At 39.4% G+C, this 143,624-nt stretch overlaps 4 protein-coding genes across 25 annotated transcripts in view; 3 read left to right on the top strand and 1 right to left on the bottom strand.

Annotated features, from left to right (window-relative positions):
* Positions 1-879: 879 nt before the first annotated feature.
* Positions 880-59,994, top strand: CCDC60 (coiled-coil domain containing 60). 3 transcript variants are annotated; one of them, XM_072024289.1, is made up of 14 exons: positions 880-1,623; positions 20,747-20,830; positions 22,257-22,348; positions 38,984-39,157; positions 45,103-45,225; positions 46,187-46,291; positions 47,929-48,019; positions 49,885-50,110; positions 53,763-53,853; positions 54,788-54,910; positions 56,028-56,159; positions 58,071-58,260; positions 58,848-58,892; positions 59,699-59,994. In XM_072024289.1, exons 1-14 carry the CDS (start codon positions 1,216-1,218, stop codon positions 59,795-59,797), a joined length of 1,983 nt encoding a protein of 660 aa, XP_071880390.1. In that variant the 5' UTR covers positions 880-1,215; the 3' UTR covers positions 59,798-59,994. The 3 variants fall into 3 exon arrangements, with proteins under 3 accessions (XP_071880390.1, XP_005026697.5, XP_071880391.1); XM_072024290.1 differs by lacking the exon at positions 880-1,623 and adding an exon at positions 20,328-20,375; XM_005026640.6 differs by lacking the exon at positions 58,848-58,892 and having other exon boundaries at positions 884-1,623.
* A 2,698-nt stretch (positions 59,995-62,692) lies between these two features.
* TMEM233 (transmembrane protein 233) lies at positions 62,693-87,930 on the top strand. 2 transcript variants are annotated; one of them, XM_072024305.1, is made up of 10 exons: positions 62,693-64,479; positions 66,573-66,704; positions 67,053-67,143; positions 68,646-68,748; positions 70,899-71,116; positions 71,246-71,354; positions 71,662-71,839; positions 72,069-72,238; positions 80,039-80,173; positions 86,062-87,930. In XM_072024305.1, exons 6-10 carry the CDS (start codon positions 71,259-71,261, stop codon positions 86,071-86,073), a joined length of 591 nt encoding a protein of 196 aa, XP_071880406.1. In that variant the 5' UTR covers positions 62,693-64,479; positions 66,573-66,704; positions 67,053-67,143; positions 68,646-68,748; positions 70,899-71,116; positions 71,246-71,258; the 3' UTR covers positions 86,074-87,930. The 2 variants fall into 2 exon arrangements, with proteins under 2 accessions (XP_071880406.1, XP_027325720.2); XM_027469919.3 differs by lacking the exons at positions 62,693-64,479; positions 66,573-66,704; positions 67,053-67,143; ... (2 more) ...; positions 71,246-71,354; positions 71,662-71,839 and adding an exon at positions 84,891-84,961 and having other exon boundaries at positions 71,941-72,238.
* Positions 87,931-94,474: 6,544 nt separating this feature from the next.
* Positions 94,475-103,500, top strand: PRKAB1 (protein kinase AMP-activated non-catalytic subunit beta 1). Of its 3 annotated transcripts, none has more exons than XM_072024304.1 (9): positions 94,475-94,493; positions 95,152-95,204; positions 96,028-96,202; positions 97,050-97,216; positions 98,647-98,740; positions 99,723-99,837; positions 101,099-101,232; positions 101,715-101,783; positions 101,866-103,500. In XM_072024304.1, the coding sequence occupies exons 3-9, from the start codon at positions 96,038-96,040 to the stop codon at positions 101,941-101,943; spliced, it is 822 nt and encodes a 273-aa protein (XP_071880405.1). In that variant the 5' UTR covers positions 94,475-94,493; positions 95,152-95,204; positions 96,028-96,037; the 3' UTR covers positions 101,944-103,500. The 3 variants fall into 3 exon arrangements, with proteins under 3 accessions (XP_071880405.1, XP_027325719.1, XP_027325718.1); XM_027469918.3 differs by lacking the exon at positions 94,475-94,493 and adding an exon at positions 94,650-94,903 and having other exon boundaries at positions 95,113-95,204; XM_027469917.3 differs by lacking the exon at positions 94,475-94,493 and adding an exon at positions 94,651-94,903.
* Positions 103,501-106,328: 2,828 nt separating this feature from the next.
* Positions 106,329-143,624, bottom strand: part of CIT (citron rho-interacting serine/threonine kinase) — a 122,277-nt gene continuing 84,981 nt past the window's right edge. For 5 of the 17 annotated variants that reach the window (XM_072024277.1, XM_072024276.1, XM_072024275.1 and 2 more), the window contains 29 exons: positions 142,599-142,715; positions 142,053-142,162; positions 138,955-139,129; positions 137,381-137,578; positions 135,155-135,208; positions 127,120-127,317; positions 126,453-126,646; positions 125,842-125,977; positions 124,523-124,627; positions 123,028-123,168; positions 122,739-122,846; positions 121,884-122,046; positions 121,476-121,640; positions 120,248-120,385; positions 119,794-119,974; positions 119,495-119,586; positions 119,112-119,216; positions 118,078-118,247; positions 117,024-117,116; positions 116,694-116,829; positions 115,144-115,283; positions 114,190-114,282; positions 111,781-111,889; positions 111,528-111,656; positions 110,733-110,813; positions 110,036-110,114; positions 109,732-109,911; positions 108,826-109,159; positions 106,329-108,327 (listed from right to left, as the gene is read on the bottom strand). In XM_072024277.1, coding sequence (XP_071880378.1) covers positions 108,304-108,327; positions 108,826-109,159; positions 109,732-109,911; positions 110,036-110,114; positions 110,733-110,813; positions 111,528-111,656; positions 111,781-111,889; positions 114,190-114,282; positions 115,144-115,283; positions 116,694-116,829; positions 117,024-117,116; positions 118,078-118,247; positions 119,112-119,216; positions 119,495-119,586; positions 119,794-119,974; positions 120,248-120,385; positions 121,476-121,640; positions 121,884-122,046; positions 122,739-122,846; positions 123,028-123,168; positions 124,523-124,627; positions 125,842-125,977; positions 126,453-126,646; positions 127,120-127,317; positions 135,155-135,208; positions 137,381-137,578; positions 138,955-139,129; positions 142,053-142,162; positions 142,599-142,715 — 3,948 coding nt within the window. In that variant the 3' untranslated portion in view covers positions 106,329-108,303. The remainder of the gene's footprint in view (positions 108,328-108,825; positions 109,160-109,731; positions 109,912-110,035; positions 110,115-110,732; positions 110,814-111,527; positions 111,657-111,780; positions 111,890-114,189; positions 114,283-115,143; positions 115,284-116,693; positions 116,830-117,023; positions 117,117-118,077; positions 118,248-119,111; positions 119,217-119,494; positions 119,587-119,793; positions 119,975-120,247; positions 120,386-121,475; positions 121,641-121,883; positions 122,047-122,738; positions 122,847-123,027; positions 123,169-124,522; positions 124,628-125,841; positions 125,978-126,452; positions 126,647-127,119; positions 127,318-135,154; positions 135,209-137,380; positions 137,579-138,954; positions 139,130-142,052; positions 142,163-142,598; positions 142,716-143,624) is intronic. The other 12 variants (XM_072024278.1, XM_072024272.1, XM_027469909.3 and 9 more) reach the window with 10 other exon arrangements.

Raw genomic sequence — 143,624 nt, forward strand, 5'->3', positions numbered from 1 at the left:
TGACGAGCGTAACCTCCTCCTCTGCAGCAGCAACAGAGAAGAAGATAGGGCTGTAATTGGTAAAAGCTGTTAAATTGCCACCAAAAATTGTAAGTTGGACAGAGAAATGACATGGAAGGAAAAGAGGAATAAATGCATACCTGTCTGTCCCCAAATGCCTCGTGGAATGGGAGCTGGCAATGAACAGGGTGGGAGAGAAATGTGCCCGAGAGCCAGGCAAAGGCTGCACCCAGCACCTGCTGTGGAAATGCCTTCATGTGCTGACCCCCAAACCACAAATTTTCAAGGTTTTGAGGCTATTTTGTTGTTGTTGTTGTTTTAATAAAAAACAAGCATGCACTGGGCAGCAGCACAAAGTGGGGCACACATTAGGCACAACCCCAAAGCACAACAGCACTGCAGCCTGCAAGAGCAATCAAGCATCTTTTTTTTCAGATGCAGGAGCATCGTTGTGTTGGTGCAGAAGCACGTTCTTAGGCATTAATGCTGCTTCCAAACCCCACTTCCATAGTTGTCAGAACCTTGCTGTGGTATTTCTCACAGCTGTGGCAGCTACCAGGCATGGGGGTGTTTCTTCTCAGCTGCAAACAGCCACGATCGTGCTGCGGCCAAGGAGAAACTCCTTGGTGCAAAGCCTGTTCCTCAGCCATGCAACGGCTTCGCTGCATGGCCCCTCGTGCACGGTCCCGTGCAACGTTTGCTGCTCGGGCGCGTGCACGGCGGGAGTGGGGGGGCGCTGTGCGCGCGGCGTTTCCCGGGTGACGGCGGGCGCGCGGCTCCTCGCGGCAGCGACGCCGCCTTAGGGTTGCCTCAGGGGGTGGCGGGCCTGAGGGGGGGTCCGGCCCTCAGGCGGCTCCCCCACAGGGGTTAGGGGTGAGGGGCTCGCTGTGTGTGGGGCTGTGGGCAGGGGGAGGCTGAAAACGGTGGAAAATAAAGTTTCCGTGAGGTGGAGCTCTTCAGAGGGGTGCGCCAGGTGCTCCCCAGGAGGCAGGTTGGGTTTTGGGGTCCCCTGAGGGTCAGGGTTTGTTCCGCAGGGTGAGGGGGAGTGAGGGGTAAAGGGGTGTTAGTCGATGGCTGCTGCGGGGTTACACCTCAGGAGGATAAGCAGAAAGCTTGCTTGGAGGTTTGGGCAGCAGGTGTTTGTTTTCATGACTGGAAAAGTGGAATTATCGATAGCATAGGGAGTTAAAACACAGCGATCCCCCTTCAGGAGCAATGCCAGCACCAGCTGCACCTCAGAGCAGCAAAGTTGAGGCACCTGTGGCCACCAGCACAGCTAAAAGTGGCAGGCCCAAGGCACCTTTGTTGCCAGACTCTGCTAAAACCGGTGGGGTTAAGGTGCTGGCAGCCACTAGGGTGTTGAACCCTCAGGATTTTGTGCGCGTTCAGGCTTTGCCTGGCATTGCTCAGAAGGAAGGGAAGGTCTTGGCCAGAAGCAGGACGATTTACAGAAGCAGTGAGCCTTCAAGAAAACAAGTGTTCTGGGAAAACTACCACAGGAGGCAAAAGCAATTCACGCAGGGACACTTCACCCCCATGGGGAAGCCATACCGGGAGCTTGGTGAGATTCTATACACAGACCCAAAGAAACTCACCCTCTACTCCTTGGGACAGCTCGTGCAGGTAGGCACAACTTTCCTGTTTGTGTTTAAAATAAAAAATCAAGGAGGCTTTTCTCCTAAGTGCTTTGCATACCCCTACTTCCTGGGAGAAGAATGACTATTTCTGTTTAATGAAGTGTTTGAAATATTCTATGCCTTTCTGTCAGTAATTGTAATCTGCTTTTATATTTGATGGAAGTAGGGTCTTTGTAGGTAAAGTGTAACCTCTTTGACACGTGTATTATGATTTTGGGAACTGATTTTTGTAATTTTTCTAAAGTTCTTCATGAGAGCAATTAAAATGGAGCAAAGATGATAGCAGATTAATGAATGAAAAGGAAAGTGTAGGATAACGAGCATACTTAAAGGAGAATATTCGGGGCAAGGTACGAGATCCATCTTGAGATGTCCTTGAAGGAGAGGAATCATGCTGAGGGCATGAGGATAACAGGGGGTAAGGCAGGGATGAGAAATGGTGGTGGTTAAGGGGAGGGCACAAAGCTCAAAGTTGAGCATAAGAAGGGTATGAAGAGTAATGTGTTTGTGAGACAATTCGTGTAGGTACGGATGGCTTTGGTGGTGGTGGATTAATTATTTTCTTTTTTATTTTGTGTCCATATTTCAGTTTCTGGAAGGTCTAACAGGATTAGCTTGGAGTGCCTGTGTTTGTGAACATTGTTATTTTCTCCTGGTCTCCATGGTGCTACATACCTGTGAACTCCCTGGGTCTTTTTCTATCTCAAGTTGCTTTTAAATGCAGCTGGAATTGTTAAACCCCAAGGACAAGGACCAAGCTGCTGATCCTTGAGATGGGACTGGAGCATTATGCCATTTTCTTTCCATTCTGCCATTGCTTCATGCAAGGACATCTGGAGCAACCTGAGTTTTCTGTGCTCCTTTGGGTAGAGAGCAGTTTTCCTTGTGGTCTCTGTGCACAGAGAGGAGTAACTCCTGGCTCTGCAGCCCACAATCTGCACATTCGGTCCCTGCGACTTTGAGCCTGTGCCTTCTAATGGGGTGCCCAAGGGATACTCTCTGGCAGCTGCTACAGAAGCAGTATGGTTGTTATTTAGGGTAGGCAGGAACAGGAGAGAAGATGCTGTTGTGTTGTGTGCGTAAAGGCTCCCAAAGGGAGTTGAGGTGTACCCAAAGGCTTCTGTGGGGAGCACTTTTTGATGGGAGAAAGTAGCGCCGTACATGTATTTTAGGGTCATAATTAGGGTTAGGCTTAGTGTCCCAGTTACGCCACTAGATGTGTAGTTGTGTGGTTTGTGCTTTAGATGCATGAAGCTGAAGCTGTTGGGGGATATAATTGCACATCCTTCCTTTTTGTGGAGAGCATGTCTAAAAGCACTAGATAGCCTGATATTTCAAGACTAACTATTTTATTTTCCCCTAAAGGGAATTGGTTACTGTGTCAGAAAATCTAAACGCTTTCTTGGTACTGAATCTGACCAGTTTTTGGCTTCCCTCCATCAGGACAGACTGAGGAAAGCCCTGAATTTCATGCTGTTCATACACCAAGTCTCACTACTGAAGCTACTCTGCAGATACCTATTTAAGTGTGTTTTTTCAAAGATACTAAAACAAACAAACAACGTATTCCTACTGCCTATTTGAAAAATACTTCATATATAGCAAAAACACAGGTTATGGGTTTTTTACCCCCATTGCCACCCACCCCAGCAGTCTCTGTACTATTCAGAACACCTTGAGAAGATTGTAGGTCTACTGGATGTGTCTAATTACAGGTGTCTGAGAGCATAATATTCCTAGTGTTAAGAAACATGCTCTCCTTAATTATTGCATTTGTACTCATCTCTGCTTTCTGAGTTAATGTTTTCCTCAGCAAGAACTACAGCTGATGATTTGCAGTGGTGAATAAATTTTTTTCGTAAACTGCAAGATGATGATAAAAGGCCTGTGGGTTCAATGGGACTTGGGTGTGCTAATATCTGCCAGCAGATTACACTTTGTAAGCTGGTATTATCAAAAATAAGATCTTAAGAGCTAAAAATATTTGCGTAATAAGTGTGCTGGGGTAGTTACACAAAATGATGTGGACGTTGGATATGTAGTAATTGCATGTTTAAAATCCTTTCTATGCATATACGTGATGACAACAAACGTGTTTAGAAAAGCGATATGTTCATTGATGCTTTTTGTGTCTGTATTAAGTAAATTTGACAGCTGAAGCCTGGTATTTGAAAGTTCTGTTGCATTGGAAAATCTGCTGTCCTGTGGTCACACAGGGAGTACAGCATCTGTTTTACAATACAAGTACTAAGTAAAGCTGGGTCCGCGCAGTGAAAGAATTTCTTTCCCGTGCAGCCTGATGGAACAAAGTAACCCCCTTCCAAACTTCTAGTGGTACCACAAAGGGAGGGGGGAAGCTCAGCAAGTGGAGAAGTATCCTGAGAAGTTGAAAGGGTCATGCATTTTAACCAGAGCAGCTACACCAAGCAGCTTCCCGACAGTTTTTAAGTTCTTGCCTATCAAAATTCCCTGGCCTGGGAGGGAGTGGCTGCCTGGTTCTGCGTTGTCAGTAGGTGTCCGTGCCCACATAGCGTGATGGAACCCTTCAAGCTTCCCTTACAAATAATTGCAAGTTAGTTTTGTCTGAGATGTTTTTTCCCCCCATTCTCAAAGGCCGGGCATGCATTGCAGACAGCGCTGACTCGTTAACAGTCAAAGAGTGTAGCTTTCCAGACAGTATTTTTGATTTTTTTTTTGTAAGTGTTCAGAGCAACGTGTTAAAGGTCTTTTTTTCTTATTCTTTAATGTAACAATGCATGGTGATGTTAGTCATCTTTTATCATGTTTATATAGCTTCTTTCCCTTAATTGCTATGACAAATTAATTTGTAAAACCTCTGTGGTGACTTGTTGACTTTTTACGTGGGAGAAAGTTGGCTTTCCTGACCAAGCCCTAAAAACAATCCAAGTCCACAAAATCTTCAGTGTTATTAGTGTCAAAGCCTGCTCTGTACTTGTCATAAAAATCTATACTGTAATTGTGTGCTTTAGGTAAATAGATCACCAGATAAGACTGACAACAGCATCAGCAATGAAAGGTTTTAAGCTGGAAACTGGAGAAGAAAATGGAGCAATTTCTTTCAAGAGAGAAATTACACTGATGTTATTTGTTACTGCTCCAGTTAAAGATCTGTCAGTTTCCAATCTAATACCTCACTTCCCAGAAGACTGAAAAAAAGTATTGCAAGGCAGAATTTAGAATGCAGGGAACCTTTTTTGCTGCCAGCCATGTGAAGGTCAGTCATAATTCCTTATCGCTCTGGGAAGAGCAGGAAAACATTAGTGGTGGTTGTCTTACCAGTATCCCCAGAATAGGGAAGCTGGTCTGGCCAGATCACACGGATTCAGTGGCATTCCTAATGCTTTCTGAATTGGGTAACCAATCTGTGGTCATTTGATGAACCCAGGTCTCACGTATGCAGCTAAGAAATGCTGTGCTTTAGTCTTTTTTTATTAAAAACAAATGAAATTAAATAAAAAGAGAAAACTTATTTATGATTTAGATTAGGTTTAGAAGAAACTTAAGAAATATCTTGGAACTTCTTATTCAGACAGTGTGAAATTTCAACAAAATCATAGAAGTGATTTATCTTAGCTAATTGCATATAGAAAACAGTGAATCTGGTACTACAGTGAAGAATTATCTGATCCTGAGCTCTTGCTTGTTCTCACAGGACTCCTTGTTTTATCTCTTAGAGTGTGAAACACAAAAATGGTGATACAAGTGAGACTGGAGATCAGGGCAATATGTTTCCAAAACTGATGTTTTTTTAATTTGGCTTTACTTTATGACATGAATATTAGATGTTAGGTGGTACTCCTGACCTGAGCAGAACTACCGGAGAATGCTGTGTGCGATAGAAATAAAAGCTTTATGATTGCTGAATGAGTTTGACATATCTCTGGAATAGCAGCTAACCTGCGTGGTCCACACAATTTCTGTGCTATTAAATGCAAAACAGTCTAATCAGTTTCAAAAGTTCAATTTCTATTCCTAAAGGCTGCTTCCATAATGAATTAGGGGAAGCATAGCAAATGTAATAATGCATTGTTATTAAGGTTTTAGTAAACTTGCCAAATGCCAGGCTGCTGGTACAGTCATGGTGCATTACACTTGTGTGATTACATTTCAGTTGTCATTTTAGCAAATTGCATTGCTCACCTAGCTTTGGGAATCGATCTGCAATACCGTGCCTGGGGCAGGAGAGAAGTGCGTTTGAAAGGTGATGTTTCCCTGCAAATATTCAAAACATGAAGTTTTTTAGTGGGTTTAATGTCTGTTTCTCCTAAATAGTGCATACAAATACTCTGTAAGTTACAGAATGAAAGGAATAGACTCTTCATCCCATTTGAAGAATCTTGTGCTCCCCACAAGTGTGGCCAATTAAGTGTCCTTTGCTATCTGGAAGCACTTGGTCAAATGGTTATTTTGGGGTGAGAATGGGGAAAAAGATGTTTCATAAAACACTTTGAGATTTAACTGGAAGTGCTATGTAAGAAATAAATGGTTGTCACTGTTTGTGGGTGCAATTTATTCTGTTTAGAACTTTGCGGTGGACACTAAGGTTAACACTGCTTGTAATTCATGGATGAGTTTTTGGTTTATGTTCCTCTGTATTGCTCTGAGAGCACAAAGGGGTGTTAATGCTGATCTTACTGGGCAGTGGAGGATTTCCCTAATGCCATGTTCAGTGGAGCTATGTCAGAAATGCATACGGGGAAAGTAAGAAAACATTTTAGATGGGAAAAGCTGCGCTCTTTTTTGTATGTGGCATTTTTTATGAACCTCTCTGTGCATGTGATCACTAGTAGGAAGTAGTTATTTAATTAGGGGAGGGGGAGCATGAACAATGTGGAAATTTTTATAGCCACATTAAAAAAAAAAAAGAAATAAGAACTATGTGTAGGACTAAGTTTGTAGATAGGTTGGGTTGTGCTTTTTTGTAGGAAGGACGTGTATATAGAGATCAGTTGCACATCCTAAATGATGCCAAAAACATTTTGCAGAATGTAGGGGCCATGTCAGCAGGCTGTGGCTAGCCATGGCTGGCAGAGCAATACTACCTGAGTGTTTAGGATAGAGTCATGAAGAATAATGTATCCAGTAGAAAAAGGGAAGGCAAGCTCAGATGGGCAGACAACAATTTAAACAAGTTTAGCCAGGACAGCATGCTAATTCCCCCCAGATTCTGCATGGAAGAAGAGCAGAGGAGAAAGTATCCTTCTCATAACAGAGAGAAACAACTTTGGGGTAAGTTGATGAGAATGTGGAAGTGTTGAAGCGAGTTCTGAAATTGGAGTTTCTCCTGCAGGCAAAGCAAATGAAGGTGGTCAGTAGTGAGGGGGAAATTATAGGATTTAAAGCTTGAATTTTACTTACGAAGGACAACCTTTTGTGTACAAAATCAGATCGATGGTATTTTGCTTTCCTTGACACTGTAGAATGATGTCTTAAATTACAAGCAGTAGAAAGCAACCCTGTGTGTGGCTAGAGTCACTTCTCATTATTCATGTGATGTCCGTGGGAAGTGTTAAATGCACAGAAGCAATGGGGGGAGGATGGTAAGCAGGGGGAGGACATAATGGAATGTCACTACACTCCTTGTAGTATAATGTGGCCTTTCCATTAAATTAACGTTATGCCATTTGCACAAAAGGAGAGCAAAGATGGAGAGTGTTTTTAGGGGACAATAGCGAAGTTAATTGGGTAGCTATATAACTGTCACACTTTACATAAGAGCTCAAAAGCAGGATACAGGGAAAAGAGGTAGGAGCTGTAATGTTATTGTGGATTCTTTTGGTTGGAAAAAAGAGTTACGTTGTGTGGAAACTGGGCATTGACTTTGTTTGGGGTACTGTTTTGGAACACTGTTTTTTGTCCTCTCCAATGTATTAAGACCAGTTTTGACATAATTCCTCAATGACTTACAGCTAAAAGGTTTTCATGGCCTCTGTGCTAATCTGAGCATTATGAAAGAAGGATTCTGAAGTCCCTGTTAGTGTACAGTCCTCAGATATTCCATCTCTCTACCTATCTCTGTGGGTTAATCATGGAGTAAGGCACAGTTCCTCAGGTGAAACACTGCCAGACCATGGTCTGACTTCATTCACACCCACACAATTTCATTTATGGGTCAAAAGGTGCTTCATGAAGCAGTTGTGATGTTAATTTTAATCGCTCATTTGTACACTGCATCCATTACTAATTTTAACTTTAAGGATAATTTTTACCTTTTAACTCATAAAAGACAAATTCTCGCTATGTTGCATTGGGCTCCAGGTAACAGTCTACATCTCTGCACTAAAGAGACTGCAAAACTGGTGTGTGTTTGTTTTTGTTTGTTTGTTTGTTTTTGGTAATGTTTTCTGTGCTGCAATTAAAGGTAGGTTACAGTAAATTACAGAGCCCACTGAAGTCTCTGGCCCTTTCTCATCCCAATGAGTGCGCTTTGCTGTGTCTTTGGCCTTGAGCTAATGCCTGTGGAGCTTCTGGGGGGATGAAATTGTGTGGTTCTTCACTTGTTAGAGCAGTCCTTGCACTGCAATCCTTCATCCTTAATGTATTTACTTCAGTGCTGACCTTTATGCTGCTTTACCTTGTTGATGCTTTATGTGTTGGGCTCAAATATTTAAGCATTCAAGAAACTGAAAGCCTTTGTCATATAACAGAAGCACATTTATTTTTTCTTTTACCACCATCAGCAGGTGATAGGTTAACTACAGGTATACCACACGCTGCTTCAATTTTTTTTGGTTAGGTTCCCCTGAAATGTTAGAAATGAATTCTTGGGGTCAGTATCTGCTAAACTGACAACAGATCAAAGCTGTGAGACAAATTGCTCATCACAGTTCAGGGAGCTGAATCCTCCATGCAGACAGCTGTGTCGTCGCTGGAGGGTTCTCAGGCACTTCACCCGCGAGCTCTGCCCTGAGAAATGCTGCCGTCGTTCATTGGCAAAGCTCGGAGGTGGATTTCTGTAAAATAAACTGACTTTAAGCTCCTATCCGAGGCACTGCTGTGTTCTTGAAATTGTTTGGGTGTGCTTCTTGTCACCCTATATAGAGCTTGTGTCACTATGCAACAGCCTGCACTGCAAACAATGATGCTAATCCATGAAAAATGAGAAATTACACCCTGGCTGTATCCTAATGATCCATTTCCAGATTCGTCAGAACAAAGCTTTTTTTTTTCTTTTCCTCCTGGCTTTTTTCTAAAGGCTTGGAAGTACTGAATTCATTCAACTTTGCTGTCTGACATTCAGAAATCACCCTTGCTTGACAGTAAGTTTAGTTCATCTTTTAGTGAATGCAGATTCTAAAAAAAAAAATAATTAGAAAAAAAAATTGTTTTCTAAATAGGCACCTTGCCATTTCATTTAGCTCATCAGAAGCATTTGAATCTTTCTGTTTTAAACAAGTTGCTTCTGGTAAAATACTGTCTGTAACTTTTTCTCCTTTTGAGTATTTCATTTCTAGCTGTTCTCATCAAATACTGTTAGCTTGTATCACTTACATGAGGTGTCTGAGGTCTGAATTGATGCGTGGCAGTAATTGGGAAGTCAGTATGAGTTGGCTACGTAAGATACGGGCTCTAGAGCAAGGCTTTCCATCACCTATTGGCTGTACTGGCAAATTGTATGAATGGAAGTCTTTGTCCTGTCTTGCTCTGAGGTCAACTAGAAGACACTATTGCTTGAAAACAGTGATTTAATGGCAGAATGACATACAGCCCTAAAACTAATGGAATACAAAATAGGAAATCAAAACAAAGACAGTGCTTAAGGAGAATGGGCCACAGATGCAATGCAGTCTGTGTGTGCAGCTGGCATGGCTATCACAAAATGTTTCTGAAAATAGCTGTCCTCTGGAAAGTCAAGTTTTTGTGGCTTAGCTGTGGCTTACTCCCTTATTTGTGTCAAATGTTAGCAATTTGGGAGTTCCTAAATATTAATCCATTTTTTTTTTCTTTTAAGTCACAGATAAAATAGTATAGGGCTTATTAGCAGATAATGTAGTCAAATCTATGAAAGAATGCTAGTTAGCTTCATATGATGAGCCAGCCAACACCAGATATAAGTGAGGTGTGCATGCTTGCTAGTGTTTTAGTATGAGTTACTAAAAATCCCTTTTTTGTTCAGTATGTTATGCCTAAAACCCATGCAGAGCTGTTTGCTAGGACCTTAATGTAGCTATCAAGGGCACTTAGGGCTTTGTCTTAGAGCTAAAGGGTACTCTGATCTTGCAAAAAACATAGCTAATAATTCTTTTCTTGATGTGGTCCATGTTTGTGACGGACAAAGTTGGTGCCAGCTGGACTGTGGGTACCCTTCATGTTGCTGTCACGGTATGGACTGTATTTATCCCTGTCAAAATGTAAATTTAGTCAGGAACTTTATTCCAGCAGAGTTTGACCCTTTAAAAAACATAGACTTGAGTGAAATTACCAATGGTTCAGAAGTTGCTTATCTTTTTACTTGTAACATTTGTTTTCAGTTTAGGTGGGTAGAATGTCCGTGTATATCGTAACCAGCGAATACTCTTTGAATGTTCCTTCTGAAAGTTGAAAACACTAGAAAAATGTGAAGAAATATGTCAGCATTTTTAAATCCATATTTGTTTTAAGGAAGTAACAAGAGTGGCTGCTTGGAAAAGTAGACTAGAACTGTCAGTCCCATATTGTGATGTGTATGTGGTGAAAAGATGACTTTTTTAGGGCTGGCAGATGCGCTCTGTTCATTTTACAGGTCATTAAATTTCTCATTATACCAACTCAATCATCTGAGTTTTTTAAAGTATGATTTGGAATATCCAAAAGATTAGACAGTGTGCAAAATAAATACAGAAGTTTTTTCAAATTGTTTTGTCTTTCAAAATTAAAATGATAGATAAACTCCATAATGATCATACTATATTATTCTCATTGTCTGCCTACCCCATATGGAAGGTCATATCCTGAAATTAGGTATAGCACCGCATGCAGAGTAACACCAACCAACATTGTATTTGTCAGTCAGTTTAGAGATTCTGATTAACGTGTCTGAATTCTTAGAGGAGAGAATTTCTAATAGGAATTTGTGCATTAGAATATTATCTTTCCAGGCATAGCTAGCAATCTGCATCCCTTTTAATAATACTATAAAGTGCTGCGATGGCAGAAGAGAATTATTGTTGCTAAACTTCTCTACCCTTTGTAGGGTTTTATATTTCCTAGTCAGTGAGTCTTCTCTGTCTGGGGGGGCAGAGAGAAGAATCCCCCCAACCTTCCTTCTCCCTGAACTGGATATAATGTGTTTTCTTCTTTTTTCCCCAAAAAAGCTCAAGATTAGACACCAATGACCACTTTTCCCCAAAGTTGTTAGTTGTGATATCAAAATAAATGTTTGACTGCAGAGTTTAAAGTTTTGTAGATGCTATTTGTGAATAATGAGTGGCATAGAGCTCTGGAAGCTAAAGACACTTTATGCAACAGACATGTTTTTCCATGTCATTGCTGTTCCAAGCTCCCACTGGTCCTGCCTGTCCTCCTTTAAGAATTTTCTGCAAATCACCTTGGTCTTACATGCAGGGCATGAGCCATGTTGGCATCAGGCTGCCCAGAGATTACACCTTACTCCCCTCTGAGGATTTGAAGTCATCATTCACATTAGAAAGCTTTCAGACTTTATCTACATGGGAGCTGCTCAAAAGAGGAATCAACTCAGGTGGCATGACAGTGTGCTAAGTTGGAAGTCCAGGAACCCCCCTGTGGCTGCTGCAGGAGGCTGGTGTGTCCCAAACAGCTGCCCTGTTTGCCCCATATGCACTGATCCTAGATGATTCTCTTACCTCTCCTGAGTGTACCTCTGTAGTAGTGCAATTAGTATTGGAAAATTTAAATAACGTAGAGAATGTATACTATTTTTTAAATATACGTGTGTATATATACCTCCAGATTGGGCCATACCAGAAATAAGTGCTAGGTGGACACACAGCTGGCTTCCATAATCAGGAGCCTAGCAGCTAGTAATTTAACTCAAAGTACAAGAAAGGGCTTGGAAAAATTTCCTCCTTAAAATTTTTACTCATTTACAGGAACTGAATTCTAATAAACCTTATGAACGTAAGCTATCAGGTTTTCCTAAGACATCAGTAAGATCAGCCACATAAAACTGATAATTCTGAACTCTGCATGAGGCAAAGCTGGGCTTGCTTATGCATCCCCAATTCCTTCTACAGGCCAGCTTCAGGATAATTAGTTGCTCATTCTCTCAATAGTTTTTGTGTCCTCATACCTACTACAAAAAAAAACCTTCTTTCTTAAGATCAAGGAAGTTCTAATATCCTAGCTTGTTTGAAACAACGTGCTTGAGAAAACACAGCCAACTCTTTCCTTCTTTCCTTCTGACGTACTAGGCCAGCTGTTGTTTGAGCAAATTGTGCTATAAAGTTTGTCATATTGTACTATAATGTGTTTTCTTCTGTTGTTGGAGTTTGAAATGAATGTAGATATTATGAAAAATGCTCAATTAAGTCTGTACAGAATGAGATTTGCTATTTATTGACAAAACCAGTAGGAGTGTTGCATGTTTGTTCCCACTGTTTCTCAGATAATGTATTTCAGGAGGAATAGATGCAGTAATGGTACTGCTTTTGGCCCCAAATCTTTGTTCTCTAAATGGGCTACAGCAACTTGAAAGACTCTGAAGTGAGTTTCTTTTACCTCAGGCTGTATAACGTATCTCAGTGTATGTCTGTAAGACATTGTCACTTGAATTTTTTCCATGGTAGGTCTGACAATGATATAGGAAGTAGCTCGTTGTGCTGAAGATTTTTCTGGGCCAGTGATGGTTCTTTTCGTAGAAGTCAGGTCTGTTTCACTGAAAAAGCAAATCAACTGTTTTTGTATGTCTGCCTTGAATCAGACCTATTCAAAAACATGACATATATTGCCACGGGGGAAAAGTGCTGTAATATTGAATTAAGAATTATTCCGAAATTCTTGCTAACACGACTGTGGCCTTTGAGAAGAAAAGGCCCAAATCTTCATGCACTTTATTTGCTGGATTGTTCCTTCATCACTGCCCTGCCTCTTCTGTCCAGTGTGTAAGGATTACACATTAAATTGGCATTGGCAAAGTGGAATGACGAATTACCCCCTGAGTGAAGGACTTACTCTGTATATGGTTTTAAGGTATAAGCTGGGCAGGAGGGGAAGAAGTAATCAGTTACTGCTAGGGAAATGCTACAGCTCAAAAGGACAGCTCGCTATTTAAAAAGAGGTGAGGTATCTCCATCATCCAAAGCTGCCTTTACTTTTTTGTTTGTTTGTAGAGCCTCTGTTTTTATTCATTCTAACTGCACTTCTGGGAAACATTCTTTTAAGCCTTTCAGTCAGCACAGGGCAGCACGAAGATTGTTGCACATTGCTTTACTTTGTCTCAGTCTCTAGAGCCAGTTTAGCATTTTGCAGTCTTTTGCCCTTGCCAGTTAAAGTAACTCCTGACTAGAAGGCTTGGGGGGTGTGGGGGGAAGGTCATATCAAAATACAGTTTCTTTTACTCTGTAAACTTATGGAGTAACTACACTGTCCTGCTCACATACGAATGCCAAGACTTTTAAAGGAACTGCTTGAAACCGAAGATCTTAAGGTCCATGAGGAGTGGTGGAGGGCACAGAGAAAAGGGAAGAGAGTGAGGTGCTAACAGTACACCTGGTATTCACTTTAATTTGATGTTCAGCATCCACATGATCAACAGTTGTGGCATATTAAATTAAAACCTGGCTGAGAAAAAAGGAGATATTCAGAAATCTGCCTCCTTTAGTTTTCTTCAGTGATAGTCAGATGTGCTGAAAGATTGAGTCAGACTGTGGAATTAGACTTCTAGCTCAAGTCAAGAGGTGAGCTTTCGAGCTTCAGAGACCTGCTTTCAATTCCATGCCCTTTGTGTGTGTATTCTGTGTGACCAGGGACAAGTCACTTACCTGGTTGTACCTTCATCCTTCATATATACAGACTGACATATATACTGACCAGCATATTGCGACCATTAATATTTTAGGCAGTAAATTGCTGAAGTAATGGGGACCCTGCAGGTACTACAGGTAAACAGGTTCTGGAGTCTTCACTGCTCTTGGATGCCAGAGTAGCCCTTGTGGTCCCTCCATCTCTGCCTTGCTTGCAGATAGTCCATTGTGCTGAAAGCCAGCTGTGTTTGGCTACACCTCTGTGACCTCCAGGTGTGACTGTTGCTACTCGTCTGTTGAACGAAGCCAAAGGAGATGTAGGATCTTGATCTGTTTATTAATACAAGAATAAGCGCTATGCCTTAAACTGCAACAGCAAATAATTCCTACATTGCTGTTTGGTAGATAAAAAGAAAGTGTGGGAGAAACTGCAGAAGTTCAGAGAGAAACAGGTGGTGCTTTTTGTTTTGCTAATCCTGAAGTGGTGACTGGACAGTTTGAAATTCAAGTAACGTGTTAACAGTCTTCACAGCTGAGAACAGTGTGTGTTGGCCAGGATCAATTATTAACTTTTGTATGCACTGCTTATTTATTGAACCAATATCCTTAACTCTTTTTCTTTCTTCCTGTAAGAGAAAAGTTCATTGGTCTTAACATGACCGAGCTTTGTAGTAACTTTCAGTTTTTGTTTTGTCCTCTACCAGGTGGCAGTCATCATGCTTTCTATTCTGTGGCTCTTATTGATTTGGTCAAAAGTAATTAAAGAGATAATTTGTTCTCAATTACATTTCCCTGAATTTCCTGGGGCTGGTAACTCTGCTTTCCAGCTGTGTGTTCCCCCAACTCATTCTCAAATTAACTTTGTTTTCACTATGAAATAAAACAGAATGGCATGTTCTTTATTTTGTTTGTTGCTTTTGGATTGAATAGTGACTCTGTGCTGTAGAAGATATCGATCTGTTAATTTTATTATGTACTCCTGCCTTGGTTCATGAACTTTCATGTTTTTAGCATAGCATTCCAATAAGAAATCATGTGTTAGACTAGCAGAACTAAGAAGCTAATTTTTTTAGAGATGTTAATAAGGGTTTCTGTTTTTTGAGTGTCCTTTGTTACTAAGTGGATCTCTTCAGCACTTCTGTAAGTTATTTTAAACTACTAAATGCAAGAAGGAAATGAGCATTATTGTGGTACATGAGGGTTTTATTTTCTCAGTTAAATACTGTTTACATTAATTTCTAATACAACAGACTTTCTGGCAATCCAAAAGCTTTTTAGGATTTTTGGTTTTCTGTAAGCAGATCTGGGGACAACGTTTGTAATTCTAACTTGAGTAGAAGTAAATATCTAGAAAACAGTAGCGAAGGCTAACTATTATTTTGATTAACAGTATGCCACCAAAAATGTAAATAAAAGGCTTTGGGAGAGCTGCATAAACCTAAATTATTGACATGTTGCCCAGAGACCAGGTAAATGGCAGAAATATGAGACATAAAGAGAGATGTTGTATAGGAGCAGTTTGCTTTTATGTTTACTTGTAAGGACACAATTCAAAACCTTTAGATCATGGAGTTTTCAGATCATCCTATAATGAAATGGTTTTACATAGACTGTAAAGATGGCAGGTCAAATAATGTAGTTGCCTAAGGGGCTAAAAGCAACTGGGGGGTAAATACAATGGCAACAATGGCATTACAGTCGAGATTAATTTGATCCAATTATTTTACTTAATTTATCCCTTATCAGAATTAAGTAAATATTCTTTGGAGAAAATAAAATGAAAAGAGGATTTCCCAGAGAAACTCCCTGAGGATAAGCTGAGGCAAAGTGATGGAATAAACAATACTAAACTATAAGGCAGGGGGTTAGAACTAGGTGGACCTTAGGGGTCCTTTTCAACCCAAAAGATCCTGTGGTTCTGTTTTGGTATGAAAGCAATGGTCTTTCTGTAGTATGCTTTCCACCGCTATAATACCTGAATACTTCATAAAAGTTAATGAATAAGAAATGTTGTTTTCCCTATTTTTGGATATGGGGAACAGAGGCCTAGTGAGCTGAGGTGCTTGTACCAAAATTCATTTTAAAAAATAAAAATAAAAACACATGGGGACATAGGGGAGGGAAAAGCTCTTAGTGGCTGATGGAAAGTGTTAAATGTTTTATTTAGGATGTCAGAAGAAGTTTCTGATAGAGATGAAACTGAGCCTACTTATTCTAAATTTCATTCTTACACCTTTACTGGTAAACAACCTTTCTCTCGCTTATCAGGAAAAAGGAAGGAGGCAGCTGAAATGTCTTTATTGACAGTTCGTTGGAGCATAGAAGGAGAGTGGACGGGACTGGAGCTCCCTCCCTCCCTCATTAATACTATGGTGAAACAGAGGGATGAGTACCCCCCTCCTTCGATAGTGGGATCACTTCTGATCAGAGACCAAGGAACGGAAGCTGCTGCAATAGCACTTAACAAGTGCTCCCCTTGGCACCAGAGATTCTCAGCTGCAAAGTGCCTTGAATTATTGATATGGTACAGCACAACCTTAACAAATCAGGTGTCTTGTGTTTGAGGCTGAGATATATTTGCATCTGCGGATTTAGTTGTGGCATAGCTTAAGCTGGAGCACTAAAATAACATTACTCCTAGAGCAGTCTTAATTTTCTGCAGAATATTCTTACTGAAGTCCTTTGCCTAGGAGTCTCTTGTGTTTAATTTAAAATTCTCTTTTGGCCCTGATGTCTGTTCCATGTTCCCGTATTCTAGTGAAAGGGCAAAAAGGGTCAGTATTGAGCAGCAGCAGAAGCAGAAAAAAGATGCGTACCCTGAGTACTTGGCTAGAATGCGTGCTTTAAAAATCAACATTTAGAATGCTACCTGCAGAACAGCAGTAATCATCTCTGTATGGAGTGCTTCACGAGAGCTTTCTAAATGTTTTTGTAAAATTAAAAATACATTTCACCAGGTTGGGCTTGCATCTGGATGACTAAATGGGTGGCTTGTGATGAAGCTGTGCTGATTTATTTTCATCAAAACACAGTCACCTTTTGCAAATGTAATCATAATGCTCCTATTCAAGCGATATTAGAAAGAAGAGCACAATAGGTGTGTCAATCTATTTTTTCACAATAGCATACCAACCAAATGGGTTGACCAGAGTGGAAAAAAGCTTCATGAATTGCCAAGGGAAGAAGTTCCTTCACCAGCCTAAGTAAAATAAATAAGTACAAACTGAAAGCAAGCTTGGTGTACCTCAGCTCTCCCATCTGTAGATGACATGCAGATCAACAACTCATTTTTCCACAACAGGATTTGGAAAACAAAATTGGAAGTTTTCAGAATTTACAGAATGACATCTGCAAAGATAAGTGTATGAAATGGAAAGTGTGTTTATTAAAAGGAAGGAAATGTCAGCTGAAGAAATTCTATTCTGCAGAATTTAAAATAGAAAGTGGAAGTGTCTGGGAATTGTTAGGATGAAATCTAGTGTCTGGAGGTGGTGGCTTGTGATTGAAACAAGTTATTGAAAAGAACTTATTCATCCAAAAATACTTGGAACTTTCAATCTTCTTCCTGAAGCTGAAGAGGACGTGCAAAGAGCAGCCTAAGCCAATAAGGAGGAATGCCAGACCTTTGTGTGTGCCACATGCGATAGCTCTGGAAGGGGCCGCCTCCAGGTCCGCAGGAGCAGTTTATAGGGAACCAGATGGCATCGAGCTCCACCTGCTGCACTATCTCTGTAGTTCATTTTACTGAGAGCTGCTGGGTGTGATCTCAAGAAAAAGGACCTCAAACATTTTCAGGGGAACTTTTGGATTAATTTCCTCAAGTGATCTCACTTAGGACCACATTTCCTATATTACTGTATGATCTTTTTTGTATCTGTTTAAATTGCTGTTCTTTCTTACATATGGAGCTGTATCTTATTCTGTTACTTCACTATAAAGAAAGCAGGAAATGATCACTGAAACAAACCTTTGATAGCTTAAAAGCAAATTAGATGAACTAGGATAACAGTCTCCTTAAGTTGGAAACACTATAAAAAAAAAAAAAGGGAGGAGCAGAGGGGGACCTCCAAGCCTGTTCACTATTTCTGCACTAAGATTGTTCAAGTTGTCATGATAACATATTGTTGAGCCTAACAAATTAGACTTGGCAGCATTATCTCAGTCTTTTATATCTGCACTACAAATTATGAAGATGGAATTCTCCTGTTCTATCATTATGTACTGTTACTGCTTTAAGCTCAGGTTGCACCTTTTCAGTACACATCGTAATGAAAGATATCGTTGTAGGAAAGGAAGCTATTTCCTTCTGTTTTCTGTGATAAGGCTGATTGAATCACATTATCAGTACCTGGGTGGAAGGGTAGCATATGTGATACCTCCCTCCCCTTCCTTCCTGTCAAACTGTGCAAAGGTTAGGTAGGTTTACAGCTCTTTTCTCTTGCCTTTCCTCATGAACTGGCAGAGTTGCCTGACCAGAGGTGGGATGCAGGATAACATTGCATCCTGTAAAATGTTGATCACAAATTTATTTTTTCCCATCGTGTCCAGGAATCTCTGAAAGTTCTCTTTGAAAGAAACTTTTCTCTCAGTGCTCTACAGCATTGCACATTTGCAAAGAATGTGCCTAAATGGATTCTGAGCTAATACTGGTGGTCAATGTACCTCTAAAGCATTGAAGTCTTTGGAGTAGTGAGTTATTCTGAGAGATTTTTTAAATGGATTTTAATCACGTCATTCAAGGTATTGCCAGCTGTAAAAACAATGGTAGCTGGCCATGGCCAACATATTGCTGCTTCTGCTGGGAGAAAAAAAATAGTGTCAGGAACAAATCAGACCAGAAATTTGGCTGTTTCTGAAGCCTAAGATGCTTCTGCTCCAAGTCCAAATCAGGTTTCTAATAGCTTTCTCTTTACAGATTAAATGTTTGCAATTATAAAACAAAACAGTAACAAGAAAAACCACCAGCAGCATTAGTCTGCATGCTATTCCTGTGGCAAAGAAGATGAGAACTCACATGAGCTTACAATTTTGGGTTTTGTTTCTTATTATACTATGGGATGATGCTCAGATAAGGTTGGTGGTTAGCATTGTAGATTGCAAGTACAGAGGAGAAAGCCAGATGAAAGTAGTTCAACCTTCGTTCTCCTTCTCTGCTACTGTGTCAAAAGACTGAGAATTTCTTGGAGCTATTTTTTCCATTGTAATCTCAAAATGATGTGTGCCCTAATGTAAATTAAATGATGTTCAAAATATTAAAACATTGGATGGGGGGAGGAGGATGAAAGCCTTTCACATTTTGAAATGAAATTGCTTCTAGGTCAGGTTCAGGTCAAATTGCTTGTAGGTCAGGTGAAGGCTTTTTTCACCTAGGAAGTCATTTACCCATCCATCTGGCACCTTTCTACTGTGAAGAGTACTCTAAAGTTTAGAAGGGTGGATTAGAGAAAAATAATAGTTACGTCATTTATTAACATTAACATTTATTATGTTTCAGATATTGTTTGCATTAATATACATACAGTTATGAATATAGTTTATGCTGAAAATAAAAAATCAAACCCACAAATACTGGGTTTTGTTTGGCAACAAATTTCTGAAATCCAGTCAACTCTTGAAAGTCTGTTTTCACAAATAAAGACATGGGCCTATTCAGAAAAAATATATTGATTATGGCATATAATCATAAATAGTTGCACTGAGTTTTAGGGAAAATAAAATTTAAGACTCTCTTCACTGACTGTATACTTACCTCCAGTAATTTCCTCTGATGGGGTGAAATACGGGTGCCTGCTCAGGCTGTAAAATGATTCCTTTCTCATTCAGTGTGTGAATGACCTTTTTTCACACACGGAGGCAGCTCTTGGATGTATCAGGGTCCCTCTAAGATTTGTACTCCCAAGCCCTGTCAATTTGCCATCTGTCCCTGCTCCTGCTGACCAATCTTGTTCAAGTGCTCCCCAATTGCATGAAATAGCAGAGCCTTTGGACACTTGTCTTTGACATTTTATTAGTTTATCTTTACATGCTGCAGAAAATCTTATTTCTATTCCAGCTACTTTGCTTTTAGTACCATTGCTGCTTAATTTTTTTTTCCAGTCTTTTGTTTATGGGCTGCCTCAGTGATTACATTAGAATGCTGGTGTTAGCAGTTTTCTGGGGGATGAAGAATACTGCTCTGTACACCTTCAACCTTTGTTCTGCTGAAATGTTACATTGGAACATAGATTTGGAAAGCAGTTTGTGCCTTCCCAAGTCAAGATTCTAAGCAAAGTGCTGTGCTCTTAGGGATTTTTAAAACACTTAAGTATTTCCAGGCTTTGTACTGTTGTGCAAAAGCTATATAGTGTAGCAAGTATTTCATCCACAGCTCTGAATTTGCTGTGCAGAGACTTTCAGACTTTGTTGTACATCAGCTCTGCCCAAGCTATATGGCTGTGGCTTTCTAGGGCCTCCAGCTTTGCTTTGCTTGGAATCAATAAATGAGCTCTTTGATCTGAAACTACTCCAGGAAGGAATTACTATTTTCATATCCTTTTAGCCTGAGCACCATACACTGCTGAGTGATCTAAAATCTTTTATTAATCTACCTGCATATATGCCTATGTATATTAATATTAATAGGAGGGAATCTGTCTTCCTTCCACTTGAATAACCTACTGGTTGAAGGAAAACTAAAAATGGGCTTGTGTTTGACTTCAGGGCTTTTCATGAGTCTGTGCCATCCTTGGGGGTGAAAGCACAGACCCAAGAATAGTGATCTAGCATGGTATCTATCTTCAGGGAAGAACAATTACTGGTAAGTAATTTCCTATTCCTGTTTTGGAAATTGGATTTTCTTTTTATGTTAGACGCAGTAGATAAATCTTCCATAAGAAAAGTGTTTTTTTTTTTTTTTTTAAAAACATTCAAGCACAGTAATTTAGAAAGTGTGTATGCACTTTGCGCGGTAGGTTTTCCATAGGTGCTTCACATGAGAATCTCTCTGTGTGCCAAATTTACTCAGTGACATTTTAAGTGTTTCTACATAAGACTAGCCATTACTTTTGTTTTAGTTTGCCTCCCTGTAGGACAACTAATTTACACCGCTTAATTTTGAAAATGGTGACTAGCTACTGTATGGCTAATGAGCACTTCAAATATGGTTACATGTTTTTGTTAATATTTTAGGAACCAGCAAAAAAAGATGTGCAGGAAAGACCACACAAAGAAGTAGCTAAGGTTCCTACTAATGAGTACTCTTTCAATCCGAAGGTAAGACTACATAGTTTAATTACTGTTGAAGCTTTGATTCAGGGTCGAGTTAAAGAAGCCAACAGACAGACATCATATTTAAAATATATACATAAGTGTTTACTGTGTTCAAGGCTTAAAGCCTTACTGTACAAAAGGAACCAGCCTTTTTGCTGGCTGATGAACATATCATAGGTTTTATCTAGTAAAATGATCGCTAATGAGTGAGATAAGTTTATAGTGTAATTTGGTAAAAAATACTATTCAGAAAATTCAGTTTAGTGTTGCTAGTTATTCCATTCATCAACTCTGGAAGGCCAGCCTTCAAACTATACAACAGTTTAGCACAGAAATGACTAACTTATTCAGAATGACTGTTTAAGCATTTTGTTTTTTGAAGGATGTAGGTAAGTATTGCACATCCTTACATCTCAAAAACCTGTAGGTGAAAGGGGTGTTGGTCATCTTTATTTCCTTTACTGGGAATTTATTTTTATGGGCACCCTAGGACAACTTACAAGATGCACAAAACTGCCCAAAGGAATAACTTAGGCGGCCCCTCAGGTTGTGCACACCAATATTACTCTTCCCAGTATATGGCAATTCAGCCATGCACTCCTTGCACATTGAATGCTGCCTCAGCTGCATATTTTATTAGCTTAACTAACACATGCAAAAGCACTGTATGCGCACAGCATGTGATCATCATTCTATAAAACTGATGCAGCTGTTCTCTGGAAGCCCCAAGGATACTTCTAAGCCATGGCTAGTTCAACAACAAATGTAAACTTTTATCTCATAGATGTTCAGAAGAAAACATGTTGCATGCATTTGAACAATGTACTAAGTTGATGATTTTAATTCCCTTGTGTGAAATTGCTGACCTTGTGTATATACTCCTTTTAAAAATAAATAAATAAGAAACCATTATGTTCTATGCTCCAAAAGCAGCCACATCTGTGGAACTTTTCATATTGCTTTCATCTTTTTGCTTTGTTTGTGTGTGTTTGTTTAAAAATGCCTATCTCCTGTTTTGAGTCTGAAAATCTTCTTGGACTGGAACTTCTAAAGTATTTCTCTCTCATGTATACTTCTTGTAGTTTGCATAAGCAGTCACAGCAGTCATTCCCTTAGTCTAGGCAATTGAACAGTCTCTTCTTGTCTGATAGTTTAATGAGTCTCACAGGTCCTTAACTGCTTGTAAGGCTTCTGTTAAATCCAAAGTCAGCCAATGAGTTAAAAGCTGTTGAAATGCACATGTCTACAGAGACGTATCATATAAGGTTTTTTACATGCTTATGAAGAGTCCTAATGCTGTCCCAGATATTTTTTGACCATCTCAGACAATGTTTAGTGATTAAAGCTGAACTCTGAGACTGCACATATCTTATCTCTGCTGAGCTCTTATTAATACCCTAATGCTAATTATCAACTTTATCACTTTCAGTCTGACCCACCAGAATCAGTGAAGAGACTCACCTCATTTAGAGAAACAGGAAAGGAGCTGAAGACTCTTAATAAAGCTTTAGCTCAGTCAAGGTAAGGGAATCCAGAGCACACAGAAATGGACCAGTCAAGACTAAAAGAATTGTTGGTTCTGCAGTGGCAGCAGTTGGATTAGAGGCAAAATAATCAACTGTACTAACAGCTTAGGGAAAGATGGCTCCTAATTTTCTCTCTATGGGCTGTTGTGTATACTCAAAATTTTGACTCTGGTGCATGAAGAATGATTGATAGCTCTGTTGATAATTCTACGTTGTTTAAGTGTTCATTATAAAGGTGTTTGCTATTTCTTTGCAGTTTTTTTGCATAAAACAGTATTGTGCCAAGATCTGGTAATCAAAGTAGTCAGAAATGAGCAAAGGTGTCCACTATGATGGAAAATATAGTGGCAGATATTCTCACTACAAACAGAAATACATGCAGAGACTCATTCGGAATATTCCAACCTGACTCTCAGGAAGATGCTGACTTGGTAGGAACAAACTCTTGTGCTCCTTAGTTGATGGGAATGGGGATGTTTGATTCAGACATAAATCTGGGATCCTATGTAGTCTTCAGCCAACTGCTTGGACAACAACCATTATTTGATTTAGGGGGTTGACCATAAAGATTAGTTGGGCGTGCTTGCTTTTCCTAGAATGTATCTTCTATTACCACTGTCAGAGATGCAGTAAGCTGTCTCTGCAGGGCGTTTCTTATAGTCCTATTAAAAAAACAAAACAAAACAATGAAGCCTATTGGGCATAGGCTTTAGCAAAGAGTGGTTTCCAGTTTAGGTACTCATACTTTTAAATGCACTTATGCTGTGTTGACACCTGTGTCACTACAGCTGCTCCTTAAGTTGATGAGACCGAGCCTTCAATATGCTGTTCTGTTTCAATCATACATTTTGATTGCACTCCAAACTTGCCTACAGAAACCATTCACTGTATTTGCTAAGTATTAGCTTAAGTAATTGCTAAACCATTTAAGTCTTGCAGTAGGTGACTCTGGAGTTTTCTACATTTTCCTGGAACCTTGTAGCTTTCTTGATGTGAGTATTAATCTAAGAAACAAGAATCATTTGCAACTGAAACAGCAAGCAGTAGTACAAAAAGGTGATTTACATCTGGCAAGGTTTAGTTACAGCCTGCTGCAAATAAAACTGACAAATTACTGCTGCCAGCCCCAGCAGGGTACACCTTACATGAGTGTTTACCACATTTGTAGACTTTGAGCCTTTGAAGAACATTCACTAGATAAAAATAGTTGAATCAAAGCAAGCAGCAACGAGACAGACATTTATATGGAAACTTAATTTAATTGGTTAAAATCCAAGGAAGTCTGCTAGTCAAGAGAACACGTGATATTGTATCTTCATAATATGTTAAAGATTGTTTGAGATTGTAATGGTACAGAAACCAAGGAAGTTAGAGAAAAGTAGCTTCTTGACATGTGCGACTCCAGAGGAATCACAACTTTACTTTTCACAATGTAGTGTTTATACCATGTAAACATTTTGAAATATTTATACTACAAACATTTTTACTAAGCTGTATACTAGTTACTCATAATGTTAAATTTCACATTCTTCCCTTTTATTCTTATTTTAATCCAGTTATTTTTCATTTATTTTGTTATTTTGTGAATTTTCACTTTATAAATTTGACTGAAAGGTGATCAACCATAAACAAAATAATAAATGTTGCATACTTCAAATGTTGAATGAGCCATTTTAGTAAAGGCTGGCTTGGTTTTGCTGTAAATGCAGTGTTAATTATGTTTGTCTGCCTTCATTGCAGAAGGCATATTAGTGTCATTGTCTCTTTGAAGTCAAGTTAAAGTTCTTTTGACGAAAAGCTGTCAGAGGTCAGTTTCTTCTTGATTTGTGATTTGCAGGTGCATGCAGCTTGCTTTAGGATGTTTTACATCCTTTAATTTTGAATGAGTAGGATAAAAAAAAATACTTAAAACGTTTTGTAGGATGAAGTTTACCATCACCCGTGATATGAAAAGGCTTGATTTTTAAGTTTGATGCAACTGATTTGCCAGGCATTTGGATGAAGCTAACTGAACCATTCTTCTCATTATAATTTATAGTTCAAAGGAATTGAGTGTCATTTTGCTAGTAGGTTAACCTGAGGGGGCCTTGGTTTGTTACTTGCTGGAAAACATTTTGAAATGTCAGTAGGAGCTACGTAGTATTTTTGCATACCTTGACCAACGTAGAGATGTTTAGGATCAACTGAGCTTTTCCACCTTGTTGAAATTCTCTGCAATTAAATAGACCGAGTGAGCTTCTAATTATATAATTATAGAGATTTTATACCTACAACTTCTTCAGCATATGAGAGTGAGTAATGGACAATACAGGGCTGTTTTTGCAGAACCTGGTGTTTTGAGCTCTTGATGAGGAGTACTGAATCTGAAGGATTCAGTGGCAAGAAAAACCATGCTTTTCCAAGGTGGCTTTGCTGTGCGCTAAAGCAGCTCCATGTAGGACAAGTGGTACAAACTGCAGCTGGACGTGATTAGTTCATACCAGAAGGAGATAAGTAGATGGCCTCTCCACACTTCCTGCACCTTCTGCTCCCTGTTTCTGAGCATTATAGCATTGTGCTGAGTGCTTTATAGGGAGGTCAGAAATTGGGAGTGGGGGTATCAAGATGGTGATCCTAACTCCTGCTGAGCAGTGCTCTGTGTACCTTTGTACAAATCATTTGACCTCACTGCACCTCTGTCAAGTAAATTGGAATCGGAAACAGTGCAATGTATCTGAACTAAACTTACTGCATAAATATATAGCTTTTAATTTGGCATGGATGGCAGAGTGTGAATGAAAATTGCTTTTTTTTTTTTTAACATATAGGGTTTTTTTCTTTAACCATTTGTATTTACATTCTTTTAGTCTTATTACCATTATCTTACGCTTTCAGGGATGTTAGCTTGAAAACTTGTATGATGCCTAGCACTCAGGGCATGCAAGCATTGTCTTAAGTCCACAGCTCTGATGGGTATCAGGTAGATGATGATTACTCTGATAGGAAATAGGAAAAAATCAAATTGCGGAGGTAAGATTATCACTGGAACAATTGTGACTGGAACTCAGGTGTCTCAGGTAAGTAAATACTTGAGTTGTTCTAGATTTCAGTGATGTCTCTTTCTCTGATTCTTTTTCAAAATTGGGCCGCTAAATCAGAAGCTCCAGGGAAAGACTTTAAGAGATCCAGTCCATCACTCTGGGTGAGTGCAGTTGTTTCCTATAATAGATGAAGTGATTTGTGTAGCCTACTTTTAACTCAAGACACATGCTTCACATAATCATAAATGCAGATTCACCTTCAGCTGGATGTTTAATGGTAATGTAATCTGCAAAATTATGTTAAATGCAGACTTTTAATGATGTGAATAGATTTGATCCTAATGTATTTTGATGTTATGTTTTCCAAGTGATTTAAAAAAAAAAAAAAAAAAAAATACAGCTAAAAGGACAGAGAAGTTCTTATTCCTTTATGGACACTATCAGCAGAATTGTCTGTTAAGTCCTGATCAGTTGTACCTGTACCACACCCACAGAGGACAGGAATGTTGGGCAACTTCCTAAACATCTAATTTGGCCCACAGAATGTTTTTTTTTTTTTTACTGCTGATGCAGAAAATAGACAGACCCCAACTCTATTTTAATATCCCAAGCAGAATTTGGTGTGCTGACAAGTAAGAAAATCTATACCTGTTAAAGCATCTCCAACTCCTCCGTGTTTTTCTAGTTCCATAAACTTAGTTTTCAGTTGTATGCAATACTTGCTTCATGTAATTTCAAATGCCTGAGTGGGATCTATTCCTGTCCACTGATTTTCCATCACCATTGAAATGTAGGTGGAACACAAAGCAAAAGAAGACTTAATCTTGTGTTACTGCACAAGTAAATTTATATTTACTTTTTACATTGACAGCACAGTGTGGTGCCTTCACACTGATGGCTAGCAAAGTTCCACTATACTTCTCTCTCAATCTTCTTCCTCAAAGGAAGAGGGGGAGAAAATAAAATGAAAAGAGCTTGAGGGTTGAGATAAGGACAGGGAGATCACTCACCATTTACCATTACAGACTGAACACAGGGAGATTAATGTAACTTACTGCCTATCACTAACAGACTAGAGCAGTGAGAAACTAAAAGCAAACCAAAAACATCCTCCCATCCACGCTATTCTACCTCCTTTCCCCATGTGGTGCAGGGGAACAGGGAATGGGGATTACAGCCAGTTCATAACACTTCATCTGCTGCTCCTTCACAGTCATTCTCTGCCCCTGCTCCAACGTGGGGTCCCTCCCAGGGATGCCATCCTTCCCCAACTGGTCCTATGTAGGTTTCCCACAGGCAGCAGCTCTTCAAGAACTGCTCCCGTATGGGTCTGTGCAATTGGGCTGATCCTTCAGAAGCAGACTGCTCCAGCATGGGACCCCCACAGGCTGCAGCTCCCCTGAGACCTCCTGCTCCTGCGTGGCCTCTTCTCCACAGGCAGTAGCTCTGGCCCGGGGCTTGCTCGGGCGGGGATTCTCCATGGACTGCAGCCTCCTCCAGGCCACATCCACCTGCTCCGCCGGGGGCTCCTCCACAGGCTGCAGCGTGGAGATCTGCTCCATGTGGGACTCATGGGCTGCAGGGGGACAGCCTGCTCCACCAGGAGCCTCTCCATGGGCTACAGAGGAACTTCTGCTCCCCTTCTGCACTACCCTTGGTGTCTGTAGGGTTGTTTCTCTCTATATTTTCTTACTCCTTTCTACCTTAGTGCTGTTGCACAGCAGTTTTTTTTTTTTCTCTTCGTTTTCCTTTCTTAAATCTGCTCTCACAGAGGCACAGAAGCATTGCTCTATTGCTCCACTCTGGCCATTAGCAGATCCCTTTTGGAACTGGCTGGGACTGGCTCTTATCTAATGTGGGGCAGCTCCTGGGCTCTTCTCACAGAGGTTGCCCCTCAGTCCCCCTGCTACCAAACCTTGCCATGTAAACCCAATCCACACAGTAAATGATAAATTTACACATTTGGGTTTTGGTTATTCTGTTTTTTGAATATCAGCAATTTAGCTTGTTCAGTGCCTAATCAGAGGTTCTTAGCAAGCTCATGAGAAATGTGTTTGCATACTGTTGTGCAGGCAATGGTCACTTGTTTCTTGAGAGCATTTGTTGTCTGAATACATGTTCAAATGAAGTTTGCCTGTCATTTTGTGTAATACCACACGTTCTTTACATTGTAATCCTGGTGGTGATCCTGCAGCACACCTAATAAAGTTTATTCTATTTACTGTGGAAATTAAGTCACAATTCCTATATGCCTTATATAATTTAAGAAGTGAAGTATGATGTGAACTACAATGGCCATGGAGAAGTTTGCATGAGAAAAAATAGGGGAACTGATTTTTGAGATGTAGACTTGCATCTTCTAGTGCTTTCTAAAATATGCAGTAGCCAAATGACGTGATATGCAGAAATATATCCAACATACCTTATATCTGGAAATCAAGAGTAAGCGATAACGTTTTTCTATATTATTCTGTTGTATAAGCCTGGATATTCCTCGACTGTCGCTGTATGACCTTTTAACAATGAAAATGTGCTAGCCATTCACCTTGAGTGTTTGTACAATGCTGCTTTAACTAAATCTGCATGTAGGATAGAAAGAACTGTAAGAATAGCAAGGAGATGAAACCAGCAGCCTTTTTAACCAAATATTGAGATACAGAGTTTCAGGAAAAGATAATTTCAAGTGAGAATTACTGTACTGATGGTTTGGACCACAGAGCATGTCAGCACTACTTCTTAGTAACAAATTCAGACTACAGAAAAGGAGCTATTTTCTGGGGGGGAAGCAGAGTGGAAAATGCACAAAAGAAGAAAACTGGAGTGTAAATCATTAGGACAGCAACTTTTTATTTCAATGAAAGCAGTCAGGCTAGCGGAGCAGAATGCTAATACATACTACAGGGAGTCAGTGAATACAAATGACCTTTGTGGATTTTTTTTGCTGCCTTTCCTTATGATTGAAAAGGAACAGCGAGCAGTTGTCTTAATTGGATGTTAATTGATACATATTCATGGAAAGTAATGTCTGTGATCTTGCAGCTTGTTTGTATTAACAAGTATAATGGAACAAACTGAGGAAGTTTTTAAGAATAATGATCAGAGTGACATAGCATAGTAGTATGAATTTTAAAATTATCTCAAAAATGTTTGAAGTTGTTACCAGAACAGACTTAAATGCATTCATAACGCTTTAATATTCCACTTTAAACATTAAAAAACATGAAGTGCAGATAAACCATATAATTATGAACTCCTACCTCTTCTTAGTAATATTCTCTTTAAGTATAAGATGATCTTCATGATGATATACAAGAGGGTGATGGCAACGCAGAGGTTGTTCAGGCTGTCATCTTTCATAAATATCAGTCTATTCTAAGCAGAAAGTCTTACCAGTGCCTTCCGGCTAATGAGGTGTACCAAATCACTTTAGGGAGGTATCAGAGTGCTGGCAGGTTACCATTTTAACTAAACTACAAGCTAAAATATAGGAAGGAATTGCATGTCTTTTTGTAGCATAAAAAGATCTCTTTGGGAAATCTGTAGATAATGGTAATTCTTCTTCGGGGATCAATGTGCCGTAGTTCCAGTGGAGGTTGCACATGTAGACACAAAGAAGTCCTGAGTTACTTGGCTCAGCATTTCTCATTGTCTGATTCAGTGGGTGGTGTACAGTATGGCAGAAAAGATGACACCTTTATCTGTGACACTAGGCCAGGCTGCCCATGAACACCTCCAGGAAAGGGGCATCTGCAGCTTCTCTGGGCAACCTGTTGAGCACCTCACTGCCCTCAGTAAAGAATTTCCTCCTAATCTATGATCTAAATCTGATATCTTTTAGTTTAAAACTGTTCCGCTTGTCTTATCACTATCTGCCTGTGTAAAAAGTCACTCTCCATCTTTTTTATAAGCCCCCTTTAAGTACTGGGAGCCTTCTCTTCTCCAGACTGAACATCCAGCTCTCTCTCATTGGAGAGGTGTTTTAGCCCTGTGGTCATCTTTGTAGTCCTCCTCTTGACCTGCTCTATAAGGTCCACATCCTTCTTGTGCTGGGGGCCCCAGCCCTGGACACAGCACTCCAGGTGGGGCCTTGAGAGGACAGAGCAGTGGGGGGCAATCCCCTCCCATGACCTGCTGCCCACTCCTCTGTTGATGCAGCCCAGGACGCAGTTGTTCTGAGCTGCCAGCACATTCTGGCTCATGTTGAGCTTTTTGTCTCCCAGAACCCTCAAGTCCTTTTCAGCAGGGCTGCTCTCTGTGAGTTCTTCTCCCAGTCTGTACTCGTGTCTGGGATTACCCCAACCCAGGTGCAGCACCTTGCATTTGGACTTGCTGACCCTCATTAGGTTCTCATGGGCCCACTTCTCCAGCCTGTCCAGGTCCCTTCGGATGGCTTCCCTTCCTTCTGGTGTATTTACTGCACCGCTCAGCTTGGTGTCATCTGCACATTTGCTGAGGGTGCACTCAGTTGCAGTCTGTCACTGATAAGAAGTTGAAATATCTTTAGCTTTGCTCTAACGATTATATTTTCATTTCTACAAGAGGAAATATTCTATTGCTATTTTTTTACTAAGACAAGAAAAACTGAAGTACAGCCACTTTGAAATGACATTCAGCTTTGAAGGAGATACTTTTTTTTTTTTATTGCTTTGTTGCAATCACATCTGTAAATGTGATCCAGAAATAATGTTAAGTAATCCACAGCTGCATGAGGATTATATGAGAACCAAGAAAGTAGAGGTCTTTGTAACTAATCATAAATTGTAGCAAGATGTAGGAACACTTACACAGCAAAAAAGATTACCAAAGCATTGGAGGCTTGTGGTCGTTAATACAAAATAAAAGCAGGTAGCCATAAATCACTTCTGTGAGCTAACTCAGCCAGAAAGACCATGCAAGTGTGCTGGAAATACTCATTATTAAACATCACCACAAAAAATAGAGCTTAAAAATAAATATATTGCTTAAAATTAGACTAGTTGAAAATATTGTCTTTATGTAAAAAAGAGGCACAAAACGTGAGAGCAACTGGAAACAAAACCAAACAGAATGTGTTACAAAGGAAACATCTCAATTCCATTAAGGAGACAAATGTTTTCTTGTTTTTCTTGTTTCTGCCTCAGTTAAGTCCTTCTAATAAATGGATTGCCAGGCAAAATTGGTAATGATTTTCACTGACCCCCAAAAGAGATAGAAATACAGATTTTTTTTTTTGATGCCTAGAAAGGTGAAAAGAGGGATAATGTTTTTGAAAGTCTCTCTTCACCTAAGCTCTACAAATGGGGCAGGCTGCCATACTGCTGTCCTTGTGTTCCTCTTCCCTGCACGAACTGATTAATACATCCCAGTTCCGCTCTGTGGCAAGGCTGAGGATATGCACTGAGGTGCACAGTGATGGAGTAGCCTGTTAGAAGGTCATTGTACTGGTGGATTTGCACAGTTTAAATACCTGACTGTAGGCATGGGGCTGAATTTGTTTCATCTAGAATGAGACATTTACCTGAGCTTTCTGAATTAGAAGCCCAGTCCCCCTAGACTACTTTTGCCATTGGATAGAAATAGATGTATTGAAAGATGATTCTGATCCTATGTTAACTTAAAGTCTGCCTTCAACTTGGGAGGAGTATATGCATTGTAGAGGAAATTAAATGAGTTTAGACTAAATAGTTACTTCTCATGAAACAGAGCTACATCTTGAAAAGCAGACATATTTTTTAGATTTAGTCTAACATAATCTAACAAACTACATGGGAAAGGAAGCAGAGGTGATGCGACTGCTTTGCCAGGGCACTCTCACTCACTTTTGGCAAGAAAAATAGGAGATGAGAAATTGTGTTTACTTCGTTAAGTGTGTCTATTTTCTTTAAATTGAAGCACTTCTATTATCACAAATTGCAGGTGTTTTCTATGGCTTCCAGCTATACCAGTAAGATAGCTTGTGGTTATGATACGTAGTATCAGGAAAAAAAAGAAAAAAGAAGAAGAAAATGGACCTTATCTCTGTCAATGTAAAATTACAAGAACTGCTCACGTGGTGACTTATCTAAGCATAGGTGCCCATGTAAAAATGACACATTGTGGTCATCCTTAGTCAGTGATGCCTAGGAATTGACAGCTTTGAGCTACAAGCCCAAAGGGAAGGAGTTCATGCCATTTTGTGAGCCACTCAAGCCTTTATTTGCAAAATGGATGTGCCCAGCTTCTGTAGATGTACTGCATTTCCTATAGTTTGAAGAAAATTGGCTCCCCTGCCTCTGTTCCAGTAGTGTTAGTTAAATAAAACTAAATGTCAAACTGTTGGCAATTTTGCAGTATTCCAGTGGCTGATTTTTATGTTTTAAATTAGAAACTGCATGTTTCTTTAAAATGGTTCAAGTTTCCTGAAGGCAGATCTCTAAAAGTCAGTCTGCTGAAAGCTCAGGCTCTACTAATGCATTCTTTATGCCCGCAACAGCAATTAGACTGACATACCCCAAGAGCTGTTTCGGCTACTTCTCTTCCTGCTAGTGGCTTTGTAACTAGCTGTCTTTGAAGGATACTTTTTAATACAAAGCCACTTGAGTTTTGTGATTGAAAAGGTAGCTACTATGGGAAGACTTTAAAAGGCAAGAAATGAGTTGGGTTTGGAATTTTGGTTATGAATCTTGACTGTCCTTACCTGTGGATCTATACCAACCCTGTTTTAATATATACAGGCAAAGAAAACTTCAGTGGAGATTCTGATATATTGGCATTCATTAATGTGCATGGTTTACTAAATGATTCAGTGGAGCGTGTGAGAGTGGAGAGGAGACCGTAGTTACAAACCAAAAAAGTCAGGCAGAACTAACTGAGAAGGTGCAATGTCTATCTGCCAATATTAGTTTCCAGTGTACTTAATACTTCCTAATGTCGGTTGCTTGGAAACCAGTGTTGTGTGCCCTTTTGCTGCTTGGCAGAAATCACTCTAATTGGCATGTTTCTAGCACTGTCACTGCTGGCAGTCTGCAGCATTTTTTTTTTTTCCAGAAGCAAAAATTTTCTTTACATGAGTGATGGCTCACATTAATTAGACAGCAGTCATGGCCAAAGACATCCATTTAAGTGTATGGGTGTATGAATCATCATCTCTATCATCAATCACTGGAAAGACTGCTATTCCCATCAACATTTCTGTCTTTCCAGGCTGTTCATTTGAGTCTCAATCTCCTTTCTTCTCGTGCAAAAGTATGTTTATTATTTGAAAATGTGTAAGTGGAAATAGTTCATTGCGTATTAGATTTTACTACCGAAACATGACAGTCTAATTCTTTGTATTGTGACAAAAAATGACACATTGTGACTGAATGTTTGAACAAAGCTACCACTTAAAATGGGTTTTCCACTACTTAGTAGTAAATGTCATTGTTCTGTGAATACCTTTGTGCGGTAAGGTAAAATGCTAGATTGTGAGGAGTAGATTCTACTTTCGTGTGAATATCCTGAACCAACCGTATTTCTAAGGGGGTCAGGACCTCATTGGAGTTCCACTTACGAAATGTGTTTTTATGGGAAACATGAACTTAAAGTTGTTTTTGTACTTTCTTACAGGGAAAAAAAAAGGTAAGCCTAAAAATCTTCAGATGACTTTTTTTTTCCTTTCTTTCTGAAGTCTAAGTAATCATTTCCCCAAAGCTTTGGGAGAAGAATTTGAAGCAAAGCCTCAAAATTGACAAATTTTTCTTCCCTTCATCAGTACAAAACTGTCTTATCTGTGCTGCTCTGTAATTACTTCCCCCCCTGACCTTAGTTTATGTACTTCTCCAGAGAAACCAGGAGCTGGAAACCTAAATGTATCTGCATCCTGCATGCAACTTTTCCATCACCAAAATCAGCAAGAATAGAATTTACAGCACAGTGCAACTGGAGAAGGACCTGTATATACTTCCAGAAGTAGTAGTTGCATGTTCTTGCGTTCTGGGGCTTCTTAAAAGTGAAATTGCTACCCTTCATTCTTTCTAGGTTCAGAACACGTTTACACGTAAAAATAAGATCTTTTGTATATTACTTTGTACCTCCAGGTAGCCAAACATTTGTGTTCTTCCACATTAGAGAACCTCTCCTCACTTCACGAGGGAAGCAGCATTTTCATTTTTTTAATGTCTTTGTAGTTAATTAAAAACCACTCTAAATTATCTTTAAATGTATGATAATATATTAATATATTCACCTGGTCACATCTTTTATAATAGTGTTACGTTGTTTTCACTAGAAGGTCTTTATTTCTTCTTGCAGTCTGTGAACATACCACAAATTTATTCATGTTTTATTTTGTTTCATGACTGCATAGTCAGATTTTCATTTGAAAATATGCATCATCACTTTTATGCAGAGCCTGTTTTTTTTTTTGTGTGTGTGTGTTTTTTTAAACAAATATGTTTGAGTAGAGAGTATTGTACTCATCTTCAGGAGAATAAAACAGAAATCTACATCTGAAATAATCTGGGTATTCCAGATTGTATCCATACCTTGAACTGTCCAAGACAGATGTTGATATGGTACCACTTTAGTTCCTTGCCGGAATGGTTAATGGTTCAGTATGGTAAATGATAACGGATGTCTGAGTATCTACATTTAATAGATCTTAATGTAATTATAATCTGTTGTTTTTTTTTTTTTTACTGAATTTAAGAAGATAAGATGTATTAATATTTACCTATTAGTTTCTTACTGTGTGTTTACTCAGCCATTAAATAGGGTAGTAAGCATTGTGTTCCTGTTTCTCTGTTGCCTTATATATATTGTTGCAACTCTGTAATTTGGCTATAAACACTACCAAACCAGAATTCTTAATTTACATTAGTACCTATATATTAATTGTGAATACTTGCAAGTGTTTTCTGCCCATGTGCTGAGACTTCAGGACGTGACCTAAACGCCATGTAGACAGAGCTCAAGAGCAGGCTCACCGCTTGTGGCTTTTGGTAATTTAAGAAGGGAGGTCATACAAGCACTTTTTAATAACTCTCCAAGTATACCTTAAGTGAAGAGTGCACTAATTCTCATTTTCAATGAGATTGTCTTACTTTGAGATCCCAAATGTGTAAAGCACTCTTAATAAATAACTTAGGGACATACAGGCGTAGATACATATGCATTACCATACTGAACATATGGGCACTAAAGAATTGAGTGGAATAGTCAGCAGCTCCAGTATGTACTGAGAATGGAACAGGTTCTCCACTGGTGTGAATTTGTATCAGTGTTGACAGTTTACAACAAATGTGGAGTTTACTCTCTTGTTGTTCTGTGTGCTTTGTAAATGAGAACAGTACTGTGTCATAAGGATTTTCTTTTATCTCTGCACTTCCTGCTGTTTTACAGATACTATTTAAGCTTTACAGCACCTTGTCAGACAGTTAGAGGACATATTAGAACTGCTTCAGCTATTAGGATGCAGCAACCGCTCAAATGAAGACTGATGTGTTATTGCACATACACACCACATAGTATTTTCAGGAACTGGAATGATTAAAACAAAAAAGTGTCCTATTCCAACTGAAACAGCTGTCAGGACAGTAACATTTAATCAGCTGAAACCTGATGAGAATGCAGGCGTTAACACTTGAGCACCTGCAGAGATAGCTATGGGATTCTTAATGACTTCAAGTAATCAGAACTTCCATCTTGTTTTAAGTTCAAAAAGACAGACTGTCCACTACCACAGTGCTGCCTAGGCTCAGGCCTAGATTTTAAGTTTAATACACATGAAGTGTTTAATACACATGAACTGCTCTCACCACTTCCTTCTGTGGATATTTCTTTGAATTCTTCAGGATCTAGCCGCTCATCAGCCTCATTTGAGGGTTTTGATAGGATCATAGCTTTTGATGGCATGGCTGCAGAGAATTCAAATTTTCATTAAGAAGACTTGTGCTGTTTTTTAATTCATTGGTTTAGTCTGTAACATTCAGAATGCTGCATACAATTTAGCTGTCTTTACTGTAGTTTCCAAGTTACTGCTTCCTGTGCTTTTTTGTATAGATATGGGTTGTCTTACTTCTTCTGCTATAGAAATTATTCACTCAGCATGCTTTTAAGTGACAGTGTGCATAAAATTGCACTTGGTTTTCACTTGAGAAGCCTTAGCTCTTAGTGAATTTGTCACAACTGCTACAAGTTTGGCAGTTCCCAGCTGCCACTCACCTTGCAACACCCTCAGCAGAATCTGGTCTTGTGCCCAAGGAGAGAAGCTTTTACTGGGTTTGTAGGGAGTTGTTGCAGTTGCAAATTGAAATGCTTTTATGAAATGAAAGGAAATGGCATTTAGAAAGCATGTGCTTTCAGTGGCTTTTAGAGTAATGCCATATTGGTTTTATTTATATTTGCAATTGGCTATAAGCCTCTGGAAGAGGCTAAATGCCTACTGTACAGTGTCTGGAGCAGGAGATGTTCTGTCATTAGTTTTATTGATATGAAGGCTGTAACCATTCAGATAAGAAAATTATATAATCTGTTTTATGAAACAGAGACTAACAATTTCCACGATCAGAGAAATGATGCATATGTAGTAATTGTATGATAGATAAATAGTTATTTTCCTTAAAGCTCACAACTCAATTTTTATTTACCATGATTATAATGTGAGGCCTTAGAGAGAGGAAGAATCAAGCAGGTATATAGAGACTGCTATTTCTTTGCACCTCGGGGAATGGGATAGGGGAAGACTAGCAGGAAGAATTAATGAGACTCAGGTGTCCCCAGTAACACCACCTGCTGCACTGAATACAGCTGCTTAACAGCTGAGCAGCCTCATGGTAATGCAACCTTCTGCCCTTCTTTCTAGCAGGTCTGTTCAGGCTGGGGTTACACCAGCTTATCTGAGTGAGAGCTTGGCATCACGTGTTCAGGAGTATATGTCATTCATTTAGTAAATCACCTCCCACAGAACTTGTTTATATGCAAGATAAATATGCAGTGGTTGTTAACGGTAAATCTTGATTTTCTGGAACAAAGAGATCCTTAGTGTGATTCCTTTGAATTTAGTGAAGATGAGCAGTGCACTTATAAAATATATTTAAACAATGTAAAAAACCTGGAAAATATCTAGCTTGTCTTTACCCTAATGGCAAGGTTTCTGGTATTATTATTATAGCTTCTTAATGTTAGTCTAGCACCTAAATTATGATTAAGATAAATATGTGATATCCTTTTGTTTTTGTGAGTCATTTCTTGCTCAAAGAAAGGTACCAAGAATCACATATCAGCAGTAGAAGTTCAACTCCCCGATACTTTAATGGCTTTGTACTACAATTAGCTGATCACCTTTATTCCCTAAAGAGTAAATTGAAGAATAACTTAATAAGTACGTAATCGTACCAAACTTGTAACAACTTTTCTTTCTGTGTAGTACACTACTGGGCCATTCCTTTGTGCATGTCATTGATGGTTAAATGTAGTAACTTCCTGTTGAAAAAATGAAGTATTTGATGGTACATTATCACTGCTCAGGAAACTCCTTTAATTTTCATACTGACAAAGATATTAACTTAAAAAATAAAACGTCCTTTTATCTGAAAAAGTTGAAAATCTGTGTTGTGACTACAGTTGACTGATACTCAGTTACTTTAATAAATGGATGCCAAATTTTATCTTGATTGTATTTTAATGAATGATTCTCACCTACTTGTCAAATAGACAACACAGATAAATTTATGAAGTTATTGTACAAACAGGGTATCCTGATGCCAGAATTAAAAATGCAGAAATATATGATGTCCTGTTTCAGCAATACACTATAAATCTTCAGTGCAGAAAAGTACACTTGCCACCTCTATATTTTAAGCTTGGGTTTATTTTACTGTTTTCCTAAAAAGAGTCCATGAACCTTCAGAGTAATTCACGAATATGCCAGAAATAATCCTATGGAGTTATGAGAGGGCTTTATTTAGAGACTGGAGCTAATTTTGTGATACCTGAGACTTCAAGGAAGTCACAGACTCAATGTTCATTCACAAGCATGTGTAACTTTTCTTGTTCCTATTGGTATATGAGAGCAATCATTGATTTTGGCATACATATATTGAAGTCTTCTATATTAGATAAGCATTAAAAAATTGTAATGAATGCACTTTGCCACTTAGACATCTTTCTCCAGTAGTACTGGTTATGGCTGTTAATGTAAAAAGAAACAAACAAATCCTTTCTAATTTATATATTTTTGATTCATCAAATAACTTTATTGTTCCCTATTTGTGGTATTATAATGCACAGGTACAGCAGTGGTTTTGATTTAAAGGGGGAATACTTATAGTAATTACTGTGTGCAATAATGTAGAACAAGCACTATGGAGGGAAAAAAATATTTTAACATATAAGTATCTTGATGGCTGGGAGAAAAGAGAGAGCTCGAGAACTACTGGAAAAGATCAGAAAGCAGGAGTTTGCAGTTACTAAACGTTTTCTAGTATTCTGAGAGGTGTCTGTTATACAAAATACTAGGTTCTTATGGAAGAAAAAAGACAATCCAGTCTGACAAAGCTCTGAAGTCCTCATGTTTTTCTAAAGCATGCAGTATTTCTTGTCAGGGACATTTATTGTCTCATTTTATTTTATTTTTTAGCATAGAAATATCTGGCAGATGGGTTGCCATCTTTCTGCAAATGAAAGGTGTTCAGACTTGCATTTGTGATTGCTGGACTTAAAGTTTACAAAACCCAGTCCCAAAACCATTAAATTGTGCAAGTGGTTTTTCATCAAGAGAAGCAAGGAGGGAGTAAATGGTTTCACTTGAGAATTAGTTAATTTGGTGCCTGAAATGTGTACCCTATATGATCTTCAGGTGCTTTAATGCATCTCTGGTAATAAAAGGAGGGGTAGGGGCGTATTACTTCTAAGTAAAAAAACCAAGACCCAGCTTTCAAGACTAGATTGTTTTTGAAAGAATCAATACTAGCTGATGACACTTAATTCCAAAGTCAGCAATGCCTTAATTTAAAGGGCCCCATCCTATGCTTGAATAGCATGCTCTTGTCTTAGATCATCTGCTCCATTCTAGGTAACGTGTTAATAAGTGGTGGTGTGCCATACACCTTTTCCTCCCCAGCTCACCTTTTCTTTTTTTGTCTGTGTTATCATCCTCCAGGGAGTGCATTATGGTTTCTTCATTTCCTTCTCTCACAGTAATACCCGTCCTGTCTTCGGCTCGCTCACTGCCTTCTCTGGCAGCTTCCCTTTGACTAACAATTCAGCCTTCTGACAGCAAGTGGAATTTAACAGCTAACAGGTAGCTTCAGGGTACTGCCTGTCAGCTGCTGACAACTGAATTAAGACAGTGAGGGGCCCACTGGTCAATTGGCTGCTGTAAATTAGAATGAGTTGGGTAGTTTTTAAATCAAGTAGTGGACACAGTGGTGTCCTGAGTTCAGTAGTTAACCTCCAACATTGAATAGTTAACCTGTGCTGAAAGAGGTAACGGAAAGATCTCCCAGTTCACATTAGGGAATTGTTGTCCTCTCTCATACTGCAGAAATAAATACTGATGTTGAATATAGAAAAATGTGAAATCTGTTAAAAGTGCAGTTGGTGGGTTGCATAGAAATTAATTTTCTAATATGTCTTTAGTACGCTGGCCAAATTACGATGATTTTTGGCAGGCATCATGTCAGCGCTGTGAAGCAAGGTGGAGCATATTTCCATATACTTCACCAAGAATCACTGGAGAGGAAGAACACACTGAACAAACAGGCTCAGGGCACAAGATGGGAAACTGATTTCCAGCCACCCACACATTTCTCGGATCCAGAGGAGTCAGAGGAAGAAACAAGCACGTAAGTCAACTCAGAGGGCTTTTGGTCGTCCAAGGTCAGTGACTTTAAAAAGTAACAATCTCTGGTTTCTGTCATTACTTGGTATTGAGCCAGATTACTACTTATGTGAACTAAAAGAAAAAATGCTTAAAAATCTGTGTGAATACATCTAAACTTAACAAGCATGGAACAAAAATGTTTGAGGCACTGTTAAAAAGGGGTAAGTTTAGAAGGTGGAAAGTCTTTTGAACTAGGGAAAGGTTTCATAGCCAACTTAGAACTGATTCTCTGAGGAGAAGAGAAGGTCTGGTGAGAATTTGGCATGCTTTTGTCCCCAAAATAGGACCACAGAACTAAGAATAATAAAGAATTGCATGCAGAATAAGTGGCTTGGCTTGCAGAATGTGTTTCTTGGCTAGTTCAGACCTATTACCACCTTCCTCTGGTATTCTCTCCATTAGATAGGTTTCAATCTTTTGCCTCAGTCTGATCTCTTCAGTGCACCTCTAATGCTTGTTATGTTGTTCTACTTGTCTTCCATCTCTCAATCCTCACTAGGTGGTGAGATAATTAAATACTTGCTCAGCAGGACAGAATGGTTATTCTAGAGGTTACAGACCTTTGGGAGCATTATTGCATCAAAAGCTCATTCATGTCTAACAGTTTTCCATGGCTGGCTCTATGTTCCCAGTGCTTCCAACTTCAATTTTATCTGAAGATAAAAAGACTAATGAGAGGCAGAGGCTAATCTGATGATCAAAATGGATTTGGAGTTTGTTCTGAAAATCAATACGGCATTGTAATGCCAGTATGCCTGACTTCTATAAAAGATTTCCCAGGAAGTCACAGCACAATGTTGCCATTATGAGTTAGGACTGTAGTTAACTATGCTTTCCACAACAGTTTGCTGTGGCTTTTGTCCAAGCTAGGTACTGGGTTCCTATCATTCACCTTTCTTTCATGAGCTGACTCTCAACTTGGAGAATTCAGTCTCCAGAATCATCCAAGATGCAGTCAGACCCCAGTCACAAAGTGAGTTGACAATTTATAACCGTTATTAAAAAACAAGATTTTTTTTCCCGTTAGTTTGAAACCCAGTCCAAATAACCAACCAAACACACAAAAAAACACAGATAAGTAGCATAGATAGACTGAGAGTTTTCAAGCAGAAAAGTATTATATTTACTAGAGTCACGTTTAATACACAGTGTTCTAAATGGTCACTAGCTGAATAGCTAGAAAAGATGAGAAAATAATAGGATGTTACTGAAAAATAAATGGTGTTACAGAAGGAGAAAAGGTATAGGGTATAAAGGTCAAAGTATTTTGGAAGTTTTGCCTCTGTCTGCATAAAACTTTCTTCTTACCTTAACCAAGTCACCTACGACCATGTTTTTAAATGGCTCTGTGAAGCACTGTGATCCCAGGATAATAAAGGCCACATAAACATTTTAGGTAAACAGGACTACTTAATAAAAATAAATTCTTGAATACATAACCTCCCAGAAAGCCTTTTGTAAACTCAGTGCTCATTATTCGTTTTTGTATGTAACTGTTCTGTCACCCATAACTCAGCTAATCCCCATTTATTGCACGGGAAAAAAAAAATTGCACGTATGAAAAATATCATTGCCTCTATTATTGTGATGGTTCAGATCATTGAAGGCATTTGTTTGCTTCTGTTTAGATATAGCAGGGCTGACCTAAAAAGATTTAACATTCCTCTTTCCTTTATGAAGGTATAGCCATACAGATAATTTTATCTTTATGTAGAAATGGCTTCTTCTAGCAGTAAAAACAAAACAAAAAAAAACCTTCTAGTGCAGAGTCTTCCAGGCTTGTGGGTGAATACTGACAAAGCCACTTTAATCTTATACCTATACTAGGCTCTTTGTCAGTTGTAAAAATAGCTAAAAAAAAAAAAAAAAAAAAAAAAAAAAAAAAGACCCCGAACTCTACACTAGTAAAAGTTCCCACTGTAAGCTTGCTATCCTTGAGTATTTTTACTGAGTTGATTAAAACAGTGAAATGTTAATGTGTTAATTGAGAGTTTAATTTCATTTTTAGAGTAAAGCTTTCTAAAACCTGCCAACATTTCTACTTGGAAGCCATTAGAATGTGATCAGATGTCAAAATTTAGGGGGGTTATGGAGAATTTTCTCAACTCCAGGATGTGTTGAGTGGCACAGGAGGACACACTGAAACAAATGAAAGAAGAATGCATGGTGTTGTCAGGTGTGCCTTTGTTCATTCAGACTGTCCCATGTGATTTACCCATGTGGTGTTAGCTCCAGTTATGTGATGTTTTACACATATTTGTCTGCAGTGGTAGGCAGTTTAAAAGCAAAAAAAGTCTAGATACAAAATACAGATCATTATCTGTTGTGGAAACTTTCTTCACTCCCAGCTTTCACAGTACTGACTTTAAAGATGAGGAACTTCATGGAAAAAGTAAGTCTCTGAAGCAGTGCTAAACTGCTGGAGGAGCACAAAATGCCTTTTTAACAGATGATGTCTGGCTTCAGTCTTTCTCAAGAGATGAAATTATTGGCATGGTTTTATATGCTCAAATTTCACTGAAGGTGTGACACTGTGATGGGTCTAGGCATTTTCTGTCACCCCCTTCCTCTTTTCCTCTACAAGACAAGAGCAAATACTAAGTCTCTGCTGGGACTTCTTTATTGCTGTTAGGTAAATTGTAGCATTTAAGTCTGTTATCAACTGTTTTAAATATATCAATGCTTCAGAGTTGGTAAGTTTCTTTTCATAACACATGACAAAGTAGAAGCAAAGTGCCACCCAGTAGGAATAGGGATTCCATTGAGGACTTAAACGCATATACAGTAGTCCCACTGTATGTATCAGTATTCAGTTATCCATTAGAACTACAAAGAAGAAGTTAGGAGAGTGATTTGAAGAAGCATAAAACAGGCATGTTGTTCCGAACAACAAAGTATGTGGAATTCATGTGCTCTGGTTATCTCTAATAAGTACAAATTTAGGTAAAGTTATCTGAATGAAGAAGATGCTTAATGAGGTTTTGTTTAAGACATTTCTTTTGGGACAGCAGGAATACCTGCCAATTTTTATGGTTCTTAGATATCTTTGTTAGACTAAATAATAAATGTGTTCATTCATTTCTTAGTTGGCTGTAGAGCTGCACTGATCTCCGGAAAAGAAAAGGTCCCTGAACATAGAGCTGAAATGCCCCTGACAGTGTTGTATGTACTATTCACAGTTGCTGCTTTAGAAAATGCGTAGCAATTGAATGCTTGGGGACACACTCCCCAGCCCTTGTTCCAATTATTTACTAGTTTGTAGTAGGCAATAAGAAGTTTGAGGGTGTCAGCTTCCTTAGTTTGAGGAAGGAAATGTTAATCCACAATTGTTCATCCATCTAGGAAGTCTGTGCTAAAGAAATCTGCATGTAACTTTAAGTCTGAAGCTCCACCCAGTTCTCAGTTAACCTCTCACCTGTTTAAGACCAATATCATTTCAGTTTTATACTAATTTATTATTCAGCTTATAGTATTTCATGTGATATTTTCTCTGTGGATCTCCCGTCTTATGTAGGAGCTGTGCCATTCAGTCACTCTTCTAAATTGCACTGAAGGAGAAAGCAAACTATCGCAGATATATCTGACATGCTTCACTGTTATTGCTCTTTTCTTTTTGGCTTCTTTGACTATCACACTAATTTTTAATGCAGTGATGAACCATTGGAAGGTTGTTCTATTTATTCTTGTCTTCATTAAGTCCTCCTCTGCTGCACACAGTCACTTTACACAGCCCTATGTACCCTCAGTTCTAAAAGCCTCCTTCACTTGTCTTGGCTTAGGTGATACAGACTTGGAGTCTGTGTTGATTGTAGGCATTTTTCCTTATTTTTCATATTGTGATCTTGACATGATGTGAGCAAAAAGTGTTGTATTTCTGAAAAGATGCTATATTCTATCTCCACTAAGTCCATAATCATGCTCTCTCTGCTTTGGAAAGGTATATGCGGTCTCCATATACTTCTGCTGTCTTTGAACTATGAGCTGGTGCTTTTGACAAGAGGATCTGATTCAGCATCCCAGAGGAATATATTTTGAAAAACAGGTTATGGCATACGCCTATTTACTGACAAGTGATTTGTTCATTCTTTAGAGACAAAAAGGTCTGTAGAAAAGGTCATGTTCAGCTCTGTATGCTGTGCTCACTAACTTTACGTGATTGCTTTCTGTGATTTTTAAGTTCTTGCGATTGTTGTGTGAGATTCTCTGTTCATTCCTTTCTGTTTTCTGTGGAAAACAAACAATCTTTCTGGTTATCTAGTATGTCTTTGTTACAGTGTACACTTGTGGCTACATTTGGGCCTTGGAAGTAAAATAATGGCAAAGATTGAAGCGTATCATTAAACTAGCAGGAGCAAATTCTGCTTTTCCAGAGCCCTTTAGAAAGTGTCTGCAGACAGATTGTATGCTCCTATAAGACAATTTCATTCTGTCAGAGTTACCAGCAACAATCTTTGTTCTTAGGTTAAAGGCAATTTTTGAAGTGTTTAAGGTTTAAAAAGTAAAGAGTCTTGAATGTAAGGAAAATAAATATCTTTCTATTTGGCAGATAGCTCAGTGAAATGTGTATCTTATTACTAGCGAGTTGTCATGTCGTGTTCTATAAAAGGTTTGGGCTTGTCTGCGTCATACTGGGCCCACACTTTGACTTGATGTTTTAGCCATCCATGCATCCATGTCCTAGTGCAGAACAGCTCCATACTCAGGTGTAGTCTGAATAAGTAGATCACTGGAGGAAGCAGTCTGTCTCTTGGGCTGTAAGGCTGACCCTGCCCTTCTTCCTGTGCAGACACAAAGGAGTAAGTCAGGGCTCCAAAACAAAGATTTGCATTCAGTAAGTGATTTAGGGAACTGCTTACTATCACTTCTCAGTTCTTTCCAAAACAGATCTTTTAAGAGCTGCTGCATATGTTGGCATAAGGTCAGAGATGTCATCCTGTGACAGTCACTGATTCTATAGGAAACGCCCAGACAGGCTCTTTAAGAGTATAGATGGGTTTAAGACATAGCGTTTATCTCAATTCAAGATATAAATGTCAGCATACATGTAGTGAATGAATTTGGGATTGAAAGCATTCTCACACAGCTCTGTAGAAATCATAGAATCATAGAATGGTTTGGGTTGGAAGAGACCTTAAAGATCATCTAAATTCAATCCCCTTGCCACAGGTAGGGACACCTCCCACCATACCAGATGTCCCAAAGCCCCATCCAACATGGCCTCAAGCACTTCCAGGGATGGAGCATTCACAGCTTCTCTGGGCAACCTGTGTCAAGTGCCTCACCACCCTCTGAGTAAAGAACTTAATGTCTAATCTAAATCTACCCTTTTTCATGTTTAAAGCCATTCCCCCTTGTCCTACCACTACATTCCCTGACAAAAAGTCCCTCCCCAGCTATCCTGTAGGCCCCCTTTTAGGTACTGGGAAGTTGCTGGAATTCGTGGAGACTTCTCTTCTAATTTTTGATGATGTTGATGTTGAGCATCCCCAACTCTCTTCCTTCATAGGAGAGGTGCTCCAGCAACCTTGATCATCTTCACGGCCCTCCTCTGGACTCCTAGTAGGCCCATGTCCCTCTTGTGCTGGGTGCATGCCCCCAAATTCAGTTTCAAATAAATCTTCAATTGCTAATAATAAATAGTAGTATAAATATGTAAACACAAATAATAACATTTAAGTTATCATAAACATACTATGAATAATTGTACATCCTGGTAAATATCAGATTTGTAATATTAAAAATATATGCAGTAATTCCCAATTTAGAGAAAGTGTTTTTGTTTTTTTTTTTTTAAATGTGAGGAGGAGAGTGGGAATGTGGTGATGTGAACACTGTAAATGATTTTATTGGTTCTGTCTTCATTTCACATACTCCTTTTTTTTAACTCTATTCTGTTCTTTCCTATAGCTGTTCTCTAACAGAAAGCAACTACTTGAAGAAGTCAGGGAAGAAGAAAAAAAAGATGACCTTACGGTCTTTCACTCCTGCTTATACCAGTGTCCTGATTCCAAGACCCTCTGAAGCAAAAAGGTATATATGAAGGCAGGTTTATTTCATGCTTTCCTTGGTAGGACACCAGGGGGATTCACAGCAAAGCAGACCCATAATGCATATGCATCTTTTTAACTGGCGGACAAGATCAGGTGATCTTTAAGGTCCCTTCCAGCCCAAACTATTCTAGCATTCTGTGATTCCTGAGACTTTCATGAAGATAAGTCAAAATAATCAGTCTTAAGCGACTTAAATTTCAATTGTAAATGTTTGAATCCTAATAAGTTACTGAAAACCCTGTGTGGGCACATGTGAACAAACATACATTGTTTGCCCTCCAGATTTTGATTCAGAAAATTCTGACTTATTTGCATATATGGTATAACTTTTGAGATAAGGCTTATCTTAAGGAAAGGCTGTAAAAGTTAATATTTAATTTGCCTATTTAAAAAAAAAAAAAAAAAAGGTAGGCCTAGGAAAGACAGGGAAAAAACAGTACACATCATATACACTATTTTGTTTATTAACCTGTTGCTCACCAAAAGTACCTTTAAATATTCACACTTGCCTGTGGACTAAGTTAAAATGCTAAAGATAATCTTAGTTCAGAAAAAGATCAGCCTGGCATTTTGAACTAACACATTGCCTCTTCTCAAATGCAAAGCCTTAGAAGCTACTGTAGAATCCAAAAAAACACCCAATGAGATACATAAGAATCCAAATCATGAGGTCATAAATCCTGGAACCCTCATAGGTATGAAAGTACTAAGTACATCACAAAGGCAAGTCTATTGGAACATTTCCCACCAAATAATATGCATCAATGTTGCAAAAACCTCAAGAGGTGTCTACAATTCACTGGGACAATAAACAATTTGTTACAGAAATGCCTTTTATCAACAAGAGCTTTTATTGCTAGGCTATCTACTTGGCAACATGTTGCCAGTTGGACTATATTTTCCTAACTGTAGCATAACACATTTGTTTCTCCACTTTATAGTGAACATCTTTTCCGACAGCTGTGTGCCATACACTGGCTTTTGGAAGCTTTGACCCTTGAATCCAACAATTCGATGCATTCCATATTAACCTGCTGGAATCCAATGTACGTTCATAATGCATGGTAGTCTTTCGAGTAAGGATTTTGGAATCTTTTGTCCTTTATACCTTGTTGTTTCTCTTATTTCAAGTAATAACTATTTGAGTGAAATGTTATTAATTCCATGCCATGCAGCATAAACAAATTTTGCATTGACATTGCCCCCATGCAGTCAGCAGGGAGTTGTACAGTCAAATTAATAGCACAGCATGGTCCTCTATTATTGCAAGTTACAGAACTAGCAGAAAATACTGAGTTGACCCAACCAAATTTAGTTATGTTTTCTTTCTTTCTTTCTTTTGTTAATAATTATGAAAATTAAATACATGTATTAATGTGTATGTGTATTCCTGGAGCCTTCTTTAGAGGGTTATCCCAGTGAACACAACAGGAATTCCAGGAATGTTATAATTACAGAACAAAGCCAGCTATTAGGTGATATTTAGTGGCTGCTTTTATTCTATCAATTATGTTACAATGGTGATGGTACTTCTAACAAAACTGCATTGTGTTGCTTCTGAATTTTTGTGCTGTTAAAAGTAAATAATAATTTAAATTCTCAGCATTTTTAGTTAATAAATATAACAACATTGACTTTGTTTTAAATTATTTGTGTGTATTTGGTAAAATTTATCAAGCAGTTAATTTATCAAGCAGTTAATTTATCAAGCAGTTAATTTATCAAGCAGTTAATGCTTGATTTACAGGACAGAGCTCTTCTGTTTTCTCCGTATATTCTCAGTCAAGACAAACTGCATTTATATATAACAAGAGTGTCAGAGTAGCGTTATGTAGAATTAGCCTGTTAAATTAGACAGGAGAATCAGTCCAGTCCAGCATGTATCATAGATGGGTTTTTCAACCCCTTACATATGAGGAACGACCAATAGACTGGGATAAGAGGAAAAGTTTGTCAATAAACCTCACAAATACAGGCTGACAGCAGAGCATAAAGACTCTGGATTCATTTCCAGGTTCAGAAGTAGTATTGTCTTTTGTATACTTTCTGCTTTCTGTTGCAGTCTGTAACTACCACTCCTCTTCCTCAAAGTTATTTGAACTGATATGCATACCCACGTACTTCATGTTGCAGTAACCATGAAAAATCAGGCTTGCATTTAGATCACATACTGTCTGTCCACACAAAGATTTTCAGATGTGGCAAAGGAAGCAAGCTTAGAACACTAATCTGCTTTGTAAAACCTCTGACTGATTAGATCGGGACCGAATGATAAATGAGCCAACCTCAGAAGTGACCTGTTGTTATACCACAGCTGCAAATGCTGTGGCTTTCACATTTTCCTTTGTCAACACGATGTAACATTTAAGCTTTTGGACTAGTACAGGTCCTTGTTCTGCTAACAGCTTTGAAAAATCAAACTTGTATGAACCTCCTGTCATTTCTATCCATGAAATCTGGCTATACTGGATAAGATTCTTCAGTACTTGCACAGAGGAAGTTGAGAGTAAAATATGACCCAGTACAAGCATATCTTGCAAAAATGACTTTGCTGTATTTAGGTTCATCTGCACTTGTGACTGTAGTGTAATCACAGCTTGTATGTTTACTACATTTCTTAAAAGAAGTTGTAATAAAACAAAGACTCTTGAGATGAGAAACTGATTAAATGGTTTTCACTTAGGGACCCTGGTGGCTGTAAAAAAACAGTGAAAGAAATGGAAGAGGAAAAGTTAGTAGCATTCATGTGGGAGCTCTTTGTTACAAATACAAAGGTAACTTCATTGTTAATTTCTTTCTTAGGAATTAATCTAACTTTTCAAGCTTTTTTGTTGTTGTTGTTGTTGTTGCTTAATTGAACTTCCTGATACCACATTTTATACTCTGGATCCTGTGAATGCAGATTGTTTGTCTCTCTGGGTTTTGATGAATAACAGTGTGATGCTAAGTAATAGCAAAAGCAACATATAGCTATTCTGCAGATTGAAACTGTGGCTTGGCCTTAGAGATAATCATCAATGTGGGAAGAATTAAATATTTTGTTAAAATTTATGTAGCCTTTGGCTTGCGTTTGCCCCCTTTTCTTTATGAGTTGGGATTTCAGACCAGTATCCTGGAAAACCTTGTTCCAGTAAGTTCTAGTCACGGTATGTTTGGTTGCCTTTTTACTCAGAATATACAGCTCAATTTGAAACAAATTCAAACTAAATTTCTATTTAAAGAAAGCAAGATTCACTTGGCACATTCAAAGCAAAGCCGAGGAATGGAGAAAAGCAATTCAGATGAAAGCCTTTTAAAAGATAAATAAAATTATTATCCTAGAGGATGGTAATCTGGTAAGGCAAACATCATTATAAACACTACAAATGATCTAAAACACTTGATAACTGTTTTACTATGATACTCCATCTTTCTGAAACCACAGCAAGACTTTTGTTTTATTTTGTTTTGGTTTTTGAAACTGCTAAAGTGAATGGATAGAAATAAAGTGGGAATGAGTTTGGCTTAGGAGCATAACTAGAAGAGCTCAATAAGGAACAAGTGGATTCTGATATTTTCCACTCTAGCATATCTTACATTTTGATATTCAGCAGTTTGCCTAAGATTTTAGTTCCTTGCTTTGCCCCCTGTAAGGCAAATTTAAAGAAGTTTTGTAAAAGGCTTTTAAAGCCCCAGGTGAGGCACTCTTAGATGTATGGGCTGTTGTTACATGCAAGCTGTTTGCTCTTGTTATTTGTCAGCACTTGCAGCTTGTACTCTCCTGACATAATAACAAAAATGATTTAATGGAAGATGAAGATTGCTGTTGGGGAATAAGCAGCAAGAGTTGTGAAACTTCTAAAAGACAAAAAAAATATGTGTTTTTATGCAAATATTCTTTTTGCTGTTAGCAAAGTCAGCAAGTCATGGAATTAACAGGGGTGTTTCTAAATAGAGGTCTTTCTGACTTTTCCATATAGTCTTATCTGTTCTCTAAAGTCACGTCCAAATGAACGTGAGCAGAGGAAAACAAAGTGCCTGTCAACCTTTGTGTGTCTTTTAGCATCTATATTGCTGGGATTATTTTTCTGAAATAACTTTCCTGACTTAATGATAATTTCCTCTCTGTCGCTTACACTAATTATGACTTGAACACTGCGTTTCATATTTGGCATGAAACTTGTAGTGGAATTACTGGGTTTCTCCAGGGGTACTTGCTTTATAATGCATGGTGTTTTGATTAATAAACCTGTAGAATTCAATCTGCTTTCACATCTACATTCCTGACACAGGAAACTTATTTGCCAGGTTATTGGGTGTAGGGAGGAGACCCAAACATTTATCAAACCATTTTGACCTATTCCTCCATGGACATGAGAAAGTTGCTCTATTACCAACCTTCTCCACTGCTTCAGTGTTACTTCAGCAGAGGAATGTCAAAGATAAGTAACAAATTGAAGGAGGTATGATCCAAGAAATCACTACTTTGTTGAAGTCACTGAAGAAAAATCTTTGAAGTTACAGGAAGGCTAGAAAGACCTACTGCTCTGATTAGTTATGGAAATGTGTTTCTTGTCAAATTTGCAACAGAATTTTGAAACAAACTTTGCTGTTAACATTTGGTGTTGAAAATCCTTTCTATTCTTTTTTCTTTGTACAGAAATACATGCGGAAAGCACGACACTGTCCACTTTTCAGGAAGACAAACAAGATATTTACTCCAGTCATCTCTCAGCTTAGTAGTCAGTCTTTTTATGGTCAAACCCCTCAGGGTAGTGTAAATTCCCTTGTGCTTTACTCTGAAGACAATGTCAACACGAATGGAGCTTTGTCTGATGTTATGAGTGAGTCAGTGCAAACTAAGGAACAACATCATCTTTTTCCCCGTAAGTTTCTTTTCTTGACTGCCAATATCAAATAGATTTGTTTTCAGCATTACTAGGGAGTCCTTAGTTCAAAGACACTGCTAGATGTACAAGTGTATTTCTCTTCAGACTTAGGGAGACTTGTACAGAGTTCCTTGCACCCTCATTGTTAGCAAATTCATTTAAAGACAGTGTAGTCCCATGTGAATATTAAGTAAGAGTTTTAATTAATAGTTGTAGCAGTTTTATGATCAGACACTCATCCACATCCGTAATATTCAACAGGAGGTAAAACAGTAAAACTGTTCTGTGGTTTAAACAACTCATCAACTAAATACATGTCTGTTTAACTCAGGGGGTTGTTACTCTGTATTCCTTTTCTCATCCATTAGTGACTACCCTATGCTTGATCTGACAGAATAGTTTATCTGCCAGCTCTGCAATGCATTTTAGTACAAAACTAGGTAATCTTCAGTCTTTTCCTCCTAAGTCAAGACCAGAAAAACACATATTAGAAATAGATTATAAGTCAGTAGCCTTTATCTAGAATTCACAAAGCTTCATGTAACTCACACAGACAAAATTTTGAGAGCACACACAACTCATGTACCCACATGTAAGCACATATTAAAAGTGGGAAAGATTCTGTAGTAGGTAGCTAACTAGTAGTTACACCTGAGCGTGCCTCTTAGAGATAATACTTACGTTAGGGAAAGAATTCAAAATGCAGTTGGACAAAAGGCTTTCCATTAATTTAGATACTGTGGTTTTAGGATTGCTGCTGTAGAATGTCTGCTTATACAAGTTTGATTTTTCAAAGCTGTTGGCAGAGTGAGGACCTGTACTAGTCCAAAAGCTTAAATGTTACATCGTGTTGACAAAGGAAAATGTGAAAGCTGCAGCGCTTACAGCTGCGGTATAACAGGTCATTTCTGAGGTTAGCTCATTTATCATTCGGTCCCAATCTAATCAGTCAAAGATTTTACAAAGCAGATTAGTGTTCTAAGCTTGCTTCCTTTGCCACATTTGAGAATCTTTTTATGTGGACAGAGTATGTGATTTAAATGTATGAAATGTAAACCTAATTTTTTGTGGCTACTGCAAAAATATACGTATATGCAAATCAGTTCACAGCATAAGTTTTCTTCACACTGAAAATTAAAATGAGACCTGTATCTGAGAGGTCTTAGCCCCAAGCTCTAAGATGGATTTTAGCTCTGAAGCTTTTCAGCCAGCAGTTTGGCTTCAAATTCTCAGGCAAAAACTTTTAAAAGAGGATATATGCATATTTGTGCAAAGGTTCTTAATTATAAAGGTTGCACCTGTATTTTGGCCTCTTCTTTAGGGTTGATCAATATCTTTACAATGGTTTAATCAGTGTTACATCCCTACATAATACGTATATATTTGTACCCCATTTCACAGATGTTTAAGATGTAGAAATCAAGGTTTGCCAAGCTCATACAGCTTGTCTGTGGGAGAGCTGGAGATCATAACCCCAATTGCTGCAAATGCAGTCTAGTGAAATTACTACAGTCTCTGCTGTTTTTCATATTTCTAATTAATGTCTGCCTAGCTCACAGCTATGGAGGTTAATATTTCAAAAATATTATGAATATGGACAAGCTGGAGTATTCATTTCCCCAGTTTTTCTAACTTGGTAATTGGAACAGATTATAATACTATAAAATGGAGGGCACAGAGATATTCATAGAGTTGTAGGCTATCCTGAGTTGGAAGGGATCCAAACATCATCAAGTCCAACTCCTGTCTCCACATGGGATCACCCAAAAATCAAGCCCTATTTCTGAGATCATTGACCAAATTCTTTTTGAACCCCGTCAGGCTTCGTACCAGGACCACTTCCATGAGGCCCTCTGTTTCTGTTGATAGTCAAAAAGAGGACCTGTATCTCTGTGATATTAGCTGTGCTTTGCTTCCTGTTCTCTCTCTCCAAAATCTGCCAACTGGGCTGCTATCAGGAATGGCTTGAGACAACTCGTCTCATCTTGGAGAAAGCACCAATTGCAGCCACTCCTTAGAACAGTTCTTCTCCCCCAGACAGACATTATCAGCAGCATAGATGGGTTTCAGATATCCAGCTATTCTATCTGCCTGTATGGTAACCATAAATAGAAAAGATAATTGGATTCTTTTTAAAAGGGCTTTGGCAATACATGCCAAGAACAGATGAGATCTGTATGCAGCCTGAGCTTGGTTTTGAGCAGAGGCTCCAACCCCATGGGAGTCAACCTTCATATTCAAACTGCTTCTCAGTTCTAGAGCTCTAGGAGGTTCAGTGGTATAGCCAGCATCTTAGAGGCTAACACACTGACTGGTAAGAGACACAGGGGAGCCATCGTTTAAACTAGTCAATGGTAGAGCTTTGAGGTTGGCTAGGAGTCTGGCACTCTTGAAACTTACCTTGGCCACAGTTAATAGAGGATCTTTATTATAAGCATGTTTCTTAAAAATTTTAGTCCATTAGCTGGTGCCCAACAATTTCTAGCATCCATGTCTTACATTTATAAATTCACAGTATAATATTCAAATCTGTACTTCTAACAAGTGGAAGTAGTTTTTGCTGGTATTTAATACAGTTAATATTCAGCAGTCGTTTTATTACAGTATATGTGGTGCTTCACAAAAATACAGAGAAATTACCTTTTGAAGTTGAGGATTGCAACTTCAAGATGCTGAATGCTCAATACAATACCACTTAACTACCATATGGGGCATACCAAGCGCCTCAAAGGATGACTTAGAATTTGACAGCTAACACTGGGATTTTTAATAAGTGTGTTTGGAGGGAATAATGTACAGAAGGTGGCCACCTCAGTGTCTTTCCAGGGAGTTGGCATAAAAGCAGGAATGAAAACAGCAGTGGAGAGGAAAATAAAGATGTCAATTTTAAGGAAAACAGTGAGTTAAAGTGGCTTTCCAGGTGTTTGAGAGAGGAGAATATAAACATTCACATTACAGTGGAAGGCAGAAAAAGTAGAGACCATTGTTAGTGAGAGAGATCTGCTCAGAGATGGATAGTCTGGAACATATAGCCAATGAAGGACTACTTAAGGTCTTATGTTTTAGCAGACGACAATAAGGAGACGCAAAGATGTAACTGGATACCTGTTGTTTTTAAACGTATTAAATTCTATTTGACATTTAAAAGAAGAAGGGCAAAGTGATGCTGTTCAAATTCAAGACTCAAATTCAGAAGACTTGACAATTATGCCACTAGAATACTAACAAAACAATACAGGAACTGAAGATTGAATTTCTGTGTATTTTGTTCAAATCTTCCAGTTTTCTAATGTACTATTATTATAAGCATTTAATGTTAATAATAGTAATAATAATCTGTTATCTCCTACTTGATGGTTGTTTTTTTTTTTTTTTTTTTTTTTGTTGTTGTTTTTCACAGCTTGAAAGAACAAAGTTTTTGCTTTCAAAAGGGATTAATGATTTGGGTGCCTTTGTATTTGGTTACCTATCTTGAAACCTCTTTTAAAAGTCTGTATTTTTTAAAGAAACTTAATTTTTTTAAAGTACTAAATATTAGGTCTCTGAGGATGCTTCATTTGGACCAATGTATGTGACGTCCTCTCTGCAAGAAGAAGAATGAATGCACAGTTGAGTTAGCGTGTTTTTACAGATATTTTTTTTTTATCAGCCCTGCAGAAGCTGATCCAGATACCACATGGCTACATGTCAAAAGATGTCCCTGAACAAGAAGATATGGTTGAGAAGACTGGACTGCAGAGGTATGTTACTCAATGTGTTTCTGAATGACTAGGAGAAGCAACTCACCAGGACAGAGCTTAAGCATGTTTTTCAGAACAGCTGAATTCAGTCTTCAGTGAATTCAAATGATACTAACATTTCTTGGCATGGATGGCAGAATAAACTTACACTAGGTGTGTTCCTTCATTACTCACTTCTGTGGTGGTTTCTATAGCTCTAAGACGAACACAACAAACTATTCGTATAAGTAGACTTCGCTGAAGCTTTTTTTTTTTCTTGGAGTAGAGATAAAGAGAAAAATAAATTGGAAACTTTGTACCTGGATAGCAAGGAACTCCAGCAAGTCTGTCATTTTAAGAGTGTTTTATCAGCGCTTGTAGGATGTCTCACATTCTGGAGGAACCATACTGTACACTATTTTAAAACTTGTCTTACAGTTTGCTGTTAGTGGCTCAGACGGATTACAGAGCAAACATGCCATTCATTAAAGAGCAAGAGAGAATATTAAAGAATCAGAGGCCCAGAAGCCAGGGACAAGTTTACAAATATGTTTTTGAAGGACATTATATGCTGTATAAACTCAGTTCAATGTGCGGAAAAAGTTTGGCATGCAAATGTCAGCATTTTATTGTAGTGAGGCAAGAGCAAGCCAGTAAAAACTTGCAGCACAGTTAGTACATTTCAGTGCAGTGCAAAAAGACTTTCCTGGAAGAAAGCGACTGGCAGGAAAGTTGGAAACAATCTGAATTTAATATAACTTATAATTTTAATCAAATTATTTTGTAAATTTCATGAATTAAAAACTGCATATACTAAATTTGGATATTACTGTGAATGAGATCTCAAAATTGACATGCATTCACATTGCTGTATGTTGTAAGCAACACAGATGCTTGTCACAAGATGGTTACCACAAGATGTTAATTCAAAGTTTTTTTCTTGTTTTATTTGCAGCTGCCGTATCAGCTCTTTCATTAAGAGAAAATCTAATTTGCGGGCTGATACGAGGCAAAAGTTTGCAGAAGTACGTGAAGAAGCAGCTTGTTGTTTACATGACACCCTAGAGAGCCTTGAGAGGTAAAAAGAGACTCTTCTTGTATATTCTTAAAAGTTCCTGCACCTTGCTTCTCACCAGATTTAGGACTTGTCTTCAGATGTTTTAAAATGCATCTACTGATTTAGATAAAAATAAGAATAAAGGCATGGTCCAGAAAACTTCATGACTGTCCACATACAAAAAATACACTACAGGTTAAGAACTTATGGAAGTGTTTTGGGATATTTCTGAATGACTCTTGTGGAACACAGTTCTGATAAATATGTTGTATATACTTACTTTGGGTCTAAAGGACTATGACATTCAAAGAGAGAATAATAAATTCAGTTTGCATATGGTCTGCATGGCTATCTTGTAATTTCATTTCAGAGATTGCTATATTGTTCTTCATCATTACTTTGACTGTTCTCATAGTAACAGTTGCAATGTCCTCTCTCAAGGCCTTTTCCCAGATCAGTGACATTTCTCCTTAGTTGATCAGCTGAAATCTGTCTTCCTTTTCCTTTCACAGATGAATGTTTCTGGGTGATAGCTGTGCAAGTTGTTTTTTCTCAATAAGCAACAGGCCTGAAATCCTTCCCTATGTGGCTGTTCTGCAGGATGTTATAGGCACAGTTTTCTTTCCCCTTTTCTCTTCCTTCTTCTTTCCAATCTTTTGTTCCATTTTGTAGTTAGATTTTTTTTTTGCCCCAGAGATTTCCTTCATTGGAGCTGGGTACTTACTTTTTTCCCTGAGCAGCTGTTGTGACTGCCTAAGCAACTAATCATTCTGATAGTATTCTTCAGTATGGAAGGACAATTTTACCCTAAATCATTGTGAAGCATTGCTGTTTATTCTTTTAGTTTGTTTTTAAGTAGTGGATACCTTATAGACAGTGGAGTTTTCAATTAAAACTTAAACTTAAAATTTCAATTTGTGTTTTGACTAAAGTTTTTCTTACCTTCTAGAGTTGACATAAAACATAAACAGTTTTAAATATGCTTCTAGAAGAAATAGGAAGTTTATTAGTGTCCACAGACTCGTCATATGATGTGTTCTTCACATTCATTGTTTTGTGCCTTCCTTAGTATCTTTGGAATTAACTGTGAATGGTAATTTTTCAAGGACAGCTTTATTTTTATTTTTATTTTTTGTAGGAACCAGGAAGAGCGATGCTCTCTAAAATACCTAGCTTTGAAACAATTGAAGTATTTTAAAAAAGACATGGAAAGACTAAGAAAGCTGGACGTAAGAGCTGAAAGAGAACATGTTGAAGATGAAATAAAATGGTAAGGAGTCAGGGACCCTCAGATGGATGGTCACAGAGCTGTCATTAGTAAAAACAAAACAAACAAACAAACAACAACAACAAAAAAACTTCTACACAAAACAAAGACATTGCAGAGAGTGCAAGCTGCATGGAATGTGTTTTTCAGTCTACCCCCTTTTGTTCTCTGTGCTAGTAAGCCTTCTGTCCTTCACATATAACAGTAATGAAAAGCCAATTTCTTATCTCAGGCTCAAAATGCAGGTGGCCCAAGAACTCATCCGTCATGAGTTAATGAATAAACCTAGTCTTGGCCTATATAGCAAAACCCTGGTTTTAGTTCTCCAACATATGTTCCAGCTGTCCACTAAATTTAAGTTCTGACATGTAAATAAGCCCTGAAACTGGAGTGAATGTGGTTTTGCTTTTATATGCTCAGTTCTGCTACAAAAAGCCTTAACATGGACAGAGCTCCATGAGAATAAGCAAGACTTACACCAGTATAGTTTTTCACTTTTCCCCCATATGAGACTAGTACTATCAGCCAGCTATTCCTTCATATAAAAATCATACTTCCACAGTAAGGAGGCTTGTCTTCTTTTGACTATTCCAGCATAGTTAGATGAGTATACCTTTTCGTTGCCTGTCCTGCGAAGTGCTAATGAGAGAGGTGCAAGAATAGTGAAATCTCTGACGCAACTGGTCAACCCCCTTGTGGAGACATTAGGTCATGACAGAGAAATTGCGTTCATCATAGCAGTTACTTCATTTACAACACGGCTGTTTTTTTCCCATACTCTTGCAAACAGTGCCTTGCTAGGAAAGCTGAATCGCAGTAGGAATGCTTTACTATGTTATGCTGTCAGTCTAGTTGCTTTCTCTCTCTCAAGAAGTGAGAAAAATAAAAATAAAATCTGAACAGAGTGATATGAGCCTACTGGCCCTAGCATCCCTTCTCAAAGAAAATATCTTAATGCACGAATGTGTTATACAAGACCTTCTTGTGACACAGTTCTGTTAACTGGGATAGTAATGAGTTGGCTAAACAGCCATACCAGCAGTATGCAACTGAGTATAGAAGTGGTTCTACTGAAGACAAGAACCTATTTGTTTCCTTTTTTTACTGATTTAAGGAAAAAATTCCTCACCCCTCTCCTGCTGTACCAGTAATGTGCATCCTAAACTGTGGGGAGGCAACACTTCCTGCTGGTGTGCTGCCAAATCTTCAGCCAGCAAACTCCAGTCATGCACAGTCTGGAAAGGCTTGGAACATCAGTCTTTAGGACTGTCAAAACAGCACTGCAGAATTTACACAGAACATTAAAAAAAATGGAAATCTTTTCACAAGAGTTTTATTTTTATTGTAACGTGTAATTCTCCTTCTGGCTCTCTATATTCAGAATGCAGTGGTAAAGACTGTGTGTTACTGCATCCTCACATCAGTGAGATTTATGTTAGCACATAATGAAGAATGATGTTAACGGGGGAAAAAGAATAGTAAAGAAAATCAGAAAGTGTTTCAGAGAAGGCACTGATTGCATTAGAAAATCTGTAGAGGCTAAACATAAACGGGGAAAAGGAGAAGAGGACATACCCAGTAAAAATGGAAATATTGTTCAGTTTTTTATTATTATTTGCTTTCATAACCAAGTTTGTCATTCAAAATTTAAACAAACAATGAAGAAGCATCTATTTTAATGGCCTGTAAAGGGAGATAGTGCACAAGTTCTATTAAATAAAGCTCCTTTGCATTATTCAATACGAATTACACTGAGTATTGCATTCCACAAAGAACCCTTTTTTTTTTTTTTTTTTTTTTAAAGCCATGGAGGTGGCAAAGTGGCAGAAATGTCAGGCAGACCTAGAGTTATCCATCAGATAAGCATTTGTTCCTAGGGCTTCTCTTTTACTGCTGTTCCTCTTTTTGCTAAAGGTTTCCTGTATTGCTGGCCAGACTCCCAGAGTCTGTGAAGAATGACCATTACGTGAAGAAAATCTTAAAGAAACTGGAAAAATTTGGCATGATTCCTGATTTAAAAATTCATCATGACACCTTTCTTAGGGCTTTGACTGATCTACAGGTGTGGGAACTATGTTCTCCAGAAATTGCTGCAGCTGTGGAGGTGAGGCAAGTCCTGTTCTTGATTCTCTGTATGATAAGGTTGAGGAAAGCAGACACCTATGGGTGAAATCCACACAGTGGAAAGTTACCAGATGAAATCATTTAGGATCTCATTATTGAAGATGGTACTATTCACCTTATACAAGGCACATTGAACTCTTCAGGAGAAAGCTGTTATGACAAGCACTGGATTATTAATCAGTATAATTTTATTATTATGTCATTGTTGATTTATTTACTGCCACAGTGGAAGTGACATCTGTCATAAATTGTTAAGATGCTCAACAAGAAACATTCACTTCTTGTGCCTTGAAGAGGCCTGTCATTCCCAGTAGTTATATCTATGAGCTATTACGCCACTGATTCTGGAATTCTGCAGATATCTTTGTTTTGCTTCAACAACGTGTCAAAATAATCTGCTTCTCAAGATCTTAACTTGGGCTCAGCGCTTGTAGTTGTAGAAGTGATTTGCAGAAAGTAAAGACAGAAGAAAGAACCCAGAATACATTTAGAATGTATACTGCTACATAGTCTAACCAGAACAAAAAAGGCAATGATGCCACCTTCTGTTTTTTGTTCTTATTACAGTTCTTTCTTATTTGCAAGAGAACAGTAATTTCAGAGGGGCAGCAGGTTAGTGTCTGTGCATCTTCATTTACTGAGTATATGATGCCTAACAAGACCAAAGCACCCAGTGTGTTGAGATCAGACTACCTGCATTTTCTTGATGTTTTATGAAAATAGCTGTTTTGTCTTGTGCATATCTTGTTGCTAACCAGAGAGGCAGCCTTATCTTAATGCTTAATATGTGTCTCTGTTGCTTGTTTTTTCTTTTTAGATTTATTTCTTTGCTATTTTCTTTCTGTTTCCTTTTCATTTGACCCTTCATGTTAAAGTAGTATTAATAGAGAAAAAGAGGTAAGTGCTGCTGATACTTACTATCTGCTTATTATTACACCTATCTGCTTATTTATACATCTTTCAAAAATAGCCACTGAGGAGGGAAGACCTTGGTATTTCTTCTGACTGGAATTGATAAAGGAAACTAGCATTTTAGGAGCAAGAAGAGCATCAATGAATATAAATTAAGAGATTCCAGATTAAGTTTTTTATTTAACTCTATTTTGCTTTAATGTACATGTATGTAGCACTATGTCAGGCAGGAGACAGACATGTTTAAAAACACAAGAATTGACTTTGAAGGATTCAGGGTATAAATGGCAAGGAAGATTGTAGAGTTTTGCTTTTAATTCATTTTAGAGCAAATCCAGCTGTTCTGAAAATTGTATTAAAATGTTTTGGTGATATAAAGCACTGTACTGTTTGCAGAAATCAGTATTTTTCTTCCATTGTCACAATGATCAATTTTTTCCCGCATGTTATGTCTTTCTCTTACATATAAAATCAAATGCTCAGGAAAGAACCATTTTCTGTTTCAGTTTGTACGTGAAAGTATTGTGGAGATGCCAGAAGAGGATTTCAGTGAGTGGTTTCGGACAAGAGTAGCCCCTCTCAGTGCACAGGCCTCTGCCTTTTAATCAAATGGCCAGATGAGTGTGTTTTCCAGTTACAACTGTCTGGATTCAAGCAGAAAACCTACTGTCTGTTGAGAGTTGCCTCAAGGAAGGCTGGGGAACAAATTAACTTCAGGAAGTCCTATTGACCACTTTTGCACACCCTGTACAGTGCTCTGCTGGCTGAGGTCAGCCACAGAAAATAAAAGCTCAACACTGTTGCTCCTTCCTGTATGATGTCTTGGACTCACCACCAAACTTTAATCTCAACCAACTTTTTAGGATGAAGACTGAGTTCCTAATCACAGGCCAGGTGGCTTCTTCAAACATTCCTCCAACATATATAGCAAGCATCTCCTCATTACAGATATACCAGTTGTCATATCTAAAGCATTGTCTCTGATTGCTCTACATTTTACCTACCATTTACAAAACATAACCCAAACATAGGGAGGTTGTAAGCTTTGAGATGATTGGGTTTTGCTCAAATTATTTTCTGAAATCTGGATGTTTTATTTTTCCATTGAGTTTATTTTGTAGTTACTCTGCGATTATGGCTTAATTTCTTGCATTATTAAAATCACTATTGAAAAATCAGGCATCCTTAGGTGCATTTTCCAAGTTCTTACCTGAAGATGTGCTTTCTGCTCATTACTTTACCATATATTTTCCATTACTCTGCTGGGTAAGACAGTAGAATGGCACCACTGAACTTGGAGACAGTGGTAATTCAGGAGCTCTGTGAATCTTTTTGGGCTTAACCATCTATTTTGTGATGGGTCACAGTTGCTGCGTAATGGAATCAATGACCTTCTAAACTGATGATCTTAATGAGCTGCCTACCTGCCTGTCAATGCTTCCCGAAGGCCCATTTGCCAGAAAGGCTGTTAATCCTTCAGCTGCAATAAGGAAAAACACTGCCAACTCAGGAGTCAGGTGAGTATAGTGACCAGTGATGTGTAACATGTTATTGATTACCAACCTTTTTTTGTTCCCTTCCTTGTTCTCGTAACAAGAGGTGAATCTTTTTCAAGGAAAAGAACCAAAACCACAATTTTCTTTAACTTAAAGCCATCATAAAAAGTGAGCCTTAAAAGTTTTGTTGTGCTTCCACTTTTCTCACTATGTATGTGGTAGTGGTAGTCTAGCATTTTTACTGGTAGCAAAGCCATATATTTCCCTGTCTCAGATTTTCTTTCCCTCCTTCTTAAAATCCAATGGCAAACTTATCTCCAAATGCTGGAGGACAGATTTACAGTAAAATCAGTGTCAATGCTTCTACCAGATAAGCAGGATTGGGTCTCAGTCTGACCTGTCAGACCCCAATTCTGAATGTTCACTGTGCGTGTATTTTTATTTTTTTTAAACAAAAGCAACTTTCTTGCACGCCTCCATGGGTTTTGAGAACCCCTATGTCTACTGCCCTTTTGAGATCATTTCACAGTGATCTGAGTGGAGTTTCATTGTCTGTGCTGTCACCCTGTGGTGACAGCTGATACTACATGCAAACAGAAAGAAATCTTAATTTAGCAGCTTGGAAGCTTCCGGTTGATCTGTTTACACAAGGTGAAACCTTCACTTCAACCATTCCTCCCTATACGGAAGATGCCAATGAAAAGGCTATGAGTTTTCCTCACATATAAGAAATGGCAATGGACTTGTCCTCAGCTGGAGTATATCAGCAATGCTGCTAAAATCAGCAGTTTATAAAAGCTGAGCATGTGACTTAATGTGTCTGCCTGCGTGTAAGATGAGATGATTGTGCCAAATATAATTAGGTAATGTCTGAGAAGTAATTTGAGCTCCAAAAGCAGGAAGCCAATCCTGAATGTTAGGAGTCTGTAATGTAGCTTTTGTAACATTATAAAATATCTTGTACATGATTTAGTTTGACAATGGCTCTTCTCTCTCCTGTTGTCACCAGGTAATGGAAGGGACTCCTCTAGAAAGTACATGTATATCATCTTTTCTCCTCTTCTGGCACCATCCTAATGAAACATTTTCTGCTGCTTTTATCCTGAGGTGGGAAAGAGCTTCTCTGTAGAAAAATAGCAGCTTCCCTTTTCCTGCTTCCTGACAACTTAGTTTCCTCATTACTGACCAGACAAGATCCTCAATCCTACTCCAGTCTCTGCTTATTTAAAGGATTGAAATAATGCAAAGAGATTGCTTCTCTGAACATCTCAGTCTTCAACTTACTCCTTTGGTACACTCTTGCAAGGTAGGTTCAAAGTAACCCATTTAACACACTGGAGATGGACACACCAAGAGTCCAAGCCAAAGGTCAACAGTATGTGTGGTAGAGTTGCTGGATTAGCGCTGCTTGCTCACCCTTCCTCCAATTCTGTTCTGGTCCTTTACAGTTTCAGCAAATAGGCTAATCATTCACAAATGCCTTTAGCCCAAATGAACCATGCAAGCTTGGGTAGGCTGCTTACTTTATGCACTGGAGAAGTGTTTGGGGCATTCAAGCAATGAACTCTCAGGCAGAGAATCTTGCTGTTTCCCGCTGCCTGCTATATTCCAAGTGTCATCCAAATCCCACCCTCCTCAGATTACACCTTTGTGAAACTGAAGTAAGAACATTTTCAGGGTCTTACTAGTAGCAAGACAAAGTTATTGTTGTTTGAGAATTGCTTGGCTATTAGGCTGGCAAGTGGAAAACACAACAGTTAGAATAAGTAATTCCTCTTTCACGGCTCACCCCTTCCTTCTGCTTCACAGTGGTTCTGAAATTGTCATCTTTGCTCTTCTTGTAGGAAAGATTTCACCATGGTAGAAAAGAAGCCAGCCATTCTTTTACATCAGCAGCAATACTCCCACTGTGTTTTACCTAGACCATAAAAAGCAGCATCTTATAAATAGGGATTATAAAATAAACACCTCTTTCTTGGAGATAGGCTGTTTTACCATAAATAAATGTCACAGTCATTGTATGGGTATTCAGAAACCACTGTATGTCTTTCTAATTGGAATTCCAGCTTTATGTATCACCATTCTATTCTGCTGTATTGTAAATTAATGTCTTCGTGCCTGTGTGTTAAAGAGATGTGACTATATTTGGCCTCAGACATTAATAACAGCAATTTTTTTTTGCTAAGTTTTAATAAATATCACTGTTGCAGTATTGCAGAAGATAAAAGCTCAGGGTAACAAACCCCAGGATATTTGGGCCCAGATCTAACTTCTAATAAGGTCAGTGGAAAGATTCTGATTGACCTTGTTTGGTGTTGATTACTGTAAAATGAGAATAGCTTGTTTTGACAAGGGCAAAGGCTGATCTTAAAGCCAGCGGCTCAATCTTTTATTCAAGGCACTGAGTGTCTGTAGCCATACTTCTTGTTATGCAGGAAGCCTACACAAAATAAAAGACACTTCCCAGTAGAAAAACTGGCAGACCACCAAAAGAAAGGGATCAAAGAAAATAAAAAAGATGTCACAGAAGGAATGCAGCTAGAAAGGATTCTCAGAAACCCCAACCTTAATTTCCTGTCTCTGGTGAGATTTCTTCTCACATGCCTGTAAACAGCTTCCAAAGAAAGACCAGTGCTAAACTCATAGCAAAGGCAAGAGGTCATTGATCTGGACAAATCCTTTAGCTGTTCAGTGGCACTGAGGTTTCGGTACAGACTCATTCTTGCTGAAGTCCCCATCCTATTTCTCTGACTATAGACTTCCAAACATTCTGTGTGTGCTAAAAGGCTCAGAGACCCCTTCATAATGCGTTTTACTGGAAGCATTTAAGAGTGCTATTAAAGGCTGGTTTATGGAAAATAAAATCAGAGCTATTTTGAATCACCAGAGCAGAAATACTGATGCGAATGTATGTGTAGATAGGATTGTTCTCCATCCAGAGTCTGGAAATTGGTGAGTGGAAGTAAAGCGTAATCTTTCCTACTTTGTCTGGAACTGAATTGCACCTTTGAAGGTAATAGCCTTCCCTGATACGGAGTCTGCTACCTTAGCCAGCCTATCAGGCTCATCACGTAGAGAACCTGGAAGAAAAGATTTCAGAAGCAGACATTTTACCCCTCTGTTCTTCTACAACCAACGCAAAGGTTAATTAACATGGCTTGTTCCATCTCACTCCTCATTTGTTCTAGGTAAGAAACACATTTCCTTCTGTTTTTAAATTTATGGTCCTGTATTTGGGGTATTTACCAAAGGTAAGGTTGTAAAGGTGTTTACCTTTACCAAAACCTTTGCTTCTGTGATTTAACTGACTACTGGCTGAAATAAATCAATGTCTAACCTCCTCCTTGAAAAGTCCATAACCAGCCGATTGCAGGAAGCTGGAAGGACGTGGTGGGGCTGGAAGCACCATGTGACTTGTTTCTTGTATTCTACTTAATCATCTGTTAGTGGTCCGTGTCAAAAATGGAACATAGATGGATTTTGATCTACCCAGTGCTTGTGTTTTATAACAGTATTGGAGAGGGAGGGTAAAGTTGAGCCTGTTGGGTGAAAGTCCAGTATAGCAGTGTCACTGTAGCATGTTTCTTGTTGTATTTGTCTATTCACCAGGGTAACAGTAAGCAGGAAGGATGTTCATTCAGGAGACCTTTTGACAGTGAGAAGAGGGGAATGCTCTTTTGCTGCTGTGCCAGAAGGGCAGGAAAACAATGGCATTTATCACATTAAACCAGCTACTGAGTTCCATGTTTCGAGCAAGACACCACAGCTGGTAGTGACTCTTACTCTTCAAGGTAAGTGGTCTTTTCCATACTAAAAGACAATTCTGGGGAAGAAAAGTCAGATTCTAAATTATTCTGCAGTTGGGCAGAAGGGAAATAAAATACATATTCCATGAGAAAAGAAAGAATGTCACAAGAATCTCTGCACAAACCAGAGCAAGCTCAAAGGTAACTCTTTCTCATGATAATATGAATTCCAAAGGAGCTGCATGCTGTAGCTACGCAAATGTCCTGCAGGTTTTGGTCTGGTTACTGCAGCATCCGCACACAATTACATTATTTTCAACTGTGTCAGTCCTGATTAACAACAGTCAACAATGTCAGTTTTCAAGATTCCAATTTTCCATTGTTGAACTGGACTTTTACAGTTCAGTTTGTAAGAATACGAATAAAATTCTGAAGGAGGGAAAGGCTGAGAAAGAGCTTTTTCTTGTTGACATTTCTTTCCTTTTTTTCTGACTAAGAATTGTTCATTTTCTGTATGATTTTTGTTAGGGTGGCTGTGCTTTAGTACACTGCATTGTAAGTTGCACCTAACTATATATGATGGATTTAGTCATTGTACTATAAATTAAATTGTAGTTGACAAATGTGGCATTTAATTTATTTCCAGTGCTAGATTACTGTAATAGTCATTGAAACATTGTCTTATGTAGATAATTTATTAGAATGTTTCCCAGAATGTTCTAAAAAATGTTTGCCTTTAACAGGCTATTTCCTACCTATGGTTCTTTAAACCATATTTACAAAGTAGGTCAGGTTACAGCTAAGGGAAATACTTATGGTCTATAATGGAAACTCCACACAAAAAGTGTGGAGGAAAGATTACAATGCCCAACTGTTCCCATTTGTTGTAGGAAAAGAGGAACAACTATGAACCATATAATATAAGAGGCTGAGATAAAAATTACAAAAAGCGATATTTTGCTTTTGGAAAAAAAAAAAAAAAAAAGACTTGATTACTGCAGGCTTGCAGTGCATCCTGCTACAACCTTGCAAAAAGAATTCAGAACATGAGGAAGGACAGAATGTTGTTCAGCTTTCTGAGAAGCCCTCTCCAAATCCTTCAAGAGGATTACCAGATTTTTTCAAGCATGAAGTGTAAAGAGAAAACACTGTAATTTTTAAACAAAACAGTCACTTAGCATGAGAAGCTGCATGGGGATGAGCAGTGGACAGTCAGACTCCTCCTTCACAGGCTAGGAACATTAACTAGCTAGTCCTTCTCTACAGTTACAGCTCTCTCTATAGTCAAAGGGGATGAAAAGCCCTTCTCAAGGGTACCCACACAAGTTAGTGTAAGTACTCTGGATTCCAGTCACATCTGGAGAAGCAGTTATGTCTCTTAGCTGTGGAGGGGGCTAAGAGAAGTTACCTGAGTAGAGGCATACAGCTAAAGCTCAGTTTTCCAAGTACCCTTCAAGGTGCATTCTGAGACATCTTTTCTGAGATAGTTTTGTACCAGGATTTTTGACATCCATAGAGAGTAGTATGGCAATTCTGTCCCTAAATGGAGTATTTGCATATTTATCAACCTGATGTACTCGTGTCAATACATTTGTTTTATCAGTGCTACAGCTTGACTTTACATCACAGGATGAAAGTGAACACTGAGTTTATACACTTAAACAGATTTTTTAAATAGTCATCCAATGTAATGTATAAATAAGGAAAAAGAATAATGTCCTGTTACCTGTAAATCCAGACTATTTCCTGGTGGGTTACACATCGCATTGTCTTGGTTGCCATTTTTACGTGTTAAATGATCTCTCAATGAGTTCTGGGCTGTGTTCACCAGTGTGTTCTAGGGCACTGCAATTTCATTGAAGTAAAGCTGCAGGGGTATTGATCGGTCAGATCCAAATTAGATGACTGTTCTAATTACTCTATTTCTCCTTAATGAAAGGGGAGTACGTGAGTATATCTGTGAGAAAAGGAGAGATGGTTCTTCGGGATGCTACACAGCAGAAAAGTGCTAAATATATTAATAATTTATAGAACGATTGGTATTCAGCTTATTCCACAAGTTCAGATCTGAATCCAGATCCAGACTTTCCCTACTGGGTGCATTTAGCCTTTTGGTTTAAACCCTACTCTATTTGTAGGTAATGTTACTGACCTAGTCCAGCCATAGAACAATATGCAGAGCCATGCCTGTGTCTTGCTCTTGTTTGTTCCTGTGTGAAGCTGGAGCTGGTTCAGAGTAGTCAGCGAAAAGATTACAGAGTCACCCTGTGGTGAGTGAGAACTAATTTAATTCATTGTCTGCATCAAATGCCTTAATTAACAGAATGAGATGAAACAATAAATAATCTTAAAACACTTTCATAAAACGCTTTCAGAGAATTTATGAAAATTATTCAAAACAGCAATTTTCTGTTATTTGCTAAGTAAGAATTAGACAGCAAATTACCATTGCCATTTCTCTGATAACACAAATACCTCACAAATTGCAGAATTGCTCAAGTTCTGCTACGAACACTTATTAGCATGGTAATGGATTCAAAATGTGCTTTACAAGTGACTTATAAGTAAAATTCCTGGCTGGAATTTCTCTCCCCTAACTTTAATCATCATACATGCAGAGTCTCTTTGGGTGCTACCTTCTCCATGGATTCTAAAAGAAGTCAGACATCGGTGAGCTTTGATGCTTAGCTTTGAGATGTTTAAAGTGAGGTAAGATAAATCCTGCCATTTCAGTGCTGCAAGGGGACTGCTACAACAGACTGTCTTGTCAATCACAAGGAGAAAAACTTCCAAGAATATGAACTCATTTCCAGGAAAATGGAACAGTGAGATAAAATAAGGACTCCTCACAGCACAATGCAGGTCACCCACAGCACTGAGCAGATGCCCATTGCTGTCTGAGCTGCGTTAACAGATTCTTTGATGTTGATGTGTGATGAGATCAGGCAGGTCAGAAGCCGGGAGATGGAACAGAAGAAGAAGGATAGATCATGACAAACACATAAAGACGTCTTCACATGTGTTTAGGCACTAGCGGGTTTGTACAGACAACTTATTTATTGGCTTCAAATTATGATAGTATTTCAGAAGTTTAACAGTGAATGAAAAAAGTCTCAGACTGCAAAGGAAACTTTAGTTTTTATCTGGACATTTCCCTGATCACACATTAATTTACCATGAATAATTTACCAAAGCAACAGCCCATCAGGGATGTTTGATGTTTGCAAAGCCACAGCCTACTGTTACAATCCACAGTGAAAAGTAAGAGTATATAGCTGCAAGGGTAAAATAGCAAAGTTATGTTTAAGCTAAGAAAGCATTTCTCTCATGATACCTATTAGAACATCAGCAGAAACTAGTCCCAGTGGTAGAATAATGCATCAGCCCCTCAGGCACTGCTGACTCAGTAACACCCACAAAATACAATAGCAAAAAAAAGTCCTGATCCACGTTTTTAAGGAAGAGAATATGCATACTTCCAGCTAGTACACTTCCTGCTATTAAATATGACACGTATTAAACCTTGCCCACTTCAAAAGCAGAAAAGATGAGACATGCCCCCATTGTGACCTAACTGGTTATATACTAGAAGAAATAATGACAGTGATATGAACAGACTTCGGGAAAGGTCTGAATTGATTCTTGAAGTGCATGGTAATGCAAATATATGCAAGTTGGCCAAAAATAAAGCAAGTTGGTTTTTTGGCCTTTGATTCCTGAATGTTCTCATTTGTTTATGACAAAGAGTTAAAGGGCAGATATACCTCTTGACTCAACACCTTGTGCCATGCACAGATGTTGACTCTTTCTGTTTTTCATGGAAAATAAGTGATTTTCAGACAATTTGTCTCTATCTTCTTTATAAGCCCACCCACTACTGTGGTGATGAGAAATCACCATCAAAATTATTCTTGAAACATCTTGACTACAGTATTCAGTTAAATAATACAGCAGTTCTCTGTCTAAGGAAAAGTATAACTTTGTGAATATTTAATATGTATGAAAACCAATGAGCTCAACCTATCTGATTCAACATCATAAATTAATAACACCCTTGCTAGGCTCCCACTGAATCAATGGGAATGTAAGGGCCCTCAAGAAAGCTTAGTTTCAGTCTCCGGGATAAAGGGTTATTAGTTTGTCATTATCCTGCATGCTACATTCTCTTAAAAACCTTCAGTTTCTCTTTTTTTTTTTTTTACTAAGAGCAGTTGGAAAAGGGCAGTGTGCTCATCTTTGCCATCGTGAGTGCAGATAGCATGATCTGGGCCCTCACCAGCTCTGCTGCCATAGGGATTGAGCGTGCCATGTAAGGTCAGTTTGATGTCACATCACCATGCTGTTCCAGAAAGAACTACATTGCTAGAAATGCCTCCTTTACCTTACACTGAGCTAGGGAAGCCCAGCTTATCTGACCAGCCTCTCAGGCCAGTACATCTTACCAGGTCCTTCTGGCATGATGTCAAATGCACTTGAGAAGAGTTCATTGTGATTTGCAAAGTCTCTACTCCCTTAATGCTGTGGAGAACCAATGATGAATCTCCTTTTATCATGTTGTCTGGACATATATATGAGGCCCAAACAACCTCTGAGCATTAAACTCTTATTTTTGATCATTCTCTGGACTTTGACTTGTGCGTGCAGACATTACAACTTCTTTTCAGAACTGTGAGCCATGAGCATGCTTTTCAGGAGAGCTCCACCAGTCAGCAATACAGCAAAGCATGGTGGAGAGATTATATTCTGTATTATGACAAATCCTGCTGTCAATATATAGCACCATCCAAAATCAGGAGAAGAAGACCTTTAACAAAAAATCTTGAAACTGCATGTCTGTAGCCCATCTGCTTTGCCCATCATGATAAGCAATTTATCCAACATGTCTTACTCATATCACTGGGAAAATCTCTGCTCTGTGCAGAGTGATCAGACAGAAAATTGTTTCTTTTTCAAGACTCAGCTTCAAGTGCAAGGCTGCAAGCAAGTATATTGGGTGCTCTGACTCATTCTCTTGGAGAGCTGTTTTTATGATTCCTTTCCACAGAGCTATACCTTAAAACTCTCAGTTAATGCTTTTAAAGAATTTTCACAGCTTTCTGCTGAGCTACCTCCACACCTCTTCTCTCTGAGATAAGAACCTTTCCCAGGTTCTTGGGAATATAACCACCCTCCATCATGGCACTATGTGAAACCAAGCTATTGGCTGAACATCTTTTTTTTTCTTAACCTCAGTAATTGGCTACAACTCAGTACCATTTAAAATTTAAGCCAGCTTGTCCTAGCGTGATATATTTCTTAGATTTCAACCCATCTTCTACATAAAACAAACCACTAAATTCAGCTACACTAACTGCCTTATGACAGAACCTTTGTCTCACAAACCTCTTAATGAGCTCTCATTATCACAAATTGCCCCTGAATATCTTACAACATCTTTCATAGCTACATGCATCTCACCACTTCCTGTCTCTTGCTTCCTTTCCAATCCATTAGCATGCCTTAGCAGCATCATTTGCACAATGAGACTTTGCTGTTCCTAGAAATGCACAAAGAATCCTGGCTTCTACTTTTAGGTCTGCATCTTTGAGAGACCTGGGAAGGGATTCATGTAGTCCAGCTTAACAGAGTCCAAATTGCTCCTGTAGTTCATGCTCCACAGTGGAAAATTGTTAACCTGCTGTGGCTGGTAATTCCACCATTCTCTGAATCACCTTCTCTGAGGTTCCCCATGAAGGCACTTAAACTAAATGTCTGACATAAGATAGTAAGAATATATATCCCATCTTCACACCCCAGTTGCAAGACTCCCTGGCTAGTCTCTGCACACAACTTTGCCTTCTCTTTAAAGTTGATTTGCTCAAACAGCTTTTTGTTGTGCTTGTTATTTTCAATGCTAATGGCTCAACTTGTCCCACATAAATGAGATATTTACATTCACATGCCTCGTAGTAGATTCTTATTTACCTGTGAGCATTTCAACTAAAACCAGACACACCAGACTCATAAAGCCATTGCAGTGTTTCTCAGAAAATGTTTTAATGGATTAAAGGTTTGTGTGGCCCTGTAAGATGCTGGTCACTTGCTGAAGGTAGGTCCATGGTCTCCACCCCTACTGAAATCAATTAAAAAAGTAATTGTGCAATGTGATGCAGACGGTGTTTTCTGAGCTTGTCTCACGTATGTTTAAAGTCCCCTGAGAACAGGGGAGAATCAAAGGTTTTACAGCTACAAAGAGCCTGTGCTCTTTACACTAATGGGTAAATTGGCAAGCAGATTTAATTTTGGTATTTCTTACTGTTTCCTAAAGATACAGAATCTTTTCTTTCAACATCTTGATAGATCAGTAAATTCTCATTCCATGTGATATTCTAGGGATGCAGCCTGAGAGGTGATTAATGTTTATGGAAGTAAAAATACTGCACTTGTATAGGTCTTTACTATGTTGTCTGTGTTATATCTTGTAGGATGACATACATGAATAGGAAACACAGCGTTCATTCAAGTCAATTGCAAAACTCCCAATGATAAAGGTAGCTCCTTCACAAAGCTGTAAGCATATCTTACCGTTTGCTGTAACTTGAATTAATGAAGTACTTCTGGTAGGAGCCAAACACAGTGCAAATGTTCAACTCCAACCTTCATCTGCCCAGAAGTCCCTCTGTTTGGCTGAATCTTCATGCAGGTATAAAGTTTTTGTTGTTGTTGTTGTTGTTGTTTTGTTTGTTTGTTTGTTTGTTTGTTTTTAGTGATACACGGCATGATCAGAGCCCATTCCTTTCTGAATACTGGCTGTTTTCTTTTTCCTCACCAGCTTTGAAGCCATAATGGAAACAGATCTTTGTTTGATTTGTGTCTTGTTTTGGTTGATTGATTTCCATGCTCCCCCTCAAGCTTTCCCCACAGTGGATTTCACCTTACAGGTATAATGTTTAGTAGGGACTGAATCACTCGGTAAAAATTTGCCAAAATACTCTGAGCCACCAAACTTTTTAAGTAGGCTATTTTCAGCCAAACTTTAATATTTTTGCTAAATTTAGGAAGTCACTTGGGTTAGATCACAAATTCCTGTTAATTCCCCATTCCCTTGATCGAAGGAAAATGCCTTTGCAGACTTTATGCCACTTGCTGATGGAGCTCACTGACACCAGAAATGAGAATCTGAGAAGACAGCAAAGTTCTCCCCAGGGACAACACAGAGTTAAAGTCTTTTAACTGTACCGGTTAAAGTTTCAGAAAAACGGGGGAGCAGCCAAGGGCCATGTGGCTTCGGGCCCTGCCGTGCCAGCAGCAGCAGCATGTCCTGGGGGACGCTTTGAAGAGTGGGACAGCGACAGCTCGGGACCCCTCGCCGTGCCTCCAGCCATCCGCAGCCGGACCGCGCTGCCACCCTCGACGGCTTGGTTTTGTATGTATTCCCTCCTTGAATTTGCTGCGTTAAAACATATGGCAGGAGAGGAGGTGTCTGCGGGCTGCCCCCCCCATACACACACACCCCCCCCCTGCAGGCGTCGCACCGCACCGGGCGGCTCCCTTGGCTCGGTGCCGCCGTGGGTGCCGCCTGCCCGGTGCGCGGCGCTGGGCTTTCCGAGCCGCCCGCCCGCCGCGCCGCAGCCTCATGTCCGCTCTCCCCGCAGGCACCGACATCAAGAGGGCTTTGGAGAACAGCCCCGAGACCAACATCGAGGATGAGCTCCCCGACGGACCGCCGCAGCCGCGGCCCAAGAACTACCTGCTCCTCAGCATCCTCGCTTGTTTCTGCCCCGCCTATCCCGTCAACATCGTAGCCTTCGTTTTCGCCGTCATGGTAAGTTGTGGACCGGCCCGAGAACGCGATCCCCCCTCCCGGTTTGGGGTTCCGTGTATGTGGCAGGCGACCCCCAGCTGTCTGCTCCTGCACGGAGCCAGTCTGGCTGGGGCTCTCTCTGTCGGGAGCTGCAGGAGCAGAGTGGGGCTGGAGGAACTATCTGGATAAAGAGCATCCAACTGCTTCCGTAAGCACTTGTCCCCAGTGTGTGGATAAAGTTCGGTGAGGTAGAGAGCATGAGAAAGGGCTCCATCAGGGTTTCGTACAGCTATCCCAGCAGGTATCAGCTCAAAAATTTATCAGGCATAAAACACAGAGGGAAAGGCAGTGCAAATCAAGTTTTCAATGTCAGGCTATGTGAGGGAGGGAAGTTTATCCCAGTTAATGAGATTTGTTGCATCAACTAACTTGCACACTGAATTGGACATACAAAGTATGTGGAAAAGCAGCTGGGGAGCAGAAATTAGATTTGCAAAGGAGTGGATGCGTTTTCTGCTTCAACTAACCAAATTTGATAGCGTGTTTATTATTTTTTCAGTAAATAAGCCCTTTGGCATGATGGTGATCTTATTTGCAAGAAAAGTAGACAAACCAATGATAATTTTAGTTTATTGGCAAAAACCCTTATAAAAGTATGCTGAGAGAACAGACTTATTCCTATGTAATTCATTCGCATAGTCCTAAATAATGCAGTAGTCCTGTTAAAGTTAAAAGGACTGTTAGAACAGAATCTTTTTCTCTCAGTTAAAAGTTGCACAGTCAGGTCCAGACTCCTCTAATAGGATATATGATCAGTGTAATCAGTAATACTGCAATGTATTTCTGTTGTTTAGGAGCTGAAAAGGGTTTAAAACATGTTGTGTATTTTCATCCTTTTCTCTGACAGGCTGAAAAGGTAAGCAAAAATATAGCTCTTTTTTTTTTTTTTTTTTTTTTTTGCAACTAGCTATTACAATAATTACTTATATCCAAAATATACACAAGCATAATCTTTTAGAACTAGTGAGTTTGCTTAGTAATCACACATTGATACTAGAATACATGCTTAAAAAAAAAAAACTTAAAGAAGCCATTCCCAAACCATCTTCACAACCATTTTTGTCCAGAAAAGAAAAGCATTATCTGTCATTTTATTTTTTTTCAATTTGTTTGTTTTCTCTGTTATTGATTATGCAATATGTTCTTTTCCTTGATTTAGAAAGATCAAATCTACTGGTTTTGGTACCCAGCAACCTTTCTTTCAGTGGATACTTAGGGCACTATATAAACTAATGAGCTGACGATCTGGGGCTGGGGGCATCTGTTCACTATGACAGTACTTTCACCAAAGCACTGGGTTTGCACAGAAGTCAACTGTCAAGGACAGAACCTGGCCTCTAAAGGTTTTTGCACCCCATATGGAGAAATGTCTACCCACGCCCTAGTTGAAGTTTGTACGGGCTTCTGGAGTCAGGCTTAAGTAACTGTCTCCGTGAGATATATAGAAACCAGGGTGGGAAGAGCACTTCCTGAATGCTAAGCAGTCTGTGCAGGTCACAGCTGCCCATTCCCTTAAAGAGAGGAAACCAAAACTAAACCAATAACCACCACTGTGTGATTGTCTTCTGTTTCAACATTATTCATACCTAAAATCTCACCTTTTCCATGAAGATAACACATCCAAACTTATTTTCCACAGCCCTACTCCCCTGCCTTTTGGAGCTGCAACTTGTAACTGCTCTATTCACCACTACTCCTGGTTCTCCATTTTAACTTGTGCTGGTTTCATCTCTCCTTTTGCTGGGACGTACATCCTCCCTCTCTCTCAGTGTATTTCCTAGAGCTACTAAGGGTTAATGCTGGCATGTTTTTTTTTGTCTTTTCTTGTAGAAGATACCTTTGTAGTCTGCACAGGTTGCCTGAGACCTTGTGTTAGAAGAGGTGTAGACCCATAAAAGCAGAATTCTCTATAACAATTTCCACTGCCTAGAATGAACCTGAAAGGAAAAGTCATGTTGGCCTCCAGAGGGGCATGGTTCAGCACCCCGTTTGTCTGTGTGTGTCATGTCCTCTTTAAGTGTTCTCAATTCAGACAATGAAAATAGCATTCACACTAAAAGTAGAGTCTGGGCTCTAACACACCCCCAAATTAAATGACAGACTTGTCTTCAGGCTCTTCTGTTGCCCTGCTTACAGCTCTGGCACTGGTTTCATCGCTCTGTTCTCACCTGTGAGAGCACAAATCTTACCATTCTAGATCTATCTCCTTGACTTTATTTTTGGAACCAACTTCTCCCAGGTCCTCCATATTGTGACAATAAACTTCTTGTTCCTTACCCCCTTTGTGAAATCTATTTCTCATAACAGAAATAAGACGATAGCCAATGAAATGAGCGGTAAATGGCCTCAGTGTGTTGATATTTTGGTATTTCAAGAGCTGCCCCCTCAAACTAGGTCCTGGCCTCTTGTAGATGTAAGGTGTACTTAGCAGCTTTCAGCAAATGGAGGTCTGTTTTCCTCAGCAAGGAGAGCCGTTTCCAGAGCCCTTTGCCTAGGGCTCCTGGCTGTAGGATTGCTGTTCTCTTTGGTGCTCTTCTGCCTTTCCAACCAGATGCTGTTATTTCTCCTGCTTCCTGTTGCTTCCAACAGCTGTGTTGTATTGCTGTAATATCTGCAGGCTTACCCCAGAAGTGCCTAACTCAGACTTTCCCTGTTCTTTCTCACATAGGTGAGACCACAGGCATCAAGACAGGAGGGTGAAGTGCAGGTGCCAGGTCAGGAGGCTCGTGTGACAGAATAGACTTGCGTGAGTCTGTGGCTAGATAGGGTGCCACTGAGCTTTTTGATTCCTTATCTGCAGTGGTGTCTTTCCCCTTATCATGAACTCGAACAACGCTTAGTTGGCAGTGGATTGCCAGCTGTATCTGAGGATTGGTTCGGGTGAACTTGTATCTGACACATGGAATCAAAGATAAGTGGTAGTTGTGGAACAGGACGAAAAAATGAATCGTGGATGTTTCTGATACCACCAGGTCTCGTAGTTGAATGAACCTTGTTGGCCTTTCTCAGTACAGCACCTTCAGTTACCTTTATTTCAAAGATTTGTGTGGCAGACTGGTCATCTAACCCTGTGTGGCTTTTCTAAGCAGCTTGTATGTGGATGCGTAACACCGTATGGAACGTTTTGTACTTAATTCAGTAATATTAAACAAGACTTGACAGCTGTTCTTAAGCATGTTCATACAGCAAAACGTTCACTCATCTCTGCAAACTGATTATGCCTTTCCTCTGCACGGATACTTTCAACCTGTCCCCAGAGTTGCAGAGGTACAACGTCTGCATGCAGCTATACAGCCTGCAAAACAAACTCTCCTTTCATTGTGTCCTGTTCATCACATGCCTGCTTCATTTGTCGAAAAGCAGAGATCAAGCCTGGCTCTGAGTTGTTCCCCAGGTCCCTCTTCTTGCTCCTTCCCCGTTTGTTGTTCACAGTGAGGAGTCATATTGAGCCAGCACATCTCGTTCTTCCTTTGGTCTGAGTTAGAGAGAGTATCTCATTTCCAGGCACAGCCAAATAAGGTTTGTTGCAGCCTGGCTCATCCAAAGCATAGCAAATGTTGATCAGAGCACCTCAGTCTGTTCTGCCCAGATTTGTTAAAGACATGGAAGAAGATTTCTGTAGTAATTTAGTAGTCTTTCTGTTTTTGCTATAAATGGTCTTCTGGGGGTGTGGAACAGAAAATGTATGTTAAAAGGGATTTATAGTCTGTAGCTAATTCAACGTATTTCTGTTCATATGAGGTTAAGTTGCTTCATTGTTGAACTGAGAATATCTTTTGTAAATAGATGTGTCTGAACCTGGTGAAGTCGTTAAGATTGCTCCAGTAAATAAGCAGCTGCAGAACTGTGGCTTTAATTTAGTTTTTGGCTTCACAGAGAATGAGGTAGCAGAAACTTGAGAAATCATCTGGTATTAGGCTGAAAATGGCTGAAATTTGTTGTAGAAGTTAGACCATATGTTGCATGCACATACTGTGTTCTGCATATATTGCATAGCCACTGGAAATGTAGCATTTAAAGCTTTAACAGTTAATGTTGTCTACCATGTTGAAAACTGAAAGCTTGATCCATGGGTTCTTTGAGGTACATGGAAACAAGTCAATTTCAAAGAGCTTTACGTCAGACCCCAACCACTCCCCAAACCTCTTATTTTTTCTTGAATGCTGTCTAAATTGCACCATTTCATTTAAGCCTCTTAATAAAAAAGCTTTTGTCTCCTTCCTGTCTCACCCAAATCCTCTTCTTTATCATTAATGCTATTTTCCTCCTCTTCATTGTGGATTTGTATTAAAATGACAGTACTTATTAAAGTGCACAGGGTGAATTATTTATGTGGTACCTGCAGGAATTGCATGGACATTCTCCAGGCTTCCTCAATACATTAGCAAAATGCTCCAGAACTGCAAGTTTATTGCTATCACGTGTTGTTTACAACACTGTTCCTGCTTTGAGACCTCATGGGGATCTGAGTTTAGATTGTTTGCAGGACCACTGTCTAGATGTCATGGAAAGCTTGTCCTTTGGTGGGTGAGGGAAGCAAAGTTATGGCTGGGGTGTCAGTGATGTTTTTGCAATATTTCTCCCTGTAGCCGCAGTCACATTCATAGCTGCTATAGTTGTTGGCAGAGGCAGGAGGAGAAGTCAGCCTGCTCAAGACCAAGCCAGGCCATTTTCCTCTCATTGACTTTCCTGAAAGTGTTTTTTTTTTTTTTTTGTTTTTTTTTTTTCTGGAGAAAAAAAAAGAATAAATAAGAAAGGTCTTGTCCTGTAGACAGGCCTGTTGAGGACAGGGGTGTAACAGGTGAGAGGAACTGTGCCAGCCAGCTCTTGTAACAGGAGGCTGCACTAGTGGAGAATCAGGGGTGACTGTGCCTCAGTACAGCCTCTGTTTTTCTGCCTGAATGATGAGGTGTAGCTAGGCTAATACTCTAAGGAAACAAGGCTTAGGCGGTCATCCTATTTGTTTGTGTATGTCTCTCATCTCCATCTCTTCCCACTTTCCCCATTATATATCATTTAAGTCCACTATCCAACCTCAACAAAATTTGACAGCAAAGCAGAGGTATTAGAGATATTCTTTAGGGAACTGTAACAGAAATATTTAGGCATGTGAGCTGCCAGGAAGAGATGTATCAGTGCTCTCTTTAAGGGCAAAAGCACATCAGCAGCTCAGACTTTCTTAGACACAAGAGAATATGTACCTGTACTTATCCTTGAGATGCAATTCTAGGAATACAGGCTTCAGTGCTCTGGGACTGCCTTGGCACAAGTGATCTTACTGCAGTGCTAACACCAAGATGCATCTAGCCCATTAACTTCTGTGTACGCTAATTGACAGAACATACACAGATAATGTCCCTAATTATTTTTCTGCCTGGCAAAAAGGCTCTTCCTGGTATTCCATGAAGTCTAAGTATACTTTAGCAGCCAAAGTGCTTTTCTTTGAAAAGCAACAAAGCTGTCTAGTGAGATGTTTTGCTTTTTCAAGCTTACCATAGCCATTCATGGTTATACATGTCTGGACACAGAATAGTATAGGAAATAGAATAGCATTAAAAGAAAATGAAATTCAGCATTAAGGCTAAACTGAATAGAAGCACAGATTTTTGAAAGCATGTAGCGTAGTGATCATGTAACTAAATGATGTTCCTTGTGTCATTTTGAGGAAAATCTCAGCAACTCTTGATACGTCACTGTGGTAGTGTTTATGACCTGAGTGAAAGCCCATGGAAGCTAATAAATCAACCAGCATTGGATAAGACTGTGGGATTTCCTGTTTGTACAGTGGTAACCCAAGTCTCCTTAGGGCTAACAACACTAGGGCTTCCTAAGTTTGAGATGATTACATTTCCATGCAGTGGCAAAAGTATGCTAACTTGTTGTGCTTGATGTGGGAGAGGTGTATGACGCTGAAGCTGTCCTGTAGCCAACATGGTTAGGCTCCTACAGCGAATATCATTGGCAATATCACCTTTAAAATCCCATGTACTTTGAAGAGACTAATTTTCACAAGAAGGAAATCACTGAGTGCCTTTAGTCCTTTGCCCTTGTTCTCATCAGACCTTTCAAATGAGCTTTACTCTGAAGGATCTCAGCCAAACTCTTATGAAAATAAATGATGGCAAAATATTAGAAGTAATTTCCTCTCTGCAGAGCAGCTCTTCTTTCTTTTGGTTTAGTGCAACTGCTGTAAAATGATTTGTCTGAATAATCTCAAATTAGGTTTAAAACCTCTCTAGCTAAAAAAGTGCATGTGACAATAAAGGCACTACTATTGCCATAGCAGGGGTAGAACTAGGCTTTTAATGGGGAGGGGAAATGACCCATAGAGGGGGCATATTGCTGCTCTAACTCTGTGTCGTTATCAACAGTGTTCATTCATTTCCAGCTCTCAAGTCTCAGATCTGGTGAATTAACCGTTGTCCTACCTTTGCTACAAAAAGTGATTTGTAACCAGAGCACTTTAATAACAGAAGCTGGCAATACCTCGTGTGGTCATTTTCTAAAGACAACTTGTATTATTTAGTTCAAAGAACAGTTCATTTGATCAGGTTCTCATATCCCCCGACTTCCACCCTCCACCTTTTTGGGATACTTCCTATAATAAGATACTAAAGAACAGGTCATGACTAATCTGATTCCCTGAGGAAATATACTGAGATAGTGCAATGGTGCAATCTGATAAAGAAACCTGGGCTCAGTGTCATGGCAATTCAAAGTCTCCTGATCTTTTAAAATAAATTCTTAGTAATAACACCCTTCTTAAAAACTCTTGGATAGAATCTTACGAACTCTCTTAGACTCATATACTGGAGTATTTCAGTGTCCACTGAATCTTCTATTTTAAAAATATTCCCTGGTTAAAAAACAAAACAAAACAAAAAAACAGTTCAAAAAACCCTACAGTCTGTCTCACAAAAGACTAGAAAATCAAGAGTGTTCTTACCATACCGTGCAGTCTTTACATGTGATGAATTGAAAGCATCTGCCACATCATGGGTGGATAAAGATAAACTTAGGCTGTTGAGAAAATATCTGTATTTCTTATCTACACCTCTGAATTTACATGATAATAATTATCAGCACATTCTAAAAATGGGAAGAATTTCTAGCCTGTGAAGATAGCACTCGTGTTGTTCAGATGATCTAGTTTTCTTCATTTTGTTTTCTCCATCACATGCAAACTGCCTACTGCTTTGAAATTAAAACATTGGTAAAACAGGAATTTAGTAAGCCTACTTGAACCAGTTTTACTGAGGCCTTCTGTAAAAACTGCAGCTTATTTATACTTACTTTCCTGCTTATGGCCCTGCAGAGGGTAAGAGTTTATTTCATTGCGGGTGAAGTGGCCAGCTTCTGTTTAGCTGCATACACTTAACAGTTCACATATCCTACAGAAATATTTTCAGAGATAAAAGCCACTGATTTATGCAAGTGGGTGGATTAGTGCTGATATGACAGCTCTTACGCTAGTGTGTGCAAGAGAACTAATCATATGAGTATAGCTTCACTACTGAAATAAAACACATCTAGGTACAATGAAAGGTACCGAAAATGAGTGGAACAGAAAGCTGGACTCCCTGTTTACCTTGGACTGTTATCAGTGGAAATTTATTTTTACAAAGCAAATAACCATTTTCAGAAATTCTTTCTACAGCGTCAGCGTGCATATCATTAGTTCAAAGCAGTTACCTTGGTTTGTGTACAGATTTCTGTGTTGTTGTTGTTTTAAATCACAAACTCTCTGTTTCTCTTCTACAGGCTTTAAACAGTTATAATCAAGGAGATGTAGAAGGGTCAAAAAGACTGGGTCGCAATGCACTCTGGGTTGCTGTTGCATCAATTATCATTGGCCTTGTCATCATCGGAATCTACTGTGTAGTTCATTTCACAACGGTAAGCAAAATACTATCAGTTCCAGTGCAAATAGTTCTTCTCTGTGCAAGGGCTTCAGAGTAAGAAACTAAAGACTGTCAGAGTCTGACTCTGTTAAGAACACGTACAGGGTTTCCAAAAGATCAATTTTTGCTCTTTCTTATTTTGAAATTTAGAAAATGCTATTTTCTGTCGAGAAGTGCAAAAGATTGTGCTAGCAGCAGTGGATTTTCTGGAAACTCTTGCAGCTCCCATAGATTTTTTTTTTAAATTTATGCCAGTTTAATTTAGTCAGTTTCTCCATCTGCAAGGCCAAGTGCATAGAGATCCCTAGATTCCAAGCAGTGGAGCCCATAGGTGCTAATTTTCAGTCTCGTAATCTGTCCAACATTTCTTTTTTTAACTTTGTAAGCAGAAAACAGTCAATTACTATTTCACCATTTGATATTAAGGTGGTCATAACTATATCAAAAGTGACCACAAATGTAATTTTGACTTGGCTTGCTGTGAGTGAAAGTTGTTCACTCTTGATGCATTGTAAGTAACCTTCATTCAGATATCTGGAGTGGTAGGGAAGAGACTCAACAAATGAGTCTCAGTGGTTATGCAGATGGATTGAAAGCGTGTTAGCAAAACAGGACAAAAGTAATAGGGCATCAATATCCTTTCTTAAGGTTGTGCAACATATATTGCACATATTCTTTGCAACAATGTCTTCTTAGTAATGTGCACTCTCCGATAAAATAGCCAATTTAAATCAATTTATTGGTGGCTGTTTAGGTTGGCAAACCTTTTTTCCCTAACACTTCCAATGCACGTGTTCAAACTTATGTATAAACTATAAATAGAGATCGCCTCTGTCACCACTGAAATGCAAACGTATCTGGGGAGTGGAATGAAGTAGCTGGTTAAACATGTGAAACGTTTTCAGGCACAAACTTAAAAGTATGAGCTGTAGGGAAGTTAGTGGTACTAGGGTCCATTTCTGTAGGATATTAGTGGGTGGTGCCACAAAGTCAAAAGCTTACTGTATCATTCAGTAGTTTCCCTTGCATCTTGCAAGCAGGAATCTCTTTTCAGTACAGCTTGTGTTCGGTTTGTTCAGCCCTCACAAATTTAAAACCAAGTCACTTCAGGCTGGGAGTGCCAAGTTTTGTAACTGACAGCAGCAGTAAATTCCTCTGTTCACTTCTACTACCTTACTCATCATTTCTCAGGCAAGGATAGCAGCCCAGGCTTTTTTTTTTTTTTTTTTTTTAAAGTAGGAGGAGAGAGAGGCAGTATGAGGAGTGGTAGAAAACACTGACTTGAAGCATTCACATTAACTAGGGCACAAATGCCTATATTTAATTGCTGTCAATATTTCACTTCCCCTACAGTGAGACCCTGTGTGCTGAATGTGAATGCTTCTTTGTGCCTACTGCCAGATATTAGGAGTAGTTAGCACTTTACGCCTAGGTACTACTTGTAAGTACTTCTAGCCTACCCTCAAGGAAATAAGCAGCAGTAAATCAGTATAATACCTCTTCATTGCTTTTCTTCTTCAGTTTTGTCTTTTCAAAATACCTGCATTAGATAAAAGCATTGTCAGAAACCTGGGAACCCTCAGCATACTACTGGTGTATTACTTATTATTACTAATTATTATACTTCCTGTAAGACAGCAAGATTAGATGTGCATGTTGCTGCAGTTCACTTGGACTATTCTAGCCAAATCTGTTGCTTCTAAACTGTGAAATGAACAAGGTACAGATAAGTTGTGGTGCCCATAACTCATCACTGCAGTAGCTCGTCATCTGAGTGACACTCAGATCGCATGCGAAGGAGAGTGAGCCCGACCTCAAAGCTCTCTGTCTGGTATCTGGTGGATGAGATCATGGACCTGTGTCTGTTAATTCACAGACTACAGGAACACCCGAAAGGCTGTTTTGCATCTGACTGAAATAAGATCGGAAGGGACTGGTGGACTCAGGAGGAAGATGATCCTTTCACTTTTCAGAAAGTTCCTACCTTGTGAGCCCTGAGCTTCCTTGCATGCCTTGCTTGGTTTACTGACTTGCACAGTAATGGTGACACAGGAAGAACAGCAGGAGACACCTACGTCTGCATGGAAGAAACAGCACTGGCTTTTCATTTTGAAGATCTTCTCAGTGCTAAGCCAATTCTGGGCTCGTGCTGCTGCCTTGGAGAGCCTCATTTGTCTTTAATACTAGCATGTTACCTTTAGCAAATTAAGGTATATGTTTACACATAGGCCTATAACCTGGAATAGGGCCCATCCAACACTTGGAAATCACCTACTTTCTGCAGTCTTAACCCTGAAAGTAGACAAGGGGAAGCCTTGCATCACTGCAGTCAAGCACCCAGTGATGAAACTCATCTCTTTTGATCAATGTAAACTGGTGTGTTGCTTGCTACATGGAGGAATCACAAAGTGTTAAGCTGCAGCCTGGCTGTCACCCATTCCACACTAGGCCCAATTTCTTGTTACTCCATTCTCTAACCTCCTATCCACTTCTCCTGCACACTTGCCTTGCTGGTCCATTGCACTGAATTACACTTTCACTGATTGCTCAGATGAACTTAAAACAGTATTTGTGTCACCACTAGGTCTAGCTATGAATAGGTGCTCGTAGGCATGTTGTCTGTCAAGAACTGCAGTAAGAGAAGAGCCGTATTTATCTTCCGTGAGGAGACATCTCTGTGAACTGAAACAGTGCAGAGAGCTGCATGGCACAGCCTGCGTGTGACCTTAGTCTGCTGTGATAAGCCTGGTTTGAAAGTAAATGGCAAGATACCTAATGGCAGGTGACACTGAGCTGCGTACCACATTCTGAATTCTGCCTCTAGTTCTGATGTTCTTGACTCAAAAAAAGATGTGGTAGACAAAAATAATGATGGAGAATGGCTGAAAGGTATGAAAAACAAACTCTGTTGTGGAAAGATAAAATAGACACAATCTCTTTGGCTTGGGAGATCTGGTAGTTGAAGACAGGTAGTTAAAGACAGTGAAAGGAGGTAAACAAAGAGTGGTTATTTGATGTCTCTTCTGAACGAGGTCAAGAGATATCAGAGGAAAGCAGCTTCAAATGAGATGGAGGTACTTTTCCACAGTGCAGCTGTGGAACTTATTTCTGCCCTTTGCAATGGATACCAACAATACAAATCATTTGAAAGAGTAACCAGGGAAGTTACAAAAGAAAGCTTAAATGCAAAGATGCAGATATTATGTCAGGCTCAGAGAGTTTCTAAGCTGCAGATTGCCAGAGTAGGAAGGTAATAAAGGGAGAAATGTCACCCTGGATTTAGTCTTCTCATACACACTCCCTGTAGGCATCTGCAACATGTCACTGTCAGAGACAGGATGCTGCAGAGGTGGCTGTTTGCTCCAACCCAGTACCATCAGTTTTATATTCTTTTATGAAGCCTGTTAGCAGCCTTTCCACTGACTTGAATGGATTTGGAGTAAGCCTTCCTGTTTCTTGCAAAGTATTTTGATCAGTGAAGGTTGATAATTTCATCAGTGAAGTGTTCTCCAGTAATTGAAGATCTGGGTTTTCAGATCAGTCTCCAGATTTTTGGACCAGTGTCCAAATTATGTTTTGTTTTACTTTTTCATAACACAAGATGCTTGTTGTCTTTGGATTTTATTTGAGTCTCCCTAGCAGAATACAGGAAAACATAATCTTATATTTCTTATAATAATAAGAAATTCTTCATAATTCTTATAGCACATGCTTTTAGGCTTTCTAGTGTCTGAGTGATGCTTGAGATCAGGGCAAAACTAGAGGTCGCATGAGTTTTACTTCCCAGATGAGCAACAAAGCATGTATCATCGGAAGCACATGCCTCTTGTGCTGCTCTCCAGTGGTTCTCTGCTGTCTAGGCAAGTGGGAGTGAGTCAGTTGAAAATGTGGAGATCTAGTAAGAGGTTTTGGAGTGCAGTAAATATACAAGCTTCTCTGCACAGCTCTGTATGAGATAAGGGACTGTTTTGGTATGAGGAAAGGTATCCAAAGCACTGAAGGAAAGAAATGAGAGAAACTCCTGGCAATGGACCAGAGTCCAAGGCTTTTTCATTCACATCAGGAGCCCTTTGTCTTTACCTTGAACCCCAGGGATACATGCAGGGTGAAGTTACCTTCTGGTAAGAGCCTGGGTGAGAAGGGTAGTCATGTTCAGTGACTTCAGAATTTCATGCAAACCATTATGATATTTTAATGTTTGTGTAGGGGAGTGTGAACTTCTGACCCCTTCTGTAATCTCACTTGAGCTAGAGCTTCACTCCAAGGAAGGCACAGAAATACCACCTGTCAGCATAGCTTTGAAGAACACAGAGGCTGTTCACACAGTCAGGCTGTTCAGAAAACACTAACTCATAATGCTTCATGATCAGAAGGGCCTTAAATCAAGCACATTTGTGTATGTAGCATTGGTAATTAATGGTAGAGAGAAAAGAAGTAAGCATTTATACTTTGCACCAGGGACAGATGTATACTTATATTCTTCTTACTAACTTTTAAATAGTTCTTAAGGAGAAAAAAAAAAAAAACATGCAAAATTATTATAAACATCTCTGCTTTCCCCTTTCTGAGGCTCTCAAACACCTTGCTACCATTTCACTGAGTGACTCTCTTTCACAGATAGAATAAATGGAGTGCCAGCAAGATCACAGGAATTATGCAGCCAGCTTGCAAATCTTTACATTGCCCATTCTGCTTTCTGTACCTTTTCATAGCAAAGATTCAAGAAAGCCTACCTGTCTTTGGCTGCAAGGATTGGCCTGCCAGTAACAGCACAAGATCTGAGGTCAGGGCATTCCTGTTGTCTTTTATCCACATTAATTTTTGGCATCCACCTAACTAGTGAGCTCACACTGCTGCTTCTTCTATTTGTAAAGGCACTAACCAATTCTCTCCTTCATCACCTGCATCTTTACTGGATTTGTAAAAACATAAGTGCTTAAAGTCGACGACTACTACTGAAGTCTGACACTATATCAAGCATGTCCAGTGAGCTTAACAGCTGGGTAGTGGGAAGACACACATGTAGAGGTACAGAGGCAATGTGATTGCTTTAGCCTCATTCCTTTAGCAAATCACATATAAAAATCTGGTCAAGTTGTTTTTTTTTTTTTTTGTTTTTTGTTTTAATCTGTGTATGGAGAGAATGTTCCCACAATAGATTCAGCCCATTGGAGCCCTGAGTAGTGTCCAAGACAAAATCAGCAAATGAGTTAATGTTACCTGTCCCATATATTTAGTGTTGAGTGCCGAATGTATTGAGTCCTCTTTTAAGGAGCTGCTAAGAAGTAGCTGCTTGATGGAAAAGATATCTCAGGATTCCAGGAGAGAGCCCATAATCCAGAGACAAGTCAGTGAGATCAGTACATCCATGGGTAATGTCTGACAGCTACCCACAACAAAAGAATTTGAAGGAATTTCTCAGATCTTCCTCTCCTAACACAGATGCACAAGAGAAGAGGTATCCCAGTCTTTTTAAAAACTGTCATGTATAGCTGTTGTATTTACCAAGTTGTCTACTACTGAAAGTATTGTTCCTGCCTGACTGTTTTTATGTACCGCTTTAAGGAAGCAGAGATGCTCTTGCCCTTACAAAACTATGGCAAATAAGAGCCCATTTCCTGGCAATGAAAGATCCTAACTTGCATTGATTCAGGTAACCCAGTTTAAAAATTCAGTTCAGATTGACAGATGACTGGTGCCATTAGAAGCTTAGTGCTTTGATTCAAAACTGTATTGAACCACTAATCTAGAGGGCTGTTTGTTAAGAGAACAAGTGCCACTAAATAATGCATCCATCAGATCTGTAGAATTAATAATTTAAACTCACAGGGCAAACTCTGTCTCTTCCTTCTTTAAAAATACATATTTTTTGTGTCCTTGCAGCATGCTATCTGAAGACCAGGACTGCACTTGGAGTATATCACCATGTAAATCTCAGGAGGGGAAAAGTAAGAAGAAGAGAAGGAACCCCTTCTTTCCAGACTGTTAGATTTGACCCTACAAGTCTGCAAAGGCATGTTGCTGGTGGATGAAATGATAGCCCAGTTAGTTAATCAGCATGGCGTGACCAGGTTTTCAAAATTATCTATTTATAATGAATCTCAGTATGAAGCAGCATTTTCTCTTTTACCCTAATATATTATGTGATTTGCCCTAACTACTCCTTTTTTTTTTTTTTTTCATTTACATGGAGTAATGTATGCTGGGTCCATGATGTTCCCTGGATGAGCCTACCCAAATCCTAATTATCCAGACTGTTTGTAGTGTACAATGTAAGATCTGATACACAGCCCACTGAAGCCAGTAGAAATCATGTCACCTCCAGTGGGTTTTGGATCAGGCCCTTAAGGATTTTTTATTCCTGTAAAATAGTCTCAATATAGCATAATCATAACAATGGGTTTGTGATTTTATCCTGCTATGTGATTTTATAATGCTGTGGGTGTACTCTGACTCAGTGGCTGCTTTCTTCTGTCACCCTCAGCTTTTAGGTCTTTCCATTGGACTTTTCACCGTCTGGGACCGATTCCAATCACCTAATTGTTAGAAGACGCTTTTGTTCCATAGCATCTATATTTTTATTAATTATTTCTTCTTGTTTTGTTGTCTTTCATTGTTGAACTCCCTTGACTTAGCTCCAGTCCTGCATTAGAGTTGCATTGATCGTATTTTCCTCTTTAAACTTCATGCAAGAAGTTTCTCTTTTTTTAATCTCACAAACAATCTTTTTAAATAGTTGTCCTTCTTCATCCCTTTGTTGTTGTTCCTCTAGCAAGTCACATACTTCCATTGTGTTCTGCTTTGTTCATGCCTTTTTTTGTTTAGTTCATCCTCTCGTCTTGCTATGAATAGTCTATATATCAATGCAGTTAGAGATGGACAGACTTTTCTACACTTACTGACATTATGTAGACTCTTGCTGATCCTGAGTTATTTCTCAGTGAACAGCCTTAGATTACAGAATTGATGGCCTCTAAATTACGGCAGTTTCTTGACACTTCATGAAAACTTAGCATGAGACAACTGGTTTTTATTAGCTGAAAATTGTTTGAAAGAACATGTTTGTTTTGTAACACCAATATTCCATTTTCAAAGGAGTAAACTCTGTGAGCATTAACACAGATGACTACATCCTCAGTGGCGGTTGCTCCATTTGCTTTAATTGTTACTACATCTTCAAGCAAGCTATGCCAATTTACACTTACTCTCCTTGCACTAATGTAGATCTGGATTGACTGGATCTTTATCCAGAAATGCATGGGAGTTTCACAGGTGCATGTGAGCAATGCATCATGCCTGGAAGGAGTACACCTATTGACAAAAAAGAAATAAAAAATAAATCTCCCAGAAATCTGTACCTGTAAAAGCATATGCCTGGAAGTAGCATGTATTTTCTGTGCCTTGGTATTATACTTTTAATGTGCTTTTTCACTTTTCTTTCTGCTAGATTCTGTTTTTTATTGAAGTCAGTGATGCACAGCCTATCCTTAATTGCTCCAGTATAAAACCTCACTCGCATCAGTGAAATCAGTTGATTTCTTCAGCATTTACACTGATATAATTTGTCAATGTGAGAATCTTGCCACTGATTTTAAGGATCACAAGAATTGGCTGTCCTGTGAACTTCTCTGTTTTTTGAATACTATTTCAACGGTCTGATATGTCTTGTGGGACTTTTAGTAGCTTGTCTTATTATCAAATATGATAGAACTGTCATTGAGAAGTGGAATAAAATTACTTTTAATTCACGTCCATTCTGGTATGTGGGAAGTTCTTTCCTAACTTTTGTTGCCTCTCCTATTTTAAAGAGTAATTTCCCTGTCTCAAACCTATTGGACAATTTCAGAACAAAATCAGTGAAAACAAAAACAAGACTTCTGACCTACGTGATACTGTTCAACCAGTCTGTACTGCAGCTAATACATGCAGAAGTTGTTTGAGATAAGGTAGCGCTCAAAATATCAGCAGGGCAGGCTCTGTGCTTCATTTTCAAAATGCCATCCAAAGAAAGAGTCTTGAGGCCTTTTCAAAGTGGACCTTCAGTGGTTTCTTTAGGGCTTTGGTCAAATGAGTTCACTAAAGGAGGTCACGCAACAGGTAACAGAGGTCAGAGGCCCACTACCTTGCGTTGCTGGCATCAAAGCAAACACCCCTACATCGCTGTAGTAAAACTTCTGTACATCAACGTACTAAAAATCAAAGCATGCATAAAAAGTTTCAGCATTCTGCAAAACAGTAAATTCCTGCACTGTAAACTAAACCAACACTAGAGGGATGATGGGGAGAAAGAATTTCAAAGATATTTAAACATTAGAGGGTAGGGATATGTGACTTGAAGTATTTTTTCAAAATTCCTAACAAGCATTTAAATCAATAGGAGTTAGACAGCTGCCTTGTTCAGATGCTTTTGAAAACCATGCTGGAAATCTAACTTGCATCTTGATGTTCGTAAATATCTTTGAAGTCTCACTCTTAGTATAAGTGAGAATTGAGCCGTTGTATCTTCAGTACTTCTGAAGGGAAATGTTGCTACCTTACAGTGCTATTGATTGGTATAAAAATAAAAGCTTTATATTAAACCACTTAATGTGACAGATAGGGAAAAATGTAGCAATTCCTCTAATGTCCTTTAGTGCTTCTATGTCATAGGTAATCTTATTTTTGCTTTACTAATGTATTGGTATCAGTTCTCTTCATTTATTTATGCTTCTATACATTTTCAGGCATTTGAGCAATGCAGTTGAACACAGGTCCTTCTCCAGCTTCACCTCACTTGTGCTGGAAACAAAAGTGGTGCTTGTACAACCGAATCATTCTGTGATAGACCCAAAGTGAGGTATCCAATGTTTTGGCAAAGAAAGAAAAAGAACAAATGCCCAAATCAGCAAGACCCCTGGGTGACAGCAGTAGTTATGGAAGGCAAAATGCAGTTGTCCAGCTGAGGAATTAGCGTCTGCTTTATATTTTGAGGGCCATACAAAAAATTTTCAGTATCTATGATAGGCACTGGAAATTACTTCTCCTTCATCATCATCCCTCTAGGTTTGGGTTTGACCCATTACCATTATACGTTGCACCTGCCAAGGTTGATGAAGAAAAAAAAAAAAAAGAGCTCTCATGTATGCTCTGAATTATGCTAATTCATGAAATAGAGGGGAGAAAAAACAGTAAAATGTATTTCAACTCAGTGTCTGTGCCCTGGGGAAAAGAATAGTGTCTTCCTTTCACAAATCTGCTGCAGGCTTCCATTTTTTTTCTGCAGTCTTCCTGCATGCTGAAGGCACCGACTAATGTCTGAAGTCCAGCTCTCTTTTCTTTCCTGCATGTATTACAGGCAGAGACAGATGGAAACTTGAAATTGCTGGCCTCAGCTCCTGGATCAGATTAGCATCTTTCGCTTCTTACAGGGCAGCTGCATTCTGCAAAACAGCAGTGTGTATGTATCTTGATATGTAACCCTAGAACAGGGCTTCTAAATATAAGAGGAGTTTCTTTGCTGCTGTATGAAGGGGGCCAGCCAGACGTTTAAGCAGCATGTGGTGTATGTTTCATCAGATTGCACAGCAAAAAAAAAAAAATCACATCAAGAGGAGAATATGAAATTCTTAGGGTGCCTCCCTGCAAGCACACCCAAGAGTCCATATCTTGTGACTTGAAGATCAGCACTGGCTCCTCAATTTATGTGGTCGCAGCTATAATTCATGAACAGTGTGCCTCGGGGGTCCAGAAGCTGTTGCCTCTATATCCATATCTATGGATATGTGCTCACAGTATGAGCTGTGTTCTGCCTCTCAGCCTGGAGACAGGTTGTATCTGACTGCTACCACAGTGTCTGTCACTCTCAAAATTAGCCCAGATACCTCTGCTGGGACAGTGTGTGCACATCTCTGTAGGCTCATTTCCCTACCTGGATGCTGACTTCCTCAGTTATTTAAGATGGATTTTATTCCTGATTTGCATCAGTAGGGAAGAGACTGTGTCATCTTTCAGGTTATTTTATATTTGAGTGCACTGTATACGTGTATATAAACAAGAGGATACATTTGAAGTACTGGATTTCCCAAAGCAAGTGAGATTTAAATACAAAAAAAAAAGTCGCTGGGCTGATTTGGGGCCAAGGTGGTGCCACATCCCGGTAACCTGACAGCTTTTCAGGGGCCTTTATAGAATGTGTTTCATAGAGGGAAGGGTCCACATCACCAAACCTTCACTCCTAATGATGTAACTAAGAGAAAGCCAAAGAAAAGTGGAGCCTGCACTGCCTTTGGAGAAGATACCTTCAGGCAAAGTCACATGGGGAAGGCCTGTCCAGGACAGTCTGTGTGGCTTCTGCCTAACCTACAGCTCTTCTGAGACTGAGCCCTCAGTCTTTCATAGGCAGTACCTTCAGGCTGAAACACTATTTAAAAGTTGGCTTTCTGTTACTATCCTCCCATCTCCTACCTCATTCTTAATTAGTAGGTCACTGAAGGTGTGCAGTGCTGTGTTGGAGTAGAGGAGTTGAGAAGGGGTGCAGTGGGCTGTCTACAAGTGATTTTTTATGTGCACTCACTATTTTCCGTTTCCCAAGCACAACGGCATGTTCTGCACGCACAGCAACGGCATGCGCTCCTGAAATGTGAGTGAGCCTTTAAGGAGGCCGCCCGACTTCCTCTGCATCACTCCCTGGCAACCTGGTGAAATGGGCTAAATTCAGAAGTGACCTAAATGGAGGAGCACAGTAGGAGACGGATCTTTCAGCCACTATAAGGGTGTAAGAACAAACTTGGGAACCCAGGGTAAGAAGGAAGATTATAGTAAGAATTTTAATGGGGAGGTTTCTGCAGTTTAATTTTTCCTGTCTTGAACTCCAGGATAAGTTCTGCTGCTGCTACCAACTCACTCACTTCTCTCTATGGCACAGAAGCTAAGAGAAGCACTTGCTCATATATCCTTTTAATGCAGTCTGTGTCATGTCTGAATTTGATCTACCAGCTCATGACTGAGGATAGCTCTTCTGTTTTTGTCATATCAAGCTGCAGAGCTGAGTGAGCTTCCACTTAGCTTGCTGCTACGTCTCTTTGGCTAAGTAAGCTTGTGTTGTGTCAAGGAAAAAGAACTTTGCCAGATACCAACAGATTCATCAGGACTTTAAACTGCACAGTTGGAGACTTGGCCATTGCACTTTTTTCAACACATACTCCGGTGTAAGAGGAAGGGACTCTCCACTGAAATTAAGGGATGCACAGTAGCTTGAGGGGTAGTGGTCAGCAGTAGCAGCCTCATGCACTTATATCTCAACCAGTGTGTGATGTGAGCTTAATTGCCTTTTGATTTTAACTAACTCCAGGAGATAACCCAAACAGGGAAACTGGGATTTTGACCTAGAGCACAGGCTGGTGAGTTCTATCCCTTCCCAAGGGCTAGGAGTTCAAAGCAGAGTTCAGCTTTGACTTTTTGTGCCTACAAGGCTAATGTCTTCACCCCATTTAAACAAAGACACATTTTCCCAGTTCTCTCCTGACATCATTTCCATTCTTTTTTGGCCCTTATTTTCTTTAAAAATTAGTTATCTGATGAAGACAGATGATAAGTTACAGCTTTAGAGAGTAGAGTGACTCAGTGGTAAAGGTGACACTTCACTTGACTCCTCAGCCTGTACTGGAAAGTGCTCTGTCATGACTGTTAGATCTTTGGCAAAGTCTGCCAAGTCTCACAAGTTTATGAGCCAACAACCAATAATTTCTGTCTAGGATGGTCTGTGTGAGTTTTAATAGGCCTTGTCTAGTTCATATTTATTAAAGAAAGTAGATGTGAGTAAGGGAAGAAGGAGCTGACCATTCTGTGTGGCCAGTGATATGATAAATAACACAAAGACCACCTAACTCCTAATACCCTGCAGGTGTTTTACAAGTATCTCCTGTTAGAATGTCACATTGCCATATGCAGTGGTATAGCACAGTCATGACACCTGAGAAAGCATTCATTGTTTTATGGAAAATCTGAAAGTGGACTGAGCTCTTTTTTTTTCCAAGTGAATTTCTTATTTAAAATTATTGTTACATTTTCCTCTGTTTTTTTTTTTTTTTTTTTTTTTATTACCTTGAAGCTGTCATTTGCAATTTAAACTCTCGTTGTGATTCACTGTGCAATTTCCATAATACCACTCTTTTCCTGAGCAGACAACCATAAATCTTAGGGTATTCAAATTGTCGTTGTGATCAATAACACCAAAGTAATTTTGTATTTGTTTTCTGTGATGTCTAAATTTAAAGTTTACTTAAGATGAGTACTCGTTTCCTGGAAATGTGGGTAGTTAACACAAGCTGGGTCCTGAATATGCCAGAACAAAATAATTTTCAGTTCTTTATTTGTATTTAACTAAAAGATATTGCAGTAGTCACTCTGCCTAGCGTCATCTCTATTTGGCTGATGGAAAGCTAATAGCTAAAGGCAACAGTGATTAAGAGTCTTCTCGAAAGTTATGCTTGCAGTTAGCGTTTGAAGCAAGAAAGTTTTTTTTTGTTTAATTCTCAGTGAAAGTACTCTGTCTCAAAAATATGTCAGTTTAGAAAACCAAAGTTTGTTAGTTGTTAACAGTTGTCATAGTAAATGATTTCAGTAGCAAGTGACACCTCTGACATTCTCACTAGGGAAGTTAACCAGAAACCTTGTTTGTGATGCAAGAAACAAAGAAGTTTTGATGGAAGAATGTGAACCCGTTCCCCATCTGGCAGTAACAAAAGGAAGGTTAAGACAGGTACGTTAAGGGGCAGGAGTAGAAAAGGTGTTTCGTAGTCTTCCTTTGGGATGTGGAGACAGACATGTCCTGGGTGAAGTGGCAGAAGGGGAGTTTTTATGCCCTTCAGGTTACAGATCATGGAAGGAGGCAAAAAATCACAGATGCTATTACAGGGAGGAGCAAAACTCCTGTGTTCCAGAAGATCAGTGGGCAGATGATCTTTGCTGGGCCATCGTGGCATGTCTTCAGCTAATCTCTTGCTTCCTACGTCTCCTTTATGAACAGCTGTAAGGGAATTGGGCTCCCACTCAAGCTGATAGGAGAAAACAATACTGAAGTGCTTGTGAGGACCATACATACAGACATGATGATTTACTGGGCAGCCACCCCTGTAAGGCTGATTGTTCGTGGTATAAAGACATCCAGCCCTCATAATTTGTGGGGACCAGGCACTTAACAAAAAGTTACAGGCTGATTCCTCCAGGACTGTGCTGCTCCCACCTGTCCCAGCTGTGGCAGTGCAGGAAGACAATCAGTTGGAGAAAGCAGTCATGGGGATATGAGGGGGAGAAGGTAGCAACATTGAAGCCCAGTTACCAAGAGGCTGAGAAGCCTGTGCCCGTTGCCTCTGTCCTGTCCACAGGAACTCCCAAAGGTTTTGGTATGTAGCACACCAGGAGGTGGTTCCTCACTGTGTGGGGAGGAACCATGATATTTTAATACCAAGACTTTAAACTGAGTGATGCTTGGACCTACCATAAACCACTTAATGACAGCCTCATGAGCTATTAGCAGTCCCTATCCAGAACTCATTCCTGGTCTATGCTCATTACACATAACAGAAACCATTGCACAGCAGAGAATGGGCCCTAACAGGAATGTACCTTTAGGTACAATGATTCTGTCTGGCTGTTGTGCGGGTCATCGCGATGGTCCCACTGGCGAGTGGTGTGCAGGACAAGGCAGTGTGTGGTGCATCTCCAGCCTGCGCCACGGCCAGCTCTGCAGACACAACCAGCACAGGCAGAGGCATGGGTGTTAGTGCCGGCCAAAAAAGAACCGGGGAAACAAAACAATCAGGTTTGTAGACAAAGAATTTAAGCGTGCTAAGCTGTGTTAAATATCAAAATAACAACAGCTGCATTTTATAGCAGTGTAACTGTTCCGCAGGAGCTAGGCAAGAGCTGCCCACACACATTCCCCTCTCAGCCCCTCTAACAGGCTGTCCCATGCCGAGGTATTCCACCCATGAATGACAAATTAGCAGCAGCTGTTCCTCAAAACATGCTGCAGGAGCCATCCCTCAGGGCAGCACACGGTGAATCCGTCTGTCCCGGCAGAATTCCTCCCACCACACCGCAGCGTGCCACTAGGACATGCTCTGGGTTGGTAGCAAACCTTCTGTCTGTTTGCAGGTTGCATCGACTGGGTAAGGAAAAACAAACCAAAAATCAAAAAAAAAACAAAACAGCACCACCAACAAAAGCAATTCCCTTGTGACAAGAACTACCAACCCGGCAACTTCCAGCCCTCGCAGCTTCGTGCCTGTCACTAAAGTAGAAAAAAGACAGCGGCAGCAGATGGAGAGCCCAGGGTAACAGGAGATAGTGCAGTTGGGAGTGCTTAGAGAAGTACATCAGAGACATGCACACGTATAATTTAATTTGGGGAACATTTATTAGTTCGGGACTTTCCGGGAGCTGTTACTTGATGCTCCTTGTCGCGTTCACACGGCCGCCCCTCGCTCCGGATTCACCCGGAGCAGCAGCAGCGCCTTTCCCCTAGCTCAGCGCCTCGGGGCTCGCTCCCCCCCATCCCTAAAACCCCGTGGTGGAGACTGAGGGGGAAAAAACCAGCCCCAGGAGGCCGGCACAGAGCCGGGAGCCGGGGGCAGGGGCCGAGGCCTGCAGGGCCCGGCAGCTCCGCGGGGCGGCAGCGGGGACGGGGCCGAGGACGCGGAAGCGGAAGCGAGGGCGGCGGGGCCGGGGCCGGGCCGGGAGGGCGGTGGGTGCCGGGGGCGCCTCTAGGTGCTGGGGGGGGGCGGGGCGGGGCCGGGGGGACCCTGCTGCTCGTCCCGGGGGCCGTGGGGGGGTCCCGGGTAGGGGCAGCCCCCTCCGGCGCTGTTGGCAGGAGCAGCGGCGTGCGCCCAGCCGTGGGCACGCTCCCCCGTGGTGTTGTTTTTTTTATTATTATTATTATTTTTTTTTTTACAGCGCCAGGTGAATCCTTTGCTGCTTTGTTTGCTTCCCCAGGTCCTGCACGCCGCGACTGGTCTCAGGGTAGGACTGGGCTGAGATCTCTGCAGGTAAAAGTCAGGCACTGTCTGAAATAGGAGGCTGCGGGGGCAGTGGCCTGTGTCCGTACATGCATCCCGTGTGCTCTGCACGAGGCCCCGCTTGCATGGTTCCTCATGGCCCCCTGGGACGTCTCCAAGTTACTGCTCTGCAGCCGAATGCATCCTCTCAGTAGGATGGGCTGTGTGAATGCAGGGGGCAGAGAGCACCCACTGTCACCCCTCTCCCTGCTGGGGGGCTGCACAGGCTCTGGAGCAGGAGGATTTGTCACACTGCCCACACAGCAGGCCCTGGCTGTCCCAGAGAAGAGCGGAGACTGGAGGCAGCCTCATCAGTGGGGCCGTGCCAGCTGTGCTTCCTGACCCCAGTCAGCTGCTGTAACGATCCTTCAGTAGGTCACCGCCAGAGCTAACTTTTTATTTTCTACTGAAGTCACATTTTTAACAGGCCGCTTTTGAAGCGCTCTGCAGTTAAGTTCTGCTGATGTTTTGACTGATGTAGTAGAACATTGTATGTATGGGTGTTTCAAAAGACAGAACAAGTACTCAGCTTGTGAAGGCAGAATACGAGTGCTGCAGTGACAGATACCTGCCTGCCGAGCTTTTAGAGTGGCTGAATCTTGCAGGGATATTAGGATATGAATTGTAACACAATTCAAGGGTAGTTAAAAGTCATCATTTACTGTCAGTGTTCTGAGATGCTAGTACATTGGATTAATGGAGGTTCTTAGACTTTAACTCAGAACCTAGGACTACTGATGATCCTGCTTTCCTGCGTAATGGTGTTCTGGCTTCAAAAGTACATGTGCCAATCTGGCTTTTCCTGCTCTTTTAGATCTTTAAAAATGGGGAACACAAGCAGCGAGCGAGCTGGACTGGAGCGTCATGGGCATAAAGCATCCCGAGGTGATAACTCAGGAGGAGCCATCAGTACCAAAGAGGGTGATAGACCAAAAATCTTAATGGATAGTCCTGAAGATGCAGACTTGTTCCAATCAGAGGAAATTAAGGTATGGCTGGTTCTTGCCTTCTGACATTACTGGCTTGGGCACCCTGTCCAGCTGTAATGCCACACAGCTGTTAGCAATCTACAGTTATTCTGTGACTGAATTTACACACAAAATGGACTGCTTCCCTCGCTTCCCACACTAAGGAAAGATATACCATTGATATTCAAACATAAAATGTGTAATGTCTTGTTTTTCAGCAAGAATTAATTGTAAAAAAAAAAAAACAAAAATTAAATGTTTCCTCTTTTGCCCAGCTAACTACAGTGACCCATATTCCTTCAAATCCTTAATGGTCTTGCAGTCACCCACAATGTTTAATCTATTATTTTCCATATTAAAAGATCTGTTAACTGCCTTTTTGCTAATTATTAACTGGTAGAAACTTCTTGCTGTGCAACATGTTTCATGAGAATATCTAACAATAAATTACACTGTTAGATTTTTACTGTTGTACAAAGCTGTGTCCTGTAAACAACTTGTAACCTTTCTGGATCCAACTACAAATTTTGTGCCTACCATGTTTGTGCAATCTAAATACTTCTTAAGTGTATTTCTTCTTAATTATCTTTCTTTTATCTCTCTTTTTAACGTAAGTTAGGCTTCAGGAAGAAGGGCTATTTTGCCTTCCACTCTTTCAGTAAATTTGGAAAGCTTTAACAGCTTTGAAAAATCCTTGCAAATGAACAGTATCTAGAAATGCCCACTTTCTAATGTTCTTCTGACGAAAGCTACATTAAACTTATACCTTAGAGAATCATGCCTAAGTGCAAAAATATGTATAGTGAAATATCAACTGTCGAAGGCTGCCAAGAAGGAATTCATATTGATTAAAATGTTGTGCTTGTAGGCTCCACTGGAGAAAGAGGAATTCCTAGCTTGGCAACAAGATCTGGAAGTGAGTGATAAAACCCCTACTCAAGCTCGACCAACAGTCTTTCGCTGGACTGGAGGAGGGAAAGAAGTTTATTTATCTGGGTCCTTCAACAACTGGAGTAAAATTCCTTTGACAAGGAGGTAATGAACTTCTTTTGCAGTATCAGTGATATTCCCTGAGGACTGGGAATGCTTATAGAAGTGAGAAAGATAGTCAGCTGATAGATTGGTATAGTGCTCGGATATGGATCAGCATAGTGCTTACCACTTTGCAGCTTCTCTTCTCAAGCGCTTGGCAAGAATCTGAATTTCTCTTCATTTTTTGACTTTTAGATGGCTGGGAATGACAGTTAGGTTGTGTGTCAATTTTAAGGAGAGGTCTGTTATCCATTTGCTATGTTTAAATGACCCAAAACAGTTCTTGCTGTGCAGAGTCTGCTGTCTGGGACGGACTTGGGCTATGTAAAATGAGGCTTCTTTTAAGCATAGTGTCTCTCATGGCACATATACTTTCTTGTCGTATGATTGGTTTTTGTCCAGCTTTGTGACAGTTTGTTCTCCTGCCATTTTCTGGAGTTTCTCATCTCAGTGGGTGTCTGCTTGCACTGTAATTGTTGCAGAAGTGTCTTAATCTTAGGAAACTTGAGGGAGGAGCATGGTGGCCTGATGAAATAAATGGTATTGGATGGGAAAAAAAGGGTACTGTAGCAGTATTACAGTCATTCTCTAAGTAGAAAGCCTAGGAGATGGGAAATGGTGAAATCAATCTGGAAGAAGGCCAAAAACAGATCTTGACAAAATCTGAAAAAAGCAGGTTCATCTCTTGTCAGGTTACATACTGTGGGGAAGGAGATACCTGAACCTCTTTAAAGGCTGAATAAAATATGTGTTACAGAATCAAATATGCTGAAGTAGAAGAGTTCATTGTGCTCCTTACTTGAACAGAAGTAAAGAGAAATACTGGCACTGCATGGCTTGTTTGAATTGCTCACATAACTTCAACTGCTTCTCAGCTTCTTTGAGATGCCTATAAAGAATCCTGAAGAATCAGGAAGTTCACAGCACAAGAGTATGAAAATTGCTACACAGCAGCTATTCTAGCCTCAAATACCTCAGAAGTACTGAGCTGCTGCTTTCATCTTCCAGTTGCTGTTCATTTCATTTCTGAAATGCAGTTTGTGATGACAAATATGGAAAGACAAGGCAATATAAGTAAGCTGAACTTGTTCCCTTAACAGGAGACTGGCAGATAAAATGAAGTCTTGAATACTAACAAGTAACACAAAGGTGTGAGAATGACTTTAAAAAAGCCCAGTGCTAATAATTCCTGGATTTCAGGAATGTGGATGCTAATTTTGAATGTGTTGTCACAGAATAAATTATTATTATTAACGTTAACTCTAGTTTGAGTATTTACCTTAGATTTTATCAGTCTCTTAAACGTGGTGTTGCCTTTTTAAGTTTTCACATATTAAGGAGATTTGTATTCAGTGTTACAGTGTTTGTCATAGTTTATACTTTGATGCAATAGTCAGACTATTTTAGGAGAGGTTGTTTGTTTTAAATTCCAGTCACAACAACTTTGTGGCGATCCTGGACCTGCCAGAGGGAGAGCACCAATACAAGTTCTTTGTGGATGGGCAGTGGACACACGATCCTTCAGAGGTAATGCTTTCTTCAATTTGCTATATTTAATCATTGGGGTATCTGAAGAGGAGAAACTGAGGGGTTTCTGCACCAGGAGCTGTCTTTTCAGAGAAGAGGCATTTATTAACAGAAATGGATTGTTTAAGCTGCTGAGAAAGCTCTGATCCCTGCTGGCCTAGGTGGTGGTGTCAGACTGACAGCCTCAAAGGACAGGAGATTTTGTAACAAATGGGTGACAAGGTCTCTTGGGTCTTCATTTTTAAGAGATTGTGAGCTGATCTTGTCTGGTCCTAAATCATCCTTTAAAGCACTATAGCACTGCTGACAGCCCAAATCCCCCTGTGCTACACTTGCTGTCTGTGCCAGAAAGTTGATCTTGCTGGTCTAGAATTTTCCATCATCCAGTAATTGTGCCAGTTGTGCCAAAACTTACCAGGTCATTTCCTCCTCCTCCGCTATAAAACGAGTGTTAACCCTGTCGCACCCAGCAGTCCCTACCTGCCTCAAAACTAATGCACAGCTGGTTGCTGTCTTCTTGGTGCTTTGGCAAACCTTGCGGAATTTGCCTTACAGTAAAATTAGTTCTTAGAACCCTCTGTGCTGGACTCTAGTCCTAGCTTTAGCAGTACACCTGCAATACCAACCATACCAGACACCAGCCTGGCTATGAAAGGCCTGCAGAAACTAAAAGTAAAGCCTAGCTCCTTCTTACATCACTGTTAGCTTTAGCCCAAACCTAACCCTTGCCTTGTCTATAGCCAAAGAATTTCTCAATGTCACGTGGACCTAGCAAGTTCAACTGACATGAGTCCCTGTCTGGTTCTAAGTCCTGCACCTGGCCCTTAACCCAACACTGAGCACTAGTGAGCTCCTAATCTGGTACCAGCCTATTTTAAAAGCAAAATACTTCTTTTTTGTTAATGCTGATTGCATAGTTTTGAGAATTCTAATAGTCCTGCAAGCTTTTTTATTCTGACTTTTGTATCCCGTTTCTTCCCAGCCAGTAGTAACCAGCCAGCTAGGCACTGTCAACAACATCATCCAGGTGAAGAAAACTGACTTTGAAGTATTCGATGCTTTGATGGTGGACTCCCAGAAATGTTCAGACATGTCTGGTATGAGCAGTACAAAATAGTAATTTTATATCACACTTCTTAGAGCTGCTAAAACTTCTGTCTTCCTTTATGTCTGGAGTTAAAGCTCCAGTACAGATTAATCTCCCCTTTTGTCAGGCCCTTTGGACACAAAGAAAGAATGTGGAATGCACAAAAGACGCCTCTGACAGAGCACTACAGCTCATAGTAGATGTGATTGAGGAGGAAGTCATGTGTGCTTAATAGCTGTTTGCCTGTGAAATGTGAAATGACTGTTTTTAGCAGGCTCAGTACTGCATCAGTCTGTACATTACAACATCAAACCGATGTTGACAGCCTATATTGTTCCCAGTAACATCTTGTTCTGCTAAGGAGATGGGCTGAGGAGGTTACAAGTTATGTGTCAATAGGCAGAAATTCGGTACATCTTAGTAATGCTACTATGGGCTGAGGAATATCTCGTATCCTATCAGTTTAGTGTAAGTGGTCCATATCTTAGATCAGAACACTATGAAAAAGTTATTTTAGTCTGATGTTTCAGGTTCTGGTATAACAGAAGAGAGGTAAGATTGAGCTTAATCATCTCTGAAATCAACCTTGCCAGCTATCCTTTGTAGGCCTTTGTAGGGATAGAGACTGTGACTGTTCAGTGTTCAGATCTGTCCTTTGGGCCTGAGGCAGAAGATGCCTTTGGCTTGTTTTTGCTGTATACCACTTTGCCCTGGACAAAGCCTTTTTGGAGAAAGTGTAACTTGTGAGACTTGGGCAGTACAAGAATCCAGGAGATTCTAGTACTTGAAGCCCTACCGTGCCCCTGCACCACCCACACGTTGTAAAAACCTTTAATTATTTTGCTTTAAATTCTGAAAAGCGCTTTCCATTAAGCTGTCCCTGCACTGCAGTAACACTTACCTTTTACATGTGCGTTCCTTTGTGTTTGATACTTCCCTTGCAGGTAACGTTGTGGCTCAATGCTTAATATTAAGTGTTTGCTGCAGAAGTGACAGGCAGAGTTGACAGTGAAGGTCTGGAGTGCAGTAGGCACTTAGAACTCAGCCTCCCAAATCTGCACAGCTACTCTCAAAGCGGACAGACTTTGGTCATCTTGTTGGACAGCGACTGATCCTGTTTTGTTGCATCAACTGCTGCAGCTTATGTATTTACATGGCATTGATTTATTTTGGTCACATGTTCCTGGATGTGCGAATCCACTTTGTACCTGTAATGAGCAGATATTCTTACAGAGTATTTTAAGAGTAAATGTTTAACATCTCTCTGGCAGAATTGTCGAGTTCACCTCCAGGACCTTACCACCAGGAGCCCTATGTTTGTAAGGCAGAGGAGCGCTTTAAGTCTCCACCCATTCTTCCTCCACACCTACTGCAGGTCATCCTGAATAAGGACACAGGCATTTCTGTAAGTACATCAGTCTGTTTTTCTGAATAAGGGCCTTGAGGGTGTGAACGCATGGGGAAAAATCTGGAAGACTGAAGGAAAAGTCTTACAGTGGTTGCCGTGTTTGTAAGTTTCATATTATATTAAAACCAGGTGGATCCATCTGAAGTAACTTATCTTTCTACTTGACTTAAGAGAACTAGATTGTTGTTTTATACCCTCAAACCCTAATCTTCCTACTGCAACACTACCTAAATGTCACGAGTACGTAAGAAGTAATTGAAATCTGTTTCATGATGGCAGTGAGGATGCAGAGGGTTTCACCCTGGAGGGATTTTGTATCATTCTGAAACTTTGTTTTTTTTGATGGACTCTGTGCAAGAAGCAGTACGATGCATTTGACCGTGTGGCTAGTTGCAGATGGTGTTTATCACCCATCAGCTCTGACAAGTAAGCTGTGAGTTCTGTTATTTTCACACTGTCTCACTTTCTCTTTTTTCCAGTGCGATCCTGCTTTACTCCCTGAACCCAACCATGTCATGCTGAACCACCTCTACGCACTTTCTATCAAGGTGAGAGGCCAGGACACATACTTCACACTAGCAGGTTTTAGATAATTATATAATATGCTCACTTGTTTTCAATCTCCTGTAGGATGGAGTGATGGTGCTTAGTGCTACGCATCGTTACAAGAAGAAATACGTGACTACTTTGCTGTACAAGCCAATATGAACATCGTAGTACTTTGTGACCAAGTATTCTGGGCCAGTGCAGTCTCAGAAAAAAAAAATGCTTCTCTTACCAAATGTATTCCTGCTCTGTGCTGTAGCAAATGAACTCTAATTTCATATTGTTTCTGAGACTTCCAGGTTCTCCTATATTTGCCTTATTTTCCCAGTCCCACCTTGGATGTTCTTGGAGACGGCAGCTCCATGGCAACGAGACTGATGGCAAAGGTGTCACTGCCTGTTGTCCGTTCAGTTAAAAAACACACTGATTCAATAAGGCTGAGAAATGTGAGGGCAGCAACAGATTAAGGACCTTCAGAGAGCCAGATTATAGGAAATAAACAAGCCAGCCCAAAGTCTAGAGAGTTCAGGATTCTTGTGGAATCTTATCTGAGCTCAACATCAGCAAAAGCAAGCCCATGACTGCTTTCATAACTTATGTGCATCAAAGCCACAATTATTTCAGTAGCAAGTTTCACACTTGTATGGCTGAAATAATGGTGAGGAGTGATGATTATTTTGTAGCGTCTTTTCTAGGGAAAATCATTGACACAATCACCTGCACGTTCCTTTTTTTATTTTACAGTAGATTGGGGTGCTCTCTTTCTACTGTGAATAGCTCTGTAGTTTTTCTCTTCATGAGAACTGAAATATAACTTTTCCCCTGTGGAATTTCTGTAATTGAAACAATTTCAGTTGTTTTTACTGGCTGGGTTTTTGTGTAAATCATAAATGTGTCTTGCAGTAATCTACTTTTGTAACCACTTTCCCTTGCTGTCTGATAAATTCTTCAAGCTGGGCTAGGTAGCTGTAATGAAATCAGGAGATTCCATTTAGGGATAAGTTCTTCAGTAACAGCCGCTGTCAGCCGACTCAGAGGTGACTGCAAGTTACCTGCATCCCAGTGGCCAACCTCCCGCTGTGAGTGGCTGTGATGTGCTGGATGCAGCAGCATTGCACCTCCTGTACCCAGGGCTGGAGCTGGGCCTCCTTGGCAGCAGCACAGACCACAGGTGTAAAACCCCTGGTGCTTCCAAAGCCAGGGCTGTGGTAAGTGCTGCAAAGTTTATTCTGTTTTCTCAGTGATTATAGTAATGTAATGTCAGGTTGCCCGTATGCGGTATTCAGAGCCTGCTTAATCCCCAAATAAATGCAACACTAATGCAAAACTTCCTGCTCGTGTGCCTCGGGCCTGCCTGGAGAACCCACCTCAGGAGCTGACCTGCTGGGTCTGCTCCTGGTCAGGGCTGGTGCCTGTGCCAATGACAGGCAGCCCCAGTCCCACGGGGGGAAGAGCACGTGGAACAAAGCAGGAGGGACAGAAGCCGCAGCAGCCAGCATTCAGCAGAACCACAGGGGACGGTGGTTTGGCATCCTCCTGTCTGTTCACCAGCCTTGTTGCAATACTCTGAGTCGCTCAGTAGATCTGGGTCTAGTGCAATGGTTTTCTTGGAAAACTTTCTTCATTCTGTGCTATGGATGGTATTTGGTATTCTGAACTATGGAATTGCTTTTGTTTTCAGCCTCTTTAGAACCAAATAAAACATTTTCAAGAAAAGTGGATGATGCTGTTATAAGTCTTCCCGTTTCTGGTGACCTTCCTTGCGTTGTTACTTGTTACAAGTGGTGCTTGGCTGATTGACCTTTTTATGCCTTGGTGGACTGGGCAAGCTTTTTGTCCAGTGATCCAGCTTGGTCATTCACAGTTACTGAGTTGCTGAAGGATGTGTTAGTGTGTATTTGTGATGCAATGTTTACAGTTTGATGATTTGTTACAGGCTGCAGTGATCAGGTAAGAAAAAAGAATAAATTGATCTTGGCCTTACGCCTTGCTGGTTTTGTTAAAGTGACCCATGTTGTAATCAAACTGTTTGCTGTTCTGAGCCTTTCTCCTGGGCAGTGTCAGAGGCACACCAGGTACAGCATTGGAGTCAGCTGTGCAATGGAACAGCCTGCACCCTCTGTAAGTTTATTGGCATCAGACAATACTAAGTCTGGGACGAGGCTGGGAGCTGCTAGAAGTGTATGCTGTAGTCTGCCTGAGTGTGGAGGGGCTGTTGAGCTCAAGCTAGTTAGGTCAGGGCTTAAAAAAATAAAAAAATAAATTGAAAGAACAGCAAAGGGCAATGGTAAGCAGGTCGGAACAATTCCAGTTAACTAATCTTAACAGGATCTCCTCTTGTTGAAATGTAAGCTCAGTCAAAACTGCCATTTTGCTATATACATGACAGCAGTATTTCTGGCCATGGTTTCATTAATTCTTGCTAACCTTTGTGGATTTTTTTTCCTAATTACATATCTGCATGACTCACTCCAGGCTTTTCATCAGTGCTGAGATGATGGAACGACAGGACAGAGCCAAACGTTTTATAGAAAACTGCTTCGTTTTTTTAAATGTGCAGCTTATAGCAAGCTCTCAGAAGGCAAAGGGTACTTAGTACATGGGGTACACCTGGCAGCATTTTATTGCCCCTCCTTTCACACTCTCCCTTCCCCCCCAAAAAAAAAAGTTTGCTTGTGCCCTTCAGAGCCCAGGGTGAAGGGCCCCATTTATTTTTTTTTTGGCCAAGCAATCCAGCCCAGCCCACCAGGGGCTTGCAAGAGTGATAATTCTGTGAACTCATCCAGCTGTGCTTGTTCTGGATGGGTGAGCACAGCTGCCCAAAGGCTGGGGGCCAATGTGGGGCCCCCTCCCAACCCCAAGAACAGGGTGGTGACGTGTTGTCCTCCAGCACCTGTGGCTTCACTAGACCTCTCCCAGGAGCCACAGCCTTCCTCCAGGTGAGCCCTTGACACACCTCAGCCCCCCAGAATCACTTCCTCCTCAGCAGGAGGACTGAGGACTCAGGCCCAAGGTAAGCAGAGGTAAGTGGTGGTGGGGTGGTTTCTTTTTGAAGGTGGGGAGGGGGGAGTTGTCTGCCTGACAGGTGAATGAATTGGCTGATCACACATACAGTCCCTTATTATAACGGGATGAATCAAATCCCTCCAAAGGCAAAAGCTGGATGAAGAGTTGGATTTATTAGCTCGCTTACATTCCCCACCCACCTCTCACAGTCTGTGCTGTTATGTTTATTCTTGGCTGTTGCTAGGAGAGCACTTTTTTTTTTTGTAAGGTAGATGCAGAGCCTTTTGTTACTCTCATTCTGGGACTCTGGAGTAAGCCATTATATTCTATAAATAACAGGAACTCCCTTCCCCCAGCCCCCCACCCCCCTAAATTTCAGCATGACATGGGGTGGTCGTGCTGAAGTGGATTTGTGCAGGGTTCTTGATAATCAAAAGGCTCAATAAGTAATTTTTTTTTACTCCACCAGTTTCTGGATTATTTTAGTTTTGTTACAATTCTGATCATGCATCATAGGACTGCAACAATGAGCTTTAAATAAGTATTCTTTGTGCACAGTAAAATAGAAATAAAGGAACATTTAACAAGTTAGCATTTCATCATATACATCAGATAGTAGGCACAATAGATAAATCAAGCAGCTTGGTTTTTATGTAGAGCATTTTCATGAAGAATGTCATGTAGACCAAAATGTAATAGGAGCTATTAGTAACCCTCCCACACACCCTCCAACAAGCCCTTTATTGGGGGTAAGGGGGCGGCTATGTGCACAAAACCAAAAACACTGAACAGTAGGAGGACAAATTAAGTTACTGTAGGCAGCAGTGTGAATATTAAAAACCTCTTCCTGTGAAAGAATACTTCAGACCCTGTAAAAACTGGTTCAGTTAAAAATAGATGTATTTACATTTAAGTCTGATCTAGCAAGTTTTCCCAGCAGGTGTAAGTTAAGATGTACAGCAACTCTGCAGGTTGTACTCAATCTGAATTAGATTTGTGAATGTTTCTTTTTTTAAAAAGTTGCAGCTATTAGGCCTTAAAGCACCAGCATAATACAGCAGTGGGATGAGTAACTATCTGTCCCCTTTGCTACCAATACTCTGCTGGGATAAATCCCAAAACCTGTCATTAGATCACACTATTGTTAATTAAGATGTTTCTTTTCCAGCTCAAAATGCATGGGTCATTTAGCAGGGCCACATTCTTTTCCCATATACTCACACGTGTCTTACCTCTACCCACATCGCCAGTTAAGTACGTGAGGGCAGAATTTAGCTGTAGGTGTTCGCAGCTGACTGCTGCTAGAGTAAAAGAGTTGGAGAGATCCCTCTGGTTTAGTTCATATGAACATGCTTTGCCTTTGTGAAGCCACTTATGCTACTAGTTCAGGGCATAACGACTATTAAAATGCTAAATAGTCACGGTTAGCTCTTTGGTAAGCTCTGACGCCTATAGATTACACAGCCTTGAATGCTGGGTGCAATATTGGGATGGCTACGGGTTTCTCTGTATAGAAGGAAGCGTTCATTTCACCATGCCAGTCAAGATAGTTATTTGTTTTATTTGGTTATTGTTCAACAACAAAGTTCAATACTTTCCAGATGGAGCTTTGAACTGTCCCTCTAGTTCCCTCCCTTATCAATAATAAAAAGGTAATGAAGAAAATTCCTGTAATTTTAGATACCTAAAACCTCATTTATGCTAACAAGCTTCAGTTGCAATTTAATGTTACAATATTTCTTCATGGGAGCTAGGAGGATTGAGCTGAGGCCCCTCCAGTGTCTGAAGATGGCTGTCCACAACCACCATTAAAACAAAAAAGCTAGTGTTGAAAAACACACAGTTTACAATAAAAAAGTAGAAACCAATTCAATTCCCTTTTGTTACGAATATAAAGTTTCTTGTAAATATGTACAGTCCTTTGAGCTATTTCTATAGCAGGAAGCATTTCACAAACAAGACACAAGATATACACTTTCAGGACTCAACAAGCCCGTTTCTGAGGTCTTGAAGATCTTCCATGAGATGCAAAGATTTAAAGACTGATCTCAGTGACCTTTCAAAATATTCAGACCAGAAGACAAAACTTTCAGCAAGTTTCCTGCCATATCATCTGACCTAAAACAACCCAACAGACAAGAGAACAGAATACAATATTCATGAAACCTGCCAAAGGACACTGACAAGGCATTTGACTTCTTAGGGATTTTTAGAACAGGTTAGCATGGGCTTGCAAGGGACTAGCAGAAGTTTAAGAGGGTGGCCAAGGGAAGATTGGATGCAGTTTTGCTCTTTCCAGTTGTAAAGAACATGGTTGTTCACTTCGAATGTTGCTATTGCAGACTGAATGGTCAAAAATCTGCTTTGAAAATCTTTTGCTCTCTGCTTCATGTTCACAGCAAAAGAGAATAGAAAGCAATAAATGGCTCAAGGTTAGATACGCAGAAGCGAAGGCGAAGGTGTGTTCAGTAACCGCTAAAGCTGTTCATTGTGAGTATCCTCTTGTGCCGTGACACTTGGTGCTTATTGTACGGCAAGTTACAGCTCACAGGGACGAGCCAGCTCTGGGCTGCTCCTCTCCCTGGGGAACGTGGGCTCCTCGTGGGCTTTGAGACGGGGCTGTGGTGTAATTTCTGAAAGGACCACGTTTAATGCTGAGAGGAGAACACAACTGTGACTGTAATTCTTGTCATAGAATAAGGCTTGTTAACTCTTCATTGCCAAATTTCCAGAGTAATTAACGATTATTTTGCAGCGTAATCTAGAGGTTTCAGTTAATTTACAAGTGAGGTACAATACACTACTCAGCAAAGCAACCTAAAAGGAGAGAGCAGCCAGTGATGGTGCAGCAGCATGCAGTGAACTGTCATGCAGAAGACCTGGATAAAGTCTTAACACCCCAGTAGCTTATAGATAATGCACTTTGTCTTGGGGTAGGGCACGTGGGATCACTTAAAGCGGGGTTCTTCCCTCCCCAGAGCTGCTCTAGAGCAAGTTTAGTGAGAACAAAATAACTCTCAGAAGTGGCAGGTGAACAGACTACAGAAGTAATTTTTTTTGTGTTCTGTAAAGAATATCCAATCACACCTACTGAACGACCTTGGCCCTTCTGTTTCCAGGCCACCAGGAATTCCCAGCACATCTCAGAACTATGATCAATTATCTGGTAAGGGGTGCTAACCACATTGAAGATCTGGGGTGGGACTCTAGTCCCATTTAATTTCCTTGATGAAGCACTAGGGACTAAAGTGAATACAAAAAGTTCATGAACTGCTTGAAAGAGTAACAGTAGTACAAAGTGCAAAAACAGGAGTGCAGGAAAGTGCAGAGAAATTAACTGAGATGCGAACAATCTTCAGAAGCGTCACATCTCCTGATGCGGAGCTAGCTTTGGCCCAGAAATGCTGTTTGGTAACTGGGCAGCAGACATGGAGTGCATATACTCAGTATATTTCCTTTTTTCTTTTTTTTTTTTTTTCCTGCAGGTCAAGATGAATAACTTTGTCTAGCTGAGACTTACACTGAAGACTGGTCCCAGACCTGGCAGGGAAATAAAATGACAGTTAACGTTGCACATATTTTCCTCATATATGCACAGGTGCCAGAAGCAGTACATCATCTAACTACTGCTCAGCAAGTGCTGCATGCCTAATTGCTTCTAGGTGGCATCATTCTTAAACCACTGACAACAGCAAGCATCAGCACCACCCTGATCACAGCAGGTTCCCACATTCATTTCTCCAGAAACAACAACCTCCCCCTCAAGTCCTCAGTAACTCAATTGATGTTAGTAAATGCACCTGCACTTTCACATCTGAAGGACTTCAACCTGTCCCAGGGTCAAGCTGCTTTTGCAATTACAGAACTAGCACACAGGAGGGTGTTCACAGTGCCAGTGAGTTGCACAACTTGTGTGTATGTTTTGACAGAAATGAAGTGGGGTGAGATTTGATTTGCTCTTATGCTTTACAGTCACCAGCCCTTCTGAAGTCCATGTCTTTTCACAAGAACAGAAAAGTTTCCGAGCTCCTGACTTACCTTGTTGACTTGAGCAAGAGGAGTTCTGGCACCACTCACAGGCATTCGTCCTCGGCTGCTCTCGTCAAACAGTCTTCCAGGGGACCTTTCTCTGCGGGTGCTCAGAAGCCGTCCTGGAGATTTCTCCCTCTCCAGTGGTCGCCCAGGTGACTTGTCCCTCCGTAGCTCTGTCCTTCCCTCGCGGTACCGATGTGGTGTGCTTGGTTCTCGAGGGTGGCTTGGACCTTCCGGTGGTCCTGGGCTTGATGCAACCCGCTTGGTTATGTGCTCGTTGTATGTGGGCGGACCTCTCTTGTTAGGGCTACTGTCATTCAAAAATAATGGACGCGAACAGCTGAGCAACAAAAACCTCACGTTAAATTTTCTTTTAGCAAAAATAAAGCTTTATCGTAACAGCCAGCAGTGTTTATGTGAAAAATCATCAGACCTCCTTAGGCCAAGCTGAAAAGTGCAAAGAAGTTTTGATGGCTGAGTATTCCTTACATTAGCGACACTGGTAGGGTGCCTTAATAAATTGCTACTGCCTTAATAAATTGCTAATTGCTAGACATCCATGCTCTTTTAAGAGGAAGGGGCTCTTGATTTAGAGATTCTTAAAGTCAATTTTTAGTGTCACATCAGTATCATCTAAGGTCAGCAAGTTTTGAAGTCACAGTGGACCAACATTAACAGCTGAAGATCACAAAACATCTTTTACTTGGGTTTGTAGAAGAGATTACCCACATGCTCCTACAGAGTTAATGTTTCTTAGTGCTCTGGGTTCTAAAAGACGAGTGACTCCAGTCCTTGTTCCATTCCAGAATTACAATAACTCCAAGAATGGAAGGAGGCCAAACATTTGGGGGTAAAAGCTCTCTAGAGTGAGTTTGCTTACACAAGGACCATAACACACTGACTTTTTCATACCTGCGTGTAGCAGAAGATCCTCTGTGATGCTCATTGTTGGTCTCCTTCACCAGATTGCCCTTACAGCAAATCACTCTTAATTTGTCTTGGTAGGAGGAGGCCAAGTAGATAGCTCCAGATGAAATTGCAGGCCCTAGGTACCGTGGATTTGGTATCTCCAAGTGGGCTCGTGCAGGAGTTCTGTGTAAAATTGCAGAAAAAAAGTCTTTACAATGACAATTGCCTGCACATTTTCCTGGGCAGTACAAATACATGTATTCTTCAGCACATACTGTTCAAAATAATGAAAAAAAGAACTACTTACCCTAGAGACGCTCGTGCCTGAATCTCTATCACTTCAAGGGAATTGAAGTGGGTCACAAAGAGATATGGCTCCCTGTAGGCTGAAAGAACATCATAGAAACAAGTAAAACACAATGTAAAATTCTCTATTAAAAACTTCTAAAAAGCATCAGTGAACACAACAGAGCCCTGCAGCCCATTGGAGAAAAAACAGGAAAACTAGGTTTCCTGTAATAAGACAGACAGTATTACTAAACAGAGAGAGAGAAGCTTAGAGAATTGCTCTGAAACTACCTGCATCCCAACAATTTTACTAACTGAAGTATTATGAATTAGGCATTAAATTGTGCTATTAACTGCACAAAATCCATTACATAGAACGAAAGGCCTGAAGGATCCGCACTGGAATGATATATTCTTGACTATTTCAGAAACTTTCAAGCATCATTAAAAAATCCACTAGCCAGTTTAGTCACTGTCAGACTAGGAACATTAAGGAAATACATCAGTTAGGTTTACTTTTCCCTAATTGTTTACACCTCAAGTGGTCTGCCATTAGGATTTATTCTAATCTTAAATCATGCGAAAATTTCCATAGCTTCTGGGAGCACTGGGAGAGGTGGGAAGAAAACTGCTGAGAGTGAAGAATGCCTTTCCACAGGAGCGTTTTCTTGTTTCAGTAATGTCTGTAATCCAAGCGAATGTCCCTCTACACCTACCAAAAGCTAAAGGTAAGCGATTCCATTTCAGGTCATCCGTCCTACTGCGTCTTCCATAGGAATCCACAAAGACCCCGAACTCTGCCAAGAAAAGTCGTGTTATATCATAAGCAAGTGCTTGGATATTGACTCACAGTGAGGTGCTCGCTGTCTTGCCATGTCCTACAGTGCCCTGACATTGCATTGTCTAGATTTAGGAGAACTTGCAGTACCAAAAGGTACTTAACTTCTAGGTCTCTTTATACCAATTAAGGTAAGGTCATTATTTCATCTGTTTTTACAGCTGGGAACACTATGAGACTCCTACTGTAACTCGCTCAGAATTGCTGCTACTGGGCTTTTGAAGACTTTCTGTGCGTTTCCAGGACACTATGCTAGAGAGCCAATATGAAAAAGCAACGCACCCTCTTTTTATCAGCACAAGAAAATTAAAAGGTCTCGTCTATATATATGGAAACCAGACAAGAATTCCTAAGCTTGAAAACCCCCTAGTGTTTTATCAGGCTGATCAAACACCTGTCTGCACTGAACACTGATTACAATCCCTTCTTTTCTGGGCACAGAAGACTATTTGTGGTAACTGACCCAGAGGCACAGAGAACTTTTAAGTCAGAATCAAGCTTATCAAAAGTGCTTCAGCAGACTGGATCAGGAACAGCTATTGTAGCACCAACATCCTGTGCATCTTACTGTTTAAATTACGGGAAGTAAACTGTTCAGCTTTCTATTCCAGCAGTACCTTCTGACAGTTCACAAACCTAGAGCAGGTGTAGTACAATCATACAACACACTTACCATGGAAACACAGCAGATATTCCTCCCTCTGCCCCGTTGGGTTCACCTGGATGATACTGACTGGGAAACTGTTGGTGGATGCAGCAAACACAGCAGAGGCCAAAGTATGATCATTTTTATCCAGAAACTCTGCAAAGAGAATGGGAAAACCAGCTTGATCAGCACATTTTTCTCTCCCCCAAAGCAGTACTTCCATCTCCACCAAAAGAATCTGTGGAGCCATTTGGTGCGTTCCTTAGGAAATGCCTCCTACCCTCCAGCGTATACTGTTTCATCTCAATTTCATAGAACTTGTTAGTTCCAATGATGATGCTGTAAGTGGTCAAATGTATGCAGCTGCAAGGCTCTGAGGTTTCAATCTCCTGGAGAAGAGGAAAGTATAGACCAACATTAGTTTCCTGTAATTCTTTACAGCTATTAATTATTCTGGAAGATTATACATTGCCACACTTACAAAACAGAGAGTCAGCAACCCCAAAGTCATTAGCCATCTCCCAAAAACATGGAAAAGTAATTGTTAGAAGGACATGTTTTTATTTTGTTGAAAGTAACATTTGCTTGAATATAGAATTGTAGGTCAGCTCAACTCTGGGTGCTAACCTTACTGAGAAACTCTTCCTTTTTTAAAGATACTCCATCCTGGAAGACATTCTGCTGTGTAGCTCAGTTTTCTGTAGCAGCAGGGAGTGGCTTTTATATTTATAGTAGACCACAGCCACACCAACAACTGCACATCTGAACAGTGTGTCTGGAGATGACATATGAGCAGGACTGAGCAGTTAAGAGTTGAATCAGAGAGACGTCACTGTGAAGTACATCAGTTAAATTTGCCCCAGCTCCTCAATAGCTGTGCTAAAACAATCACTTCCTAGCCTGGAAGTCACTAGAATTCAGAGCAGCTGCTAGAAAGGCAGACAGAAGATCCTAAAATAACTGCAGTAGAATTGACCCAATCACCCAATCAAGTCCCAGACTTACAAGGAACAAAACTCGTCAGTAGTCATGCCCACCACTGTGATTTGCCCAACAGAAAGAATCAACTCAGTAATACATCTCTGCTATGAACATGGATAAGAAATTAGCTCAGTGGCTCATTAAAGATGATGACAAACATACACAGCCTTCCTTCCTTGTACAAAGTAACACAGTACATTGCCCACCAAGATTTGTATTATGACCAAATACCTAGGAAAGCTCTGCAGACTAGACTGACAACACAGACTCTAAGATCTTCTGAGGATAAGGCTCCTTGCATAACCCACATTTGCTCCCCAAGCTGCTTCAGTTAATCCATAACAGTCCCTGATGGAAAGGTCTCAGAAAACAGAATCCCTTCATGAAAGTTGCCGTTCTCCATTCTACAGTAATGTGTGGCTACTGCCATATTCATTGGGATTTCATTGGATCACAGAATTGGTATGTTTATGAATTAGGATGTTCTAACATCTGTACGTTCCAGCCCAGCATTTTATCCAGAAACCTTATAGCAATCATTTTGATTTGCCTCCATCCTAAGCTGTAAAGATCACTTCAAATACTTCTCTCCAGAGTCATGCATTTGATCTAGACTTCTTTAATCTCTACTGTCTATTGTTTACCCTAGTTTATCTGGAAATTTAGTTGGCAGCACAGAAGAGTATATTCTGGGCTTTCTGCCATCTTGTTAGGATCTAAATTAAGTTGTCTGGATCAGTGAAGATAAGGAAAACCTGCCTTCTAAAGCACGCCTTTGCACATTCTTCCTGTAAGCCCTTGTCAAGGCACTCCGCACCATGGAGAAGCTGAATGGCAGCACCAGCAGAGTGGTGGCTGTGCATCTTCAGAGTTTCCTGTCAGCTCATACTCCATTGTGAGCAGGACTCAATATCTGCTACAAAGCTTGTACATGTTCCAAGTTTGCTGGTATCCTCATTGTCTGTGCCAAGATTTTCTCCAGCAAATGTATCTTAACTTCCCAGGAGGCCAGCACGAAGAATGCGTGCCTGCAACTGGTAGTCTGAAGGAGTTGCAGTGGATCTGCTTTTCATATCCACACTTGGCAGAATGAAGCAATACAGGTGCCAGTACCACGCAGTACCAGTGGTGCAGGCAGACATGGTTCCACACACAGGAGGTGTGCACACAGGTATATAAGGTCTGGATCTTACTGCCTTGTTGGCTGGCCAGGAGAAAGGACACGTATATCAGGGCAAGTATAGCAAACAGCTGTCTGTCCTGTGATGGGATAATACCAAATGCACTTTGATTTCCCTCGGAACAGTAAACAAATTCAGATACTCATTACTTGTTTAATTTCAAAGAAGAGAGGTCATTTGTTGAGGATTTCTCCAAAGGCAATAAAGGTGAAAAAACACTGCTGGATAACTAAGAAGAAAGCCTTCCTCGGGTAAATAAACAGGGGTACAATTACAGCTGTATCCAGTATCTCAAAAAATCCCAATTCCCTGTTCTGCATCTCTCCAAATATGCAAACCCTTGGTGTAGGAACTTGCCGCCTGCTTTCTTTGTAGCCTGTGCACATTGCAGTTTGCTATCATTTTAGCTGGAAAGCAAATGTCCTTATGGATGCACAAAAAGTTTAAGGTGTTCACTCCAGAGCAAAGCAAAGTCTTAGTGCAGGGTGTCAATTGCCTTAGCTACTGAAGAGCATTACTAAGCTTACCTTTCTGATGCAGAACTTGTTCAAGCTCTCATTATATCGCAGAACAACCACTTTATTGGGCATGGCTGCACAGATACAAAGACCATTCTCCACCTGTAGGGAAGTTTACAGGCAAGGTTTAGGGTGGTAATGGAGTAAATTCTAATGCTGAGTGTATGGAACAGATCCAAATCTCTCTCAACACAAAAAGAAGTTTGCAGAGTACTAAGGTAGTTATTGCTAAGTGGTGAAATACTGAAAAGCCTCTTCAAACTCAAGAGAATGTGAATTTGAACTGCTTCTATCATTTCTTTTATACTTGAAACAAGTTAATAAAAATCAGAAGCTTTTCCACAGAAAAATGTTTCATTAAAAGGAATAAAAACTGACACAGGTTAGGTTTAATTTTACCCCCTCAAGCTGTTATCTTAAACATCTCTTTGAACTGAATGATGTTTAGTTTGTTATCAAAGTAGTCTGCAGAATTAATTGTTAATGAGATTTTTTTTATTTTTTAATATTGTGGCTAGATGTTCCATAACGAAACTGGGAATTAGCAGAAATATCAAACGTTGTCAACTGACACAAGCACATAAATAAATTTGCTAACCTGGAAACTGTTACATGACATTCAAGAACAAATAGCAGATGAATTTCACTAAGTATAAATCTTAACATTGAAGTCAACTATGAGGAGGCATGCTATGCTTTGCTGGATTTCTTATTATGTAGAAGTCTAGGATATAGCATCATGCCATCCTGACTGAATTTATTTGTATTTGTAGTAGATCCTCCAAACTGGCTCCAGCTCAGTCTCTTTTCCACCTGTATTTGTCTTATTTCAAGGAAAAGATTTTAAAACAGGAATACAGACTCTGGATTTGTTGCCAGTGAAATAAAGATGCTGATTTGATTAATATTAAACTCGGTACAGACTAAAGGGTGGTCTGGGAACAGGAGGGAACTCTATCCTACCTTGCCAGCAGCAAAAAGGTGACATCCTTTGACAGCCTCAAAGACATTTGGTGAGATATCAGGCTGGGCTGGGAGGTGAGACTGGGCTAGCGATTGCTTCACTTTTTTTACATCCACCAGACACAGAGCCCTTTCTTCTCCTGCAGACAAAAGCGGTTACATTTTGTCAAGGGAAAGCTCCCTGTTCTCTACAGGTCTGTTCTGTTACCTAAGCAGCAGCTTATCATTACAGGCTGTTACCACAGTAACAGCCACAATGTACCATGTACAATTCATTTAATATAATTCTTATTAAAAGTGAAACAGAAAACTTAACAAAAAAAAAACAACAAAAAAAAACACACCACACAACCAGCAGTAAATCCACAGGAATAACAACCATGGATTATTAGTGTTGCTAAGGTCTGGTAGAACATCATTAATAATGACCTCATTAGGACACTATCCAAAATTAGCCAGGAAGTTTTCTTTTATTCTTTAGAACTTCTTAAAGTGAAAGGTTCGTTAACCTTTCTGTGCCAACATAAGTGGCAATGGGTTTCCAAGTGCTCCAATAAACTGCATTACAGACCAAGCCTCATTTCTCTCAAGAAGCCTAGGGACTCAGTAACACAGTCTTCCCCTAAAAGAGAGACTGCTAGTGTTCCTTTCATAAGGCAATCTTAAACAAGCACAAGTCCCCATTTTGTTACATGTACTAGCGTTTAGAGCAAGAAAGGTTGGAAGTTGATGTCGGCCTTAGGCCACAGAGATCATATGATGGTCCTCAGTTTGTTAACTGTGTTAAAATGGTAGGCACAGATTAGGAAGGAGTGTTCTCAGTAACCAGATTGACACTTTTTAAACACACATTGGACTGTTTGCTCTAAGACGGAGTCAGAGACCCTTCTCCAGCCTCCATCACTTTCTGCAGAGCCCCAGTGAGGAGACAAACACTCCAGGCAGGTTCTGATCCTCCTTTACTGCAGCTGCTCTGCAGTGTCTCCTCCTGCTGTATAGCAGAGGAAGAAGGAACAGGCTGATTTTATTTCTGGACTGCAAAGGGCTCAGAATGGCTACCCAGTTCCATCTGATTTCAGCCTAGCCGAATTACCTAGCTGCTCCACTCGCATGCCTGTGAAAGTCATGTAAAAGGAGAAAATGTAACAAAACAGGTAACTGCAGCTCAAATCCGTGGACACCAAGAGTGCTAAGATAACAAAGAAAACAGGGACACTTTTTAGAACTAAAACCAATGAAGACTGACCTCTTTACAAGCCAAAGCTGGAAACATTTTGTCTCTGTTCCTTACTCCCTCAGCTTTGGAAATTGAGAAATCACCTTCTATCACTTGAAGGGTTAACTAAGCCTTCAATGAGATATTCATTTACATCAGACAATGCTGTGCTAAGCACAGTAATTGATTCCTGATGATATGCTGATTTAAATAAAAATTCTGTAATTAATCTAAAGGAAGGGTTTCTAAACTTCACTAAAGTGAGTTTCCTCCTACCAATACACAGTTACCACAAAATTACTGCAGGCATATATGGCAGCATATAGCCCCCTACCTGCTATCATGAGTAGCTTCTCCAGATCCTTGATGAGGTGAATTTGGAAGACAGCACCCACTCCTGGGATGTGCGTTAAGGAATTCTTTAATACATTCAGGGCATAGAGACCTTCCTCTGCACCCACAAGTACTACCTGCAGTGACAAGAAAAAGAGAAAAATAGCACATGTGGTGAACAAGGAATGCTCCAAGAGTGAGCTTGAATAATTTCATTTACCAGTGAAGAGGAAAAAAACAAACCAATAACCAAGTATACAATTGCACACACAGATGTTAAGTTACAATTTTCATGAAAGAACAATAAAATATTCAGTAAGGTTCAACTGACCATTGTCATTACCTGGTCACTAAAGGGCATTGTGCAATTTATATCCAAACGATCTTCACCTTCTAGCTTTAGCAGGGAGTTTCCAAGCAATTTCTGCAAATGACAAAAAAGAAATTTTTTTTGTTGAGTTCATCTTGATCTCTTTCTCTACTAGTATTTGAACAATGTAAAGTCATCATTTCAGATGGGAGAAAAGTTTAGCTTTCTCAGAAAAGGAAATCTGTACTAAAAGTTGCAGGGTTTCCTCCTACAAAAGAATTAGTATACTTTCATCTAGAGGAAATACAATTAGAATTAACCTAAACTCAGACAGAACCCATTGTTGTCCCTATCCTTTCCATTTCCCTCCACCTCCTGTAATGGAGCAGTGACATTTTTTGAGAAGGATTAAAAAAAAAGTCCAAATGTCAGTGGGAGCTTATATATTTTCTCAGAGACGGAAGAAATGTTAGCATGAGAGATGATTTCCCCCTCATCAGATGTTCGCTACTTCCAGAGCTATCATTTTAACATATAATGCCATAGAATCAATTCTCCCTTTATCAGAAAATAAAGAGTTATCAGTACAACAATGTTAAAAAAGGCTATCCAGATACAAAACAACTCAATTTAACCTCTTATTCTAATCAGAAATAAAACTAAAAGCAAAAAACAAACACACAGTTCCCCCCCAAGAAACAAAAGGAAAACCCATCTCCCTAAGAATGGAAGAAGGAGCTTTTTTTTTTTTTTTTTTTCTCTTTCAAGGTTTGCTCATTCCATGTGGTACATTAGATTTAAACCACATCCTAACTGCTGTTTCTTCCGTTTGCTGGAATTAGAGATCGTTTTGGGGTCCTCTTACTATATGTCCCAAGTCTAATGAAAGCTATTGTAATATAAAACTTCAGTCTCACAAGGAACTAGTTCCTGTTACTCATACTGTCCATCTCAAGGCAGAAATAACTTACCTTCAGTTAAACCTCAGTGTGTCAAATACCAAAAAAAATATATTTTTCAAACACTCTGCTCCCTCCCAGAATATTTTATTATTAAAAGAAACTTTTATACTCACAGCATCAGCCTCAGCTTTTTCTCTGGAAACTCTCCCACCTGCCACTATTGATTCCAGTGCTGTGACCCAGCGCTGTTTGTCAGGGAAGCTGGGTGCTAACAGGTAGAGTGTTCTACCAGGCCAGCAAGTGGTGTGTGGATGAGACTCCAATTTTAGGATATATGGCACATCTGAGATGTTGTATAGATAGAATAAGACTTAGATTAGTTTTCAGAATATTGTCAGTGGACTTATATCAACACCTTTCAGCGTCATTGGAAAGAAGTTGTATTTAGCAGGATGTGTTACCATGGCAATTTATACATAGGCTTCTCCTTTACAGGTCCTGCATAGGCTAGCCACTTAAAGCTAAGTATTAGACAGAGATATGCAAACCATACGTACAAGGCTGTCTCTAATAAATAAGAATCATTTCTTGTCTTTTATTCAGAAAAGAAACTTAATGGGAAAGAAGTACAAAACCAGGCACTCAACTAAAGTTTTCCCTGTACTGTTCAAGAAAAATCTGTAAAAATTGCTTGTGGAAACCTTTGTTTTTAACAGTCTGTATCCTTTAATGTTGAAGTCAAGACATACATAATCTTTTCATCAGTTCTATTGAATACATACAAATCAAAACATTAACATTTTTTAATAATGAGATTGTATATACACCCCACAGTGTTTCTAAGTTAATAACTTTTTGGTTAGAGTACAATGGTGGCATGAATTACAAAATTTCACAGTTTATAGCGAGCACTGAGCAAAGAAATTTGAAATAAATCAAGTATGCCTTTAAGTATGTTACAAAATACTAATATTTACTTCCATTTGGCTTGATGGTTATCTTATTCACAGCTCAAGTACCATGACAGAAGCAACCGCCTGTGTATCTAGATGACTGACCTATTCACCTAATTCAGAGAGAGGTAACCTCATAATTGCACAGTTACAAAATGAAAGTTAAAGAGAGGAAAATCTGTTCAGCCAAACAGAATGCCAACTGATGTCAAGCCAGATGAAATCCATTTGACCTCACGTACATAGATTCTCACCTGTCTTTGCTGTATTGGTAAGTTCAGTAGCTCCTACAGCTCCATGAACAGTTACATCACCATCAGGAAGGCAGAGCTCAAATTCTTCCAGAGGCCTCTGTCCAGCTGCAGAGAGAATGGGGAGACGGACTAAGAAGAGCAAATTAGTGAGAAATTACCTTTGATAGCAAAATGAAGCGCATACACCCTGGATATTTCCCAGCTGGATTGTAGTGACATACCAGCCAATCAAACCATTACGGATCTAAAAAAAAAATCAACTATGTTGCTTTATTACAAAGGATTAACTTAATTAGGAACAGCCACAGCAAACAATCTTTAGGCCTCTCCAAACAATATATGAATATTGCAAGAAAAATTGTTCTTCCTAGAAATGCTGTTACCTTCTCTCGCTTCTGCATCATAAATGAGCACTTTTGTTCCTTCCAGGACAATATACTTCCTGTCCCAGCCCTGCTGCCCACGTTTATTATTCCTGAAGAAAATAAGCACAAAACCACATTGGATTTTCTACCTGGATTATGAACAAAACAAACATGCAAATTGTAGGAAGAGATTTCAGTAACAGTAAGAAACTGTAATGGGCATGTACCAATTATCACCTCACAAGAGCCAGGATAATATATAAAGCTTTTCCAAATGTTTCAGCACCTGATAATGGCACCAAGATTCATGTTTATACCTTGGCACTTTCATCCACCCTTCAAGACGTAGACTGCTGCTTGGCTCCTTCAGCTGCAGACCGGGAGAATTCATTTTATCCCGGCAGAATGCTTCAGAAAAGTGTGTGGCATATTCTGCTGGCAGTCCACAAGTAGCTGGCAAGCAAGTTGAGCATTTTGGGTGACACATCACCTGGCATTCTGACAGAAGGACAGAGAAAAACTTATGTAAAATGACAAAAAAAAGCACGGCACAGTTGCTTCAACTTCTAATGCACAACCCCCAGCTTTTATAAGAATTTCCTTCTACTCTGAACCATCTGATGTTTTCTAATGTAGAATGTTTGCACCAAGAAGTTTCAAAATTTTCATGCTTGGTCATTTATTCAACTTTCACTGAAATTCTATTCTAGACAGCTTATCCTTTTTCATTCTACTGCCATGTTACACTCCGCACATATGCTCTGCTCTTACCAAGACATTTAGATGCTTGCCGTCCAAAGTGCACAGTATCCAGACATACTGCACATTTCGTTGCTCTCATATTTAGCCCCACATTAAAACGATGTGGGATATTGTGATGCATTCGCTCTTTCAGGCGCCGACTGTACTCTAAAAAGGGACAAAATCTATGATCAGGATGCAAACTGTAACAAGGATGAAAATTATAATAAGTTCAGGCATTTTAAAGTCAAAGGAATTAAAAAGTGATTGAATATCCCTATCAAAGCCCCAATGAAAATAGACCCTGTCTATTTTTCTTTGCAATCTGCAAATCTTAAACTACATCTCTACCACAGTAACTACCTTATACAGGTGCACAGAATGTGCCACTTTAGAGCAGACTATAGAGCTGAAACTGCTACTGTTTGGTGTAGCAAGATTATGCCAATCAATCCAGCTAAATTTCAAGTCTGCACTTAACTGCAATTCTTACAATGTGCTAGACTAATCACAGTTTTGCTTATAGCTAACAAACCCTTCAGCACCTATATTTTTGTAGTCAATATACAGCAGGCCTTTTCCATACAGCCTTCATACTAACCATCGGTGCCAGCATATCTAGAAGCATACCTAAAATCCCTGTTAGTGGATCTACTCTGTATTTTTGATCGTTAAGGAATAAAGTTAATCCTTCAAGGCATGCTCTTTTACTGAATAACATGATTCTATTTCCTGACCATGATCTGCCACTGAAGACATCTTCCTATGCTGATGCTATCCATCCTTACAGCACCCTGTGCCTCCCCAGTATCTGTGATGGTGGGACCTTGTACTTGTGCTTTTGGCTTTTCCATTTTCTTCTAAAGACTGGAGGTTGTAGCTCAGAGTCTCTAGGTTTGACACTCATTCTTAAATACCAGTTAGTTAAGAATAAAAGAACAGAGCCCTTAATCCCTTTACTTTTTCTGATGACCCTCTCCCCTCCATTCTTAGTAATATGGAAGGGTATCCCCTTCTTCTAGTTAATAGGGTATCAATATCTTTGACCTGGTAACTTCCATTTATGCCTAACCCAAGTCTTCTCCTATTACCAAAAATCTTGATTGAATCTTTCTGCTCAGCAGAACAAATCTGTAAGCAGCTTAGATAAGTAAAAACCTTAATTGCTAAGGAAACAGCCATAAATCCTTTTGATCAATGCACAGAATAGTACAGAAAACATACTCATTTGAAAAACAGAAGTTCACCAAGGACCTACCCTCTGGTGTGGAAGATTCCTTCCTGCGACTGGAGGGTGGAGCTAGCAGACTGATTGGAGTAGGCTGATGCTCTGGTGAGCGGACTATGGCAGACATGATGATCTGCTGCCTGGCTGTGGCTGGAGTGGATGGATGAGGGTGGTCTGATATTTTCCGATGAGCAGCTACAGATGAGATAAATATCACTGATCAACATAACCAATATGAAGCACTAGTTCACAGCAGTGGTTCTGTGCAACCATTCAATGGTTACAACCAGCAGAAAAACGTGTAGCCTTACTGCATCTTCACAGCAGTAGGTAAGACTTAAACAACACATTACTGTTCTAGCGGCATACAATTAAAGACATGTTTTCAGACCAAAAATGTGCGTCTCCTCCAGATTCACCTTTTCTGCTAACTCCTACCTTCTTCACGAGCAGATCTGAGCTCAATGCGTGTTTTCTGTAGAGCCTCCTCCAGCTCAGCAGAACGAGCTTTCTCCTTCTCCAGTGCCACTTTCAGCTCATTGTATTGCAGGGGAACCTGTGTGGGTAAAGAAGGGTCCTCTTTCCGCCGACTAAACAGGCCCTAGCAACAGAAACACACAGACAACTCCTAACTCCTAGTAAGAGATGGCTTAAACTAGGCAAAGTGAAACTAGCTAGTGGCAGTCCGGCCAGAGGGCCTAATGGTAATTCTGATATAAGTACGGATGGATTTTTATCTCATACTGGCACTGGAGAAAAAGTGTTGCGATATGGATTAATTTAAAGAGGGACAAACATTACCTGTTAGTACTCACACCTTGAGTTTCCGAAAGCATCTAGACAGAGGATCTCAAAATATGTGGTTAAAATTAATTTAAATTCAAAATGACAGAACTGCTTATGACACAGATGTGACAAGCCATGTCACCTGACTAATCAATCCTATGCTACAAGACAACCACTCTAGATACAAAATATGTTCATACACACGTACATACTGTTATAAAAAAGAAAAAAGCATGATAAAATTAAATTAAAACTCTGTATTCCTACAGCCTCATTGATGTGTAGCTACTGGATTGTAACCTAAGTATTGTGGGAATAACAAAATACCAGAAAGGCCATGTGAAAGACATTCTGCCTTGTAAAGCTTGTGCTCAGTGACTCGAATACTTAGATGAGGACACATTTGTGTTGCACAAAGAAAGATAAAACAGAATATTTTGAATACACAGCACATAACTAATCACAAAGCCATTATTTAAGTCCATGCCTCAAACCTTTTTCACCCACCTTTTTCTTTTTTGCCGGTTGGTCCATCTTTGCCTGCAGGAAATCAATGAGTTTGGTTTGCTGAGAAATAGTGCCCTCCATTTTCACTTTTTCATGGGAATAGAGAACCTGTGAAATAAACAAATACGTAAGCAATTTCATCCTAACAGTAGAAACAAATAGACAACTCAATAGAACGAAGTTAAAAATAGTGTATTAGGAAGTGTCACACAGAAACAGTAAGCCACATGCCCAAAGTCCACATTAAATAGGAAGCACAGAGTCCTGCCCACTGTTTCCTCACCCTCACCTGAATGTTTTCCAGCTGATATTCCAGATCACTTCTTTCAGTCTTCAGAAGATCTGCTCGATCTAGAGCCTCCTGTAGTCCTTGAGTTAGGCGGAAGATGTGATTCTTTTGCAGATCCATTTGCTGTTGCAGCTTTGCCTGCTGTTAATAGGAAAACAAAGGCCAGTGTTTGTTTGTTTTTTTAAAAAGTTATTGCATGTTAACATTCCTAGTAAATTAAGCATATTGCACAACTTGAAACTAAACTGACACTTTAAAAGCTAAAAAGCTACAATATTCTAATTTTCCTTCCCTTCAAAGTGCAATATGACTATTTCCATGTAGTGTATTGACATTAATTCATAGCAACAGAATTTCTTTCAACTATGTGTTCAAGCTAATTGCTTTTTAAGCACTTCAAAATTTTGTAATTATTAATTGTACTGCACACACACATGAAGTAATTTGCATGCCATTTCTCAAGTCCTTTATGCAATCACCAAAAGCCATCTCAGCTGTTCCTAGTAAAAAAGATCTTTCCTATAAACCAGGATAATCTCCTGCCTCTATTCACATGAGATGAGGAAATTTAAGTCCAAAAGTTTACATCTTTGTCTCCAAACAACAGAAAACAGCACATGATACAACTACTCCTAACTAGTTTTCTTGATGAGAAAATCCCCAAGTATGAAAACCATCAATGCTGAGATATTATTAAGAGCCAGAAATTTTTCACTGCAATTCATAATGGAATTATCAACTCTATGGTAACTTGTCTGTGCCCCAGGTACATCAACGGGCTCTAACTCCCCTGTGTAGCCTGCAACCACCTTTCCTCCAAAGTCTTCCTCTACAAACTCTTCCCCCACTACCTAGGTTTTGGCCTGCATTCAACAACTCTCTGATACGGTGCATGTGTGTAACCTTGGATCAGACCTCTGTGAACCCAGCTGAATTATGAAAAAAAAGAGCCATGAAAAGCCTCACCTGTGGCCTCCACCCCCATGCACCCTCAGTACATTGGCTCCAGAGCTGGTTTTGAGCTATGGTCCTTGCCCTTGCTGTGTCAGAACTATGGTGTACGAATGCTGTGCCTGGGCATGGACACTGCCTTGCAGAGGTGACCTAGGATGTACCTTGTCACTACAGGCTTCTCCAATGACCATCAGGGAACCAGCTTAACCCAGTTACTGTCACCAGACCTGATCTGGTCTTCTTGTGCAGGTACTGTGGGACTGTGCCTACGGGCTGCAAAGTCCCTGTCCCTGCCCACCTTGCTGGCAGCTCTTGGCTCCCAGCTCACCTTTCCTTGCACAGCAGTTCACCTTTACCGCTCCCTGCTGCAGCCATCCATTTTGCAAAGTTTTAAGTAAAAACAAAGCCCCTATCTTAATTAATTCTCCACAGATGTATATGAGAAGAACAGATATGTAATTACTGCTATCCACACAACTTTCTCCCTTCTTCCCCATTCTATGGAGCCTTCTTTAGTTATAACTTGAATTTACAAGGTTACCTCTTCCAGAAGCCTCTGCTTGAGCTCCCTTTCTGTCTCAAGCTTCTGTTGTAAACTGCGTGCATTCATCTCCAACATAGCATGCTTCTTCTCCAGGTCATTGAGCTAGGCAGGTGGGATAGATGATCAGGACAAGGCTAATAAACAATGCTTCACAATCTTAAAATCCAACTTCACAAAACATACACAAAAGAGAAATGGTACAACTACCCTTTACTTACTATAATGAGCTGCGGGGGGACAACAATTTGGTATGTCACTGCTCAAATTAAAAATGTGGACATCAAGTTATTGACAGAATGCATTGTGAATGGCACAGGTTGTTTTTACCTTTAATTTTTCTCAAAATAGGCACAAGTACAGACTGGAAGATGAGTGGCTGGAGAGCAGCCCTGCAGAAAGAGATCTGGGGTGGGGGCTGGTTGCAGGAGGCTCAGTGTGAGAGGACAAACTGTATTTTGGGGTGCATCACACACAGCACAGCCAGCCAGGCAAAAGAGGTGATTATCCCACTATATTTAGCATTGGTGCAGTCTCACCTGGAGGTACTGTGTGAAGTTTTGGGCTCCACAATAAAAGTGTGTGTATATATGTATATATATATGATTATTTTTAATTTATAAATATAAATAATATTATATATACACATGTATATATAAATATAAAAAAAATACTTGGCTGCATCCAGAGGAGGGCAACAAAGTTAGTAAAAGGGCTGGAAGGCATATCCTATGAGGAGAGCCTGAGGATACTTGGTTTGTCTAGAGTGGAGAAAAGTAGGCCAAGAAGCGACCTCATTGCTGTCTGCAACTTACTGAGCAAAGGAAGAAGAGAGGGAGGTGCTCTTCTCCCTGCAAACCGACAACAGGATGTGCAGGAGTGGCACAAAGCTGTATGAGGGGAGGTTCAGACTGCATGTTAGAAAAAAATTCTTTACCATGTGGGTCATCATGCACTGGAACAGGCGCTGTACAACACATGCACTGTAGCAAGGTGGTTGATGTCCCATGCCTGCCAGTGGGCAAGAGGCATTTGGATAATGCCCTCAATGATATGCTTTAACTTTGGGTTAGCCCTGAAGTGGTCAGGCAGTCAGACTGAATGATCTTTGTAGGTCCTTTCCAACTGAATTAATCTATTCTGAAATGAAATCCCAGGTCTTTGGCTTGAAGACAGAATTCTATCCTATTGACCTCCTATCTTTAATCTGCCCCAGCACCTTGAAAAAGCTGCTCAAGACCACATTTCTAGAAGCAACATCTCAATAAAAGACAAGTATCTCAGCTAATAATAAAAGTCTCAGGCTGGAAGTTACTTACCTTATCAGAAAGGCTCTCAGCTTTGAGTTTTTGTTCCTTTAGTGCTTGCTGGAGGGCTAGAATCTCTGCCTTGTGTTCTTTGACAGCTAGTTCTACCACCTGGCGAGATTCAGTAATACGCTGATCTGCTCGCACTCTGCATTAAAATGGAAAACACTGTTACCTAACTCCTTTCTGGGTTTGACCTCTTCCTAGCATGCAGTGGCATCAATAACTTTCAGGGGTTTGCCTCAAATTCAAGATGTTGCTTTATAAAGCCTGTTTGTTGCGACACTTACATAACCCTGTTCCTGCCCCTGCTAGAAAAGCAGCCTGAAGACCCCACAGTAACAGTTTGGAGCAAGGATTAATTTTCCATATAACAAAATAGAAGTAAAAGAAAAGCAAGACTTTTATAAATTGCAATGATAAATACCATTCCCCTTGAATTGCTCACTTGTAAAGAAACAAAAGGAATAATGTTACTGGTGAATGACTATTAACTAGTATACCATTTTTAGAACTACCTCACAAGAATTTATATTTAGTTCCAACTCCCATATCCTATTCTAAAAATGCTTTGTAGAAGCTCATACAAGTTAATAAAAACGTGCAATAGAGAGAGAAAAGACCTGCTCTGTTTCTCAGTATCCAGCATCCTCTGCAACTCTCTGACACGACATTCAAACTGAGACTTCTCATCCCCTAGAACGTTTCTCCATGCTTCCCACTGACGCTCTTTCTCCAAGAGTTCATCATTCAGGGCCTCCAAGTCCATTACTTGCTCTTCCAGCATTGTACATGTTGTCTTCAAGGCCTCCATAGTCTAAAAATAAATCCTCCTATCAATTCTCACATCCCACATCAAGCATGCACTTTAAGCTTCAGTCTTACCATTTAACTTACAGTACATGCAAATTGGCAGCAAACATTAGCTGGTAAATCACAACCCATTTATTTCAAGGCTTCCATACATTTACTTGTAATTGCCTTTAATGTCAGTTCTATCACATTATGAAGATTTTGGAATTGCCAGGGTCACAAACTTAAAACAAATAGTTCTAAGTTACAATACCCTCACAGTGCCAAACATCTAAATAAAATTGCATAAAAACACAAAGGGAAATAACCAAAAATTTCAATTCATTCAAATACTCAGGGAAGGAAGGCTTAAACAATAATCGGTCCAATCGCCCCTAGAGGCGTATTCATTCCCTGCAGGCTTTCAGATTTAAAAGAATTTTTAGCATTTCAGATAACCATCTAGCTCGACTGTGATTCCAGATTTATGTTACTTACTTGTTTCTGACTGGTAAGCTGCATCTCTCTCTCCGTGATCTCTCGACGGAGATGGTCAACTTCACTTCGCAACTGGACAACCTCATCATTGGCCCCTGAGGCCTCATCAAGTTGTTTGGACAAGAAGAAATTCTGATTGTTCAGTTCTGCATTGTCTTCACTGAGCTGGTTCAGCTGCTCTTCCAAATCTGTTATCACCTAGAAATAAAAATAAATTGGATTATATGTCAGTGAGTACAGCTTTATAGAAAAAGTGTTCTCCTCTTGCAGAACCATTTATTGCTCAGCAAGCAGACAAATACAAGATGCTTTCTTTTGCAGATTTACACGCAGGCTATATTATAATGGCAAATTTTATGCATGGGAGTGTACTTAGATTAGGAATAGCTTTGTTTCTTACACAAAATGCTGTGAATTATTTTTGATTGGGTTTACAGTATAAATATGCTCCAATGCAATTTAAACGTGACAGTTCTCTCTCAAATAATAAAGTACTGTGTTGGGAGTCAGGAGTTCTGGTTGTATTCTCAGATCTCCTGCTGACTCAGTGTGCCTCTGCCAAAGCAACTCATCTTTTTTGCCTCAATTTCCCCTTAAGTGAAATGAGGCTAACGCTTCTCATAGAGACTTTTGAAGCATGATATTTAAGAAAACTGAGTAAGAGGTGCAATGAAGGCAGTATAATCTGATGAATCTTCCTAGAAATGTTGTTTAGATTACTATAAGTAGCACTATATATAGCCAGAAAAAGTGGAAAAATGCAAGAAATATTTTATCCAAGCGACATCAGCATAGGATATATGAAGAAAGAAAAAAACATGGCAGCACAACAGACTAATAGAAAATCAGTGAAAAGCAAAACCTCAACAAGCACAACAGCCTTGCCTTTAATGAAGTGCAACCATCCATTTGTTAAATCAGAATAGCATTAAACTATGATGCTTTAAACCACATTCCCCTTCATTTTAAAGACAAATACAAACAACAGCGGGCCCTTTTCACAATCCCTTTTCATTTTTATGAATGAAAGGCTATAAACACTGGATGGATGAATACCTGTACCTCTGCCTAACTGAAAAGCAATGTCATCACAACAGAAGGGAAAGGATCCTCAGAATAATCTTGAAAACAGCTTAATAAATAGAATTTCAGAAACAATTAACATTCAACTAAATCTGTTCAAGAGGCATTTTTGCCTAGATGTCAAAGAAAAGTGAATAATATACTTCATTAAATGGGACAAACTAAAATCCCAGAACACAGTTGGCCACACATTCAAATTTAAATGTTCCAATTTCCTACACAAGCCAAGCACTTAAATATACAAAGCAGTAGAGCATAGCACATACGTCTCTTCTCAGCTATCTGGAAAGATGACAACCATTTCGTTTTGAAGAATCTGTAACACATATATTGGCTGCCTTTTACCATGCCTCTCCTAGATCTAAATTAACGCCATTTGATTTTTAAACTGTTGGCAGAAAAAGTCCAACTGCCATTACTCCCTGCTGGGTGAAGGGGAGATTCCCATGTGTTGGGTCAAATCAAAGTGATTCATAATCTAAAATACAACATTGCTGATGAAAATCTGATCATGTGGTTGTTCCTTGAGCAGTCTTACTGTTCAAAATATGCATTTTATTCTGTATCATGTATCAAGTTTTTGAAGAACCCAGACTGTATCATAAGGATGTCTTAGTGTCGTATTGCTGTAGGGATAAAAGCTTGCAAATATACTTAAACAAAAAAAAGGAACAAAATGCTTGCTTTTCTAGTGTTTTACCTACCATTTTTACAAATGAGATTGTAATTTCTACTAGCTGCCAGATCAGATAATCTGTTTCTTTTTCTTCTATTTTTATTTTATGTTTAATTACACCACATATATTGGGAATTTTACTGAACCTGTTATACAGCTAAGGTTTCTTCCACTTTCATTGCATAAACTAATGCAAGTACTTTCTATAAAGCATATTAAGCTATTTTTGAAATAGAAGAAAGTAGAGATGGGATGGAAACAAAATGAATAAGGTAGCATGCAGATCTAATACTTCAAACTACTTGACTCATATTTAAAATTAGCTGTATTTCAAGTCAGTTTTATCCCTTTAGGGCTGGAAGCTAAGCTCCCATTGACCTTTATTCCAGGTTCTAAGATTCTAACTTCTTTCTCTAAACATAACTGAAATTAAACCACCCGGTATTTCACTGTTGCATTTAATCTAGTAGGATATTTCTGGAAAATTTCAGACAAAGAACAAAGCAATTAAGAAGGAAGGTTCCAGAAGTAGTAATGTGATCATCTCTCTTGAAGATTTTCCTACCTGTTTATTTATCAAAAATTCCTAAATGGCTTGTCTTAAATTCCAAATATATTATAACCTATGTAACGTAATCTAGATAGATAAATTGTATTTATTTATTTTAAAGCGAGATAATTGGTTCTTCTCAGTATAATGTTCATTTTTTTTCAGGGAGAAAGGGAAAATTTATTGACTAAATTTTAAAAAACTATCTATTGATATTTATAACCTGATAAGGTTACAGAATTTATAAATACTGTAAAGCCTAAATGGTGACAGGTAATAGTGTCACAGGAAAATGGGGCAAGGTGTGATGTAAATGACTGTCCTATGAACCAAGAAGGAAGAAAACAGATCAGGAAAACACATGTGATAGCAGATATCATCTTAGGCATACATACATACAAACTATACCAGAATCCTGTAACTAAAAAGAGTCAATAGTTCTAGGTATTTTTCTTTTTAGTTAAGGAAATCCCCAGGCAAAACAAACAAACAAACAAAAACCTGAGCTATGCTGGATTTAAATTTGTAAGTATACTAAAGGAAAGCCTAGAAAGAAACACTATTATATCCACTGTTATATCCTTCTGAAACCCAAAATATAATTACAAAAGTCTTCAAATTTAAAACAACCAAACACTTGAAAGCTTGGAAAAGCACTTCCAGGCAGTACAGGCAGCCTTATCTGTGGCACTGTATCACCTCTCACAAAGCCACTGAAATTTTCTCCTTAATCTATGAACATCTTCATCACAGCAAATACAGAAGATTGTGATTATAATCTAACTAGACCACACTAATCTTGACAGACTGTTCAATACATGCTACATCTAAGCACACAACTTATCTTTATATTGGTATAGAAGATGGTATCTCATTCTTAAATATTATGGAGCATCCCAAGCGTAACAACTCTTCAGCAAAGTGATTATATTCAGCACAATTCCCTCCCCACCGCATGGTATCAGAGAGGCAGTGTTTTCTATATTTTGAGATTGCACAGAGGTATTATATCTGGCCGAAAAAACTTCTCCAGCCAGAGATCACAAATTAAATTGTATAGCAGTCAGCAGTTCAGGATTGTGAAGATTACGTTTGTATATCAGACACAATGTACAAAATTTAATCCACACGCTCCATGTGTCAAAACCACAGACAAAATAATGAGGGAAAGAAAGAAAGGAAGCAGTTCTAGAATACTCCCAACTACAGTTCGCAACCTTCTCCAAAACCTTATTCAGATCCTTCAGGAAGATGTCTCATTTCTCAGATGCTACTGACAAATGTGCAGGAAAACGTTAGGACACACCAAGGTTAACTGCTTCAGAATGCCATCAGCAGTACGTTCTCTGGGGTTTAATTCAATCTTTAGTACAATCTTAATTCAGAACTTCTAAACTAATGCATAGTTTTACCCTACCCATTTCCACTCCCCCCACCATCACTGAGCTTTACCAGAAAGTTAGCTGTCAGAAGGAAGAAAAAAGAAAAAGCCATCTCTCGCCCCTAAATTATCATGAAGAGAATGTGGAGCAGGCACCAGCTTCACTTCATCTTAACCTATTCGCATTTGGACCTGAGATACCAAGCTGTTAAAGCTGAAAATTACCAAGCCTCTTAATGACCACAGCCACAGATGCAGACAGGCTTGTGTGTCTTCCTGTATGATGGATATTTCGTAATAAACTCCTTGATTTCGTCCTCTTTCCATAATCAGAGAACTTCTGCAACTTGAAACATACCTTACACTGTGAGAGATCTCAGTCTCCAAAAATACATCACAGCTTAGCTTGGGGGACATCGCTCATTAGGAGCTGCAAAGCAGGAGGACACTGCATGGTCTGTGTTCTCTTCCTTCCCACAACAACTCAGTCTTAAAACATACACTCCTGTACTCCTCAATCCCACTCCTCAGAAGATGCGCTGCCTCTTCCAACCATGACCCTTGTTCTCAAAGCATGATATTGTCCATAAAGAAGGCCCCATTAACACCACAGCAACACCCTAAAAGTCTCAGACTTTTTGTTAGATACAAAAACTACAAAGCTCCATTTTTGCCTATAAGAAGCAGCTGTCACAACATTTTCTGTGAAATTAAAATCAGGAACAACCCCTCCCAACCAGCAGCCAATAACATAAATATACGTACGTGCGTGCAAGTATGTACGTGTGCGAATATTCTTGTTTGTTTGTTTGTTTTACAAATTTAACTAAGCCATATAAAACTTTTTGCCTGGGTATTAGCCATGTTACAGTGGGCAAGATTTCTTCACTCTAAGAGATAATTTAGCGAAGTATGTAACATGCCTGAATATTTTGGAAGTTCTTAAGAATATGTAAAGATTTTTTCCTGTATGCCAGCTAATTGAGCCAATGTGGATCAGGAGCTCATACTCAAGTCAGAAGGACTTCGTGCATGACTAAAGTGGTATGTGTGCCTAAGGCTTGTTTAGTTTTAATGCCCCACTATCCCATCTCATAGACAAGTGCAGAATCAAGCATCTCAATGCTTATGATAGCAACACAAGACAATCACAAAGGAACCTCAGGGAGGGGAGATAAACCTTATTTTAATGGTGAAATCTTGAATAAATGGAAGTGCACTATCCAATTAGTACTAAAAATGCCATTCTCCTTTCTAGAGTAAAAGCAATAGCCTATACCTGAAAAAAAAAGAAAGATTCAGGCAGTGGATTCCTGGAACAGCAATAGTATTTTATACTAAGCTGATTGTAAATACTTTATGAGATAACTTTTTTTCTATTTTTTTATAGACATTGCCACTTCCTCACTGAATGTTTTCTTCTTGAAAGAATTCTATGATTACTTAGATAACTTAGTATCATTTTTAACATCAAATGTGCTGATGATCCAACAACAAGCCATAATTAAAATCCAGATGGAAACAACTGACAGAAACGTAAATCTTCCTATTTAAGAAAATGTATTTTATTTCCAGTGTTCTTGCTGATTGCCAGGGAAATAACTTGAATTTTAAAACTCAAATAGATCATACGGTTAATATTTTTGATAGAATAATTCTTTAAAGGTAGGGAACTAGTCCTTCACCCCCTCAACAGATTTGCTGGATAAACTATAATTGTGAGAAGATTATGATAAAATATCATTCTTCATGTGTAGCCATGTGCACCTGTATGTGTGTAGAGCAGGTGCTACAATTTGCAACCTTTATTGTAATTATGTATCTTATTATTTTTTGCACAACTGAGGTCTTTGTACAAGAAAGCAGAAGCTTTTTCTTGACCCCAACAGTAAAAAAAATAAAAATGTTACAAGATGAAACAATGCAAAGCTATCAAAGTAATTAAATATGAATTCAGAAAGACGTAAGACGTAAGAAATTAAGACCAACAGTATAGAGATGGTCTTTATGTACACACCACAAAAGACAGCAAATTTAAAAATAGGAGAACCTAAAAGAGTATTGACTTGGGTCAGAGGCCTCAGCAAAAGAAAGGACAGAAGTGCAATTGGAGTACAAGGAAAGCAGTTGCACATTTGAGGTGTGAGCCTCCTCTATAACTGGAAGCTGTGACCTTTGTAAAGCTAGAGTACCGAAGTAGAGTATTTTTATTTATCTTTTGAACACTAAGAAAAATATCAAAGTACTGCAGTCTTTCAATAATGTACTTTTTTTCCCTCTCTAATCTTATTTTCATTTTTTTCTTATGCTGTCCTGGGTTACTTAATAAGATTAACTAAAAATTAATTCCATACCAGAATTCCAGAGTTTCCAAGTTTGCCAGAGTAGCTCAAGGAGTTTGTTTCACCTCAAAATGGATGTATTTTCAAAGCTTACTAAAAGAATAAGCCTACTCATTGCTATGCTGTATAAGTAGCATCATATTACAATTATTCTCTTGAAGTGCTATTTTAAAATGAGTATATATTCTAACCACCTTCCATTAGAATTAAATGGTCACCAAGAAGAGAAACCTGCATCATATCGGTCACTATTCAATTAAAATAAGGTTGAAATATCTGGTGAAGACACCATAATAAACGTTACCTGATCCCTCACTATCAACAGAAGACTGTCCTATCATTTATCTCAATGGTCCACTGTAAAGAGGATGGACAGCTAGAACTACAACACAGAAAGTTTCTATCCATGGTCAATTAAATTATACATACATTCTCCCAGGCTGGAAAGAGAATGTATGATGAGCATGTATTATTCATGTAGGAACTGTTTCATTAATTTATTACTGATGAAGATGTTTTCTGATGCCTGATCCCACTTATCCCACTAAAGGGCATACAATGCACAACACTTAAAATCTTTTCATGCAGAACATTCAAAGCTCTTGACATTCTTGTAATCCTATGGGTCACTTCTCACTGCTGGAGATTGCTTGCCACATTTATGGAGCCAAAATCCTACAGCAGTGAGATAATGAGTTACAACCTCTGAAAGGCAGCCTACCACACAGTAAAAAGAAGCTACAGATTTTCCACACAACTGATTTTTGCCTGCATGCAGATCACATAAGTATTTTCATAGAAAGCCATCATTCTTTACAAAGGCCAAGACAGAACAAAAGAACAGAAAAAATAGCTATGGATGTAGGATACACGACAACACATATGGAACCAAAATATCAACTTGAGCAAGTGAAGAAGACTACAAAAAGCAAAGTTTCTTTTGCAGACTTTCTTTTAGATGGAGGTTAATACATTTTGGTGAGCTCTACTTCCTCATTCCTTTAACAGATTATAGTGATATTCTATTAACAGAAGAGAAGTTAAGCACTGCTTAGTGCTGAAGAGTAACTGAGGGAAACAGAATAACTCTTAAAAGATATTTTTGAAAGATGAAAACTTAACCGTTTGATACTTATTTAATCCTTTATTTAGTCCTACAGCACCAAAAATAGATTTGAGGAAATTACTGGAAGTGGGGAAACAACTGAGATAAAAAAACAGCAGTTAAGCCTTGCTTACAGGGTGGTGTAAGGAGAAAAAGCCTAAGGAGATCAGCAACCAATGCTGATCCAGAGGACTCAACACTTCTGCAGTTCATGTCATTGGAAGTCAGATGTTCTCATCAAGCATCATAAGCAAGTTTGACGATAGTGGTAATCTGCAGGAATACCTACTAATACACAAAGCCTAAGACATCTCTCCTGGACTGATGAAATGAATACAAAAACACATCAAAAGATCTCAAGCAATATAAGGTGCAAATTAAGATCCTAGAGTCCTTTCTGCTCTTTGAGCAGATGACCACATGTCATTGCATCATCTGGAACCATAAATTTTCTTGTCTCTTCAAACAAGCTTGAAATCCTCCTTAAAACCCAGAGTAGCATAAATGCTCTCCCATTCACTCTGGCCTAGATCTACAATGCAGCTCAGGATTTGGACAGGTAGATCTTTCCTTCTCCTTGAGAGCAGAAAAAATCTTTACCTACAATCGCTTTTGCAGCTGCTACACCATTCTTATTAGCTGCACTGCAATGAGATATTTTAATTTTCTTTCTTCTCCAAAAAGAAGAATAGTATTAATTTCATAATCCAAATAAAACCTCACAAGTGAGGTTTACCTAAAGCCTAAAAGGAATCAAATCCAATCACTATCTCCTACTAACACCTTGAAGACAGGAGTCCACATTAGTAACTAATGTCATCAAGGAGTAAATCAGTAAATTGTTTAGTTCCTTATCCTTAATTTCAAAATAATTCAATGATCTGTATTTAATACTCACTGTGCAGCTATTACGAAGGGCTTCAAATTTACGCTGGATTTCATCTCTATGTGCCTAAAGGAGGTAAGAAGTTAATCATCAATTTTTCATACATTAGAATTAGAATCCAACAGCTGTTGCTAAACAAACTGCAGAACAATCTACCAGCAAGCAAAGTTTGGAAGGCAGATGCTGCACACTATGAAAGCACTCTGTAGTGGCAAAGAACTGATTAGCAAAAGTCACATCCTACTTAATCAAATGCTCCTAATTCTGAACTACTTTAGGAAAATGTACAAACTCAGGAACTGAATTATATAAAAAGTTCCACCATAAATGGTCACCTGATGATATATAGATTCCATGTTAAGTTTGTACATTCATGAGTCGCTTTTACTTCCATACCCAGATTAGTGTTTTGTATAAAATAAATACTGCATACAATTTAATGCTTGCAAAGAAAAACTACAATGAAGCATTATGCAAGCTATCCCAAACAGCTCTGCCAATCTACCTGAATCCTACCATGAAGTACCATTTAATCCTAAGCCTCTCTAAGCAGCAGTGGTGAAACACAATAATCAATTCTTTGGAACACAGCATCCAAAGCACTGAAAAGGGCAAATGCTTATTTTAAAGAAAGCAGTATTGCATGCACCATTTTACCTCCTCATTTACAAGCAAAGCATGACAAAGCAAAAGTTCTTGTTTCAGCCTCATGGCCCCTCTCAAAATTCATTTAGACTAACAAAGTGATTTAACAAGTGTAAAATATCATATGCTATCTGAAACCTTAACAAATGAAAGGTCAGTGCACTAGCACTAGTGCACCAGCTACCTTTCTTTATTCAGAACATTTTTGTTAGAGCCAAGAGACTAAACAGGACAAACTCTTTAGCAGAAATCAAACATGAGAGCTAAAAAATTACCTTACCACAATGTGAAAAATAAAAAAGTATATACAAAAAATTCCATATCAGAAATTCTCCAAGCCCACTGAACTCGACTATCTTACAAGAGCTGGTCCAAAAGCACTACTATTTTGCCAAATTAACAGAAGCAGTAACTGCATGAGCACAGGTCATATACATTCATCTGTTTCACTGGTAGCATAGGGTAAAGACATCAAGCACATCATCATCCTGTTAGCAGTGATATTAGCAGTTATGCAAAGCTTTCAGCTGGGAGGAAGATGACCTCAATTTTGAGCAGGAAGAAACTGATGCCAGCCATGTTCTGTTCAGTTTCTCTTACGGCCTGGTATTGCTGCCATACTTTCCCAGCACATACCTGCTTAAGAACAGCTCTGCATAATACCCCCATTCACCCACCGAAGCATCAATCTAATAGAAGCACTATCTCAGCAAAGCCTACTATCCCTTCTAAAAAACAGCAATGGCAGAAATATCCAGAATAACAGTTCTTTTATCAAATATCACTGCAGCAAGAGAATGCACATTTTCAACACTTCAAAATAACTGGATTCAGAGGTCATTGAAGACTGCTTCTTCAATGAGGGTTAGCTGTCAGTCGAAGTAGCAGGTCATACACTTCTCTCCTCTCTCTCCCCCCACTGCCCTGGGAATCCTTTCTGAAGAAAATATTTCTTAGAATCAAGCACTGTGAAAGCATCTTTTTGTATTCAAGAGACAGCAACCAGCAGCATATAATTTAGAATTTTGTTTCCTGGGAGGGAAAGAGGGGGAAGGAAGGAATTTCTTTTATCCTTTATAGCATTCGCACACCCCACCAGAGACTGTAGGATACAGGTGACAATTTTTAATGAAATAAAATTAGGGTGTTGTTACCATTATTTTCATAGGATCTTTTTTTTTTTTTTTCCAAAGCAAGTATAAAGCAGGTTAACTCGTAGAAAGAAATCATCAAATCATTTATGATCATCAAGTACCTTCAAACTTGTGATAAATTATTTAAATAAGTAAATAAAAGAGCAGAACTCTGTCAATAACAACTTCATATGCAACTATTACCTCATCACAAATCAATAACGCACTTGCAAAGAGTCGAGCAGTTTTGGCACCAATCAACCACTAATAGGAAGCACACATGGTTAACGATAATAAGAGAAAGTTTGACATTTTAGCCATTCCTGCCTCTATTAACACAAGGCATAATTCATGTCTTCTTCTGAAAATTAAAAAAAATATATAGTAAAAATCGATATTTAACTTCATTATGAAATGTGCACCTAAATAATTCTAATCGAGTGCCAATTTCAGGGCTCACCGTGAGAGCTTGAATCTCTTCCTCTGCCTCAGCTGTAGTCTCTTCTAGTTCAGTTTTGGCTTCACGGAGCTGATTCTCCAGGGCTGTCCGTGCAGCCTGCAGCCCAGTAATTTGAGATTCCCGCTCCTGGAGTGTCAGCTGCAATTCTGTCAACTGCCTTTTGAGTTCCAGCTTTTGTTCTTCGTGCTCTAGACCAACCTGAAGAATGCAAAAGCAGCATCCAGATATAAGTTACTAACAAAGAAAATACAAGCAATGTAATCTCATTTCAAACCTCACTTTAGAATGACATTGCCATTTCTATCCCAAAATCACATCTTCACAGATTGCTTAAGTGACTGAGCAGTCAAGGATGCAGCATTGCCTACTGAGTAATAAAAGTGACTGGTTTGCTTTGAAAAAGATCAAAAACAATATGGCATTTTTAAATGAAAATATGGGCACAAGAACAGTTCCAGCTGTGACTCAAATATCACATATTATATGTTGATATAAAAAGCAGAAAAGCTGAAGTGGTTTGTGATGACCTTTCTTCACTGAAGTTATTTTATTTAAGAATCTTTAGGCATAAACATCAATACTAATCTTTATGTGCATGTAGACATTTAGATTCTTTTTGAAGAAACCAACCAAATCCCCTTGCTCTGGGTTTTCTTGAGGCATCCTCAGTGATAAACATGTCATTTCCAGAAATGGATAAGAAATGAAAAAGCAGCAGAACAGATCTCAGTGCTCAAAATCAATTCCAAACCTTAATACCTTCTTCAGGCTGTTTGCTATCCCTTGTGAATCTGTCTGTTGTGCTGCAGATGCAAGACAAGACCAACAGAAATCTTACAGTGGTCCCAACCAACTTCCAGCCGAACAAGGACACATGTTAGTCATCCAACCCTCTTAGCTAAAGGCAAAATTTCAGTCTTAGCTGAAAATTAGTGAAGTGAGACTGGAGAAGGTAAAAAGAACACCTAAAGTGGATCCAAACTAGTTGATACAAAACTAAAGAACTAAAAATAAAGCAAAGCTCACAATTTATTAAAAAAAAACCAAAAAACAAAAAAAAAACGTTTTCATATTACTGTTATTTTTCTCAAAAACTTTTGCAAAATGTGCATGAAGCAATACATCTCCTGTGTTCTTATAGCACTTCTGTAGTGCCATTTGATTTCTATTCTGTAGATTCTTTAAGTAAAGCTGGTCACTGCACATAGCTAAGCTTTATTTCTCCACCCCATTACCACTCTAGCTAGAAAACATTATAAGGCTATTGTACAAAAAAATTGTACTCTGAGATAGCAAGATGATCTAAAAGCTTAATACTTATTCTAATGAGCAATCTTTTTTATTTTGTTTTTATTATTTTTTCATTAAAATAATGAAAGGTTATCATTAAAAAAAAATAATAACCTTTGGGGGGAACATACTGCTAGACTATAATAAATAATTACATCTTAAAACACCATTTTTAAGACACATAGAACTACGACAGCTTATTTCTACCTGTAACTATAATAGTCCAAATGGGTTACATTAAAGCAAATGGGGTACATTGGGAAGGATTAAACCCAAGCCTTCACCTCTCGTAGCCTAGTCTCTAACTCCAGCAGGCGGTTCTTGTCAGTGTGATCTTGGTGACTCATCTTCTCCAATTGTTCCTCTAACTTTCGATTCTGGGCCTCTAACTTTCCAGCTTGTGTTTCCAAGTAGAACTTCTGTTGCCTGAGCTCTGAAATCATCTCCTCCTGGGCTTTCCTGACAGGAGAAAAACACAAGTGACAAACATGAAATGTCCTTAAAATATGTCCTTTCACTGGAGTGAAGTCGGGAAGAACACACCACAAGCTCCCTATTAAGTAGAACAGTTAGTTAATAGTCTAAATTCTACACCCTTGTACGAAAGTAAGTCAGCTCTATTACCATCTGCAAAACATCCACATACTAGTGGATTCATTGACATATGCCCACAGCACAAATATTTCATATTTGCAAGTTGCACAGAAAAATAAATTCTACATGTGGTTGTCTATAACAGTATTTAAGCTGTACTTAATTGCTTTCATTTCACCAATTTCTTGTTATGTATTTTCCTATGCAGGAAAAATAAATGCTAAGAATAGTTGTTTTCACATTATATATTTCCATGAGATAAGGAAATCCTATGGTTCACTTTTTTTTTTTTTTGGAGGGGTGTTTAGTTTGTTTGTTCTTTAAAGCTGTAATGGACCCAGAACAAGTTCTAAACTTGACCTATATTGAAGCAAAGCTTTGCTGTCTCTGATCAAAGTCTCCATCTATAAAGTGAATGAAAATAATTACTTGTGTGCATAAGAATTTTGAGAGCTGGCAATATCTGCTAAAAGCAGCAATTAGAATTTGAAATGCATATCCTCATGCATAACAAACAAACAAAAAACACCCCTACGTTATTTACAACTCCTGGAATCATTTTATCAGGCATTGGAAAATTCTGCCTCAGGGTGCTTTCTATTTAGAAATCTCACAAAGCTTTACATATATTAATGAATTAATATTTTAAGAAGTTCACTGTGAGATAAACTGTTATTAATCCAATTCCAGAGAAATTATGTGGGTTGCCCAAGATCAAATAGGAAGACTTAACAAAACTAAAAATGGAACTTGTCTTCTGACTCACATTTTTGTGCTTTGCACACAAAATCCTAGTCACTTTTTTTTCTCCCCGTTTTCTCTTTTTTCTTTTTATTTATCTCTACAGACTATTGGCAGCAAGAGCTGTCAATCACAGTTATTTTGCTTTCTACTGGTTCCTGGGCTGCCTGCTCAGGTACTCAGATACTGGAAGAACAAAAGCTAACCAAGTTCCACAAACCTTTGAAAGGTTTAATCACTAGTTCATTTCTTCAAACATGCTCAGATTAGTTGTAGCTTTTGTAGATTCAAAATGAAGTCCAACAGATTTATACATATTCACCACCACAATTCATAAAATAAGAAGAAACTCACAAGCTATCTGCATATATAAACATGGGCATAATAAAGCATTTTTTTCTTAAAATGACGTTGATTCTGTAATATCACCTACCAATCCTGCAAAATTAAGTTATTTGACAATATTTCTTACCATAAAATATTCAGTCTTTTTTTAAAGCATTATTATATTTTTTCTTGTTTTCTATTCATCTCAAGGAAAGTGTCCTGCTATCAGAGGATGCATCCATCTCAGCTGAATTCTTACACTCGTTTCAGCAGCGATGACTACTCTGCATATGCTTCCCAGGTACATGTTGAGATACTGCTTGTGTTTTATTTCAGGCTGAAGGTGAGTTATGGCTTTTGCCACCTCAACAGATTTCCTGGGTGATTAACTAGAAGTCATCTGGAGCATAAAGCAACTCAGTTAATTTCAGTTACTTCTGTGGATATTTTTGGCTGTTCAAGCCAGAATAACTTGCCAGATATTTGAAATATAACAAAAATTGGAGCCACTACAAATCTGGAGGCATAATCAGCCCTGAAAAGCTCAAAAACAAAACAATTCTGCGCCAAAATTCAATCTTGCTTGATTCTATTCAATATTATAAGTGAATCTGTCCAAGAGCTGCCCACAGAGATACTGCCTAACATTGCATCCAGCAGTTGATGGACACTGAAAACATTTATGCAGACAGCCAAACGTGATGAATCTTTTAACTCAGTAAGAGCATATACTACTTTAGCCCTATCTTGCAAGGCATATCGAACAATCTGTGCTTCTTCCTGTACTTCAAGTAGAATGTCTATATCATTTAGGAAGGAAAAGCATTTTAAAGACAATAAAGAAACTAAACTAAAATGAACAGCAAAACGAAGTTCAAATAGACAGGAAGACACAAAAGAGAAAAGGTCCAAGACTTCCCCTGTGTTAATAAACAAGAAAAATTCACCACAAGAATAATTGCTGATGACACAGCAACACAAGATGACATTAGAGCTTGTCCAGTAGTATCCCCTAAAACACTGAACTATTACACTGGTCATTGATGAGGAGAACTAAAGAGAGGCTCAAGTTGAGAGAACAACAAATATACTTGAGTACTAGCTGAGTTATGTAGAAAAAATGAATTGAAACATCATTCTGAAGTTGAAACTGAGATATCTCCTGCTCCACGTTATTTCTGCCCATTGCAGTAAAAAAGATCTCACTCTTTCAAACAGCAATTCAAAAACATACAGGAAAACTCTTGGCTTAAAATCCAGTTTTCATTTTGTCTTCTCAGCCATTGGGTGGGACAGAATGTTTACAATGAAAGGTATGTAATGTTTTCAATTTCAACACTAACTTCCACAAGAACCGAGGAAAATATAAATATATTAACAATATGCATGTTAAATAAGAATATATGCTTCTATAGAGGTTAGATATTTAATGTATTGGTATTCATTTAATGTTTGGTAAACCTGCATAAAGCACCAACCTCAAGAAAGGCTCCAAAGTAGACACTGTAATACAAATCAGTTTTGCTTGTCACATTTCGGAAAACACAAAATAAGCAGAGAACCAAAGCTATTTGGAGAACAAGCACATTTTCTGCATTACAGGAAAACAAGCAAGGAAGCGCAACAAGCCTGTAACAAAGAATCACTTTAACATTTTGAGAACAGATCTCACTGAGAAATGTTCAGTAGTGACCAATATGATAGCAGTTGCTGTACTTACATGTTCCTCTGGGTAAAAAGGCTGCTATTTGCTGCCAGTTTATTGGCCTCAGACAATTCCACTATTCTTTGCTCCAGTGACCTAATCTTTGAATCCATTGCATTGATCATCTGAAACAGAGCAACATGCCTTTGAGACTGCACAACGGAAGTGATTTTAAAAGCAATGTTTAAAAACAAAAAAGTCTCATAATTTCCAGAAACAAAAATAAAAGAATATTGATCAAATGACCAAGAAAAATAGTATCACAGATACAATTACTGGAGCTGTTTGGTGCTGCTTTCCACTGCTTAAATATTAGGGAAAAACAATCATTAGGTCAGTGCACAATATGAGTGGTATACAGCAACTTATGCAGCCATTTTCAGAAAGTATTCTTGAAGATTCCTTGTAATAAAATCAACATCATTAAAATAGCTTTTAATCAGTACATTTCCTTCAAGACAGGAATAATGAGAAACCTCTAACAAGATTATCTTGCTTAGAAATCACAGCCTCAAAAAGCTACTCTTCAAACACTTTGATTTCCAATTCAACTACACATACCGCCTTCTGTTCAGCCAGGACTTTACATTTCTCACGTGCTTCTTCTTCATGTCTTCTGAGCATATTCTCAAGTGCTTCCTTATCAGCAAGATCTTTCTTCATCTGATTTTCCAAAACCTAAATGAAGATATTTATTTTATCTAAATTATATCCATTTCACTGGGCAGAGGGCAAGCAGAGAGAAAATCATCAAGAAAGACAGAATTTTTAAGGAATTCATCACATCTCAAGCAACATTAGACCCAAGAAGCAATGGCATGAAACCCTGGAACAGCAAATTCCAAAAAAGAATGCTCCCTCAGTTACCTCTGATGACTGAATTTAATGATGTTTTTTGAAGACATGAGACGATAAATAATAATAACAACAACAACAATAATAATAATAATAATAATGTATAATCTATGCTCAAGAAATATTCCAGACTACTGCAACAGAAAACAAATAAAAAAACCCGTATCCCAGTGTATAAGGCAGAGGAAATAAAGAATTGTGCATCCTTTGGTTGCCCTAACAACATGGCTCAAAAGTGATTTTTAAGTTCTGTAAATATGCATGAGAACGTAACTGAGACCCCAAGAATTCTTCAGGTCAGAGACACCAAAGAGCTAAGATTTCTTTTTGTGACACAAACACCTGTCATTAGGAACAGGACTAAAGTAAATTAACTGTCTTCTTCTTCTCTTCCTTTTTTTTTTTTTTTTTTTTTTAAGGTATGTGTGTTCTGTACACAAGTCCAGAATTTTAAATCGGTTTTTAAACTGAATGTCATTTCCTTCAAGGACAGTTTTCAAAGGCACAAAGAACTATTATGAACATGGCTCTTATTAGAGATTGCTTAATCAGTATCTCTCAGGATATTCTCTAATGTTCCAGTCATAAACATTCAATGTCTTGAAATGCTTTCGTCTAGCTTCCTGATCTACTAAACCCTATATCGTATGATTCCATAAATCACCATCTCTCTGTCTCTTTTTCTTTTAACTTTTTTCCCCAAGCCCTATCTTGTTCTTCAGTTTTTATGTC

Source organism: Anas platyrhynchos, chromosome 16 (assembly GCF_047663525.1).
Source record: "Anas platyrhynchos isolate ZD024472 breed Pekin duck chromosome 16, IASCAAS_PekinDuck_T2T, whole genome shotgun sequence".
Classification (NCBI taxonomy): Eukaryota; Metazoa; Chordata; class Aves; order Anseriformes; family Anatidae; genus Anas; species Anas platyrhynchos.

Bases quoted from the DNA above. Each gene is read 5' to 3' on its own strand.
- CCDC60 (XM_072024289.1), top strand. From the start codon at position 1,216: ATGCCAGCACCAGCTGCACCTCAGAGCAGCAAAGTTGAGGCACCTGTG. The intron at 1,624-20,746 runs GTAGGCACAACT...TTAATATTTTAG, and splicing joins CCTTGGGACAGCTCGTGCAG to GAACCAGCAAAAAAAGATGT. The intron at 45,226-46,186 runs GTATATATGAAG...TCCACTTTATAG, and splicing joins AGACCCTCTGAAGCAAAAAG to TGAACATCTTTTCCGACAGC.
- TMEM233 (XM_072024305.1), top strand. From the start codon at position 71,259: ATGGAAACAGATCTTTGTTTGATTTGTGTCTTGTTTTGGTTGATTGAT. The intron at 71,840-72,068 runs GTATGTATTCCC...CTCTCCCCGCAG, and splicing joins ACCCTCGACGGCTTGGTTTT to GCACCGACATCAAGAGGGCT. The intron at 72,239-80,038 runs GTAAGTTGTGGA...TCTCTTCTACAG, and splicing joins CCTTCGTTTTCGCCGTCATG to GCTTTAAACAGTTATAATCA.
- PRKAB1 (XM_072024304.1), top strand. From the start codon at position 96,038: ATGGGGAACACAAGCAGCGAGCGAGCTGGACTGGAGCGTCATGGGCAT. The intron at 96,203-97,049 runs GTATGGCTGGTT...TTGTGCTTGTAG, and splicing joins TCCAATCAGAGGAAATTAAG to GCTCCACTGGAGAAAGAGGA. The intron at 97,217-98,646 runs GTAATGAACTTC...TTTAAATTCCAG, and splicing joins AAAATTCCTTTGACAAGGAG to TCACAACAACTTTGTGGCGA.